This window comes from Toxorhynchites rutilus, chromosome 3, assembly GCF_029784135.1.
Source record: "Toxorhynchites rutilus septentrionalis strain SRP chromosome 3, ASM2978413v1, whole genome shotgun sequence".
NCBI lineage: Eukaryota > Metazoa > Arthropoda > Insecta > Diptera > Culicidae > Toxorhynchites > Toxorhynchites rutilus.
The window spans coordinates 90814054-90935949 of NC_073746.1; the positions used below are offsets into that span (position 1 = coordinate 90814054).

Consider the following 121896-nt stretch of genomic DNA (forward strand, 5'->3'; position numbering starts at 1 on the left):
GCCGAAGAAACAAATTACCTCTCTACAAAATTTATTGGAGTATTCAAAACTACCTCTCCGTTTGCGGTGCGATAATTATTTATTTAATCACTTATCATCAAAAATTATGGGGTAACTTTTCATTCAAACAAAAATTTCTTTTTATGTAAAGGTCCTACATGAACGTTATAGGAATTCAATGAAAGCTGTGTAATAAGGTTAATTGGATTTGTTATTGAGTTGGTTAGCAAACATTTGTGGTAGTCTACCCAAAATTTGAACAGACAGAAGGAAAACGATTTTTAATTTCTTCCTGATATTTTTGTTCACTACATCTACATACACCCAGATAAAAATGTGTTCATAACATATTCCAAAACAAGAAAGTTCAAGTTTAAGTGCATCCCATCTTCATACACTGATTTTTCAAGAAGTTACATCATTTCAAAAATCCTTTTGCACTTTGCACTCGATATTTCATGCAAATAGATGTAGTTATCATGTACTTGCAATATTAGGATGGAGTATACTTTATTCTCTGTAAAACATTTTTCAAATTTTTATATTTTGACAACTAAACATCACACCGGTCAAAATGAACGGAAAGGAAATAGGTATATAACAACTGTGGGTAGTTCTAGTGTTAATATAATACTATTATGTTTCTCCTAGACTAGCCTTCCATTTTGCGATGAACCCCAACGCATTATCATAAAAATTTTCCATAGTTTTTTTTATAAATTTAGCTTCTTGTAATTCACCTGAATCAACTAGTCCTACGTCTAAACTAAGTCCTCCAGTAAGGGAGCCATATCAGAAATGTCACGTTTTTATGAAATAGTTTTAACGTTGATAACTATTTCTACTGCCAACGAAAGTTGATGATTTGCATACCAATCGAATAGGAAATTCTCTGAGAATTGTTTAATATGTTAAACATAAACATACTTAATCCATAAATTGTTTAAATTAACAAAAATTGGAAGGATGCTCATTTTCCCATACATTTGTTGTGTTTTCTATCCGAGTAACGAGTGGATTTGTGAGGTATAATTTCTAAATACCACTGCGAACAAGGCGTGCGTAAATCGCCCGCCCGTTTATAACTTTATTGGGTATAAATAAACAATTTCTATTGCTCAGTCTCGCTCCAACTAGCACACAGGATAGACTATACCTAATGCTGATATCACACACAACGGTTTTACTTCATACAAAGTTCAAGAGCAAAATCACTTCAGAGGATCGAAAAAAAATCTTTTTTTGAAAATAATCGCTCAGTGATGTGACAGAGAGCTTTTTGTCGCAATTTTAACATTCCATGTGTTGAATCGCAATCAGTTGCTGAAACGGTTAAAAATTTTAAAAATTGTAATATATAATATTGTAAGGGTGTAAATACAGTGGAATCCGTTTAAAATGACATCGAAGGAACATGATAAGCGGAAGTTATACGAAGCTTTTTGTGAAAAAATACGTTTTTTACGTTAATAAGTACTTATGCATGTGAAGAAGTAATTATAATCGGCATTTTTACAAAGAATTTTATATGAAAACCAAACTTTGTTGTGTGATTACGTGACAATAGGTGGTAGTTCAATATAAGCGGAGTCATAATAAACGGATTCTACTGTATAGTACATTAGGTTCCCTGGGATTGGCAGCCACCTAATACCGAAAGTTCTACTTGGTTTCAACCCCACTCCTGTGGAAGCGATTCTCTTCAATGCTAGCGAAAACCCCATGTAGAGGGATTGTCTGGAACATTTCTTCATTTTCAGGAGCTTTTCAATTCCTATAGATTCAAATTTTATAAATATTAATAGAATTATGTTTCCTTTGGTTGTCATACGATCAACCATGTTCGTATTGCTTTAGGCATAGGGAACCGATTCTGAGCGAGGAATGTAAAAATATCGACGGAAGCCTCTTTGACCCGCAATCACGGATTTTCGCTTTTTCTCCTAAAAGACGTGGAAGAAGAAGTCGCGATATTCACCCGACCAAACTATTATGGTGATTGCAAATTGGATATACAGACCGGTCCTTCTGCCGAAGTGGTAAATAAGCGAAATCATTCCGCGGTCCTTCGTCAACAATGCGGTCTTGTCTTGTTCATAAGCCTCTCTATTTTTTTAGAACGATTTGTACCTCACTAGTCAAAAATACTGCTTCTTTTGACGTAGGATTACGTCTTTCGGGAACATATGGAGGTACAAATTGAAAAACGAAAATCGATCGTATCGATGGATTGATGAGATTTTTGTATCAAACGATTTCAGCACTCTATAACAATTTTTCACATTGAGTAAAATAATATATATCATGTAATTAACCATCGAACAATTGAAAAATCTCAACCCCTATCCTAACAGGAAAACCCACATCTGATTGGTCGAAATTGACGACACATGCGGCGGGTCCCTAACACAGACATCCAAACCTAGCTACCTGGAGGAAATCGGCATTGCAAATACATGAAAGTAGGGAGAGCTTTTGTTGTCACCGAAAAGTGTTCCCTATCAGAGACATCAAAACCAGGCTACCCGAGGGAAATCGACATTGCAAATATACGCAAGTCGAGGGCATTTTTATATTGCAAGTAAGGTGAGTGATACGATTAATTCTAGCAAATAAAATTTAAATTTGGAACTTCAAAGTTGGTTGCTTCGTGAAATTTCATATCAATGACCGATCGTGTATTGTGAACAATTTAGCATAAATATAAATGTAAAATTGTGTATGGTAGCAGTTGTGTTAAAAATGACTTGAAATACGAAACGATTTATTTCAATTTTCATAAATAAATTTTCACCCAAGGAAAGTTTATATGGCGAAAAAGATTGAAGATATATTAGAAAATATGATTTCCCATATGCTCTACATATAGTATTAGGTGTTGTTAGTCCAATTAAAATCTTTTATCTTTTATCTTTTATCTGATACGCACCATCCAACGACTGTTTACCATCCTTATGTCATCATCACCCGGTAAACACTGGTAGAGTGAACAAACAATACCAACAACCAAACAAAGCGGCCCTCATTAGGGTCATCAAATCATCATCAAAGAGCTTAACGATGTAATTCTTCAAACATATCCAAAATCAACAGATAGCCTAACGGAATCCTACGTCAACTATGCGGTCGTGTCTCGGACACAACCCTCCTGTGACTTTTTTATGATGAAGAATTCTAATAAAATTATCAAAATTAATAGCAGCTTTAGTGGCATAGATACATAATTTCTTTCGACAAGGTCAATAAATGTTTGAAAGATCAGCAATAGTAGTATGTACAACATAACAGTATTACGTATATTTTTTTCTTTATACTCAAATACGGTACAAATTGATAAAAATACGGGACAATGAAAAATTGTCGAAAATACGGTACTATCCCGTTAAAAACGGTACGTTTGGTCAGTCTTTTAATGAAGCTTCCGAATTGAATTGATCAATGAATTTCTTCTTCTCATAAATATATGCATCACTTACAATTTTCGATAAAATACATTCAATACATTTCATAAAAAAGGAAATGTTGTTCAATAGACTGGCCCACATTAGTATGAGAGAACCGAATTCTGTTCAACCGTTTCTTTCACAACTCGAATATCAGGCTATTATGGTTCACGTTCGTTCGTACCATAGGAGTCTTTGTGGGGAGGTCAATTGAAAAGGATAAAAAAGAAAAGGACTTAATGCTCGCTGTGGAACATAGTGTTTCCATTGAGAATGTGCTCCAAATGTTAGAGATACGGTCATGCAAACATTTCTACGTATAACATGAGGAAAACCGATAATTTTTAAATGCAATTATCGCAGAGAATCGCATGAGACATCACATAAGCATAGGCATGATGAGATCAAAGTGGAAATAGCAATGAAATCAAACCTTTTTTTTTGTAGCAGAGCAGAAAATCTTTCAATTTTGTTATCAATCAGAAAATCAATTTTGTATTTCCAAGAAATTGTGATTGGTTACGAGTTGAATGTATACGTGTTCCACTATATAGTTTCCCTACCCCCTGATTATACCGAGCTACAATTTTGCGACTACTTTCTGCTTACAGACTACAAAAGAATAGTTTTGGAATACAATATTGGGCTCTAATGTGGAAGTGATTTCAGAAAATGGAGCATGCTAAAGCGTTTGGGTGAATAAAATCATCAAGAGGATTTTAGGAGAGAATATATATGTGGATAAAGATGTTATTGACGTGGGACTACGTCTAAGCGGAATATATGGAGGGTAAAATGAAAACCTAAACACAGAACATGCAGGAAAAAATGAAAGATTTCGAATGCTTATAGCTCGAACATTTCGTACTGGATAGGAGAGATGTTTGCATCACTTGATAGGGAATATTTCTACGCATCTATCGCAACTAACAAAATGTTGTTTTTCATTAGATAAACAATTGAATAACTGTAAAATATTAGGCGTTATCTAAACGCCCTAACTGCATCGTTTTGATTGGCCCGATTTACGGTTTCCCTAACACAGCCATCAAAACCAAGCAGCCTTGGGGAAATCGGCATTGCAAATACATGAAAGTAGGGGGACTTTTGTTCTCATCGAAAAATGTTCCCTAACACAGACTTTAAAACCAAGCAGCGAAATCGGCATTGCAAGCACACGAAAGAGCCTAGAGGCGAGTGAACTGAAAAGTTTAAACCCTCTTAAAGCCAAAAAGAAGAAAAAGAACACACGAATGTAGGGGGAGCTTTTGTTCCCACCGGAATGTGTTCCCTAATAGAGATTTCTAAACCAAGGTGCCTGGAGAAATCGGTATTTCAAATTCATGCAAGTCGGGGGTATTTTTGTTCCGACTGGAATGTGTTCCCCTAACACAGACTTCAAATCCATGAAGCGTGGGGAAATCGGCATTGCGAATTCATAAAAATCGGGGGTATTTTTGTTCCGATTGAAATGTGTTTCCCTAACACAGACTTCAAAACCGAGGTTTCTGGGGAAATCGGCTCTGCAAATAAATGCAAACTGCGAGTACTTTTGTCCTCGCTTGCCTTTGTGCAGAGTGGAATATGTCTGTCCTAACATGATCTTCTAAACTTAGGAACCTGGGAAAATCGTGCAGCCAGAAGCGAATGAACTTCCCAGTTTCAAGCAAATTCGAGATTCGAGAAGTATGTACACTTTTGGGATGTAAACTTCAGAGGGAAATGTAAAATAAAATAATCGTTTGATAATTTTTTTTTTTGTCTTTATTGGAAAGATTTTCAGCCTTAGGCTGGTTCATCAAACGTTTGATAATTCTTCCGTACATATATTTTGTTCTAGTCATCATACCAAACGTAAAAGGTCCGTCATTAAATTTACTTGTAACGAAGAACAATCAATCACAATAAATGAATTGACTTTACACGGCATTTGTTCATTTTTTTCACTCACAGAGCAAATATATTGAACTCAATTGAATTTGGAAACTGTTTCATTCAATCAAGAATTTAATCAATACAAACGAATGATTGCTAAGCTAAGGTAGTTCCACGTGAACCTTGCGGTTATATCATAGATATAACCCACTAATTTTTTTATAATTTTTTTTTCATCATATGGCTGCCACGACTATGAATATGCAGCCAACCTAACCAACCGGTTGTAGAATATGTCCGCGTTTGATTGTTTGCATCAATTATCCAAATCGGATTAAACCGATGTTTTCAATTTTGTCTGCATTGCTTTCTACCAAGTGGATATGCGCGTTACGTTTTCTCTTATTATACTTGTCGCAATTCCACAGACATGACCATGGGTTCATTTTGATGATATTGTGTGTTCACGTGGACTGACCGAGTTCCACGCCGCTGGCAATCATCCTCTTCGATTTGTTTATACGTATAGTATCCGATGACCCTGAAACAATTTTGCTTTGATGTTGCAGTCTTAAATCAGGTGTTGAGATTAATTTTATTGAGTTTATTTGCAAGGGAAAATTTTTATTCTTATTTTTGTAACATAATTTGAAAACAAACTGTACTCGTACTATTTATTATTATTAATATCATTATACGAGTATTATGTTTTTAAAATTTATGAAATATACACGGATTGTTTAGGATCATTAATGCCTTGGATTGGGTTGTTTAACCATCCTGTACTAGCGCGCAAAATCGTCACTCGTATACCCACAGACTGTGTAATTTTAGGCAACTCTGACATCATTGTTATGTTGACAAAGTTGATTGTATTTTTGTCCCTATTTTTTTTGTATAAGTAAGTGATACGTTTATTTTTCGTTTGCGAAATTGATGAAGTTTATTGTCCTGATCAAGCAACGTGGATTTTGACGTGAAAAGTGCGTTAAACTATGAGTGAAAAATAGTGTCTATTGTATTGGCGATCTAACGTACAAATCTACACCTAGGCGGCGCTGCGGTGAAAGTGATGATGGTTTTAAATTTTGCCATGTGAGCTTATGGAAGGTTTGAAGTTCTTTCCATAAATTACAATTTTTCTACTTGTGTTTGATTGTGCTCTCGAATTTCCTTCTTTAATTCAACCATTGTCAACATTTTTATAGTTTTCACTACTGAAAGAGGTAAATAAATAACATGATATATATAAAATTGCGCAGAATTAAATTTCTTACAAACTCATCGCAATCAAATAATCTTTTATGATTATAACCATAAAAGATTATTTGATTGCGATGAGTTTGTAAGAAATTTAATTCTGCGCAATTTTATATATATCATGTTATTTATTTACCTCTTTCAGTAGTGAAAACTATAAAAATGTTGACAATGGTTGAATTAAAGAAGGAAATTCGAGAGCACAATCAAACACAAGTAGAAAAATGTACGATTCCTGCATATGAGAACTACCTTGGAAAGCCCGGAAGTAAAATATACGTGATTTGTTTTTGAGATTTAGGTTACATTAGCATCATTTTCTTAGTTCAAAAACAAAATCCAGATCGCCAATTGACGAATTTACGCAAAGCTGAATCAGCTCATGCGACATCTACATTAGAGCTCAGAACCACAAAAGTGAGGGTGTATGTTTATTTTACGCACTGAAAAGCAAGTTTCGGTGGTGATTATTCATTTTATTTCAATTTAGATTCATTTCAGCCATTGAATGTCGTCAGTATATGGTAAGAAAGTTGGAGTTTTGTATATTTATGATGGTTTCAACACGCGATTTGACCAAAGTCATAGATAATCTTCGAAAATTTTAAGTTTGATAATGCATACCGGTTATTGATACGATGGATAATTGCGATGAAATCGATATCATATCAAATTGGCTGATATCATTGATTATGTAGGGGCCGATACGAGAAGGATTTGCAGTATTTTTAGCGCAAAACACCCTATTCATCGTTTACTTAATCAAAAAAAAAAGTTACAATACTTATAACAAGCCATTCCTCGTAATATACATAGCACATTATAAAATGATGATTTTCTAACCTTTTCAGCGTGGAAAGAATACATGGAACTGGGAAATTTGAAGATAAATTCTGATTTTTCTAGAAAAGTTGAACGAATTTCATACCAAAAAAACGAAACATCCTCATTTTACTCGCTGCGCCATCTGGTTGTAAATCCAACGTAAATTCGTCAATTGTTTGTGACCAACAACATTATCCTACAACCGCCCCACGCAAATTTTTTGCACAAAAGCGACATCTACCTGTCAGCTCTGAAGACAAATATTGCATGCGATCTTTTCTAATACCAGCGATCGATCTAAGCGACTAAGTGCAAAAAATTTGCCAACGATTCGGATCGTATCACTTGTCGTAGATACTGCGGAAACTCATTTCATATGATTTGCGCCGAAGTAGATTACGGCCTTCGTGAGATTTTGGATACCTACGATCGAAATATTTTTTGGATGTGCGATGGCTGCGCGGACCTTTTTTCGAACGAATATTTTCGGCGCAACGAACGTCCCGGTGCAATGATGAAAATATGGCAGATATACCGTCCATCAAGTCGCTTCAAGATGATATTGCTGGATTGAGGAATGCAGTCGGCGTTTTATCAGCCAAAATCAATTCGAAGTCGCCTACTCCAACCCTTAGTGCATTGTGGACGGCAACACCCGGATCGGACCTTGTGCGCAATACACCCAAAAGAAAACGTGAAGATGATAGATTGGTGAACAAGCCTACGATTATTCGAGAAACTAAAGCTGCATCCGAATTTATTAAAACTGCTTCTCCGCCGGCTGAACTGTTGTGGATTTATTTATCCGCATTCGACCCGAGTACATCTGAGATAGACATCGCTAAGTTAAGCAGAGAATGCATGAATTTGAGCACTGATGTAGAACCAAAAGTGATTTGGTTGATCCCCAAAAACAAAGATCCTGCCACTTCGAGCTTTGTAACCTTCAGAGTTGGCGTGGAAAAATCCTTCAGAAACGTTGCCTTGTCTAAAGACACTTGGCCTGAAAATGTGTCTTTTCGCGAATTCGTGAATTTTCCCCAAAACCATTGAGTTATCAGGATTCCTACGGATCAATCTTTTCCGGAGGTGGTGGCCAGTAACGCCAAATCACGTGATCCTATGCTTCGCTTATCTCCCCTGAACGCAATGCCTGTAGCACAAAGAAAGCCCCTAGTCCTCCCGACCCAGTCGCGCTTGCAGCTCATATATGCCCTCTTAGTCGTTCTGGTCCTGTGGTCGAGGATGGTGTCGTGGTCTTTCGAGTTCCCCATACAGGCAAGTACGTTCGCTGTAATAGATCTTCATCGCCTGATAGTTCTATGACTTTCAGAGTCCCGCAGCAAAACTCAGCGTAGCACCATTCTACCCACGGTCAAACCATACTGATTCATCAGATTACGAGCGAACTCCAATCGACGGCCTCTTGATGTACTACCAGAACGTCCGTGGCCTAAGGACTAAGATAGACAATTTGTTTTTGACAGCTGTTGATTCCATCTACGATGTTATAGTCCTCACCGAAACCTGGCTTGATGAACGAATTAATTCATCTCAATTGTTTGGTAGTGCGTTTACTGTTTTTCGTAACGACCGCAATCATCTAAATAGTTCCAAAGCACGTGGAGGTGAGGTTTTGATTGCAGTTTCAAACCGTTGCTGTTCGGTTTGTCTATCTCTCGAGCAGATTTAGGTGAAAATTACGATACCAAACAGATCTTTGAGTGTTGAAGTAATATAACTTCCGGAAATTGGATTCCATCAGTATCAACAGTCACATCAGTTCGATTGGTAATGTACTGTCACGACTAAAACAGAACGACTTGGCTCTGCTTCTTGGTGATTACAATCAGTCTGGGCTGACTTGGAACGTCACTGCAAATGATCATCCCACCATCGATGTCCTGCATTCGAACATTCCGGCTTCCTGTAGTACACTTCTGGGTGGTTTCAGTCTCCATAATCTAACGCAAATCAGCAAAATTATAAACATAAACTCTCGGATTCTTGACTTCCTGCTTGTGAATAAAGCTGCAATCCCGGGATGTTCTGTTATTGAAGCTTCAGAACCCTTGATCGGTATTGATAATCACCATCCTGCATTGGAAATCCCTATCGATACCCGTTCGCTTCGACAATACCGCTGATGTGCATGAGCTCGACTTCCGAAGAACCGATTTTGTTGCATTGAGCCATTCACTCGCCCAGGAGAATTGGCAGTTCCTGGATTCCTGCTTGTCGATAGATGTAGCCGTTAGCCACTGCGAGGAGGTCGTGGGCCGAGCAATATCTGATTGTGTGCCGTTGAGCAGACCTACTCCAAAGCCTGCTTGGTCCAATACGCGACTACGTCATCTGAAACGACTTAGATCGAAGGCGTTCCGCAAGTACTGTCGCACCCGTAATCCAATCGACAAACGTATGCTTTCAGTAGCGTATAACCGTTTCCTTTACAAAAGTATACAAGGCGTCAAGACAATCTACGGCGCAACCCAAAGCAGTTCTGGTCGTTTGTGAAGAATAAAAGTAAAGAGAACGGCCGGTGGAAATTCACTTGGGTAACAGGAGAGCCTGCACCTCATTGGAAAAATGTCAACTTCGGCTGAGCACTTCAAGAGCGTCTTCTAGGATTACTGCGCTTCGTCGACCCACATTGGTGATGCTACTAGGGACACGCCCAGAAATATTTTTGATTTGGATATATTTACGATCTCTTCAGCTTGCGTCGAATCTGCCATCAAAAAAATTAAAATTCTCCAACGCTGCTGGACCCGACGGAATTCCCTCCTGAAAAATTGCTACCCTGAGCTCATTACACCGCTGTCGAAACTGTTCAATATTTCGTTGCAGCAGGGTGTGTTTCCTACACGTTGGAAAGTCTCATTTATGTTCCCGGTTTTTAAGAAAGGAGACAAGCAGAACGTCGAAAATTATCGAGGGATTACATCGCTTAATGCATGTTCTAAAATTTTTGAGCTCATAATTAACGACGCACTATTCTCTTGCTGCAAAAATTACATCTCTGTTGATCAACACGGCTTTCATCCAAAGAGATCAGTCTCAACGAATCTTGCTCCCTCCGTTTCTTTTTGCGTTAGGAGTATGGAAGCTGGAGCGCAGGTGGATGTTGTGTACACCGACCTCAAGGTTGCTTTTGACCGGATTGATTACACTATACTGCTTGCTAAACTTGAGAAGCTTGGTGTATCTCCGAGACTCACTCGTTGGTTCAGGTCTTACCTTACCAATCGAAAAATATGAATTGGATCTAATTTTTCGGAGAATTTTACCAACAGCTCAGGAGTACCTCAAGGCAGCAACTTTGGACCGTTGCTTTTTTCAATCTTCATGAACGAGATCGGATTGATCCTCCCAGCTGGTAATCGATCATTCTATGCGGATGATGTTAAAATGTATCTGACAGTTCGAAGCTCATCTGATTGCTTTCGCCTACAGCATCTGATAACAACTTTTATAGAGTGGTGCACAAGAAATTATCTCACACTAAGTGTTTCAAAATGTAACGTTATAACATTTCATCGAAAACTCAAGCCAATAACGTTTACATACATGATCGATTTTCAACCTTTGCTACGTGTGGAAAAAATACGTGATCTTGAAATTACGCTTGACTCTGCCTTAACATTGAAGTCGCATTACTCGGACATAATTACCAGGGCTAATAAGCAACTCGGATGCATGTTCAAAATCTCCGATGAGTTTCGCGATCCAACCTGTTCGAAAGTGTTGTTCTGCACGCTTGTTCGATCAGTTCTGGAATTCGGCGTGGTTGTCTGGTGTCCTTATCACGCATTATGCATTGCTAGGATTGAATCCATTCAAAAGAAATTCGTCCGTTATGCCCTGCTTAATCTTCCGTGGAATGATCCAATCAATCTTCCACCCTCGATGTCAGTTACTAGAGCTGGAAATACTTGATTCCAGAAGAAAGGTTAGCCAAGCGATGTTTACAGCTAAAGTGCTATTGGGTGAAATAGATTGTCCTGGTATTCTCGTGGAACTGAATATTTATGCTCCTGAGAGAGTACTCCGATCAAGAAGTTTTGTTCACCTTGAGCCCCGTTTTGCAAACTACGGGTTACATGACCCAATTCGCTTCCTGTCAGCACGATTCAATTCATTCTATGGATTCTTCGATTTCAACCAATCTGTTGAAGCTTTTCGTCGTCGGATTCATCGAGGACTACATAATCAAGAGTGATTGCCGGACACTTCCAACGATAGACTATGCCAACTTTTTATTCTTTTTTTTATTGATTATCGATGTTTTGACAACTATTATTGCTCGTCTGTATGTTTTTTACAATGTTTTATGTCAAGATATGGGGTTTTTACGCCACTCTGGCTTCTCCCTATCCGTTTTCAATATGACAACACAAGTCAGACGAAATAAATAGAGAAATAAAAAAGTTATTGGTATTTATTTAAAGAAAATGAAAAATAATTCAATGAAAAAACTCTGATGAAAACTGATGTTGATGGTAATATATCGGGCAACACTGATCTAATGGTCTCGAAACGCGTGTCATTTTTTTTTTGTAGGCGAAGTTCAATAATTCACCAATCGTGTCAAAACTTGTATTAATTTGAAAATGAGCCGCATGTCTTGAGAAATATTCTATGTGATGCTGTTTTACTAAAGAGAGGGTAAAGGCGCAGCAGAAACATTCAGGCTAATTTGAGAAGTATGCGGAATGAATGCTGTAAGTTAACGAAGGGTGCAAAAGTGGTTTGTTCGATTTCGTTCTGGAAATCTTGATGTGGAACATTGACCTCGCTCTGGCCGGCCAGTCACTGAAAAATTCGATGGAATTTTGCAATTGGTCGAGTAAAAAACGTGGTTTGCCGAATTTTCATCATAAAATCAACACTTCAGTTTATGGGATAATCACATTGGATAAAACTGCCACAAGCATCATTAACACAATAATAATCCGACAAATTACAGAAGTTCTACACGAATTGAACTATGAAACTGCAAGAAAAAAGGCGAAATAGATAATAATGACCAATATATACTTGATCAAAATGGATCTTCAATAAAGAAAAACATATTTTTCTTTCTCGATGGCCCAATACTTGACAACCGAAGCACTTAGAAATTTTATATCAGAAGTAAATTCAGGTAATTTGCAATGGAATTATGACAATGTAATTAAGGTCTAGAGGATCAGGGGTTTTTAAATGGTGCTCCACGAAGTTATAACAAATGCTTCCACTCATAAATCCTCCTGAAAAAAGATTCTTTAATTTAATTTTACTGCGCATTTAATGATAGCAAATTCCCTTTTTTCACTTCGGATCAGATGCGACTGCGACGCGCAACCGAAATAGAGCTGTTCCTAGTTGAGTTACGTCAATGTTAACGGGATTTGTTTTACTGATTTAAAAATGCAGGTGCTTTGTTATTACAGTACAGTGGAGCAAAAATCATGTTTTTTGAAGATTTAGATTGAATTCTCACCAGGGATTGTTATAACGATTTTGCAGCGAAATTAAGAAAGATAGAAGTTTGGAGTCAAAGAACAAATTGTAGAGCAGTTTGTGAGATTTAATTTGGCTTATAGAAACAATCAAGTTTATTAAGAATTTTTGGGTTAAAATTAATGATGACACCTTCAAAATCACTATCTTTTGAGTTTTTAACTTCCGAAATGTCCATCAATCCACTAATTTAGATGTTTCACAACTATATCCTGTATAAAATTTAGAAGGGTTTTTTCATCAGATATAATCGTCTATCACCTCCCCAGAGAATCTGGATAAATTTATTTTTTCATGTGAGAAAGGTGTTTTCTGATTTTAAGGGAAAGAATCAAACATTATTTTTTTATATTCAACAAACGAAAAATATATGTATAGAAACAATTAAAAAAACTTTTTTTTTGACTCGATTATATACAGTGAAAATAAATCGGAGACTTATGATAATCGAGTTCGCCCTGTATTTGTTCCACAAGCACCGTTATTCCATATTCCTCAATCCCTTCAATATATATTAAGCAACCCAAAATTTAAAACAACAAAAAAGGCAATACATGCAATTTTAAAGTATCATGCTTCATTATGCTTACTGTTGCCTCAGTCGTATAGCATTCCTAGACATCTTCCGTGCATCGCCATCCAACAAGCACCAAACAAGCGTCTAACAGAGAACGCACACAGTTGCAGCGTTAAAAATGAAACATCGAGAATGACCGTTTATGAAAAATCGTTTACCGAACTATCGATCGAAACCGTCAGTAAAGCTAGGAGCTGTTGCTTCGGAACGGGACCGATGCGTATCGCGCAACAAAAATAAACAGTACAAATAAAGCCAAGTCTGCCGTAATCTCGCAAAGTGACGTTAGCGCCAAAATGACATTTTATTTTTTGTTGTTGTTATAAATCGATAAAGAATACCAAATACTTCCGAAAAACTGCGATGTTATACAGTAATATGAAAAAATGACTCTGTAAAAGCTTAAAAATGAAGTGACGTAAGCGCCATTTCCTCTATGATGACGTAATTTGATTGTGATGCGATATGATTTTTTATCAGATCTGATGGTATAGGATGAGCGGACAGGGATAGCAAATTTCACATTACAACAGCTTTCGTAATGAACGTTTAGCATAATGAGAGTCACATGCCTAATTTCTTGTGTGAAACCACTTTTCCGAAAAGCTCATCATGCCAAATATTTTAATCAACAAGACCATCCACATACAGTACTACATTTACAATAGCAATGTTGTTTTAGAACTACAACTCATGTACTTAGAATCTCTGTTTAAAAATCTTGCTAAATATAGAAATACATAAAATCAGCTTCTCACATATCACACATAAAAAATTAACTAAATAGTTGAAACTCATCAATTTAATTGTTGATTACAAGGATTTCCCAATTGTGTGTCTTTCATCTTCAGGCATCAAAGAACAAAGCTTCTTCACCATGTTTACTTTCCTCACCCGCTAAATTCCTCTTTAGGATGAATTGAAGCTGAGTGTTAATTGAAGGGTAAATGTCGGATTTGGAGAACAGCTGTACTCTTCTAAATTCTCCATCGAAACACATCTTGTATGTGTGGATGGTGAATATAATCTTCCCTTTACATCTAATATATTTCGCTCAAAATGCGCAGCCCACCCTTTTATACATACCGTGCCAATACGACACAGCCTTGTCATCCATATTTCGCCCGCTTTTATGTTTGCCTCAGCCCTGCATAATTCAACCCAATCACGCAGCACGAGTGCCCTTCCTCTTTCGTATTTGGACTGCGGACAAGGTAAGTTGTGTTCGCTGCGACCGTCTAAAACATCTTCAAAATGGCTGGAGTCAGAGTGGCCTAAACTGCACATTGGCGATCCTTCCAGGAGCTGATTTTTTTTTCAGCTGGAAGAAAAAAACAATTTAGGAAATTGTTTTTGCCACTCGGAGACCACCCATTCTGGAGTTGCAATTCGTGCTGTAGTGTATGAGTGATGTGGGCCAAAAAGAAAGGACCCAGTAAACAGAAGACATGTGATTTTTTTTTCAACTTTCTTTCCTCGTGCGAACTGGATGAAAATGTACTCGAAGACATAATTAACCGGGAAGCGGAGAATATGTATCTACATATATCGTGCGATTAAATTGGATAAACGGATTGAAGTTCTTGTAGCGGATCGTGACGACCGCGATTGTCAGAACGGATAGCGGATCGGGACGACCGCGTTTGATAGATGTGATGGAAAAAAAACATGGTAGCGGATCGGGACGACCGCGCGGAAAAGTTGGCTTACATCACTGGGAAAATGAAGCTCAAGCTGCTAACGATTCACTGTTAATTTTTTTTTTGTATTCTACCTGAATTCTTTCAGATTAGCGAGGATTTACGGAAATTAATAACTAAAAATGAGTGAGGGAAAATACGTGCGTGCCCCGGATTTTGTGGATGTTTCGGGAGAAACCGACGATGTGCCGTCGGCTGACGAGTCGGACCTGAAAGAACAGCAAAACTTGCATGGTTCGGAGAGCGACAGCGTACATTCTAGTCGCTAGGAAGGGTTCAGCGATGATGAGAGCTCCACAACTGAAGGTGAAAGTGAAGAGATTCAAGAGACAACCGAGCCTGCTAACTGTGCCGGTAATGATTCGAGCACAGGACATCCGTCGATGGAAAGTGGAAATCAGTATTTCCATCAACGTATCAAACAGTTGGGAGAAACACTGGACTCCGGCCATCCATCCATCGGAGCCGTCGGAACCAACGTGGATCCGTATGAAGATGATCGGAGCTGGAACACCCCCAACATGAACGCCGTTTCATCGACCAGCGCAGGAAGTATTCGATGGGAAAATATTAAACCATTTCCTGACAACGTCCCGGCTAACAGGATGTGGGAACAATGGGCTCGGTTCATCGATCGATTCGTGATCGCCATATCCCTTTCCAACATTATCGACCAAGTGAAGCGCGCACAAATTCTGTTTTTGTCAATGGGTGAGAAGTTGCAAGGCATAACACGAGCTGCTAGACTACGGCCGAGCTTGGAGGATCCGAACTGCTACGACAAATTTATCAAAAATATCGAAACCTATTTACATTCAATGGTGGACGTAACAGAAGAACATGAAGCTTTCACTAACATGAGACAGGAACTGAATGAACCAACAATCACTTTCCACGCCCGTCTCATGGAGAAAATTCGTCTCTGTGGTTACAGTACCGTCGACCAAGACCGGTTTATTCGGGTATGAGAGCGATAAAGTGAGAAACCGTGGGGTAGGGCGTCGATCACGCTGTCCGAGGTGCAACTGTCTCTTTCCTAAATTCGGATCGTGCTCAGCAATCAACAGCAACTGCAAGTGATCTGAGGCTACTGAAAGTTGGAATTGCAAGATTTGTGCATTGCTTCTATTTATATTCCTCAAAGAACTATGCTTAATTATAGAAATCTTGTGAATATAGTTGAACTTTTACCGCAACCTAATCTTATTTTGGGAGATTTCAACTCTTATGGAATTGGATGGGGTGAGTCTTTTGATGATCGAAGGGCCAATTTGGTTTATGATCTTTGCGAGGACTTCAGCATGGCAATTTCGAATACAGGTGATGTAACAAGAATTGCTCCATCTTCAGGCCGCGCTAGTTGCCTAGATTTGTCCCAATGTTTTTGCTCTTTTTCTTTAGATTGTAATTGGAAAGTCATCCAAGATCCACATGGAAGTGATCATTTGATAATCACTATTTTCATTTCAAATAATTCAAAATCGTCTGAAACAACAAATATTCAGCATGATTTATCTAGAAACATTGATTGGAAGAGATTTTCTTCAATTATTTCAGAATCGGTGGCATTAGCTCATGAGTTACCCCCGCTGGAAGAATATAATTTTCTAACTGGTTTCTTTCTTGACAGTGCTATTGATGCTCATACGAAGCGTTTTCCTGGTAATTCGTTTCGTAGTCGTCCTCCTAATCTGTGGTGGGACCAAGAATGTACAAATCCCTATAAATATAAATCGAATGCGTTCAAAGATTGGCGAAAATTGGGCACCCGTGAACGTTATGATAACTACATTTATCTGGAGCGTAAATTCAAAAGCTTCATTAAAGCTAAAAAGAGAGGCTATTGGCGTCATTTTGTGAATGGACTTTCACGAGAGACTTCCTTGAGCACTCTCTGGAGAGTTGCCAGACAATTGAGAAATTCATCTCATTCAAATGAAGATGTTGAATATTCAGAAAAGTGGATTTTGATTTTGCCAAGAAGATATGTCCAGACATTTGATGATGTTGAGCCTCCGTTCAGTATGACTGAATTTTCTCTTGCCCTTCTTTCTTGCAACAACACGGCTCCAGGATCAGATAGGATCAAATTTAATTTGTTGAAAAATCTACCTGATAATGCTCTTCACGTTTGCACGTTTGTTGAAACTGTTCAATGCTTTCCTTGAGCAGAATATTATTCCGCATGAGTGGCGACAAATTAAAGTTATAGCTATTCTGAAACCTGGTAAACCTGCGTCTGATTATAATTCTTCTAGACCAATCGCAATGCTATCTTGCATTCGCAAATTACTAGAAAAAATTATTCTCCATCGTTTAGACAGCTGGGTTGAATCTAATAATCTTCTCTCGCCTTCGCAGTTCGGGTTTCGTTGAGGCAAAGGAACCAATGATTGTCTTGCGCTTCTTTCATCAGAGGTTGACTTTGCCTTGTGTAGTAAGCAACAAATGGCATCAGTGTTCCTAGATATCAAAGGTGCGTTCGACTCTGTTTCCATTGAAGTTCTTTTTCAAAAACTTCGCCTAAATGTATTTTACCAGAAATTAAATAGTTTTCTAAGATATAATTAATATGTTTAGTTAAGAATTCGGCTCATTTAAACTTATGTGATTGAGCCTGTAAAAATAAACGAATTAATAAAAAAAATTGTTTTCTGTTTAACCTAATGAGAGAAACACATATGAGTTTTTGGATAGAACTATTAGTCACTCGATGTCATTTAAGTATTTAGATGTTGTGTTTGACTCCAAATGAACATGGGGTAAACACATAAGCTACTTGAAACAAAAATGTCAGAAAAGAATAAATTTTCTTCGATCCATAACAGGAACTTGGTGGGGGTCCTGAAGATTTGAATAGGTTGTATAAAACAACCATTTTATCTGTTATGGAGTATGGTAGTTTTTGCTTCAGGCCCGCTGTCTGTACCCATATTTCGCATCTGGAAAGGATTCAATATCGCTGTTTGCGTATTGCTCTAGGATTTATGCAGTCAACTCATGCTATGAGCCTAGAAATTCTAGCTGGCATACTTCCTCTTTCCGTACGTTTTTTTCGAGTAATCATTCCGTTTTTTAATACGCTGTGACACACTAAATCCGAATGTGATAGCAATCTTTGAAAAAATGTTGAACGTTCCATCTGCTTTATCTGGTTCCCGAATCATTCCTTCATTTTTGTTCAATTCATCTATTACTATTGACCTGTCAATGAAGGATTATGTGCATAATATGTCAGATGATCTCCGTCATTTAGTTATACCTACGATATTCCTGTCAAGGTACAGGGTTTTCCAACTTTAAATTCCGAAAGTAAATTGAAATAAAACACACTTAGAATTCGAATTTCGATAAAACTTTTATTTCAAATTAAAGTTTGGTTTATGCCATTATGTGTGAAATACAACATCATTCAAATGTCCACCTAGGGCATCCTCGCACACCTTGATCCGGAACAGGTAATTTTCGATGACTTTTCGGCACATATGGGGCGGTATCTCGGTCATAACTTCACGAATGTTGTCTTTCAAATGTGCAAGAGTTTACGGAGAGTTGGCATGGACACGGTCTTTCGCATAACCCCACAAAAAAAGTCTAGCGGGTTAAATCGCATGATCTGGACGGCCAATTGGCATCACCAAAACGCGCAATTATGCGTCCCTCAAATTTCGTTCGCAATATGGCCATGTTCGGTCGTGTTGTGTGGCACGTGGCACCGTCCTGCTGAAACTACATGTCATCCGTATCCATATCTTCAATTTGTGGCAAAAAAATCGGTTAACATGCGGCCATAGCGCTCACCATTCACAGTTACCGTCTCACCGTCCTCATTTTCCAAGAAATACGGCCCGATGACTCCACCAGACCATAATGCGCACCAAACAGTGACTTTTGGCGGATGCAATGGCCTCTCAACAATCACGTGTGGATTTTTTGAGCCCCATATACGGACATTTTGGGTGTACACATAGCCACCGAGCTCGAAACGTGCCTCATCGCTGAAGAAAATTTGATGCGAAAATTCAGCATTTTGCTGCTGTTGTTCGTTCACCCAATCGACGTATGTCCATGGTCACCACGCTCTAATTTTTGTACCAGTTGGACTTTATATGGATGTAGGTGCAAGTCCAAATGCAAAATTCGCCACAATGATGTGTTTGACAAGCCCAATTGCTGAGCACGCCGTGGAATCGAAACATTCGGGTCATCCTCCACGCAACAGCAGCAATATTTTCGGCCGAACGCACATTACGATGATGCACAGGTTTCACAATATCCGCTACGGATCCAGTTTGTTCGAATTTACGCACTACATTAGCGATTGTGTGCTCTGTTGGCCGTCCATGACGACCAAAATCCGTCCGTAATGCTCGAAAAACATTTGCCGGTTTTTCATCATTTTTATAGTATAATTTAGCAAAATTAACACGTTGTGCAATGCTAAAACGATCCATATTGTAAAATGGCAGACATTCAACTAACTATATGACGCTTTGGTTGACAGCTATGTCAAACGGTTGTCAGCGCAGGGCTGTATACTTTCGGAAGCCCGAAATGAAAAACCCTGTAACCCATGTTGACCCAACCAAAACTTTTCTTACTGATTGATCTAGTCTTAATGGATCCACAAGCTTTGGTATATTCAATATCAACTTCTTCACTTTCCGTAGTTTACCCTGTTTGGTGTTTATTGCAGAACTGATAACTATCTCATTTAATATCACTTTTGTATGGACACCGTCTCATTGTTCGATACCAGGAAATGAGAAAGCAGACTTTCTTGCCAAGAAGGGCGCTATGGAAGGAGACTTATTCTATAGGCCAATTACTTTCGATGAATATCTTCATTTTTCTCGTGAATGGGCACTTGTATCTTGGCAGTCAAGTTGGAATAGTAGTGATAAAGGCCGATGGCTATATTCTATCATTCCTAGGGTTTCTCTCAAACTATGGTTCAAAGGATATAATTTTTTTTTCTCGTGATTTTATACGGGTAGTGTGCAGACTCATGTTTAACCATTATTATTCGAATGCACATCTTTTTTCGAATTAACATCAGTGATAGTAACTTATGTGTGTGTAGTATAGGATATCACGATATTTATCATATTGTGTGGTTTTGTTCTGAGTTTCAAAATGACAGGTTATCTTTAATAGAAAATTTCCGCAAAAAGGGAATGCCACCTAATTTTCCGATTCGCGACATTCTGACTACTCGTAATATCGATACTACTTTTTTAATTTATGATGATATGTTGACGTAGGACTACGTCTAACCGGAAGATATAGGGGGTGAAATGGAAATCTAGGCACTGAACAAGTAGGAAAAAATGCAAGATTTGGAACGCTTATAACTCGAGCATTTCTCAATAGAACGCAAAGGTTTTTGCATCAATTGATAGGAAATATATCTACGCATCTATCATAACGAATAACATTTCATTTTTCTTGAGATGAATAATTGAATAATTGTGAAATATCAAGCATTGTCCAAATGCACTATGTGCCTATATTTGATTGGTCCATTTTGTGCTCCTCAAATCGTACCGACCAAAACGGGCAACCAGAGCAGCAGCGAAGTAGAATGAAACACGATTGGAAAGGAAAAAGAAAAAAAACTAACGAAACATTGGTCGCAGTCTCACACATGAGTAATTCTCGAGCCAGCCAGTCAGCTTAAAAATCCCCGCTCCGCTGCCGTAACGATCATTCTCATCCAAACCGTATACCACATCGGTTCGCATCACAACACATCAACCAACCCAAGCAGCCATGTCTGGACATGGTAAAGGAGGAAAAGTGAAGGGAAAGGCAAAATCCCGCTCGAACCTTGATCTGGAGTTCCCGCTCGTGTTGATCTGGAGTTCCCCGCAAGGGTAGCTAGGCCGAGCGCGTTAGTACCAGTGCACCAGTCCACCTAGCCGGCGTTATATAGTTTCGGCCGCCGAAATGATTGAGTTAGCTGGCAAAGCTGCTCGCGACGATAAGAAAACCCGCATTCGGAACAGAACACATTCGGTTCGGTGGACATCAAGACATCAGACAGTTGCAGCGTGTGGCGAGCGGCAAACGCAATCGCAAAACGGCATCAGGTAGCAGAAGAAAAAAGTTTGTTCTTCACACAAACTGCTTTGCTGGCAAATCCAGAACAAGGCGGCATCGAGGGCGTTCGAAATGGTTTTTTTCAAAACCACGAGTACAAAGTTTTCTAAATTGGAACCATTCCATAAACCAAGGCGCTTTTCAGGGCCATTAAACATTCCAAAAAAAGAGTTTAGGAAATACAGTTCAATGCTTTCTAAAACAATATCCAAAATAATAATAAAACACAAATTGATTTTTTCATAATTTGTTTGCCAGGATCTGATGAATATGTGAATTTGGCAGTTGTTCTGAGCTTATTGATAGTTGGGGACTTTCCTGATTATTCAATTTTCACCAATTCTTAAATTTTTTCCAGATTTAAAGTAAAGTAAATTACAATTAGTTCGACATCTAGCTAATTGGACGGACATGTAATGCGACTTATTTAGTTGGACATTTTTGTAAACATAAAGATCCAAATTATGACCCCACATTGAAAGTCGACACAGTACCACTGTCATCGCAAATGTTCAATTACAGGTTAATATCGCCTCCAATGCGACACTGAGTGGTACTTCGGCACGTCGCATTGAATGTAATTTACTGTACAACATGTCACAAAGCTGGATGGGAAGAAATTTTCCAACTGTGAAAGCTGTGGCGAGTGGCAACAAATCGCTAAACAGGAAGGTTTAGCCGAACAAGATGGGGATATCGAGTGATAACAAAACAATAAACTCTTTAGATTGAAGATAATTTTGTGATCCTGAAAAGGACCCTTTTTATCATGTGCATGTGAATGTGAATCTAACGAGCGAACAAATCGTAATGAATGTATTTTTTTGCCATCGCTCCCTTTTAACGCTCATTCGTTCGTCTCGTTGAACCCGCCCCTCTGGCTGAGTCTGCCGATTTGTCTCTATCCTGTGAGTGTGTACCGCTAGAGTATAAAACACGCGGACCCCAAAAAAATATCTTATTTTCTTTCAAATCGTAAACCCGTGTGGTTGTACGGCATCCGCATCGTGGACGTAACAAAGGAGGACAAGTTGAGGGAAACGCAAAGTCCCACTCGAACCGCACAGGTGTGCAGTTCCTCGTAGGTGTACCCGCCAATTTCTCAGCAAGGGTAGATCGGCCGAGCGCGTTAGTACCAGTGCACCAGTCCACCTAACCGGCGTTATATAGTTTCGGCCGCCGAAGTGATCGAGTTGGCTGGTAAAGCTGCTCGCGACGATAAGAAAACCCGCATTCAGAACAGAACACATCCAGACAACAGGCAGTTGCAGCGAGTGGCGAGCGGCAAACGCAATCGCAAAACGGCAGCAGTTAGCAGAAGAAAAAAGTTTGTTCTTTTTACAATCTGCTTTGGTGGCAAATCCAGAACAAGGCGGCATCGAGGGCGTTCGAAATTGTTTTTTTTTTTCAAAACTACGAGTACTAAGTTTTCTAAATTGGAACCATTCCATAAAACAAGGCGCTTTTCGGGGCCATTAAACCTTCCAAAAAAGAGTTTAGGAAATACAGTTCAATGCTTTCTAAAACAATATTCAAAATAATAATAAAACACAAATTGATTTTTTCATAATTTGTTTGCCAGGATATGTTGAGTATGTGAATTTGGCAGTTGTTCTGAGCTTATTGATTTTCTCCCAATTCTTAAATTGCTTCTAGATTGAAAGTACAGTAATTTACACCTATCTCGACATTTAGCTAATTGGACGGACCTGTAATGCGACATATTTAGTTGGACATTTTTGTAAACATAGAGTTCGGGGTCCAATACACTATAAGTGACATAATATGACATATGATATAAACTGATTTTTTTTGTTTATGCTTGTTCTTGAACTTATTGGTGGTTGGGTTCTTTTAAATTGATCATTCATTTTTCACAAACCCATGTATGGTTTCCGAATTAAAAGTGGCTTCAAATTACAATACATTGTATGCAGGATGGCATTAACGAATTTTCTCGGTAGCAAGAACTGCTTTCTTTGGTTGATAACTGATGTTGAAAATTGACTGACGTTACATATGCATTGCATAGAGAAATAACTAAGGAGCAACACGATGAGCTATGTATTTCCTGCTGCTCTGTTCTTATTTTAAAGGGCTTTAATCCGAAGGTCATCCGTCCCTCTATTTACTGTTGGTTTTTCAGAACGCTTATAGCTCGTTTATTTCTCGACAGATCGTAGAGTTCGTCTCCAAAACCTCAGTTCTTTTTCATTTTTATTTACTTTGTTTGCGGAGACTACAAATCTTACAATTCATTCGTCTCCGAAACCACAGCTTAAGGTACGGTAATGTGCTCAATAGTGAAATATATGATAGTGAACGAGCTGATGACCACCTATGCATTCCCTATCACAGCCATCATTTTGATTGTACGATATGTGTATACGCCGAAAGATGCCCGACGTTGAACATTTAATAAGTACAAAGCCTTCAGAAAAAAATCAAGAATCAAGTTTGTAAAAAAAAACGCAAAAACACAACACCAAAGGTTCTTTTCAGAACCCCCAACATGTTCATAAAGAGTAAACAGTAAACTAATCCATTTTTCAGGTAGATAGGTAGGTATTCACGTAGGAGAAGAAAATAAAACAATATATTTAAAATATATATTTAGCAAAAGCTGTCCCCTTTGTATAGTCCTACGTCACTCCAGTTATGTCACCGACATTACCCACCCGTATTTTTTTATTTTTCCTTTATTGTTTTGATTTTTATTATTAAAGTTTCAATTTCTCTATTTCAATTTTTTCCGTCAGAATTCGAAAAGTGAGCAGATTTTCATTCCTTCCCTAGTCCCAAGGGGATAGCTAGTTCCAAGGAGTTGGTCATCTATGCAACAAGAAGCTTAAACAAGAAGCCTATAATATTATCTTATTGTGAGTTTTGTCATTATCTATATTGTAACATTTTTCGAAAAAATAAAAAAATAATAGGGTAAAAAGGCATTTTGAGAAAGAACATTCGCATTGTTCTACTCGCAGAGGCTTTTCCCTATTCATAAACACGGCTCATTATTACTTAATGTTGCTGAGCCATTTGAAAATAAATTTAGTACATTAAAAAAATGTGTTTGTCGTGTCATAGCTTCATGTTCATGAAATTTTATGAGTTTGCTTATAATTTTCAACAATTTTTCCAAATACATCATTATATGAGTTACGTTGAAAAACATTTTATTAAAACCTTATGTCTTCAAATTTGATTGGACTCCTAATGACCTTAATTTAGATCATCATCATTTTTCATGAAAAGTGGGTTTAGATATATTTAGTGAATTTTCCGCACAACTCAACAAATTTAGTAGACTGATGCTCTGGAAAGAAACCTTATTCTCAAAGGTTGAAGAATACAGAAATCATTTTCGTCTCCCCGCATCACATTTCTTCGCCGAAAGGTTCTATGCGTTCTGTACCGTCCAATGCCTCGTAACTAATTACATCGATTCATTGGATCCTTGCTGTAGCTGCAGCTTCAAAACAAAAGCGATACATCGAAAGGAAGCAATTGATCGGACACAAAACTGGTTTCCCAAATAACCCCAACGATATTGAAAACGAAGAAGCAGAAAAAACGAACAACAATGTAAACATTCGCAACTTGTACGTTCCGCGCTGATCGATGATGTGTGAAATCGGCGGACAAGCAGCTGATCACTTTCCGCACTCATAAAACCGCTCGATGTGATTCACCGGCCAGGCCTTACTTTCGTTTTCCACCTTTCTGTGAATAATTTGCGAAAACAGAAAAAAATGGACTCTAAACTATACAAATCAGATTATAGATCTCTGGAGGCGTAGCCCACCTGGTGCCAAGTTGCTTGAAGCTCCCCCACCCCCGCAAAAAGGAAAACAAACTGCTCGCGAGGCGAATGTTACGATCAACAAACCAAACCAGTACTATACCGTCGCGGTAAACTAGCCGTAAACGGGAACGATTAGTTGGAGTCAGTTTTGTATATCTTGTTTTCAGTTCGTGAAATGTGTGGATACTTAGCGAGGTGTTGCGTTCGATGAAATGCACTTTTTCCCTGGCTGCCGAAACAAATCGTTGCTCTGCTTCTAATCTAGAAACTGCTTCATTACCTCATCTGACTCTCGCGGAGCAAAACCTCACGGTGAAGGAGCCTAGGACTTGCTGGAGCGTGAAAACAATCGCGCGAGGTTTCTTTCGACTCCCGGCGGCTCGGTTGCATAAATGTGAATGATATTCAATTCAACAAACGGTGGCGGCACAGCTGAAAATGCACCGCCGCTGCTGCTGCTGCATATTGATCGATTCCGATCGATGAGATAATGAAATAATGAAGTGTTGCTGTTTGTTTGTCTGGTGTTCGGGAAAATTCCAAACTCCCCTTGCCTGACTGACGATTTGGTATCGTATCTTGATGAAAGTGGTTCGTAATTCTTTAACTGTGAAAATTATGAGCAATCATTGAGGCAGAGCATTAGACTAATTGAAGGCTTTATTTGTGGCTTGGTTCTAATTCCATCAGATAGTGGGTAATGAATTAATTTGGTGCTGGCTGTTTGATGTGGACACTGGAAACCCTTAGGAACTTCGCTCAGCTACTTTCTATTGAACAACATAATTTCTATAAACGTGATATGTTTTATCGCGCCTCATCACTAGAAACGGGAACAAACAAATTTCAACAGCCGTTATAACTTATAATGCATCTCAAGTCATCACATCCGAATGCAAAATCTTTTACGAGTAACCCTCATTAGAGCACTAATGAACTACATTTCACACCTGTCGTACGCTTTTATGCTTCTCGGGAAGCAGATGAATGTTTATGGGCGTGTTGTCATTATGTACTGTTATATATTTGAATTAGAAAATTAAATATGCAATAACGGTTTGAACAAGATTGTGTTTAGCATATGTAATAAATTAAATCAATCCCTGATGTTTTTCAGACATGTTTTGTTTATTTTATATGCTGAAATTGTGTATATGTCATTTGTAAATAACAAATTGGATGCAATCACCGATATTTCATTCGTAGGCTGTTTTTCGATACATTCCATCTTATACGAATGATGGAATGCATTAACGGATAAATTACCAGTTTGAATCGAAAACGAAAGTTACGAATCGTTCATTATGGGGATACGCATAGCATTCTGTAGTTTTGGTACAGATTGCGATGAAATGTTCCTCTTATTTACTCAAAACTTTGATCGACCGGCTTTGATTTTGGAAAAAATATTACACTTGCGAAAATATTGGATTTTGCTTTCGTTATTATTTATTGTATTTGTTTTTATAGTTTTTATAGTTTATATTTTATAGTTTTATAGGTTTCGGGACCATGGGTTTTTTATATTTTTCCTTGAAAGCTGAGGTTGTAACATATAAACAAAATCAAAGAGAGGTTTTTTTCGTTTTAAGGTATGATTTTTCGAAGTCTTCGTTAAATACTCCTTTGCGACTAGACTAGATCTACAAAACAGTTTTTTTTCGCAGATACGATATTTTTTTCCAAAAATTAATTGGTTTCAATTTGATATGTCGATCATCTGAATCGGTCCAGTAGTTCATAAGTTATAAATTTAAAAAAAAATCATTTTTGAAAAAAAGGGAAGAATGATTTTTCGGATCATCGGTTAACTTTGAAAAATCATAACTCAAAAACGGAAAAAATGCCTCTCTGATTTTTGGATATTTTGTGTAAAAAACCTCAACTTTCAAGAAAAAATATTAAAAAAATATAGCGCCATTGGTCCCGAAACCATGTAAACTATAAAAAACAAATTCAGGTCGGACTCGATTATCCGGAGTATTTTAGCTTGGATTTTTTTGTGATCATGAATTTTGAATAATTTTTTAATATACCGCTCTGAATCATATTTCGGACACTGTTCTAATATCTTGAAATACTTAATACACTGATGATATAACTATAAAATTATTATCACAATTGCTTCTTTAGAGTAATCCCTTGGTTTCACTATCATTTCATTCAAGAATTACATTTGAATTATTACATAGTAGGAAAAAGTCCATCCAAAATCAAAAATCCACTCATTATCGTTTGTGTTTGACGTTTGCTTAGCGTGAGCACGTAGAATTTACCCGTTCATCAATATTTAAATATCTCCCGTGTTTCATCATTTCTCACCATCGTTAACAGTTTACTGTGAGTGCTTGGTAAGTGTTCCGCAGTTGACTATAAAATGTAATCAAGTGTAATGTAATTTTCCTTTAAAAAATGACAAAATAAAGTGTCTGAAATTGGAATTCAATCTGTCCAAAATTGGATTTTTTTATTAATGGTGTCCGAAGTTTCATTCTTATTCGCTTGATTTGAAAAGCATTTTATTCGATGGTTTTTTAATGTTTTCAATCAAATAGGTACCGAAGTAGAAAGCTTAAAAGCATATTGAACTAAAAATATATTAATATTTTTTAAATATCAACCAAATAATACGTGTGCATAAAGTTGAGATCTGTTTTCTGCATCAGATGCCTTAAGCGTCCGGAATATGATTCAGAACGGTATAAGAAGGCGATGAATATTTTGTTCCGACATTCAAAACATTCTCCCCTGAAGGGGGCGCTAGTCGATTTCTGGCTACGACATTTTTTTTATGATTCGAATATCCGGAAAAATCGATTACCCGGAATGAAAATAAAATCAACATTCTGGATAATCGAGTCCGACCTGTACCACCAAACAAGCAACTGACCATTTTACCATCACTGTCCCTACTAGTTTTCGGATAAATTCAGATGAAATATTTCATGGGTTTATGTCAAGACTAAATGTGCCATAAACATGCCACGTGATGCCAGTTTAGATAAATACATAATGAACAGCCCGCATTTAGTATCGTAACTACTGCATGTCCAAGACTTTATCGACAAAGGGCCTGGCCGGGTAAGGGAGTAAAAAGTGCCCCCAAACCAAATCACCAGCTGTATGGCAAATATTGTAAAGGATATTAAATAAGAAATTTTGGCGGTTTATTTGAACCCCTATGTGGTTTGACGTAGGATATATAGTGAAAAACGAACTTTTTCGTTTATTTCACGCCATCCTCAAAAGATCCGAGATAAAAATTTGAAAAAAATAATGAATATGCATCTTACCACGGTGTATCAAGAAAAATTATCAAAAAAATTTTTCATCAAAAATTTTATTACTAAAAAAAATATTTAAATTTTAAAATTTTTTTTTTTGGATTTAGAGATTCAGTACTACTCTAATTCATATTTAAATGTGCTCTTACGGCTTTTCTAGATTGATAAATATCTTCAAGCTGTTTTTTATTTTTTTGAAATCGATTATTTTATTGTATTCGAGGTTTTCAAATGAAAGATTAAAATAAAAAAACAAATCGGATTTGTGGTCTCAAAGTAATATTTTTTTTCAAAATTACGAAATGCCAGAAAATCTATAACATTTTTTTGTACTGTGTATTTTTTTTTTTATTATTAGATATTTGAAAATAAAAACAGTTTGAAGATATTTATCAATCACATTTAAATATGAATTAGAGTAGTACTGAATCTCTAAGTCCCAAAAAAAAAATTTTCAGAATTTAAATATTTTTTTTAGTACTAAAATTTTTGATGAATTTTTTTTGATAATTTTCCACGGTGTATGGTAAGATGCATATTCAGTATTTTTTTCAAATTTTTATCTCGGATCTTTTGAGGATGGCGTGAAATAAACGAAAAAGTTCGTTTTTCACTATAGATCCTACGTCAAACCACATAGGGGTTCAAATAAACCGCCAAAATTTCTTATTTAATATCCTTTACAATATTTGCCATACAGCTAGTGATTTGGTTTGGGGGCACTTTTTACTCCCTTACCTAACCACTCTTTGAAAATATAAAAAAAAAATATTTTTTGATACCGCGCAACACAGAAAAAAATCTGAAAAAAATCACACATATCTAGAAAAGCCATAGAAATACATTAAAATATGAATTAGAGTAGAACTGAATCTCTAAATCCCAAAATTTTTTTTTCAAAATTTCAATATTTTTTTAGTACTAACATTTTTGATGAAATTTTTTTTGATAACTTTTTTTGATACACCGTAGTAAGATGCACATTCAGTATTTTTTTCAAATTTTTATCTCGGATCTTTTGAGGATGGCGTGAAATAAACGAAAAAGTACGTTTTTCACTATAGATCCTACGTCAAACCACATAGGGGTTCAAATAAACCACCAAAATTTCTTATTTAATATCCTTTACAATCAGCCCTATTCTGTATTCCGACGGATTTTTATTTCGTTTGAGCTATAATTTCGCTTCACCTGTTTCGAACGTTTTGCCCCTTTAATGTTCTAAGAGAAACAGATCGAACGAAATGCAAAAACAACTCGAACGGAATACAGAATGGAATTTAATCAAGTCGTTCGAAATATTTCGAATCGATCGAAATACAGAATAGGGGTGAATATTTGCCATACAGCTAGTGATTTGGTTTGGGGGCACTTTTACTCCCTTACCCGGCCAGGCCCTTTGTTAGACGGTTTTAAGTTCAAGGTTATTTTTTAAAGGCCATTTACATAGGTTTAAAAATGCCAAGTTCTGTAGACAGTCTTTTCTATTCTAAAATCAGTAGAATGGGTAGCCAGTTACCTTCGAACGACTCGAGATTAGTAGGGTGTGACATATTTCAACGTAGAACTAGGTCTTTGAAAGTGGTAAGAAAATAACATGTTATATATAAAATTGCGCAGAGTTAAGTTTCTTCCAAACACATTGCAGTCAAATAATCTTTTATGATTATAACATTGTAATTTATGGAAAGAACTTTAAACCTCCCATGCACTCACATGGCCAAATTTAAAACCATCATCACTTTCGCCGCAGCGGCGCCTAGGTGTAGATTTGTACGTTAGATTGCCAATTTTAATTTCGTAAACGATCGAGTGAAGGACAGAAGGAAAACACTTTTCGCTTAGGGCAAACCCTATGCACGATCCTTAAATAACAATCTCACCTATCGGTAGCGGGTGCAATAAAACCCAAAAAGGAGGCGATCTGGCGTACTGGTAACATCCATACCTCTCACGCAGAGATCACGAGTTCAATTCTCACTCCCGACATTCTTCCAAAAAATGGCAGTAAAGGTGACGAACCAGCCGAAATGAGTTGAAAATTACTGAGAGAAAAAAAAAATAAAACCCAATGCAATAGAATAACGAAAAGGAAAGGGACCAAATAGATGATCGCACACATTTCTTAATGTGCTAAGTTCGTTGCCTTTAGAATGCAGTTATGGGTCAAAAATAAGCTCTAACCAGGATGCATGTGGTGAATCACAGATAAGCGATAGGTGAAAGACTTATATGCAAAGGAGCAAGAACGTTTATAATTTTCTCTTTCCTTCACACATTAGATTTGAATTTAGGCTAGAATTAGAATAGAATAAAAACTGTATAAAAACCAAAGGTTCTTTGAATGAAAAGTAGTCTTTGGAATCGTGTCGTACGATTTAAGACCGAAACCTCCTATTGAATCGACTGACGAGAGTTCTTCAGATTCAAGTTTTCCAACGTCCGCAGCAGTAGTTGTATAATTTGCGCTCGGAGTTCGTGAAGATCTTGTACTCGCTGATGCTCCCGCTTAGTTGATAATTAATAGATTGATCGTTGCTCGTTCCGTACGGAATTAGTGCGAAGGCAGTCAGGTCAATCTGTTGAAAGTAATAACACTGGTTAGCTTCCGTTCGTGGCTCGTTCCGTGGGGAATTAGTGCGAAGGCAGTCAACTCAGTTTGTTCCAGGAACAAGGGTAATAGAGGCGAATGAACTGCAAAGTTTAAAGCCTCTTAAAAACAAAGAAAGAAGAAGAACAAGGGTAATTCACTCGACACTTTTTCTTGCTTCAACCCTGTAAAGTACCAAACCAGATTCGCAAGGTTGATTCCTTCACAGCAACCGAGTTTGCGTATTGCGCATCTTTTACATGTAGAGTAGTGCGGGGCAAAGGTGCGCATTGGCCCTTTTGAAGCAAACTAGCATCAAATTTCGACAACAGTGTAGTCGTTTGATACATTATTACACCAGCAGTTCACACATATAAAACAAGATACATTTCATGAAAGTGGCAAAAAGTTATGAGGTAAAAAGAGTTTTGCGATGTTTTGATCTATTTTTTTCAGTTTTAGGGATGACGATTTACTTACCTAAAATAACTGGAAAGTTCAAAACTACACTGTCAAGGAAACCTTCATTCTATAGTAGATGATAGTGCGTATTCGGTTTTGTGAAAAAGTTCAAGAGCTTTTTTTAAAAATTCGATTAGTTCAAAAATTGCTTGTGGGGCAAAGGTGCGCAGTGGCTGTGGAGTAAAAGCTCGCACTAGCGTTTTGCTCTAAAAAATGTTATAAAATGTTTTCAACTAAATTTTTAACGGGATCCACAAGAAGAAAACTGATTTGATGAAATGCACTCCAGAAATGCTCAAATGGCTCGACAGAGGCTTCGGGAGGGACTCTCGAAGTGTCGGATTGCGGCAGACCTCGGTATTTCTGAATCAGCTCTGAGAAGAGAAAAAGATATCAGAAAGTGATTTATGATTTGAATCTTCTTTTATTGACATTTCTACTTCTACTGGAATGTGTCAGCGAGCACCTAGTGCGGTTCAGAAAGGTATTTACGAGTGAGCAGTCTGAGGATCTGCAGGCCACTGGACAAAGTTTTCTATGTTTTCTAAGTATGACTCTCAAAGATTTACGGCGTATGGCGTTCGATTTTTCGGAAGCCAACAACCTCCAGCACGAATTCAACAAAGTGTCAAAACTAGCAGGAATAGATTGGGTTTCTAGCTTCATGTGGAGCCACCGTCTGTCTCTTCGAACAACACAACAGCGCCACGAAGCAACAGCGCTCCAAGACAAAGCGTCGGAATCCTCAGAACCGAAATCCAAGATGAGGAATAAAAATAAACAATTGCTTAAAAATAAATCAAAATGAATTTCAAATGAAAAATGTTTTTATTTTCACCATGCATTCAATTCAATGAATTTGTCGTAAGTGACCCACTTTTCATCGCCAGTCACCATCCGCTTCAGAAACGGGTCGATTTTGTTGCGATTCAGCAGCGATTCACATGCGTCGATACGGTCAAAGATGTTTTTTTGCGTCAACGTGTGTGGCACCCATACATCGAGCTTCTTTGTGAATCCAAGCTTCTTCAAATGGTTAATAACGGGTTGATGACTTATCCCCAGCTCTTGGCCGATGCTACGGCTGCTACTATGCCGGTCTTTCTCGGCTAATTCAACGATTTTGTCGCAATTTTCGACGACAGGCCTTCCGGAGCGTGGCGCATCTTCGACGACCTCTACACCAGAACGAAAACGTTGAAACCATCGTTGTGCGGTGAAAATGGAAACTGTATCGGGTCCATAAACTACACAAATTTTATTGGCAGCTTGAGATGCATTTTTGCCTTTGTCATAGTAGTACTGTAAAATATGTCGGATTTTCTCTTTATTTTGCTCCATATTTGCGACACTATAACTCACGAACGACATAACCAAACAAAACACTGCCAAGGACTATATTATAGCGCGCAAAATACCTTTCCAACAAGCTATAGTATGACTCGATACAATGAATACAACTAGAACTACGCGCTTACAACGACACCTCGCGGAAATACCGCAGGACTTTTTTGACAGCCTAATATTAATTTTATAGTTATATCATCAATGCATTAAGCATTTCAAGATATTAGAACAAAGTGTCCGAAATATGATTCAGAACGGTATAGCCGCATTCCTCACTTCGAGACGATAATATTCGGCTACTCGTTCAGTCTGATCGGATGGTTTTTAGTGTCAAGATATACAATTTACAAGAACGTGTATTTTTAGTGAAATCGTATTACTCGAGCAGCCGAAGCCCTCATGAAACTTTATCCTCTTATAGTAAGAATTTCAACATTTCTCGTCGTCGATTACTTCCTCTGGAGCAAGGTGTATATAAGTTAACACCCACATCCCCATGTACTACACGAACAGATCAACTAACCACCGAACAACAGCGGTGACCCACTTCCAATAGAGCTAACGCATCAGTTCTCCGGGCGACACATGAACAAACAGCGCATCATCATTGACGGCGCATCGACCTGAATATTTGCACCGTCAACATCATCGATACCAACGACCCATCGAAACATCGACCTATCGTTCGATACACAATCCTAAGGCTCAGCGCTTTGGCCAGGTCGAAGTCCACCACGATCGAGCTCACCGGAACCAAACTGGAGAATCAGCATAACCGTACGCCGCGTTAGGGAACTCAGCTCAGGCTAATTAGTAAGGAATAAAGTCAGTCATAATTCGATGTTCAAGTGAGGTAGTTCGTTTATAATTTTTTAAAAACCTTCCCAAAGGCCCATCATCTTTAACTGGCGCAGTCGGTAGGATGCGATTACCGCTCAAGTGTTTCGAAATAGATATGAAATAGTGATCGAATTGATTAAGTGCAGAACAATATCGGATTAACAGAAAATAGAAATAATCTAGTGCAAAGTGAAGTTTAACTGAATAACGAGAAAAAGAGGCCCAAATACAAAAGACAATACGTGTGCTTCGAAAAAGACTTGAACATTACTAATGTTTGTTTCAAAGAAGAAATTTATCAGACCAATCAATGAAGGTGCTATCGGGAAGAACCACTCTGCGAATATTAGTTTTATTCTCCATGTAAGTAATTCTCCACAATTATTATCTTATACCTTCTATATAACTAAAGTTAAAACACCCAATGTGGCAGAATTGATATTTGCATAAATATTAATAATATCATTATCAAAAGAAATTAAACGTATGTGCAAGTAGACCACCTCGCGTAGCGAGTAACTAGTGTGTAACAAACAGAGAGCATATCTGTAGTTCCACTAGTGCGGAAAGTTCTTATCAGACCATCCAACGGTGAAGTGCTAATCTCACACCGCGTAGGAGACTGATCGCATAGCAGAGTGAATATCTGTGGTAGATGCGATCGGTACAATAAGATTTCCCCCGGTCGAAAGCACAGTGTCTACACAGCAGAGAGAATATCTGCGCCGTGTGTAGCCAGCCGCGTTTAGATTGTAAGAAACAATCGCCATATAAAATATCGCGTTTAGATTTAAGAAAATTCTAAAGAAAAACTAATCAAATTTCTTCACCCCCGAGATATAGGATTTGATGGACCGTTTCCATCCCTATAATTTAAGAAATCGAGAAATGAACACGGAAATGAACAATTCTCCTAACCCAATACCTCCTCCTCCACCTCAACCGAATCCTTTACTACCCCCTAGACAGAACATGAATCGAATTGAAGAAACAAACAGAATATTCGAACAGGCTGAAAAGATTACGAAATCTCTCCAAACACCCCAAGCGGTGAGAGAACTGCAACCATTCGACGGCAATCCCGTTAAGTTGCATAGTTTCATTAGGTCCGTCGAACATTTTATGCCATTCATGGAACCTATTAAAAATACACCTTTCGAGCAAATTTGGCTTCAAGCTATAAGAAGCAAAATAATTAATGAAGCGGACCAAGTCCTAGAAACTTATGGAACTTCTCTCAACTGGGATGAGATTAAAGCAAATCTCATCGCTTATTATAATGATAAACGTGACTCAGTCACACTTACCCGCGAGCTGTTTCAACTTCAGCAAAACGGATCAGTTGAACAATTTTTTGGACAAGTACAAAATCTTCTATCCTTACTAATTAATAATACTAATATTTCTCCAAGAGAAGAGAATATTAAAAATGATAGAAACTCGACGCATAAGGAAAATGCTCTACAGGTTTTCCTAGCAGGGCTGAAAGAGCCGATTGGAGGGAACGTGCGTGCACGCCAACCCAGAAATATAAAACAAGCATTTGATGCTGCGGTAGAAGAACGTAACTATCAAAGTCGTACGGGCTTAAGTAAACCGACTTTAACACCACGTTTACCCAAACCAATACATTTTTATCCTCAATTACAAACTCGTCAACCGATGTTTAATCATCGACCATTTATTCCCCGTCAACCATATCAATCATATCAGCATGAAAGTATTCCAACCAGACCAAACTTTACGCCTCGTTTTCCAGCTCCACCTCAGGGCAATAATACCAACAATGGACAACTTCGGAAAGCATTACCGAGTCCAATGAATGCTGATAAATCCATTCGCTCTAAATATGTAAATTACGTTAATAGACCACCGCATAATTATAATGCAAGAAGCCAATTCTTTCCTGCTGTCCCACCGAGACCAGCACGGATAACGGAATTAAGAAATATTGAACAAACTCAACAAAACGCTCAAGAGTATCAATACGAGTATCAATGTTATCCCTTGGCAAGTTATCACCACGATTACTACCCAACGCCAATGGATAATTATTCATACGAAGAAGACCATTCAGAAATACATTTAGAAAATGAGCAAGAAACTTCCAATGAGACCTACGAACAAGAAACTTCTAGCGAAGCAGTCGATAACCTAAATTTTCAACTGGAAAGCACATCCCATTTCCCCAGGTAAACTCAAAAAATTTCATCCCTTACATGGAAATTCCCACACGTCAAGGGTTTGGATTGAAATTATTGATAGATACGGGAGCTAACAAAAATTATTTATGCCCCCGATTTGTGAAAAAATCCTTTGCGCTGCCTACACCAACTGTTGTCTCCAACATCTCAGGCACTCACAAAATTGAACGATATGTCGACTTCAATCCATTTCCCGACTTAACTGATAAATCGTTCAAATTTCATATTTTTGATTTTCATAATTTTTTCCACGGCCTTATTGGGTATGAAACGCTTCAGGAACTTAAAGCGAAGATTGAAACAGATGACAATTCCATAACCATATTAGGAACAAAACTTCAGATGCTCAGAAAACATCCAGAACCTTTCTCAAAGGAAATTTCAAGAGAAACCATTCATAATATAGAGATACCAGTTTCCGAGCAATCAGGTGATTTTTTACTAGAAGATGATCTCGAAATCAATACAAACCTTTTCATATGTGCTGGTTTATACCAAGCAGTAGGTCATAAAGCCATTGTCAGTCTCAAGAACAGTTCAACTGAGAATCAAACACTTTCATTAGATTATCCACTTGAGATCACTCTTAATAACTTTGAATGCTTGGTTGAGCAAAACGAATTCAATTTTTTGGAAGCTCGTCCTGACAGATTCAGAAAACTTATGGACCAACTTCGTCTGGATCATTTAAACAGAGAAGAGAAAAATAGTTTGATCAATGTCATTGAGGAAAATCAAGATATTTTTCACCTCGACAACGAACCCCTTACAGCTACTAATGTTGTGAAACATAAAATTTTGACCCATGATGAGATACCTGTGTATCAGAAAAGCTATAGGTATCCTCATTGCCATAAAGAGGAAGTCGGCAAACAAATTCAGAAAATGCTTGATGAAAACATAATTCGTCCTTCTACGTCACCATGGAATTCACCCATTTGGGTCGTTCCGAAGAAAGCGGATGCTGCAGGTATTCAAAAATGGAGAATCGTCGTTGATTACAGAAAGCTCAATGCTAAAACTGTGGATGATAAATTCCCCATACCGAATATCACGGATATCCTAGATAAATTAGGGAGAAGTAAATATTTTACAACCCTAGATTTAGCTTCGGGATTCCACCAAATTCTGATGGAAAAAGACGATATTCAAAAAACTGCATTTTCAACTGAGAACGGCCACTACGAATATCTAAGAATGCCATTCGGGCTGAAAAACGCCCCGGCAACATTTCAGAGAACAATGAATGCTGTGCTGGTAGGCCTAGCCGGATTTATCTGCCTAGTGTATATGGACGATATCATTGTATTCAGCAGCAGTTTACAAGAACACTGCAACAACTTAAATAAAATTTTCGCTGCTCTTAAAAAAGCCAACTTAAAAATACAGCTCGACAAAAGTGAATTTTTGAAGAAAGAGGTCTCCTTCCTCGGTCACGTGGTGAATGAAGAAGGTGTAAAACCAAACCCAGAAAAAATTGAAGTTATCCAAAATTGGCCAATTCCCAAAACCGAGAAGGACATTAAATCCTTCTTAGGAACACTGGGATACTATAGAAAATTCATAAAGGATTTCAGCCGGATAACGAAACCGCTAACACAATGTCTTCGGAAAAATGAGAAAGTAGAACATACTCCAGAATTTCTAAAAGCATTCAACAAGTGCAAACAGATACTTTCTAGCAGCGCTATTCTAATACACCCAGATTTCGAAAAAACCTTCATATTGACAACAGATGCATCCAAATACGCAATAGGAGCTGTTCTCTCACAAGGTCCAATCGGAAGAGATAAACCTGTTGCTTTTGCATCGAGAACACTCAGTCAAACCGAAGAAAAGTACTCCACTATTGAGAAGGAGTTACTAGCTATTTATTGGGCAACCAAATATTTCCGACCGTACCTTTTCGGAAATAAATTCATTTTATACACAGATCACAAGCCGCTTACTTGCGCCGTGAACTTGAAAGATCCATCAAGTAAAATTGCCAGATGGATGATTGCTTTAATGGACTATTCCTACGATATAAGATATCGTGCCGGAAAACAAAATGTCGTTGCCGATGGCCTCTCTAGAATTCCCCAAAATTTAAATCTGAATGAAGAACAAAATGATTCTTCATCAGACGCTGCTACGCAACATTCGGCAGACACCGATGACTCGGAATTTATCGCATGTACCGAAAAACCGGTAAACACTTTTTCCAATCAGATCATTTTGAAAATAGATGGAACTGAGAGTGAGACCACCGGAGAACAAGTTTTTCCCAAAGTCCTAAGACACACGTTTACAAAAGTGAATTTTGGTGTACCAATATTACTAAGAATATTCAAAGAATTCATGGATCCTAAAAGAGTAAATTGCATTTACTGCCCAGAAAATCTCATCAACACCCTTCAAATTGTGTATAAAAACTATTTTTCTCGCGTCAAAACGTTTAAAGTAGTTATTTCACAAAAGTTCTTAATTGACTTAAAAACTGAAGAAGAACAGAATGAAGTCATAAATACAACACATACAAGAGCTCACAGAGGCATCGAAGAAAATCTGATGGCTATCAGCCAGAAATTCTACTTCCCGAACATGAAAAGGAAAGTTAGAACACACGTCACATTGTGCAATACGTGTAAAACTGCTAAATATGAGCGACATCCTTATAAATTGAACCTAGCCCAAACTCCAATACCTAAAAAGCCGCTAGACATAGTTCATGTTGATATATTCATATGTCAACCAAACACGTTCATATCCGTGGTAGACAAATTATCGAAGTTCGGAATGCTTTTTCCAATTAAATCGAGATCGATTCCTGACGTCCGTTCAGGACTGACAAAATTCTTCTCAACATATGGGATACCCAGATTTTTGGTCAGTGACAATGAACCAGCACTAAAGTCTGTTGAAGTAAGAGGCATGTTAGAAGAACTAGGAATTGAAACATATTTCACACCATCTAATAAAAGCGAAGTGAATGGAATCGTTGAACGATTTCACTCAACAATTGCAGAAATGTTTCGCTGTTGTAGATCGAAACATGAGGGATTAAGTAAGAAAGAGTTGTTTAGAGTCACTGTAGCACTTTATAACGACACTATTCACTCTTCAACCAAGATGCGACCCAAAGAAGTATTCTTTGGAATAAAAGAGGGAGAGGTGAGACCGAGTAACATTGAAGAAATTGTTAGGAAAAGGAATGAAATATACAATGAAGCAACATTAGCTCTCATTAAAAAACAAAAACAAGATTTACAGCACCACAACAAAAACAAGGAAGCTGACCCATCACTGGAAGTGGACGAAACTGTATACGTCGCGCGCCAAGGGGTCAAAAGTAAAACAAAGGATAAGTATAAACGATATCAAATCGCAAGAGATAACACAAAAACCTTCCAAGATCAGAATGGAAGAACGATACATAAAACAAAAATAAGACGTCAAAGAAAATGACGTCTCGAAACCCAAAGTAGTACTCACATATTTCTCTATTCCAGATTAGCCCTTGATGTTACAGCAGAAGTGACGATAACAGACCTCTCACGACATGATGGAATAATAGCATTTAGCGAGAGAGAAGCGAAGATTATCACATCTCAACATTTCCATCTCCACATCGTGGATTTGGAAAAGTTCGAAAGTAGTTTCACCAACCTCCAGTATACGTTACACCAGTTCGAACGACAAAATTTCACGAAACCATACCTTAAAACATTGGACATTAGGATGAAACAAATTTCCGACAATTACAAACAGTTGAAACCCATACACCGACAGAAACGAGGACTCTTAAACCCATTAGGAACGTTTATCAAATCATTGACCGGCAATTTAGACGACGACGATTTACAATTAATCCGACAAACGATAGAAAATTCAAAAACCAAAACCAACACACTTATTGACAACAACAACCGACAAATCAGAATCAATCAGGAATTCGAAGCTAAAATTAACAATTTAATTAGCCACGTAAATGAAAACCAAATTGAGGTTTTAAGAAGAATATCGAGAATTGCCAATAACGTAAACACAGAATATGAAAATCATTTAAAAGGAATAGTTCACGATCTATTTTTCAATCTAGATCTACTAAACAACCAACTAAGAGACATTTTTGAAATTGTACAACTATCGAAAATAGGGATTTTATCTAGGGCAATATTAAACAATAATGAAACAGAGTTTGTACTAGAAAAGTTAGAAGAACAAAATATTCACATTAACAATATTGACCAAATTTATGAATTTCTTAGTATAGAAACACATCATGAAAGTACAAAAATAATATTTGTGATCAAGATCCCAATATTTATGTCAGAAAAGTTCCAATATATTAGATTTGAAACATTACCAAGAAAAAACAGAATTATATCGACACCCTACAACTCAGCTGTTCTGAGTAAAACACTGACACTAGGAATAAATAACGAATGTACAATTGTTGAAAATTATAGAATTTGCCAAAGACAGGAGCTCACGAATTTAACAGGCGACGGTTGTATCGACAACGCATTAAGAGGAATCAACGCATCTTGCCCCTACGAGGAACATCGCATCGGAATGGACATTAAGCCTATCGACGACCACACGCTGATCGTGAGAAACGCTGATAAATCCGTTCTTCTGGATTCAAATTGCAACATCAAATCGAGACAGATAACGGGAACTCTACTGATCAAATATCCAAACTGCTCTGTTTCAATCAATGGAAGCAAATACGACGACAAGAGGACAATTAATCATCACGAGATCAGAACTATTTCAACAATTGGAGTGAACTTTCAGCCAACAGTAATCTTCAACCAACCTGATCTGCAACAAGTAAACCTGCTTAGAATTGAAAACCGAGACCACATCCATAAACTGCAAAGAGACCACATAACACTGCAACATACTACGATTGGATTCCTGATTCCACTCGCAGCCATGATCATAGGATTGGCAATCATGAGCCTGAAGAAACATATTGGAGTATACACCACACCACGAAATGTATCAACAGAGGTAAAACCCTATGCTAACACAAAAAGCATGACATCTTCCCTCTCCTCAGATCAAACCCAACAAGACAAATCACTAGAAAACCCAGCACAAACAACTTCAACGATACTCGCAGAAGTTCATCTATGCAACAATCAACAACAGCGGTTTCAATTCTAGCAGCCTCATCGAATTGTACCTCCGAAGAAAACAACTTAAGATTCGAGACGAATCTTCATTAGGGAGAGAGTAGTTAACACCCACATCCCCATGTACTACACGAACAGATCAACTAACCACCGAACAACAGCGGTGACCCACTTCCAATAGAGCTAACGCATCAGTTCTCCGGGCGACACATGAACAAACAGCGCATCATCATTGACGGCGCATCGACCTGAATATTTGCACCGTCAACATCATCGATACCAACGACCCATCGAAACATCGACCTATCGTTCGATACACAATCCTAAGGCTCAGCGCTTTGGCCAGGTCGAAGTCCACCACGATCGAGCTCACCGGAACCAAACTGGAGAATCAGCATAACCGTACGCCGCGTTAGGGAACTCAGCTCAGGCTAATTAGTAAGGAATAAAGTCAGTCATAATTCGATGTTCAAGTGAGGTAGTTCGTTTATAATTTTTTAAAAACCTTCCCAAAGGCCCATCATCTTTAACTTATATATATACTAAAGGTGTGACCGTTTCGTCAATAAGTGCGCGAGGGGCAACGGTATAAATATACAGAAGACTGTGGAAAGGGATTTGACTGCAAAACGCGGGGAAAATATTGCAATCACCAACCGACACCGAGGGTCGATTTGTTCTCTTGAGCTGAAACATAAAATAAAATAAAAGAGCTAGCCTTTAACCGTAAAAGACTTACCTTTCAACTTTTCAATGCTCTTATTGCCACCAAAACAATCCCACACACAAGAAGCAAAAAAAATTGCAAAACATTGTTGATTGTTTACACACACTGCGGCTGATGGCCAAGATGGCTGAAAGGCCTTTCTCATAAGTTGCGGTACCGTATTGTATTTATCGTGCTCTGGAGGTACGTGAAAGGCCGTTGCTATGTTAATAAGCCACACAATTTGGAGGAACCTAAAGAAGTAATAACTATGATTTTCAACAGCATCAAAGTCGTAATGTTAGAGTTGTGCATGAAGAATTTTGTTCATCGTTTAAAACGCGTTATCGAAAAAAGAGGTGGTCACATCGAAAATGTCCTAAAATAAGCTTTATTTTCGTTTTAAAAAATAAAAATCGGTTCACTTTTGTAGAAGTTTTTAAAATTTGTTGCGTGAGCGTTTGATCTGAAGAACCTTGTATATCTAATAAATAACTAATATCGTAGATCTTTTATCTTTCGAATGAAGTCAAACGAATGTCATCCGGCAAATAGACTCAAAATCTTGTACCTCCAATGTACCGCTATCGTTTTCAATACTTTGAACTCCCACGCTAGTGCAGCAATGAAAGACGTTACCCTATGTCGAAATGCTATAGATACTCTTGGTATGATTCTCATAAAGAAGAAGCCATGTCAATGGATCTCAGATGATCGCGAAGCTGTTGAAGACGATGGCCGCTCTAGAAGATCTTCAACAAGCTGATTGATAATTGATAACTGATTTACATTTTAAGGCTGTCAGACAGATTGGTGACAAACGTGGTCAAGTGAAACTATTTCAGTTAAATCACTCGAATGTCCATACCAAACTTTGCTCTTCTATTTCTTTTGTCCTGCTAATTACAGAAGTTTGATTACTTTTTTTCTCACTTCAATAGATGGGAGAAGATGAGAAAATTGATTTTTGAAAACATTGTAAAGAAAGGATATTTTCTTTTCATTCTCTACAGACACCACCCTTCGCCAACCTCATGTCTATATAAAAAGTCTTTATTTTTCATTCTTTGTGTGATATGTCTCGTGTGTGTTTACGTTGCACTTTGTCGGAATCGAAACAAATACGATTTTTGTGACATTTACATATCTAACCTGTGTTTTTCCCTAATGCGATTCAACAAATCAATTTCCTACTTTGAACGGATTCAAAACAAAATCATTTTTTATTTATTCATTGCCTACACATTTTTAACGTATGTACACAGACGAAAACGGAGTTCTTTTAGTCTTGTGTGACAAACACACTTTTTGTTTTCTGTTTTTTTTTTCTACTAACGGAATTACGTAAACTTGTACACTACTTTCTACCTAGTAATTATTTGCAAATGTAGTTCCACGTAAACAAATAAATAATCTACTCTTCGTACGCATAAAAATTAAGTTCCATAACGACAACGGCAGGGGAACGAATAAGAATAAAATCTAACAACAGAGCGGTGTGTTATTGCAGCGGTTCTCTTCGAAAATAAAAACTCTGAGTTTTCCTTTTTCCCTGTGGGGGAGTCATCTCAATTAACATTCTTGGGGGCGAGCCCCGAGATAATAAAAAAAGAGTGGTGATGTTGTTGATACGACCGTGAACACCTTTACAGCTCGTCGTGCTTGGGACCGGAGAATTCATCGTGTGAGATGAACCCATTCTTGTCCTTGTCTTCGTGCTGGAAGATTTCTTCCACCAGCTTGTCATGTTCGGCGATCATGTTCTTGATGTCCTCGGACTCCTGGCCTCCGTCGGCCGCCACCATCTGCTTCTTGAGGTAGTCACTGACCTAGAATTGAAAGATATATTGAGTTTTGAATTATTGATATCATTATAATGAATATCTTGAGTTGAGAATAGATTCCAATTTGAGCGCTGTTTATGAAGAATGTTTTTTTATTGTAAATGAAATACCATGAAGCTCCTATATACCAGCCAGTGCATAATTCCGCTCACTTGACATAAAGTACTGCATTTCACACTAGCTCCATTATTTCTTCTGATAAATTATTGTTGTGTATACTTACAAAACTATAACTATTCGTAAAATTGGCAACCAAGTACTATTAGTTACGCTTAACTATATAAATTTCAGCCAGTATCGTTCGTCGCCCTGTCATCTTTGTTGTTTTGCTTAGCAAAGTGGCTAACAACATTGTTTACAGTTGTTATCAAATTACAAAGTGTAAAAAACTGAAAATCGCTGGAAAATAATAAAAACTGAACGATACAGTTGCTTTGATTTAATAATTTTTTCACATCTTCTTATTGAAAATTCGATCGAATATCACCAAAACAAACATGGCTCGAACAAGGACACCCCTATTACTACTTGTTTCTTATTTCACCCAACAGATTTCATTTGCTATAGTACTATGAGTAGAACAAATTACGGTCAGAAACGCATGCGATATGATAGGTCGAAAATAGCAGACGCTGTGGAAATGGTGAGAAGCGGATGTCCCGTTCGAAAGGCGGCCAAGTTGCATGGAATTCCGTATTCAACACTGCGCGAGAAGATCTTAGGAAAATATTCCAGGCCAGGTCCAGGCAGGCAGCGAAAAACAAGTTGAATTCCCCGTGGACACAAAGAGATTAGTGTCAAGCAAAATGCAGCGTACGAAAATCAGCTCATCCCAATCCGTTTAAAAACGGAATACCGGGTCGTGAAAGGGTCAATGCATTCCAAGGGTATTGCCAAAGCATCGTGCGACCGTTTCTGAGCCACAAATCAGGAACTGGGCAAAAGCTAAAAGAATATTGGTAGAAAAATCTATCCCAATAGTTGATCAGTTGAGTCACTATTCTACAGATTCGATGACATATCTTTAGGAGGTAATTGTAAAATTTATGTAACTTTGTTCTTGTATTCTATGATTTGAACATTTTTAGAAAAAGAAAATGTAACATCCACAAAAATGGAATCGTCGATGAGAAGTATCCCGAAGAAACGCTGTTCTTATGTACGGAAACATCCACTAAATACCGCCTTGCAAAGCCAGTTATGCCTGCCGTAGCTCCCAGCCATATAGAAAATATATGGATAACATCAAAGAAGCCAATACAATGATAAAAAAGGATAAAACAAAAGAAAAGATATGGAAGGCAGAGAAAAAAAGAGCTGAAGGTTGTAGGATAAAAGAAACAGACGAAGAATTAAACGACCTAATACTACTGTAGTTGATTCTAACTTATTTAACTTGTTTACAACATAACAAATTGTCAAAACTTCGATTTAAAACGATTCATGTTTATAACAATATTGGTTGGGATTAGGAACACTAATTAACGGAATTAGGAAAAATGATGTTTTTGCCGGTTGGAATTAGGACCAAAAGATGCAAAATGTTTTCCCTCATTATAGGTAGTATGAATGCAGCAACACTCTCATCTGTGTGTTTATCAGTAGTGGAATAAATTCCAAGCAAGTAGCACGTTTGAGCACATTATTCACAAGCAGGCAATAATTTTTAGAGTATACAAACGTTATATATTGTCTTAGCTGAGCGATGTACGGCTACATCACAGTATGTGGTTTTCATTTCTGGATGCCATTAATACTTTTCTTCGATTATAACGAAAGTGCTTGACATCGGTGCTATTGGATATTTTTGGCAAGTACGTCCCGTTTTTCAGTGGTGTTCAAACATGTGTGAATAAAAAGTGACGAACCAGCTCAACACTTTTAGCCACTATAATACAGAAAAAATGTCTGAATAAGTAATAAATTCAAACATTAATGAATCAATTGTTGAAAACCTCTGACTTTCTAGAACTTCTAATGTACAACGAGAGCGGTTTTTCAGAAAATAACATAATCAGCCTGGTCAGCTTCCGGGGGAAGCTATTTTCCATTATTCTTCATAACTCCTTCCGTGTTATTCAATCACTAGCTGGCCCGGCAAACTTCGTCCCGCCCAAAATTTGTGTTTTGTTATCAATATCGCAGAACTGTTCATTGATTGATCTTCTAATCGACCCCGTTGAATTTAACTTTTACTATAAAATTCCTAGTACTTCTACCAAAACTCATCATTATATGCCAGATTATTTTCAGACACAATTCTCGTTCAATATTTCTCAACCACATGCAAATAACATATTTCTCCGTTACATGGAATAAATGGTTGATACAGAAAATATTATAATATAAAGATAGACGCCGCCCCCCTTCCACCATTAGATAGGGGGGAGGAGTGTCTATTCACCATAGAAACGTTTTGTGCCCCTTAAAATTTTCATATGCCAAATTTGACTCCATTGAGTAGTTCCAAATAAAATCGACAAATGACAAAAAAAGAGTATTTTTGATTCGAATGAAAGTGTGTATTCCGTTTGGGTTAGAGGAAATATGAGTTTTCCACAGCAATTGGGATTTTTTTGACTCAAGCGTAACTTTTGAAAAGGGCGTATCGATTTGAGTAAGAGAAATCTTTGATAATTTATATCTAAAAAAATATGAGTCGTACCGTAATAGTGTGTTGGAATGAGTTATAGAGTATTGTTGACTTAATTTGAAAAAAATATACACTGAGAAGAAAAATTAGCACTCTTTTTTTTTATTTACAAAATAAAATTTTAATTTGCGATATCAAAAAAAATGTTTTTTTAAATATTTTTTTCAATTTTTTCATAAGGAGTCATGTAGAAAATTAAAAAAATGGGCCCAAGATGGTAAAAATATTTTTGTGGAACATCGAATTTTTAGGAATTTTCGAAACTTCGAATTTTTGTATGTAAGCAATTATTGTTAGCCACAAATTATGAATTCTGATGTGATTTAAAACAAAAAAGGTTATTATCAATCTCCTTCTAAATGCAACCATTCTCGAGATATTTAAAAAAATATTTCTAATTTATAATCTTTTTCATAGTAAATAATCTATTTTAATATGTTTGTCGTGTTATACCATCATGTTAATGAATTTTATGAATTTTCTTATAATTCCCAACAATTTTTTTGATTGATTGAAGTTTGTATTAAGATAAAAAAGATTTTTTTAGTTTCGTTACGTTTTGTATTAACCCACATGTCTTCGAATGTTTCGTAACGTAACTCCTAAACATATGTCTTTACCATAATGATGTATTTGGAAAAGTTGTTGGAAATTATAAGCGAATTCATAAAATCTCATAAACATGATATTAAAAAGACAATAAATTACAAATATTTTTTCAAATATCTCGAGAATGGCTACATTTAGAAGGAGATTGATAATAACCTTTTTTGTTTTAAATAACATCAGGATTTATAATTTGTGATTAAAAATGACTGCTAACATACAAAAACTCGAAGTTTCGAAAATTCATAAAAATTCGATGTTCCACTAAGTTCGTCAAAAATAGTTTTACCATCTTGGGCCCATTTTTTAAATTTTCTGCATGACTTCTATTTTGTATGAAAAAATTTAAAAAAAATTTAAAAATATGTATTTTGGATATTTCAAATTGAATTTTTATTTTGTAAATAAAAAAAATAGTACTAATTTTTTTCTCAGTGTACATTTTTTTCATATTCAACCATCAATACTCTATAACTCTTTCTAAGACACTATTTCGGTACGACTCATAGTTTTTGAGATATAAATTATCAAAGATTTCTCTTACTCAAATCGATACGCCCTTTTCAAAAGTCACGCTTGAGTCGAAAAATTCCCAATTGCTGTGAAAAACTCATATTTCCTCCAACCCAAACGGAATACACACTTTCATTGGAATCAAAAATACATGTTTTTAAAATCTGCATTTTTAGGACGATTTCATTTGGAATTGCTGCATTGCTTGATTATTTTTCGAGTTATGCAGAAATTTGTGTTTCATTTCTATGGAAGCTCTCCCCTTAGAAAGGTGCGAGGAGTGTTGAACCACCTTAGAAATGTTTCTACCCCTTGAAACCTCCACATGCTAAATTTAGTCCCGTTTGCTTGATTAGTTCTTGAATTATGCAGAAATGTATGTTTCATTTGTATGTCACCATCATCAATCAACTGGCACGCATTGGATCTCTGTGAGTTCCAAGCTTCTTTTTTTCTTTTCTTTATTCTTTTTATTCACTCAAAAACAAACTCAAGTTCAAACAACAAATGATAAATTTTCATCTTACTCATTTTCTGACATTGAGAATTTCTCGAGTGTCGACAACTAGGAAAAATGTTGCATCAGTCGAATTCTCCTATTTTCTCTACCCCATTCAGTTTCGATGATGTACATATCGCTGAAAACATGCAGATGGAACTCATTGAAACGCAGTGTGATTCAAAGTTGCGTTACAAATTTGAAAACAATGATGTCTTGGATTTCTATTACAGATTTGTTCCATAAGCGTGATTTTCAGAACTAATAACACATGCTCATTTGATTACTTCTTTGTTTGAATCCACAAATATTTATTAGTTATGAAAGAAGTGAAATCAAAGTCGCGGAACAGAATATCTAACAGTCAGTCACTATCAGTGACTATCTCTCACATCCAAGCTGATTAAGATAAAATGCTCAAGAAAAGTAGTTCGAGTGAAATCGAAACGATGTTGGAGTATGTTTGTATTTAAGGATTTTCTATATTGAAACAAACAAAAAATATTGTAAAAACTTTTTGATGACTGAAAGAACGTCCAATTTAATCGTGATACCGTATTTACATTATCAAGTATAGCAGTATAATTATGTCAGTAAAATCGCGACTGCTCTCAGCAGAGAAATTTAGAGCGAAGAAAAGTGTTAACACTGCAGTCGTGTAGTTCGATGTTCCCCTTCAGTCTCACTAAGTTTCGTGGTCGCATCAGTACTTATTCGGTTTCCTAGCAACGATAAAGTTCGGTATGTACGAGAAGCGTGTGGCAATTGCCACGTTATATAAGTGCGGGAAAACATCAAAACAGATCTACGAGTTGCTCAAATCAATTAACGATTCGTGTTCCGTACACTACAACAGTACAAAGAAACAACTAGAGACTAGCAATAAACCTTCCAGACTTCATCTCCGCAAATGATTGGCCATTTGGTAATCCATCGGATTATTCACAGAATTACCAATCGTCAAAGAATTCTATCGAGAAGCTGCTGCGATTAACGATTGGCCTTTGCGTTTGCGACTTTGCGTGTTGTTGAACACGTATATTTAACATTTCATTAGGAACAGTAGTAAGAAAAAAATCATTGCGACCCGCGGCTAAGATCTAAATTCTAATGCGGGCCGCACCATGTCTATACCTGGCCACCACTGCTATAGAGTGAGAGTTAATATGAATGACACTGTAATTAAAGTGCCGCGCTTTGTCTAACTTAACACCAAGATATTTGATGGGGAGGCTCGTAATGTTCTGTAATCCATCGTCCCTGGATAACATATGGATAATATAATGTCGAACTATCAGAAATCATCATCAATTAATAATCATAGCTCTATCAAAACCGGGAACGTTTAACCACCGATCAAAACCAAACGGAACACTCACCTCCTCACGGCTCAGCTGCATGTCCTTGTTCTCGTCGATCTCCTTGAACACGTTGGTGGTTGGAGGAGAATCGCCAATGTTGATCAACTCAACGTCAAAGACCAGTGTGGCCCCACCGGGGATAACATTTCCGGCTCCCCTCTCGCCGTAGCCGAGTTCCGGAGGAATGGTCAACTTGCGCTTCTCGCCTGAAATAGGTTAAAATCGATGAGAGCGTACTTTCTATGATCGAAAAGAGAAAAAAATGCTACTCACCAACGCACATGTCCGTTAATCCCTGATCCCATCCTTTGATTACTTGTCCGGCTCCCAGCTGGAATGTGAACGGCTGGTCGCGGTCGAAGCTGTAACGAAAAGGGGAAAAATCAACTTTAATTCTATAATTTCAATTTTCGTTGTAATACAATTTGGAGAGCCGGTCGGCCAGACAAGATACGGTGTTACGGCGGAACTGCGGCCAAGCGACCAATGTTTCATTACTCGTAGACGAGTACAAACACACTCACAAATCACCAACACGGAACAGACCCTAATTCATTTGCAAATAAACTATAAATGTAAAACTAATATGGATGTGAACGGTCGGAAGATGAGCAGCGTTTTATTTCCGGTTGGGGCTCCTCGAGTGTTCCCGCATTCGTGCAGCATGTGATTTTCCCGGGAGTGGTGGGAGGAGAAAGTTTGCCCGAGTGGTTTTGTTTGCTTCTCGAAAATCATGTTTTGCCTCGTGTCTAGGTGGCTGTTTGTCGCAAAGAACAGCTGCTCCATTGGAAAGGGTGTGAAAATCCTTTAGTTATTATTTTTTAATTAAAGACAAATATTAACATTGGGAATTTTAAACTCTTTCCTTCATGGAAATTCCGATATGGCGCACAATATAACATGATATTTATATTCGGGTGAAGAAATCATCCCACCACTTAAAATAGTCATCAGTCAAGAGTTAGCAATCGCGCGCTCGAGTGGATATGAAAAATTGTTGCACTTGTACCCTATTCCCAGGTGGAATCCCGCTTTATGCTGTGGATGGAAGCAGGATCTTGTGCTCATGGATACGACCATATCATATTCTTCCTCGACGTGGAGGCTTAAGATTTCAGCAACTGTCGGTCCGGGACAGGAGCAAACAACATATGCACAAAGCCTGGGATGCTCACAAGAAGTTCGCTTTATTGCCGATGCCGCCGGTCCTGGGATCGTTCTTTTCTCACACTCGACTCGATGCTCGCCGCAGAGTTTATCCTGTCTTACACAATAATTTGTTTATTTTGTGCCCGCTCTCGCAGCGAAGGAGGTAAGAGGTTCAAGTAGCGCAATAGAACAGAACACGAGACAAATTTATCGCTCAATATGCACCCGGCGAAGCAGCTATCCACCGTCAACTCTGAACCGTTGGCTGAAATCCCAGAAGAGGTGACAGACACAAACCATCGCTCAAGTCCTGAGTGATGGTCCCGAGGCTTAGCAATGCTCATGACTCGCGGTGGTAAATTGAGCAAGGAGTCATTTTTCCACCACGCGCTCGTTGTTTGGTACGCGGTATAATTGAGGCGTGTTAAATATTAATGTCTCGAGGAGATCGTTTGCCGGATATTTTGTGGGGGAACGCCGAGAAAAAATATTTTCCATCGGTGTAGGTCTTGGTAAACAAGGCTTCATTTCTAAGGGAATAGGAAAATTTTAGATGAACAACATTCTCAATTCCTTTGATTAAATACAACTCTTACATTGATTTTTTATTAGATAACACCTGCAATAAGGTAAGGGAGGAGCAGCGAGAAAACCGGAACAATCTTTTTTTAGAGACAGAGAAGAAATTAATCCACCACACAAGATGGAAACCGGATTTCTCAAACTCAACTACTCGACAAAAGGCCTCTCACGCTATTGCCAAAACCAGCGGGATAGTGCAAAAAAATGCCAGTGATGTAATCCTCGTCATGATGCATTCGCACATTTCGCAGGAACGAACAAAAGTGAAAGTCCAGCCCGAGGCGGCGGCAACGCTAAGTCACGGTGTCATGGTGTCTTGTTATGAGCAAGCATCTCGTTTTTTCCTGCTATCAGTACTTGTGGTGACCAGAAGAGTCAAGACTCTTCAGATGTGCTGCTGTATAGGGTAACTGGTTGTTTTGTTTTCTGAAGATGCCAATCGTAATGAAAATGTCAGTTCAAGTAGGGTTTTGCAATTAACTGAGGATTTTTTTTTCTATAATATAATCATTAAAAAGTAAAAAAAAAGTTCATCTTCGTTAATAGACAAATGATTAATTGACTGCAACTTAAACAAAACTTATATTGGAGAACATACGGTTTCTTGATTCGTTCAATGAAAAACCTGTTAAAATGAAATGCTAAAATGTTAAAGTTCACAAACCTTACGAACAAGACAATGCTTATCCATTTTGTTCCTCGGTAAAATTTAGCCCTATAGTGATTGTGATTTGTTCAATATGAGTTTAACCATCATACGATATGATTGATTTGGTAAACAAACGACGACTTGTTAAAGTTTTTTTTTTATAAAAGGGATGATTCAGTTATGGTCACGTTTCGTGACCTGGGATTACAGTGAACTTCATACACAAATTTTACGATTCCTCGGCATTTCCAAGCTTTGCATCTCTTTTAAGGCACGTTATGGCGCATTTCGGTTTTAGACTAGCCTTATATAACCATGTAGTATCCGAATGCTCGAGAAGTAATTTCGTTTTTCCGACCAGAGAGTATATGGGAACTTTGGGTGGAATGCGCCGTGTCGGTAAAACGCCCTGAAAAATCATGGAAAACGCAGTAATCGGCAGGATTTTACTGCGCTTATAACTTCCTTTTTTCATTATAAACACAATTAGTTGTATCGTAGCACAAAAAACCACGTACATCTTCATAAAATAATGATATATAAAAATAATGCATGATTTCATGCAATTTTGACCACTTCCGTCATAAGACTTTTGAAGCATAAAAAACTTATTTCAATTTTGTAAACTTCAAAACATTCTCAAATGTTACCAGAGCTATCGATTTAGTTCCAATGAAAAAATGTTTCAAATCATGTATTATATCAAAATGCAATTTTCTAATCCATCTTATAATAGGGCACATCGCTCCAGTATGGAGATTAATGAAGAGATGAAGACTCAGATATTTTCTGCAATTGTTTTATGCCTAGATGGTTTTCTGAAAAGCATAAAACCATTTTAACATATCTTTTCTTGTATTATGTAATAAAATCCAGAACTAACACAATCATTACAACATTTCCTACTACTAAAACCCATCCATTATTAAGAATAATACAAACCTTCGAAACACAATAAAAACTCATAAATATAACGACCAAAAGTCTGGTAGTCCATTTGTGAACAGCGGCACGTAGCAATATTGTTATGAACAGCGGCACATATTAATACGAATGTAAACACGAATGTTGGTTTTAGAATTCCTCGGCGTTTTCGGGTCGACTACAAAAATGCCTCGAAAATTCGAGATCATTTGATGATCCTAACTGGAAGAATCATAATGGAAGCGGATGGTATAAGCAACGAATAAAGAATTATCCGAAATAAACGCTTCGATGTCGTTTGACATTTTGACCCGTTGTTGTGGTGCATTTTGGACACGCTTATGGGCATTTTACCTCGCTTATTTGAGAATGGTGTAATATGAATGCGTTTAGAATTTTCGTTATTGCTGTTCGTTAGCCTATTCGTAATCGTTCTTGCTCATGTCATTACAAAGAAAACAGACGTGGCTACGTTATGGATGTGAAAAAACGTTGATATGTAGTAAAAATACATGTTTCATCCTGTTTAGCTTAACATGGGCGTCTTGCCCGCACTTCTCCTAATTGCAGAAGGGAGTAGATCAATCACAAATCCTTCTAATAAAGAACCAAATTCCTAGAATCCAAACTTTTAACCCCAGATCCATCTCAAAATGCGATTGAGGAGTCCAAGTGAATGCTAATCATTCTAGAGATAAAAAAAACCTTAATCCGATATGATTTAGATAGAACTGCACAAGAAACACCCTGCATTCTCACTGTAGCCAACATCGAGGCCAGACGTGTCCTGTAAAGTGTTGCCAAACGTACAGATTCATCTGGAAAGGTATAGATTTTTTCGTTATTTTTTGTACATATTCTGTACGATACAGAGTACAGATTTTCGTCAAAAAGTACAGATTGGTACAGATGTTTTCGCTTGTGAAATTTCTCACATTTGAACCAGTGTTGTAAACGGTCGACATTTTTCTCAACCATCACATACTGCTCTTGATATATATTGCGAATGTGACCAAGAATGCATTGTTCGGTTCCAACAGTCACCTCAGAAATAAACGCACAGCCGCAAACACGACCTTCAATTGAACGTTTTTATATTCTCTCTTTCTGTCGAACGTACCCAGAAGAGCGGTGAAAATGTGCTATTTCCATACTACCATTCGTGCTCATAACCATCCTTTAATTCCGGCTAATATGACTGTAGTTTTAATGTCATTTGACATTAAAACTGCAGTGGTATGCATTCTTTTTCTCTCTTTATTCTGCATTCAAGCGTAGCTGCACGCATTCATCTACCTTCTCACTCATACGTCCATACACGATGGATGATATTTAGACGGATTGCAACCGACAAACTCTCCCCTATCAAGTGCGAATGTGTTGAATGAACGTTTTAAGCGATGAGCGTTCCTCGTGAACACTGTTGTTCAATTACGGGACGATGAATAGCTAATTAATAAGACGGAAAAAAAACGAAATGTCATATGACATTTTTGGGTCGATGGTAATTTAACTGTTCATGTTATGATGTTCATTAATGACACAGCACATACATCTCCATCAGGCCCCGGCCAAGAGGATATGATCCGCGAGTCAAAGATGTGTCGCAAATTTAGCTGTCATTGCCAAACTATCAAACTTCTCGGTGAGCTCAAGGCAGATCTACGTAACAAGGTGCGCCCATTCGCTAATCATATTTAACTCGAAACAATCGTCAAATTCGCGAAAATTTAAAGAAGGCAATTTTGCAATCTTAAAATTTGAATGGGGATTCTTAAGTATTCAATTACTTAAAACACGACGCTCTCTTCACCATTTGGCTATATATTTCACAACACACAACATTTACAAAACTCGCCATTATAATATAAAATCATCATCAGACACAATTCCAGTTCAATATTACGTATTACTGTATTAGAAAACATATTCGAAACAGAAAAGTAAATTTTCATTCATTATTTTTTATTTTAGAAGTGTGTTAATGTCATCCTGTAAATTAATGGCTGTAGAGTGGTTTTCACATTTTCACCCACCTGGCAGTTTGTTAAGCGTCTTGATTTACACCAGCTTGATTGTTTGGCAGTTCTCGCGAGTGACAGCGGACATGTTTGACGCTGTCAAATGCTGTGTATTAGTATATGGATGCCCTAAGGGTAAACTGACCAGACGTCCCGCAATTCAACAAAATGTCCCGCGAAACGTCCCGCATTTGGCAAAAGGAATGAAAATGTGCCGCGATATCAATATATTTCAATATTACAATTTGGTCTTGTTGATTTTTTTAAATGGATGAATCTCAGAATAAAACATTTATTTGGCAGATTGTTCAAGAGCGCTTCCAATGCATTCAACAATTAATACGTTGAGCTTGTTTCATCGCACCGATAGTGGACTTTTTGTTCAGAGAGTGTCAAAATTGGAAAATGATTTCCATAAAAGCCCCCTATTGATCCGCAGGGACCAACGTGAGTCAGATGAAAAGTACATCTTTGGTCCCCTAGCTCGGTCAGGGCTTAACGTGTTAAATGAGCCGAATTACTAGTGTATACTGGACAGGAAGAGGCATTTTCTAAAAGTTGTTTGATGAAGTATCGCAAATGAAGTACCGGGCGGCCTTACGGCAGTTGGCCGTTGGCAGATGTATGTCGACGTGTTCTTTTACCTTTCCGTGGCGTTGGTAGTCAGCTATCTCTCCATTTCGGCCATTCACCCAAAAGTTTTCTATCGGTCGCAGCTGAGGGATGTTGGGAAGGTTGGAGGTCTTCACGACAATGTTTATCTCCAGCAGATCCATTATCCATTCTCCAGTGATCTTTTGGCATAATGGGCCGATCCCAGGTTCGGCATAAAGACCGCATCACCTTTGCAACTTTCGGCAAGCACTTCGTACTCGTTCCCCGTTCATCACATGACTCGAAGGAAGAGCGACTTGCACATTCCCTTCTCGTGTGTCAGAAGACGACCTTCTTCGAGAACTTGATGTGGATGATATATTCGACGTCATCGCTTAACTGGGGAACGTACCCGGTCCCCTGCCATTCGTTGAATTCTAGCATGAAGTACGTCTCGTCTTTCATTATGAGCACGAAAAGAAATTTTTCACCAGTGAAAAAGAAGTTTTTCACTTCTTTTGCCAGAAAGAAGTTTTCAACCAGTACCTGAAGATACTCCTTCTGGATGATTGCCTGCTGCTCAAATACGGCCGGTCTCGGCTTCCGCAGAAAAATGTCCATTTTGGCCAGATTCTCCATCTCCATTCGGCCGGTTGCTTCGATCTCCCGGTTTAAGGAGCCACAGGGAGAGGATGTTGTAAATACCAGATCGGCTATATCTGGTGGACACGAAGTTCCTCAGGATGTCCAACTACCTTGCTTTGGGGTGTAACTGGTAGTATGAAAAAATCATCAAGTTGCTTGACAGTGCTGCTGCTGGGAGTCAACAGCCTTGAATCATTTTTGTTGTAGGCTTAATGAACGTAATATTTAAGAAAAATTTGTTCAATTAAATTATTTTTTGTAGTTTTTTCATCACCATCCGAAAATAGTCCATTATTTTTAATACATACGATAACTCTAAAATCGATGAAAAATGGATTGGAGTTTTCGAGAAAATTGTAGAATTTGAATCTTGCTTGCCAGGCTTAAATGCTCTGTCTGAGCGAGTGATTTTCAGGCGCAAACAAAATCTAAACCACCGAAAAATCACAACTGAGTGACGATACTTAGAAAGAAATGACACAAATCAGGTTCAATTGCAAGGGCACATGTTAAGAGTTTTATGAATAAATGAGACTCGTTAAACTATGGTTTATTTTCACATAACGTATACATATAACGGTTGTTTAGTGTCCCGCGTTAGACCTCTGACCATCTGGTCACTTTACCTAAGGGAGGTACGATGGTAATCATTAGCAAGACTGATTTGAACAAAGCAACACTAAGGTACATGACCACTTTTATGCCGCAGTATTGCTTAGTGCTGCCAGTGTTGCCACATTTAAATCTGTACCAGAGAGGTCAAAAATCTTTCTCATCTGTACCTTTTTTCCAAAAATCTGTGCCATCGAAAATATTCGTTGTAGAGAAAAAAATTCATTGGCACTAAAAATACTCATTTATTTACTACAAATACTACATTTACATTTGCAAGTCATTCGTGTGTTTGATGATGCTTATACGTAGTTTTTTTGAATCTAGATTGCATACCACCATTTTCTAAAATTTTCGAGCTGCCTCCACGATGTTTGACCAAATCCTTTGATTTCAAAATAGCGTTGATCGTATCGTTGCTAAGCCGATTTCAAAGCTAATTTTGGTTCTGATTATAACCAGAAAAAAATCGCTCGACAGTTGCCGAGGAGTGAAGCATAGTGAGAACGTTACAAACAAGGCATCGGAGTGCCGAAAAGGCGAGCGAACCATCAATTCGTTTAGGCATCCAATTTTTGTCCAGCAACCCTGCACATGCTCGTTTTCTGAAACTGTGATTTCCTTACGAATCAATTTTATTTTTAGGGTACGGAAATAACTCTACACATCTTGTACATTCCCATTGTAGAATCCTGGAAACGCTTCTAACACAACGTTAATGCTTGTCAAATTGAAAAAGTTTATGGGATTTAACATTGCTCCAGACTTGAGCGTCAAATCATCAAAATCGAATCTTTCTCTCATTTGTTTGATCAGCTCTACGAAAAAACTGCGACAAATATCCTTTGAAATGATCTGCCTTTCGCTGTTCATTGCTCTAATAATTTCTTCGACTGCTATTCCAACCTGAACTTTTTATCGCTTTTCAATTGATCTTCATTCTTAATAGTATTGGACATTGAAGCAACGTAAGATTCTTCGCAGATATTAGTGAGAATTATCAAATAAAAATCTTTCAGTTTTTCATGTAGCATCCTGAAATCAGGGTTTCCAGCCTGGAACAAACGATTCAATCTGTTGATCTGAGGCAAAACTTACGTCGCACCTTCCAACGCGAATCCTTTCAGATGATCCTTGTAAGGACTTTCGTCTTTATGAAACTGATCAATCATTGCATTGTAAATGCTTTTATGATCAGCAGCACCAAGCGATACTGTGGCGTAAAAGTTGTCACGTACCTCAATGTTGCTTTGTTCAAATGTAAGAAATTTCACAAATGGAAAAAAAATCTATACCAATCTGTACTTTTTGACGAAAATCTGTCCTCTGTACCGTACAGAATCTGTACTAAAAATAACGAAAAAAAACTGTACCATTCCAGATAAATCTGTACGTGTGGTAACACTGCTCGTGACCTTAAGTGTGAGAGGTATGAATGTTACCACTACGCCAGATCGCCTTCCTACGTCAAAAGTATTTTAGACATCCAATAATTGAATATTTGCTTGTCGTGTTTTGTGTCGAATGTATTTGATCATTACACGTTGATCAAATTTTATCTGTCAAAAAGAGTCGAATATTTTTGCTTCGGTCAAACAGTATATGAGCACCCTTAGGAATGATAAAAAGAGCATCTGTGCTACTTGAAGCGAGTGGAAGCGAAATACAAATCCAATTTGCACGTATACTTTTCTCTTCATATTCTTGTACGCAACAATAAAGATGATGTTGAAAGCAAAACTAAAGTTTTTCAACGAGCATTCCAATCTAACTGGTTGGTGAATCGCCGCATAAAACGAATTGTCGTAACCGTAATCCGATGCAATTGAATCCTAATTGCACAACACATCACTCTTAAGCAAAGTGTTATCGATGTCTTTGCGATTCTGATCACGACTGTTACCTCATCCCTGGTCAAACCTTAAACATAGATAACTTTCAACATTTTTTCACATTCGAAAGTTTAGAGGAAAATAATCCTTGACCAGTGGTGGCACGGGTCGTTTTATACACATATTTCAGTCTGAGTCATGATAGCACGATTTCTTGCATTGTCGCGACTCATAAACTGTTGCTCCATCCATTGGTTTGCCTTAACGTGTGGTGAAGACTTGCAGTAGTGTTTTTTAATGTCAACAGTACCGTTATGGACTTACGATCGCCACTGGACACAAGCTCATAAATAATTCTAACATAAACTGACATTCTTGCCTATTTTGCGCTCGGTGGCTACCGCACATCCGACAGTGACGATGCCTCGGACTACGGCTGAGTGATGACGAAGTAGGTGATGGTGTTGTCCCAGTTCAACAATGAACCGACAAACAGAAGAAAAAAAACTTTCACGGGACTAGGAGAAAGCGCTTATTTGGATCAAAATCGTGAGCAGTCTATTGACCGCCTTGTGTGGAATAGACTCGAGCGTAATAATCCAGAACTAATGCCATCAGTCAGTTACAGTCGACTGAGCGTCTGTCTAGTTGATAGGTATGTTATGTCTAGTGAACGTAAAATTAGGAAAAGATGAATGGAGATATTATTCGCACGGTGACTACCGTTTGCATGCAAAACCACTGAAGAGTGGGGAAATATTTTATGTTCACCCTTTCTTCTTACAATTAGCATTCACTGGAAGTAACTATTTAAATTTCTGCATTTTTGAATTTCCTTTCACCCTTAAACTTGACAATGTTATCTTTCGTTTAGTACTGAATACTTTTAAATGAAAAGCTTTTTTTCTGAGGTCCGCCTTATTCGAAATATGCAAAAAAAAAAAAAAGAAAACACTCCGCTAGTCTTCAAAAGCACTATCATCCAAACTCTCGAACAAATATCATCAATTTTTCAGCGTCCCGACTGCAGTAAAGAGGCCCGGGACTTTGACCAGACATACTTTGACCATTCGGATGTTTTCATGTTCTACCACTTGACTGCAACATTTACTGCCAGCGTTGAACGGCCCAGCACTTGGACACACTTCTTCCAGTGGGTTGTGCGCTGCTTGGCCGGGGGGAAGTGTTATTTATGCTTGCTACGTGCATACAAAATTTTATTTTTATGCTCTACCCGCGCTAACCGAGCGCAACACATTTGACCCAAGTTGCGGGTTTTAAGCTGCCATCAAGTTGCATAAAGTGAAATAAAACAAATCGAAAGTATTTCGATTTGCCGCAACCCCGTCGGTTCCGACCTTCACTAGATTTCGGGAAAAGGATGTTGTTGTGGGTAAATTTTTAGGTGATTTTCTTTCTTCGATGGGTTGGGAGGCAAAGTGTGAAAGTATTGAAAAAAAGTCCGACATGCGTGAAACCAATATGAAGCTTATCATTTATTGATGCAAAACCAGTGAACCTCTGGCCGGGGGAGGCGAGGTTCGCATACATTTGTGAGGTAAGTCAGAGAATGGAGTGATTCAATCCACTAAATGAAGCTGTTCTAAACGAATGATGAATAAAATAATAATCACTTGGATCATGCCAGCATGGGCTGAACGTTGTTTGGTAATCCGGAAAATAATATGGAACAATTCCAAGTCCAATCATTCGGCCGGTCCCGACCCTCTCCGATTCCCTTGAAACTTAGTACATATGAAGGTACCAATCCGAAATCACAATTTACATTATCAGATGATGTCGGAACCATAATCGTAGTGCCCAGCAGCTGTATGCATTTTCTAACCTTTCACGAACATGAAATATTACACAAAGTTTTTCCTGTAGAGTCTCATTTAGATTCGTTTTTTCTACATTACTTTTCTCGAATGACTACGTTCTCTTGAAGTATTGAACTTTCGTGAATTTAAAAAATCATATCTCTATTTTGGTGAGTTCGCACTTATTTTCGTTCCTACAAACGCATGAAAACGAAAGTTACGAATCGTTCATTCGCGTAGGATTTTGTACTTCTACTACGATTTACAACTAAATGATCCTCTAATTTAATACAAGCTTTGAAAAAACGGGTAGAAAAAACGGCTGTACGTATCAATATGAAACGTTCACTGTTGTTTAGGTAATACACTAGGCTAAAAAGTTGCCTGCAAATATTAGAACTTACTGTGATGTTTGCAGAATTACAGTAGATTTTGTAAAGCAATATAAATTTTTTTTGGCATTTTTTTGAAATCGATGCAAAAGATTAAATTTTTTTTTGTCAAAAGTCAACGTCTATAAATTATTCTTGTTTATTGAATTATTCAGACGAAGGGGTAATTATTCATTTAAACTGAAATATCTCTATATCGAACGGTCCAACAGGAACGTTCTAGGAACCAAATGAAAGCTGGTTGATAAGTTTAATTAAATTTGCTGTTTAGTTGGTTAGCAACAAATTGTGTTAGTTCAAAATTTTTTTTGAAATACAGATGAAAATCGGTTTTTCTTTCTTCTAGATATTGTTGCGCACTACACCTACACACACCAAGATAAAAATAAGTACGCAAAATACTACCTGAAAGTTGTAGCTTCAAAATGATGTACATCCCATCGGTATGCGTTGATTTTTCACGAAGTTACAGCATGTCAAAAATCACTTTAAATTTCCGACTTTGCACTCTGTACCTCTAATTTTTTTGTCGTGTATATAAAAAGAAAATAGTCAGGAATAAGACTAGAAAGTAGTCACATACCGTAAATCATCCAATAACAAACCATATTTTTTTATCTTTATTTATTTTTACTTTGTTTTTTACTTTGGTGTAATTCCAAATGAAATCCTAAAAATTCAGATTTAAAAACATGTATTTTATTGTCCCGTTTATTTATTTTAGGCTCATTAGCATTTTAACTGTGACAGAGCCGAATTTTAATCGTGTACATTTCACATGTTTATCATATCTATAATTAGTACATTACACAGCTGCCATTTTTCGGCGTAAAAGTATTCCTTCTGATCTTCCATTATCCAGTTGGAGCACAGAGCAGATCAGTTGTATGGATGAATCGATCTTATTTCGACCGTGGATCGATCTCCATCGCTGATGATTGTTGCGTGGACGTAGTTATTCTGTACTACAACACAGAGATGGTCAATGAGGGCCCTGAGTTTTGAACTCACGATCGATCGAACCAATGTGGCTACGGAGACCGCCAACATATATTTTTGATTCTAATGAAAGTTTGTATTCCGCTTGCGTTGGATGAAATATGGGTTTTCTACAGCATTTGGGAATTTCCTGACTCAAGTGTAACTTTTGAAAAGGGCGTATCGATTTTAGTAAGAGAAATCTTTGATAATTTATATCTCAAAAACTATGACGTACCGAAATAGTATCTTAGAAAGAGTTATAGAGTATTGATATTCAAATGAGCAAAAAATATACACTAAGAATAAAAATTATCGGGTTTTTCAAAACGAGTGCTTCAAAAGTGTTTTTAAATAAAACAAAAACGGTTTTGGATATCAATGAAATTGTTTATGCATGTAAAGTACATTTGATGCCATTATGTATAAAACTCGATTTCTTTTGCATGGCCACCACGGGCACGCTTGCAGAAGTCCAGACGCTGAACCCAATTTTCGACGGTTTTCAAGCATAAATTGGCCGATACTGCTGCAATTTCACGTTCGATATTCGTACGAAGTTCATCAATCGTCGCTGGCTTGTTGGCATAGACCACTTGACCTATCTCCACAGAAAACACTCACCAAACTTAGTTTTCAATAAATCGATTGTTAAATTCGTTGTGTGGCTTGTGGCGCCGTCCTGTTGAAACCACATATTGTCCAAGTCCATATCATCCAATTCGGGCCAACAATATTCGGTTATCATTGAGCGGTAGCGATTCCCATTCACTGTAATGTACCGATCTTGATCATCACGGAAGAAGTACGACCCAATGACGGTACCGGACCACAAACCGCACCGACCGTAATTTTTTCGCGATGCACTCAGCCAGAAATAAGCCTCATCGCTGAAGATCATTTTTCGATGAAAATCCGAATAATTTTAAGTTGTTGCTTGGCCCAATTCACGAACATATGACGCTTCTGGTGGTCTAGCGGCTTCAGTTACTGTGTCATTTTGATCTTGTAAGGATGTAGGCCAAGATCTTTTCGCAAAATTCGCCACAACTACGTAACGGAAATACACAACGCTTGAGAAAGACGTGTGAGAGACTTATTTGGGTCTACCTCAATTGATGCACTAGCAGCAGCTATGTTCTCGACACTACGGACACTTCTTTGTCCGATTGGCACGGGAATACTTTGTTGATCTGGCAGGACGATTGTGACAACCATAAATTGGACGTAGCACTCTTAAAATTGAGGCCATTGACTCCGAATTTTGGTAGTAAATTTATATATCTTTCCATTATGAAATGGCAAACCTTACTGAAGAGAAATGTCAAAAGAGCGGGAAAAAATATGGTGTCATTTGCTGTCCTTATCGGTCTACTTTCGTAGAATCCCTATTGAAATTCCCTTTAAAAATGCATGGAAATGAACTCTCTTGTTTGTTTCTCCTCCTCTAACTGTCGTTCATAAATATTAAATCAACATGAGAAACATGTTTAATGTACTATTTTCGCCGAAGAAACCCTTCTGACTTGCATTAAAGTCACACTCATTCTAGAACATGTTTCGCAGAATACAGTCAAGCGTAGAAATCTCAACTAAGTACTAATAAAAATTACGCAATAATTACTATGTTGAAAATGCGAACGTTAGGAACGTTAGGACCATTGAAGAAGAACACGAAGAGAGTCGTATCAACGGTATGTGTCAACGATGAATTCCAAATTATTGTTTTTTCTTCGGATCACAATTTCTCGCGTCATTGTGCAATCGTCTACAATGATTCCAGTAACGCTTGCGAGTTGAATCTATACACATGCTCTGTAGCTGGTGTTTTATCAGAATTGATGACAATATCGCGATTGTCATTTTGTAATCCGATATTGTGTGATTTGAATGATTTCAATAATTCATTGTGCTCATTCGAAAAGACTACCAGCTCTCCGACGCCTGCCTTTAGACGAATTGAGGTTACTTGCGCATTTGAGGATAGAAGTTCGATGAAGCGGATGTAGCACCTTCTGCCATTTTACAATGCACATAAATTCGTTCTGCCTGAAAAACGAACAGCGGTTAAGTTTTTGAATATTACTCAAATCGCGATTGAAAATAGGAGGTTCCAATTTGGGGTTACTTATACGGTTTGAGATTTAAGAAAGAAAATTCTTTTTTTTTTCCTGAATAGGACCACCCCAATCGGTATTAAATGTATGGTAATCGGTATCTTATATCGTATCGTATATAGATTATGACCTATTCTCATGCCTACCAAATTTCTCGTGCATAATTTCATCAAAATCGGTTAAAGGTTTGGGTAGAAAAAAATTTGCGCGTCGGCGCATTTTTGATGTGTTTGTCGATATCGAGGAACATTTTTATTCACTGCAGCCAGTTTTGGCGACATGACGATGTGTGAGTGTTTGTCTTATATTTGTAACGCAACGCTGCTATGTTGTGGTGAATGTGTCACTACCTAAGAAATCGTCGACATAGATGGAATGTGCGTACAGCGTTGTCAGATAAGTTGTCTTTTTTCATTACTTTTTAAAAAATTCTAAAATCCTAAAATCAGAAAATTATAAAATTATAAAATTATAAAAGTATAAAATTATAAAATTATAAAATTATCAAATTATAAAATTATAAAATTATAAAATTATAAAATTATAAAATTATAAAATTATAAAATTATAAAATTATAAAATTATAAAATTATAAAATTATAAAATTATAAAATTATAAAATTATAAAATTATAAAATTATAAAATTATAAAATTATAAAATTATAAAATTATAAAATTATAAAATTATAAAACTATAAAATCATTTTTTTGGTGCGATGTATGAAAAGAAGCATATTTGACGAAGTTATCGTCCATTTAGTTTTTTTCGATGGTTTATATGCATTTCAGTGCGAAAAAAGCATATTTGCGACTCAATTATCCACTTCTGAAATCATTCCCCTCCTCTCATCAAATGCTCTAAGTTTTTCTAAGTTTTTTCATGACATGATTTCTAACAGCAATACATTTCGACACGCAACTAAAAGCACAAAACAGCCACACGCAACCGAAAAGGCAAAGTGTCCCATCGCAAAGCAGGGAAATAAAAGGATATTGAACGGTGAATGGCGTGGATTTGAGTTATTTTTTTGGGGCAAACTTTTTTTATGCGGTCCCTATCTACCGCACAAAAAAAGTTTTTTTTCAAAATGTGTACCGAATACGATTTTTTAAAGCTGCTGTTGAAGTTTTGCACGATTTTTTATGCGACTTTTTTGTGCGGTCCCTATCCCCCGCACAAAAAAAAGGTTTACCGGTAGTTCTTTTTCAATTATTAGATTCTTTATTTTTTTGTCAGTGCATATTTTTTGCTCATTCGAATATCATACTATTTCGGTACGACTCATAGTTTTTGAGATATAAATTATCAAAGATTTCTCTTACTAAAATTGATACGCCCTTTTCAATAGTTATACTTGAGTCAAGAAATTCCCAATTGTTGTAGAAAACCCATATTTCATCCAACCCAAACGGAATACAAACTTTCATTCGAATCATGTTTTTGAAATCTGAATTTTTATGACGATTTCATTTGGAACTACCCCAAAGTAAAAATTAAATAAAAATAAGTAAAGATAAAAAATTATGGTTTGTTATTGAATGATTTACGGTATGTGACTACTTTTTAGTCTAATTTCTGACTATTTTCTATTTATATACTCGACAAAAAAAATTAGAGATACAGAGTGCAAAGTCGGAAATTTGAAGTGATTTTTGACATGCTGACATGCATGTGTATTTTGTCTCAAAACATCACGAAATCGCAAGTATGTACATTTCTTTGTTTTTTGCATGAACTTCATATACAATGTAATCAACGACGACTTTTTTTGTTTACCGATCCACATAGACTTCGTCTACCATTCCACTCTCTTATGTGTTGCACTGATATTCATTAATCGTATTCAGTTAGACAGTTGAACATCCTGCAAGAAACGAATTTTATTTTTTGTTCATGACCGCCACCATTTGGAGTTTCGAAAGAGCTAAGATATTTGATTTCTGAACAATGAAAACAATTAAATTAAATTTTTGCGAGCAATGACAGTCCTACGTCAAACTTACGTCCGTGGACCTAGGCTCAGACTCTTCTACTTTTATTTCCTAAAATGAATCCGTAAAATTTTGAAGCCAAATCAGATTCAAATGCAAATGCAAAATCTGAAAATCACACATTTTTCGAATGATTTGCATCCAAATTTCAATGATTTTTATAACAAAAAAAATCAGCCATTATCTAAAATCATATTTTTCATCAGAAACGGAAGAAAAATAAGAAAAACAATAAGAAGAAGAAGAAGACGAAGAAGATGAAGAAGAATAGAAGACAACGATGATTAGAGAGAGGAGTAGAAGACAAGGAGAAAAGGAAAAATTGAGTAATTGTTACGACCAAACAAATACAATCGCATAAGTGCGAAGGGTAATCGACGCTATTCAAAAATTATCGATACATCGAAACCAACATTATTAAATTATCGCATGAGTATAATACATATTAGTGCTTTATTATTCTACCAATGAAGTTAATTGAACACAACTGCTTGTCCACATGTACCGAAACAAAAGCATTCGATGTGCTCGTGTTTGATACGTGCCTCTATCTAAGTGCTTATAATGCGGAATCTCACTGTGTGTTTCGTCATATAATACGTTGTGGAGCGTGATGTCTTTGTAAAAACGACTTCATATACAACTCATTTAAACTTATACCTTAGAAAAGAAGAAAAATGTTACACGGCCAAAGCAAGGTCGATATCTAATTATACTATGTAGGATGAACAAAACTAAACTGTCTTAGACAAGATAAGTGATGAGATTTATTGGGTTCCCATGAAATTCGCCAACATCTAGGTGAATTCCAAACGTTTGCCCTGTTACAAAACCCATCATTTGCACATTTCAAATGACCCATCGAAAATCGAATCCAACCACTAAGGATGAATCAACAGTGAAATATTCTTACTGCTCAAAAGACTTCTGACTTCTTTGAGACTTCTTTCCTGGGATTTCATTAGCTATTGTTTCAAGAACAGAAGTTCCAATTCATTTTCAAAAGAAATTATTTCATACTAATAAATTTAAAATCATATAATAACATAATCTGAAAATCTGAGGGTAGTCATAAAAGGATCCAGCCTTCGTTCTTAAATGGCACATGCGTTTTTGGAGGAACTTCGGCCTTGTTTAGCAAGTTATATAATAAGCGTATACCATTGCAAGTCGGAAGCAATTTCTTTGGTGAAAAATGTCCAGTCAAGATCCAAATTCATACTCAGAGTTCCAGTTCAAAAAATAAGAAACGCATCTACACTTCATTGTCGAGGTCTCTCAGTCTTTTCCCATCAACAATCAAATCAACGCGAGATTCACGGCGTCTCCAAAAGGGTAAACAATCAACATTACACACTTTTCGTCTTTTTACTCAAGAATCCCCAACCTCAACTATCACGCCAAGGGAAGACGTTTGCCAACACCACCCTCATCGAACCATGAAAAATACACGATAACCGCGCTGCAAGGAAGGCACGAGATGATTGGTTTCCCGATGTTCATTTTCCACCGCAAACGTATAGATCTGGGTAGGAATGTTTCGGCATGAATAAAACATCAGTTCGAGCACTTCTTCCTTCTCCGTCCCATCGAAAAATGTGCGATGTTTGAAAAACAGGTAAAAGAAGACTTTGAAAGGAGTCGATTTGGGAGAGTGTCAAAATGAAATCTGACACAATCATAACCATCGCCATCGATTGTCTCCTGTGGAATGGGGTGTTTTGGGTGGTGTTTGTTTGTCGCCAGATTGTATGATCTTTTCGTGTGGTCTGGCAGTGGAAGAGGGTCGCTCCCCAGACGACACGCGTCGTCTCGGGACACAGTGACACACATAAAAGCACCGATAACCATAACAATAAATAGTACAAATTGCTCCCGTGCGCCGCAGTCGAGTCGAAGTGATGTTGGTAAAAAAAGATATGACGGTAATGTGTTTTCGGCCTAGTTTACAATTTGCAGGTTATGCTGTCGACCCGTGAAGCTCGGAAATCATCGGTAGTTTCTTTCACGAAGGTGTGGAGCATCACAAAAGTGCAAGTAGTAGCAGTGGTGGCCAACTTTATGGTGCATCGTGTTCGTCCAGACGACCCCTGTGCTCCTGGCCGGGTCGACAACAAGCCATAAACGCTGAGCCGAAGAGTGGAGGCATTACCCGGTTGCATGTGCCGGGTCGGCAGTCACCAGCTGGATGCTAGCTGCGGCTGCTTTACATTATTTACGTTTATGATTCGGATGTTTATTTCAAGGGATTCTTTATTTTCCTGCCCAACATTGGGATGGCTAGAGCGAGTGAAATGTTATATGGCCTCGTGAATGAATGTAGGATGAAACTACAATCAGGTTGTTGGAAGGAATTTTGGGCCTTTACTGCTTAAGGATTCATGGTCTGCGAGAGGTACATGTTAGAGGAACAGTATACTGTTTGGTTACAAGTAGAGTAATTGTTTTTGAAGATACGGATCTACTACCACAAGTTTACCAGATGAAATTTTGATATTTGTACTTACTATTGATTGTCTGACCCATGCATAAGCTTACCTGCAACAGAGAAAGGGGAAAAAATATTATTCAATTCATCAGCCCAAACGTAGAACAATTTTCTACCCACATGTAAAAAATACTCAAGAAGAATGTTTCTTTCCTATTTAACCTTCCCCCATCCTCATGAATGACGAATGAGACGAGACCATTCGGCAATGTTCCCTCGGAAATTTTAGCAATGTAAACTTGAGATGTCAACGATACAAGATGTATCACATGTAAGTTTCGGGAACAATACCCTTTCCAAAAGAATGAGCATGGAGAGACAGTGTACATGACCTGGTTAAAAATTTACCTCAAAAAGTTCTGCATCTCAGGGCGTCGATGGTTTTTGTTGCTGGATATACCCTCGATAAACGTGGTATGAATGTAGCCAGAAAAAAGTGAAACTTTGCTACATTAACTTTAGCTGCCATATAATGGGAGGATGAATGTATTTAAAAATGAACATGGCTCAGATTCAGGTTTCTATTCCATATTCTAGAAGTTCGTGTTAAACATTGAGAAAACAAGGAATCACAGCGTTTCAAAGTTCACTAAATATGTTCGATATTGTACTTTACTCTTTTCATTTATTTTATATTTATATTCGAAATTTGACGCTTTATTTAACATACTTAAAATTATCCAATTTAGGTCAAATATGCGCCGTTTTGTTCGCAAACTTGTTGCCATTTAGAGGGCAACTTCATTATCCCCTTCTTATAAATCCACCCCCCACCCTTACCGCCCCCCCCACCTTATTTGCAAAAAAATAAGACAGCCAGTTTTCGCAAGCCTCTATTGAGGTCAACTTAGTATCACCAAGAGCGTTTTGCATGGACCGGAAGAGATGATAATAACTTGGAGCCAGGTCCGGACTATACGGTGGGTGCAATAGGACATCCCGTAGCTCCCGTAGCTTTTGGCGGTTCAGCAAAGATGTGTGAGGCCGAGCGTTGTCCTAGTGGAAAACAACACCATTCCTATTGATCATTTCTGGCCGCTTCTGGTCAATCGCCTGCTTCAAACGGTCAAGCTGCTCACAGTAGGGAACCGAGTTGAGGGTCTGGCCATAGTTGAGCAGCTCATAGTGGATGATTCCCTTCCAATCCTACCAAACACACAGCAAAACCTTCCTGGCCGTCAATCCGGGCTTTTTTGCGTCAACTCGTGTGGCACCCATACATCCAGCTTTTTTTTGGAATCCAATCTTCTGCAAATTGTCCCAAATGGTTTTATGGTCTATACCCAGTTCCTGGCCAATCGAGCGAGTGCTCACATGTCAGTCTACTTGAATGATTTCAACGACTTTATCGGTTTCCACGATGATTGGCCTACTAGTACGGGGTGTATCTTCGACAGCCACTACACCAGAGCGAAATCGATCAAACCAACGCTGTGCTGAGCGAATCGTTACAGTATCGGGTCCATAAACTACACGAATTTTTTCGGCCGCCGTCGTTGCAGTTTTACCTTTAAACGTAAAATATGGCGAATTTCTTGCTTGGTGGACTCCATCTTCGATGCGCTATAACTTGAGACTGAAAAGGACAATCACAACACTGTCAAAACAACACTTGTAGCACAGATTGTCGTCTTTAATTAGTCGTATAGTATGACCTGATGCGATAAGTACAACACAAGATATGTTTAAGTGTTGCCATATATTGACAACATACGACATTTCTTTTCCCCCAACCCAATATGTTCGCAATATTGGAAGTATTTATGAAAATATGAAATACGAGATAGATGATTTTAAAAATGACTCAATTAAAAGTCAAGGACAATGAGTATTAAAAAAAAATATATAATAAGTCAAGCATGAAAGAAAAGGGTTTCTACAATACTTTGCAATATAGATGATAGAATTCTGATAACACCATAGCAGCTATCCTTAATTCTGTAAATCTGACATTGGAAGTCATTCGTCTTCAATCGGGCTTGTCATTTGATGCAAAACTTACGAATTGAGCAATATGGAATGTGGCAACCCTGTTTTCTGATTTTACAACAATTTTTCTTGAGGTACTTCACTTTTCAAATATGAATTGGTAGAACGAATTTAGAATAAACAGTGATCCAAATTCTCGATTCTGAAATCTGAATATCGGATACGACCATGGAATCTAAATCGATTAAAATCTGGAATTTGGAGAGCGGAATCAAAACCTGAATCTAGGAACTGAAAACCTATATCTCGAATTTGAATCTGGAATTAATACGTAGGAACCGGATACGTAGTTTCTAAATCATAATTCAAAATCTAAAATAAGGAATTATAATTCTGTTCATTTTCTGTATTTTTCCATAAATCTAGAATTTTGTGAAATCCATGATCTGAAGTTTGGGAAACCGACTATGTATATGTTAATATGGAAATTGAAATTCAAATTATACATATTCTGAAACAAAAAAGGCAGCCTGGGACTCAACGGTGTAAAAGGTGTACTAATTTGAATATCGTATTTATTCGTATCTCTTCTGTACTTTAAACACGAGGTGGAATTTCATTCATTAATTCCATTCAGGAAGGAAAATATGACAGTCAACTTATCTGTTGTTGGCTCTTCAGCTTTCAGGGTAAAAACCAGTTACAGGAGGTCATCGTTTACAGTGGATGTGGAAATATAGCTTTCCACCAGACTTTAACGAACCCTCACTCAGTCAAACTCGCAATTATCACAATAAATCATAATTTGGACTTCTAGCTTTGCCCATTTTGCGTTTCGAGAAATGTCAAAACTACTCAATAAGATTTTCTTTCTCGACTTTTTTGACCTCTCGTGAACAAAAAAAAATCGTTTGCATTGGACCGAAAAAAAACCAAATTTGTTCGCGGAGGTAATGAAAAAGAAAGCTCCATTTATGGAGTGTTCCCGGAGTTTATTGGGCTTAAACTACTGCAGACTATCTAAACATGTACCTATACTGTTTACTGAGATTTTTGAGATGCTTCAAGGTTACCCAGAATACATTATATGATCGCACCATTAATTTTTTTCTGTTTCTCATAAACGTTTCACAATTCCTAACAAACGTAATATCACAATTCCTAACAGACCCATAGTTTTCATGCTGACATTTTTTTGCTGACATTTGATTAGTTCTTGAGTTATGCAGAAAATTTGTGTTTTGTTTGTATGGCAGCCCCCCCTTAAAGAGGGGGGGAGGAGTGTCGAATCACCATAAAAACATTTCTTGCCTCCTAAAATCTCTAATACCGAATTTGGTTCAGTTTGCTCACTTAGTTCTTGAGTTATGCAGAAATTTGTATTTTTTTATATGGCAGCCTCCCCTTAAAGAGGAGTGTCGCAGTGTCGAACCACCATAAAAACATTTCTTGCCTCTTAAAATCTGTACATGCTGAGTTAAGTTTCGTTTGCTTGCTTAGTTCTTGAATTATGCAGAAATTTTTGTTTCGTTTGTATGACAATTTAAAACGAGATTAAATTAAAATATAAATTATGGTGAACAAAAAATTATAGGGTAGGACTACGGAATTATTTAATTAATTTTGCTTGTTTATTTTTTTTCCAATGTTATATTTTAAAATGGATCGAAATTTAAGAATTTACACTTTAATTAAAAAAATTCAATTTTTACACAGTGAATTACTCATGGGTACAATTCAATCAGCCGACTGTATACTGCGAATTTACTAATGCACATGTAACAAAAATAGATCCCTACCCCGACTACTTGGTGCGCATATAAAAAACTAGAGTGTTTCATCTGCTATAGGACCGCAAAGTTGACGTAGCTCTACCGTTGGCTTAGTAATCATTTGTTTGAAGTAGCACCTGAATCAATTCTCAAAGAATGAATCGCTCGTAATCCATCTCGAATCATTATCTAAAAATCTTTTTTCGCTAGAGGTTCTATTCAGACCAGTGGGCGAGCAATGTGCAATAATTTTTGCTCCCGAACGACAACATTCACGATCCGTTAAACTATCATAACTGAGTACATTTCCAATCGGGTACCCATATACTAGGTTGGGGGAAAAGGAATCCATTATATTCTAGCTGGTTTTAGTGAGCAATATCTTGCGTAATATCGATCATACAATTTCAATTTAGACTCGTTGTGAAGGTGACATTTCACACTAAAAAAACCTTTTGCTATTTTTTCTTCGTTCTATTCAGTTTTGAGTTACAGGATGTTAACAATGGAAGTCAACAAAATTCGGAAAATTCGGTACATTTTACACTTTTTATTTTATGAAAACTTTTAAGAAGCCATGCCGCTGAAATTTTGAATTGTGTTAATGGTGCTGATACTATAACAGTAAAATACGTCTAATTTTTTTATTCATTTTTTTTTAGTGCAATGCAAGTGCAATACACTAAATTCAGATCTCTAAAGTCAACAAATGGACCGTTTGAAGCTGGCGATTGATAAGCAACGTCCAGCAGTGGCGAACGGAGGAGGTGTTGTATTCCATAAGGACAACGCAAGGCCACACAACTCGGGGAGCTTGATTGGGATGTTATAACGCATCCACCATATATATTGTCCGGACACCAAACACCAAACGATTACTGAAAAGATGACATTGTAAAACTTCCTGAGTAATAAGACATTGGGATCAAGATTGTAAAAATCTATTGCTAGATCTATTCTATTTTACCCAATAAGAACCAAGCCTTTTATGAGAGAGCCATTATGAAGCTACCATTAAAATGACAACAAATTTTACAATAAAATGGTGCATATTTGACCCCAATCGAACAATCCGAATCATATCAAAAAAGATTCTGAATTTCACCCAAAAATACTGGATTACCTTTTCATCCATTACCTTTCATCCAACGAGGAAGCCTCACGGTTTCTCCTAATGGTTCGATAAACAGAACCACGCTTCACTCTCAGGTTTTTTAATGCGCCTAGGCGCATTCCTTCAAAAACTTTTTCATCACCACAGCACGAAACTCTGTCATCGTTGATGAACAATGGAAACTGAATTAAAATTATGGAACAGATCCGTCAATGGATTGTGTGAACATGGTGCAAGATAACACCAAAACAGAGATAGTATATGCGCTGCTGCCTCACCACTATGACGAAGTAAGGTATTGGGCACAGTGTATGTCAAATCAAAGGAATGTATACAACCCTACTAGCAACGTCTATAACATCAACCAGACAATTTCAACTTGTACACCAGGCATGTTCGATTGAAAAAATAAACAGGGCTGTTCAATGCGGATCAATGCGTCTAAGACTTAATACAGACAGAAGCAGGAGAGGGTGAGCGTAGCAGTACAACTGTTGGTAGTCAATAACAAAATTGACTTCAACAAGCTCGATGCGGTCGACAAGTTCGCCTATCTTTACTCGTTGATAGACAACGAAGGTCGTGATTACTATAAGTTAGTTTCAAACCAAGACAACCCGACTATTTTGTTGGTTCGGTGTACGCACTAGCAGCCCAACCCGACTAAACTGTTGGTCGATAAAAGTTCTGCGGTCTGCGGGGTATTTTATAAGATCAACAGTTCTTCACGAGTACGAACCATTGACGGTGCACGAAGAGGACTTGGAAACGCAAGGTGTTTTCGAACTCCAAATACTCAGAACAATTCACGGCGGTGTACTAGCGAGTGAGAAGGTAAAACCAGATGAAGCAGAACTTGGCAAGACTTGGTATAGTCCAAAATCTATACACGTAAAAATGGATTTCTGTCTGTCTGTTTTTCTGATTCTTATGGACTCGGAATCGAATCCTGTATATAATCGAGTCAAAACATATATTTTTTATTCGTTTTATTTTACATGTTTTTTTTTGTTTTTTAGATAGATATAAAAATATAAAAGAGGAATTTGATTTTCGAAAACACCTCTCTCAGATGGAAAAAATTAATTTATCCAGATTCTCTCAGAAGGTGATAGACGATCATATGAAAAAATTCTTCTAAGCATATGTTCGAATTTCAACAGTGACAGAGTTATAGAGCTTTTTTTGGTTTCGGACTCTGTTGTCTCAAACTGGCTCTACATTAAAAAGTACGCTACGGGAAAGAAATAGCATTATTTTGTTTCTGCGTAATCATCAGAATTCAACATTATTTAGCAACATGAGTCAAGTCGTGTTCTTCAGGATTTGTAAGGAGTACCACTGCATTGCTGACTGTTAGAAAGTAAAATCAATATATGATAGGTGCTGTAGTATTGGCAAGTGCATCAGCATTGGCACCATTCTCGTAAGTACAATGGTATCAGTTTTGGCACTACTCCATTTATACTCAACCAAAACTAATGCGTACCAAAACTGAAGCATTTTCTAACTATTGCCAGCACTACCACGCTTTACTCATTTACATACCTTCTGAATTATCGAACTCCAGACCATTTGATGGAGCATGTGAATCTTCAATATTTTGGTTAGTTTTATCCTCATTTATTCGTCGTTGTTTTCTTGGGAACACACCTATTGTGCCAAAACACTGCCAAACAAGATTCACAAATTCGCATTGTGTCATCCAACGGATGGGTATATCCCAGCAAACGTGGTTTTTCTATTACTGTTGATGTTAACCGACGTAGTTTATTACGGTTACACTTGGGGTTGTTAATACCAGCACTGATTTTTGGAAGATGGCTATTGTTTGAGAGCTGTCGTTGTCGATGTCGATGGCTATTGTTTGAGAGCTCTGAATTGAAACATATTGTATTTGATTACAAAGGCAAATTGAAAACTGTACTTCAGCATCCAAGGGTCATCATAAATCCATTTCTACCTGTTATTAATTATTTCTATAACTGTACACCAAAAAAAAAAATTGAAAATTTTCGAGAAAAAAACTTGAAAAAGCTTTTGTTACAAAAAAAAAATTTGGCTTAAATATGCACAAATAACGAAGTATGGAAGAGTTGTAGGTTACATATTTATCTACCACTAGCTGACCCGGCAAACTTCGTCCCGCCCAAAATTTGGCTGTCGTTGCTCTCTGAATTGAAACATATTGTATTTGATTACAAAGGCAAGTTGAAAACTGTACTTCAGCATCCAAGGGTCATCATAAATCCATTTCTACCTGTTATTAATTATTTCTATAACTGTACACCAAAAAAAAAATAGAAAATTTTCGAGAAAAAAACTTGAAAAAGCTTTTGTTACAAAAAAAAATTTTGGCTTAAATATGCACAAATAACGATGTATGGAAGAGTTGTAGGTTACATATTTATCTATCACTAGCTGATCCGGCAAACTTCGTCCCGCCCAAAATTTGGTTTTTGTTATCAATACCTTCAAACATACACGTGATCTTACTAAGCGCAAGTTTATGAATCCAATCGCAGAACCGTTCATTGATTGATCTTCTAATCGACCCCGTTGAATTTACCTTGGGGGTAAAATCCTAGTACTTCTACCAAAACTCATCATTATAATATCAGATTATTTTCAGTCACAATTCTCGTTCAAGATTTTTCAACCATTGGCAAATAACATGTTTCTCCGTTACATGGAATAAATGTTTGATACAGAAAATATGATAGAATAAAGACAGATCCCTCTCCTCTTCTCTCCTTAGAGAGAAGGGAGAAGTATGTATTCACCATAGAAACGTTTCGTGCCCCCTAAAATATTCACATGTCAATTTAGGCTCCATTTGCTTGATTGGTTTTCAAGTTATGCAGAAATTCGTTTTTCATTTGTATGACAGCCCACCCTAAGAGAGGGAGGAGGAGTATCGAACCACCATAGAAACATTTATTGCATCCTAAAACCTCCACATGCCAAATTTGGTTTCGTTTGCTTGATTAGTTCTCGAGTAATACAGAATTTTGTGTTTCATTTGTATGGGAGAGCCCCTTAGAGAGGGGGGAGGAGTGTCGAACCACCTTAGAAATGCTTCTTCCCTATAGAACCTCCACATGCCAAATTTAGTTCCGTTTGCTTGATTAGTTCTTCAATTATGCGGAATTGTATGCTTCATTTGTATGGCAGCCCCCCTCCCCCTCAGAGAGACGGATGGAGTGTCTGTTCGTCATAGAAACGTTTTGTGTCCCCTAAAACCTTCGCATGCAAAATTTTGTATGATTCATTTATATGGCAGTCCCCCCTAAGAGAGGGGGAGGAGTATCAAACACCATAGAATCATTTATTGCTAAAATCTCCACATGCCTAATTTCGTTTAATTTGCTTGATTAATTCTCGAGTAATGCAGAAATTTGTATTTCATTTGTATGACAGCTCCCCCTTCCTTGGAACGGGGGGTGGAGTGTCTAACCACCATATAAACATTTATTGCACCCTAAACCTCCAGAACAATATTTATCCAGTATTTTTTTCTGAACATTCAATTATTTTCTTAAAACTCTTCCATATATCACTTTTTTGTAGGACTTACCATCTTCAAGTAAAAGAATTGTATAGATAAATGATCAAAAATATTTAGCCCTTTCCATATGTTAGTCTAGATTCATTTTCGGAAATCTAAGTATGTCAAGTTGCGAAATCCGCCATAATCGAATAACATATGGTCGGTGTTAAGTCAGAGGGGACCAAGACGCCAAATTAAAAATTTCGAGTTATTGATTGCATTTGGTTAAGCATTACGTAATACTTTCTTTCTCATATTTTTCTTTCTCATATTTTATGCACTAAGCAAGTTGAAAAAAATAATAACAATTTTCCTAAACTCGAAAATGGTCTAGGGGAGGGTGGTCCTAACCAAACCCTACCGAACCGGACCTTAGTAATGATACTATCTACCGAACTTTTAAGTAATTTCAAAGGCGCCACAATACAGAGAACTTGTTGTATGGCTAGGACCTTTGTCCTGTTCTCTTCATTTTAGAGTTTGAGCGACATTTAGTGTTTCAAATTAATGCACTTTTTTGTTTCGAAAAAATGATTCAATTTTTAGAAATTTATCAAACTGGTATCTTTTTATAATCTTCCCGTGTACAAAAGCAGTGCACTGGAATGTGGTATTCGATTCAGAAAGTTAACTATGCCCCGCATGTTGGCCAAATCAGTTTTCATTCTGTACCGATATGTTCTCTTGAACCCAATACATAAGCCCATAAACCTGCTTTGTGCTTCGAAATAGAAATCTGTCACGCTAGACAGAGGCCGCAAAAGTTTTTTCCGCTCTTCTCGATTATAAAGTCTGCCAACGGAGGCTAATTTCCGGAAACTATAATGTCCTCGGGCTCTGTCGCTAAGATAAAAAGGATAAAAACTTTCAATTTCAAGTTTCGCTTCTTTCGCCTAGTCACCGCAGATCAGAAGACCTTGCCCTAAAGTGGCGGGAAATCATCCTCCCACAAACCTTTCTGTCACCAACTAGGGTGCAGCAGCGATGTGTGTCGTCAGTCAGGCTTTGCGGCAGGATACGACCGAGATGAAGATGTTATATATATTTTTTCCCCCAACCTCGCTATGTGATGTCAGAACGACACCGGTAACAAGTGATAAATTAAACGTTCTTATGTTGCTCCTAAGCATCATTATAAAATTTCTGAAAAATGATGAGTGGGTGCTTCTTTCTCTCATGGGGGAGAAATTACGTTACTCGAGTGCGTTTTCATTTTCATTCCAGCAAACGCTCAACGACGGGTAAAGGTATATCCAAATCCTTCAGCTCTGCACGGTCCGGGTGCAGGGCTTCGAGAAAAATGTGGAAAAATCGCTTTAATAGACCGTCTCGCCCAGCCCCCCAATGAGGGAAGAGTAAACGAGCAGATAAAAGTGTTGCAAATTTGTACTGGGATTTCGGGTTATGGCATCGGAACGAACAAGTTTTGTTTGTTCAATTTTACAAACTTCCTTCCTTTCGGCACCTTGTTGTGTGAGGAAGAAGATTAAGAGAGAGAGAGTGAGAGTTTTTGGCGGAAGGGTACAAAGATTCGCATCATTGCAGCTCATGTGTTATTCCGCCAGTATGTGCTACTGGAACAAACCTAAATAACAATAACAATACAATTGGATAAATCAGATATTCATGTGAAAAATCTAATATGTATGATACGCTAGTCTCATTTTCATAAAAATACATAACCCCACCGTTGGCGGCAGCAGCAGCAGTGGGTAGTGGCACATATGCAGATAGCAAGACTCTCCAAGCACATCGGCATTCGAACCAGCCAGCACAAGAAACGTGCATCGCAATTGTTTTTCGCTTCGCTCCCTTCGGTTCCGTAACAAGGAACGCGAATGCCCATACGACATTACTTCCGTTACAACGATATGTGGGGCTACATCAGCAGCAGTAGCAGCATACCAGTTGATCGTGCTATTCGGATGCACGTGGAATGTACTACACCCGGTTTTAAAGTTCATGCTTTGGCACAACACGTCGACACCGCTGAGGAGTTTGTCCATCTGAGGGCAACGTAATCTGTTGATTCCTAGTTTCTTATTTAAATGTACTCCTGGGGCAGCACATTGAGATTCAAAGCACAACAACCCGCAGCACCATCGTACAAACCGATGTTCGGTTCGATTTTCGATATTTGAAAATAAGATGAACCCATCTGGCGGAAATGGCCGGGCGGTTGAATAATATATGACGCACAGAGGCCGCTGCAGAAAGTTTTATGGGAAAAAAGGGAAATTCTGTTCAATCAATGTGAAAGGGTGTAGTAACTGCGAATAGTTCATCAGTTTGATGAATGCATGAATTACCATCGGAATTAATAACAGATTGAACTTTTACTGTAAATGTATGATATTTGCTGCTATGGTTTGGCAGCTATATTTCCTGTAAATTTGGGAATATGTCGATACAATCTATTACAAGTATTATACACGTATGATTTTCGCATCATTTTATTTCTATGAGCAAGCATATATAACTTTCTGTGATGGTATAGTGTCTTAAGGTGATACCCAATACTCTAGAAATCCCGTGAAAATCAATTTAGACCCTGACCCTGGTGTCAGTTCAAAATTCAAAGAAAACGAGAGCGTTACTTTGGAGATGCAAGGTTTAAACGTTAATATCACTTTGCCATCTAAACAAAGTGTTAAGATGATCACTTAATGAAATGATTAAGAGTTATATCCTTGCTACTTGAAGACCTTTGAAAACAGGCTATAAAATTTACACAAATCTGTATATTAATTGGTACCCGCTCGGAACTCCATTTAGTCTCGCTTGTTCGTCTTAGCAATATGCTCTTCCCTTCCAATCTTGTTTCTAATCTGCCACCGAACGGAGCCTTCAGCGAAAAATGAAGTATCGGAACCACTAGCGAAAAACGACATATCGATAGTCATTTTGAACAAAGCGGCTATCTTATTAAGATTGCAAATTGTGCCATTGAAGATAGATAATGCGGACAATACGGAATGTTTCATCACGGGATGGGGTAGAGAATATTTCATAATGTAAAAGGAACCATCCTTGTTCGATGCAAGCAACAGTGCCAATATTGAATGTTTGAGAATGGTTCCATCCACCGTCGATTCGAATTAGTAAGGGTATAATTTGTGCTGGGTGTTATGTTCCTAGAGTAAGGAATTGATTCATGCAACGGAGATTCTGATAGAACAGTGGATTGCAACAGAGTTCAAGCTATGGGGAGGGGTGTGCTGAAAAGGATCATTCTGGTTAAGTTAATGTTGAGTGGTTAATCCAACGTTGAAAAAGCTTTGAATGCGGAAGCTCTCAAGGATTCCATAAATCATTGGTTTTCATACCATTAGGTGACGAGTGTTTTCTAAGAGTAAAAAGGAGGGCATAAAGGAGAGCTATATCCATCTCGGTCTGGGCCGTGTGTGTGGCAAAGTATGCGGAAAGCTTATTTGTCTCTTGTTTCTCTCGCTCATCTTGATCTTATATTGCAATACCATATACATATTATACAAATATTTACCCGTATTTGAGAGTCATGACGTTTTCTGTTATTTTTAGGCTCATTTAATGTAATAAATTAGGATGACAAAAACAATGTTGGTGGTTAAACAAATATATATTTATATTTTGCACATATTGTTTACATTGAATTTTTCTCGGCCTGCAATTCACTGCACTTATCAGTCTATTGATTCAAATTACTAAATTTGGAATTGGATTCATTGCTATTATACATGAAAATAAAAAAAAATGATTGCCTATCTGTCTGTATATTTTGTATATACTCTAAAAATACTGAATCAATCGATATGCAAATTTGAATATATGAGTACGACTAGCCTTACTGTTACTAATTACTTTTTGAACATTCCAAGAAACACGTCAATTGTCTGCAAGAACAAAGTGAAGTCGAGTTCGTTAAAATTACAATGGATGACATAGAGATTTTTCAGAACCCATCCCTAAACCCTAAAACCACTAACTTCGAAGTTTGTTACTTCTTAAATGGTACTTAATTCTACTAATTGAAATGTTTTACATCTCCATTCTATACCAAATATTGTTAATAATAAAATTATTGTACATTATGTTCCAAATGAAAGCAGCCAAATCGTTGTAAGTAGCGTAATTTCAAAGTCAGAATCAGTTTAAGGCAAACAGGGTAACAGCAAACAGCTCAAGAAAAGTTTAATGACTTTGTTCAGTTTGGACCATATGTATAGAACTTTTTTTGACGTGGGACTACGTCTAACCGGAATATATGGAGGGTAAAATAAAAACCTAAACACAGAACATGCAGGAATAAATGAAAGATTTCGAATGCTTATAACTCGAACATTTCTTACTGAATCAGAAAGGTGTTTGTATGAATTGATAGGGAATATTTCTACGCATCTATCGCAATTAATAAAATATTATGTTTCATCAGATGAACAATTGAATAACTGTAAAATGTTAAGCGTTATCTAAACGCCCTAACTGCCTCGTTTCGATTGGTCCGATTTACGGTTTCCCCAACACTGCCATCAAAACCAAGCAGCCTTGGGGAAATCGACATTGCAAATATATGAAAATATGGGGATGTTTGCTCTCACCGAAACATGTTCCCTAACACAGACTTCAAAACCAAGCAGCGTTGGAGAAATCGGCATTGCGATCAAAAAAAAGTAGGGGGAACTTTTGCCCCCACCGAAATGTGTTCCCTAACAGAGATTTCAAAACCAAGGTGCCTGGAGGAAATCGGCATTACAAATCCAAGCAAGTTGGTGGTATTTTTGTTCCGACTGAAATGTGTTTCCCCAACACAGACTTCTAATCCATGAAGCGTGGGGAAATTGGCATTACAAATTTATGCAAGTTGGTGGTATTTTTGTTCCGACTGAAATGTGATCCCCCAACACAGGCTTCTAATCCATGAAGCTTGGGGAAATTGGCATTGCAGATACATGCAATTTGGGGGTATTTTTGTTCCTACTGAAATGCGTTTCCCCATCACTGACTTCCAGACCAAGATTTCTGGGGAAATCGACTTTGCAAATATATGTAAATATATCTGCAAACATATATATCGACTTTGCAAATATATATATGGAAATCGACTTTGCAAATATACGCAGCGAGGACCTTTCTATATTTGCAAGCGAGTACCTTTCTGCAGACTAGAATGTTTCCCTGACACGATCTTCTAAACATAGGAACCTGGGAGGCACTAGAGGCGAATGAACTTTGGAGTTTCAAGCAAATTCGCGGTTCGAGAAGTACGTACACTTGAGAGATAAACTTCAGAGGGAAATGTAAAATAAAATAATCGTTTGATGATTCTCCCGTTCACATATTTTGTCCTAGGCATCATACCAAACTATTTTTTTTTCTCCTGTTGGGAGTGAACCACTGCGTCCATTGTTTTGAACTATTGTGGTATACCTCTTTTTTATACTACACTTCACGCTTATCTACTACTTATTGATGAAGGAGTAGGTTGAAACCAAACATAAAAGGACTGTCATTAAATTTACTTGTAACGCAGAACATAATGTATCACAATGCATGACTTTACATTGCATTTGTTCAATCTTTGCACCCACAAAGCAAATATATTGAATTCAATTAAATTCGGAAATTGTTTCATTCAATCAAGAATTTAATCAATACAAACAAATGATTGCTAAGCTAAGGTAGTCCCACGTCAACCTTGCGGTTATATCATAGATATAACCCACTCATTTTTTTCATCAACCCTCTATCAAACCATAAAATATTTTCACTTAGTAACCCAACACCCTGTATAGAAGACAAACCCATTTCCATCATCGCCATACTCGAAAACCACTGTATAAAGGTTTGCACGATGATCGGATCAATCGGAAGACTGTCTGTAATACCTGTATAGTTACTGAATTCATTGAAACGAGTAACGTGTGAATTCGTTTATGGAGGTTTTCGTGCACGACGTTCAAACGATCTCAAGAGGCAGAAAGCTGAAAGAAAAAAGGTCGAGAGTGCAAAAGGGAGAGAGTTGAGAATTATAAAAAGGAGATTGTGTGGAAAAAGAGAAAGGAGTGTGGGAGGTGAAAGAGGGAGAATAATTAGAGTGGAAAGAAAGGACCCTCGGAGGGAAAAGGGAGAGGATAATAAGAGAAAGAAAATAGTGATGAGTGAGAGGAAAAAGAGGGATGAGAGATCTCTCTTCGAGGGGAGTATGAGAGGGATATCAAACAAAGAAGACAATGAGTGAAATGAAAGGAGAGTCAGAGGGAAAAGAGAGAAGAGGGGAAAGAAGAGATAGAAAAAAAAGAGAGAGGAGAGTGCGAGGGAAAAGATAGAGGAGTATGTGAGGGTAAAAACAGGAGAATGAGAGAGAAAAGAGAGGAGAGTCAGAGGAAAACGCGGAAAAAGAGTGAGAGGGAAAGAGAGAGAATAGAGAGAGAGAGAGAAAAGAGACAGTACAGTAAGATGGGAGAAAAGTCGTATAATATTGAAATGAAAGATGAGAGTCACAGGGATGAAAGAGAAAAGAGAGGATAGAGGGACAAAGGTAGTATGAAAGGGAAATGAGAAAAGAATGAGAGAGAGGGATGAGAGTCAGAGAGCAAAAAGAAACGATAGTGGAAGGGAAAGATAGAGAAGTCAAGGGGAAGAGAGAGGAGAGCGAGGGGAAAGATGTAAGTATGAGGGAAATGATAGATGAGAGTCAGAGGGAAAAGAGCAAATAGGGTTAGAGTGTGAGAAATAAAAGAGAGAGGATTGAAGTGGATAAAAAAGATGTGTAAGATGGAAAATATAACGTGCTCCCGTGGCCGAGTGGTTAGCGTCCCACACTATCATGCCGGGGGCTCGGGTTCGATTCCCGTTTTGGCCGGGGGATTTTTTTGTCAAAGAAAATTCTTCCGACTTGCACTGTGGTCACGCGTGATTACAATTCAAGGCGTGTTATTCGGCATAGAAGTAGTACTAATAAAAATGGCGCAAGTAAGGTTGAGAAGGCAAAAATTCCACTGGAACATTAGTGCCATCCAAGAAGAAGAAAAAGATGGAAAATAAAGGAGAAAGTATAAGATAAAAAAGAGAGGTAAGAATCAGAGGGAGAAGCGAGAGGAGAGTGAGAAGAAAAGAGAAAGAATATGAGAGGGAAAAGCAAAGGAAAAGTAAGGAGAATGAAAGTGAAAAAATATGAAAGTCAGAGTAGAAATTATGTAAAAAAATGAAAGATGATGAAAGGGAAAAGAGAGATAAGTATAGAGGTAACTGAGGAGTATTAGAGTGAAAAGGAGAATAAGAGAAAAAAGAGAGGATAGCTACAGCGAAAAGAGAGAGGGAAAGGAAGATAGAAAAAAGAGAAAGGAGAGTGAAAAAAAATTAGAACCAAAAAAGGAGTAGCAAGGTAATCAAGATGCTACAAAGAATAAGACGTGGAGCGCTCAGATTGACGAGCTGTTTTCAAAAGCCGTTATAAGTTATAATTCTTAAAAAGTCCGCAATGCCATCAAAACCAATAAGAATTTTATTTATTTTTTGAAAGTGCAATAAAACAATGCATCTTTTTGTAAATGTGTAGCGTTCCTGAATCTAATCTTTCAGTGTACTGTTTGGTAAACCGAAGAGTTTTGCGGTCGACCAGATCGAAAATTCTTGCTCCATTCTTTCTTGTAACATACTCTTATGAAACTCCTGCAATAAGAAATTTTATCGTGAACTTTTGATCCGCCCTGATTTAGACACATCTTCTGAATGTGTTTTTTATTCCTGGTATCTCACATTATTCGAAAATAATCGTTTTTGAAACCATTTTAATACTGTCTTAGGAAACAAGACTAACTTTACTTGATTGTATAAACAATTTCTTGGGGTGTTCTGTGATCACGCGAATTCTAGAGCTTGCCATTCCAGAATACATTCAAGGCTTGTTATCCGGCATAGAAATCTCAACTAAGTACTACTAATAAAAATGACGCAGGAAGTACCTACGTTGAGAAGGAAAAAATTCCACTGGAAACGTTAGTGTCATCCAAGAAGGTAGTATGCCTGACACTACACGAAATTGATTCAATAGTAACTATCAGTCACATTAATTCAACATGATAATGATGTTATGGTTTCGGTATGTCCGGAACAAAAAGTTGTTTGGATCTCGAAGCATTACGGTATAGTTTCACTCCTCGCATTTTCCATTTGTTGATATAAATCTCAAAGATATATTGATCCGCTGGTAATTCAAATGAAGTCCACTGCGATGCGAGTTCATTAGAGTTTCTCAAACATAGAAAAAGTGGGCTATCCTAGGAAAGAAAAAAAAACATTTCGAATCCCGTGGGTAAATTCTATCATGGAACAGCTGACATCCACCAGCAAAAAGGCGATTTGTTCACTATAAAGCTGCACCGTGTATCCATCCTCCGCTTCCACAACAAGTGGCCACTTAGTGCGCGACTAAAGCATAATCAGCGTAAAGCTTTGCGGTGAACGTTCGCTGCACATCGAGCCACTTGTGCGACGACTAGTAGGGTCTGTCTTTCCTGTAAAGCGATCTTGTTGACCATTTGTAAATTAATCAGAAAATATTAGAATTCTACCCAGAAGACGTATGTACGGTTTAGTCTCCATTTTAGCACTACTCTATTTTCATTTTTAAACACCTGCATTATTCATGCTTTTGCAGCTTTCTCGCCTTGTGGAGGTAAAAAATGTCTCAACCCCGTAGTCCGCAGAGAAAAAGTGTTTAAAAGTAATGGAAACAAGACACGGCTTACATTTGCCCTAGACTTGTCTGAGCAAAAAGGAGCGAATTTAGCATCGCGATGGAACTTCAGAGCATCGCTGTTCGAAGGAAGCTACAATGCCACCCATCGGCTATGAGCACACAGCATAATGTGGTCTTGTCATGCCTCGGTGTTGTATGTATTTTGACTACTTCCCAAATCCCGATGGAACGCGCCTGAGTAAAAAAATAGAAATCTTCAACTGCCTGCCTTTTCTGCAGGCACACCAACGAAACATTGTCTTTTTATCGTCTTATGGGACATTTTGTATACATCAAGTTCGTCATACTGTCACTGCAAACTCTAACCTCGATATTCTCCGGGACAAACTTCGCTCCTATTAATTATTAATGCTTATGTTCACATTTTGTCGGTCTTTTGGTTCGTTTTTTTCTTGCTCTTTTCTCATGCTCTGTACCGCGTGATCTGAGTGGAATCCATGAAGCTCCGTCTCGTCCTCGGAAGCGACGTCGATTAGGAACGTGTCCTGGCGTTGGTCCGCCGCTATGCAGAGCTTCGCTTACTTCCAGAGATGAAGAGTGTGGACGAGCAGGAAGGATAAGTTTTTCCCCGGGGTACTCTTGATCAAAACGCAAGAAGAGTTGCTACTGGTATTGAAAACAGAGGTAGGCCGATTCCGTTACTTCTCTCGGATTGATGAATTACGTTAATAAAAAAAAAGTACCAAAATCATAGCGGCCATTTGGGTACATTTTGGAGCACTCAAATCGGGCTGATTGATTCGGAAAGATTTCCGTGTGGGTAACGGATTGCAATTAGGAAAATTGGGAAGTATGAACGAAAAAATTGAGAATATGAAAATTCTATTTTCAAAATTAGATCCTTCTGTGAACTACAACCCTTTTCTTCTCACTCGTCTGCAAAATTTATCCGATTACCTTTCTCTGTCGCCAACGGTTCACACAACTGAGCGGGTCTTCAAACGGCGCTAGAAAGTAGAAATTGAAGTGAAATTGAAACCGGGCCATTTGCGTGCGTTTGACAGTCCCAATATACGCTCAATTTAACGATTTGAATACCAGTTTTAATTGCCCGCTCATGGGCACCCAACGCAACTTGCTACAACTCACTCCGTTAGAGGAGAAATCTTCTGCTTTTGTTGGGGCGACAGGTGGGAAAGGAGAAGAAATAAAAAACTCGACAGGTATTGTCACCTGGTTTAACGTCAATCACGAGGGAACCGTACTTTTGACCGCCTATGATGAGTGCTGAAGCTAACGGAACCAATACAACCGGAGTTTAGTTCCGGGTGTATCAATGTGTTTGAGGTTCTGTATTTCCACGCTCGCTCACTTCGTCTGCTCGAGACTATTTCCGGTGATTGTAAAGCAATCGTTGTATACAATGGGGGTTCCAGACAACCGAAATGATGGAAGATTGGAAGATTGGCGGAGTAAAATCGGTGAGTGAGATGTCTTATGTAATACTAATGAGTTGATTGAAATTGTGATAAGAAATGTATCGTGGGAAATTCTTATAATTTACATTATTATATCAAATATATTCTTTCTAAAACCTTAACCATTTATTGATAAAACCATAAAACCTTGAAACCATCGAAAAACTTTCATTTTCTGACAATCTTGCTTGCTGTGTTCATGCTACCGTTTCCCTCCACCTGGTAAATTGTACCAAAGTTTTTTTTACGTTAGGTGCGTACGGGTCAACAATAAAAAGAGATGAAATTTTAAAAAATCCATGTTAAACCGTATTTTTTGAGACAAAGGGGTGGTCCAAATCACCCTGTATGACCAAATCGCCCAAACTTACCCTACTTTAATATTCCGACTATTGATTTTTTTACATTCAATGCTTTCGAGATCGGGTTTATTCAAGGCCTTAGCCCTTCCCATTCCATACTGGATCATTTTCCTGTATTAAAGTGACTTTCAACTATATTTGGCGTAAGGGCCATAAAAAGACTGTATTCTCTTCTAGTGTATACAAAAACTATCTATTTCAAAGTCTATCTACGCCCGCGTCCGACTTCAATTCGTACCGCCCAATAGCAATGCTGTCTTGTATACGGAAATTTTTCGAGAAAATGATCTTGTTTCGCCTTGATCGATGGGTTGAAACGAATGGCCTACTCTCAGATACACAATATGGGTTCCGCAGGGGCAAGGGGACGAATGATTGTCTTGCGTTGCTTTCTTCAGAAATTCAAATGGCTTACGCCGAAAAAAAACAAATGGCTTCAGTATTCTTGGACATAAAGGGGGCCTTTGATTCTGTTTCAATAGAGGTTTTGTCAGACAAATTACACTCTCGGGGTCTGCCGCCTCTATTGAATAATATGTTATATAACTTGCTTTGTGAGAAACATTTGAACTTTTCTCACGGAGATTCGGCAGTAAGTCGGTTCTCTTACATGGGCCTCCCCCAGGGCTCATGTTTAAGCCCCTTTTGTACAACTTCTATGTAAGCGACATCGACAATTGCCTTACACAAAATTGCAGCCTAAGACAACTTGCAGATGATGGAGTGGTGTCTGTCGTAGGATCAAACGAAACCGACCTGCAAGGGCCCTTACAAGATACTTTGAACAATTTTTCAACCTGGGCCATTGGGCTAGGGATCGAATGCTCCACGGAGAAAACAGAGATGGTGGTTTTTTCTAGGAAGCATAAGCCAGCAAAACCAAAGCTTCAACTTTTGGGTAAACCGATCACTCATACTATGTCATTCAAGTATCTTGGGGTCTGGTTCGACTCCAAATGTACTTTGGGGCCCATATTAGGTATCTGAGTAAAAAATGTCAACAAAGAATAAACTTTCTCCGTACAATTACCGGCACCTGGTGGGGAGCCCATCCAGAAGATCTTATAATGTTGTATCGAACAACTATTCTCTCAGTGATGGAGTATGGCAGTTTCTGTTTTCAATCACCTGCCAAATCACACCTCATTAAACTCGAGCGAATTCAGTATCTTTGTCTCCGTATTGCGTTGGGATGTATGCCCTCAACGCATACCATGAGCCTCGAGGTTTTGGCAGGCGTACTCCCACTAAAAGATCGCTTCAATTTATTATCTCTTCGGTTCCTCATCCGGTGTAAGGTTATGAACCCATTGGTGATCGGAAATTTTGAGCAACTGAGCGAGCTAAATTTTCATTCTGGATTTATGGGCTCATATCATGAATTCATCTCCATGCAGGTTGATCCTTCTTCGTATATTCCCAACCGTGTTTGTTTCCCTGACTACATCAATTCCTCTGTACATTTTGATCTGTTCATGAAGGAGAAAATCCATGATATTCCAGATTACCTTCTATCGGGGATTGTTCCTACGATCTTCAATGCAAAGTATGGGCGTATCAATTGTGATAATATGTATTTTACTGATGGGTCCTCTATGAATGAGTCCATAGGATTTGGAGTGTTCAACGTATTTTTTAGCACCTCACATAGTCTTCAGTACCCTTGCTCAGTATATATTGCTGAATTGGCAGCAATACACTGGGCGCTGGACAGCGTCGCCTCACGACCTGTTGAACACTACTACATTGTAACGCATAGTCTTAGCTCTGTCGAAGCTATCCGTTCAGTGAGGCCGGAAAAGCACTCGCCGTACTTCCTTGAGAGAATACGATAAATTTTGAGTGCTTTAACCAGACGCTGTTATGTCATTACCTTTGTCTGGGTCCCTTCACATTGCTCAATTACGGGTAATGAGAGGGCTGACTCATTAGCAAAGGTAGGTGCAATTGAAGGCGAAATTTATCAGCGTCAAATCGCCTTCAATGAATTTTATTCTTTAGTTCGTAAAAATACTATCGTTAACTGGCAACGCAAATGGAACGAAGATGAATTGGGCCGGTGGCTCCACTCAATTATCCCTAAGGTTAGCTTTAAACCATGGTTCAAAAGTCTGGACTTGAGTCGGGACTTTATTCGCACCTTCCCCCGACTCATGTCCAATCACTGTTCGTTAAACGCGCTACTTTTTCGTTTTGACCTTGCCGACAGCAATATCTGTGCCTGTGGCCAAGGTTACCACGACATCGAACACGTTGTTTGGTCGTGCGAGGAGTATCTTGTTGCCAGATCGAATTTAGAAAACTCTCTTCGGGCTAGAGGAAGGCAGCCCAATGTGCCGGTGAGAGATGTGTTGGCTGGTTTAGACCTTGATTACATGTCCCAAATATATGTTTTCCTAAAAGTTATCGATCTTCGTGTCTGATTTTCCTTATATCCTTATATTCTCCTTTTCCTTTTCCTTCGCGAGAAATCAAATCCCTTCTTATTAACAATAGAATAAGGTGAAATGTAAATACATATTAGATATAAGATAGGCTTAAGAATTGAGTGTAATGAATGTGAATGTGAATGTGAGAGTGAACATTGTCAACATATCCTTTTATCCCTTCCTTTTCCTGAAGAAAATATATCACCCTTCTAAACTCGAGTAGACCGCGAGTAATCGGTTTTCTACACCATTAACATTAGAATTTAGGAAAAATGTTTATATATTCTTGTAACAATACAGTCAGGAGTTTGGCTCCTTTAAACTTATGTAACTGAGCCTGTAAAAAATAAACGATTTAATAAAAACAAAAGTCTATCTACGCGCTATATATACAGTGAACGGTCAATGCTGATTGGCAAAGTAATTTAAGTAGATTGTCAAATTAATTATAAGTGTTAAATGTACTGCAAATGTAGACCATTTTGGAAATCTTAACTAAACACTCGGCCTTGAGAAAGGTCATTTGAAAAGCCTTGTTGTCGTCGGGTCGCTAGCTAGATGACTGATGAAGTAATTTTAAATCGCGAATGGTTAGTTTATACTCAATGCATAGAATACAGCAGAATCTTAAATCGAAATATTTTCTCTATCCACATTAGCGATAGATTTATGCTTGTCTGATTACTAGTGATATTAGACCGCAATGCATAACGTATCGAAATTTTTTATAAATTTTCCGATTCGATTGGAATGCAAACCATTGATCCGCTAAAATAATAAATCAATATACACCCATACCTCGCTATACGGCCGCTCTTTATACGGCATTATGCTATAACGGCCCTCTTCAATTCAGGCAAATTTTGAGGATTGGTTCAAAAATCAATCTACAAGAAGAAGCGAGAAGTGAAAAAATATTTGCGAGACTATAACTTAACCCATTAACGACCAAGCTGGAAAAATTATTTTTTTGACGAATGCCATTGTTGTATTCTCGATATTCGCTAAAGGAACTCCAATGTTCAAGAATAATTTTTTTCCCATCTTCCATTTTCCGGGAAATGACTGTTCGAAAAATCCAACATTGGCCAAAACCCGCACTCTTTTATTTGCAAGTACAAACATACTGCGAACTAAAAGTCACTTCAATTAGCAAATATATGGTATTCATAAATGCATCAATTTTGGATTCCTGAAAGAACAAGAACAGGAGAATGGAGGGCTCTAAGTATAAATCCAAATTAATCCACCTAAGGTGAGATGTGGCATTTCTTATTTCATGTAATTTTAACTTATTACTGACAGGCTTTTCCGTTCAAACGAAAGCATATGCTGTTATTTTTATTCTTAACTGTGGAAAAATGTCAATGCTTAAAAACTAGTCTCTCCAATTATCCATTTCCCGAAAAAATCGAACATTTTCCAAAACCTGCAAAGTACCAGAGTACTGCTAAAAAACAATGGCATAGAGGGTTGGGTGATAATAATCCGGTCCGGCGGAAGAATATTCACACAAACAATCTCATTAGAATCCTCGTTTAACGTACTGATCATTTCCTCCAGCTCCCCCACAAAAGACATTCTACGGGCCGCCATCACCTAAGGTTGTTACGGACAGAAAATCATACAGATTTTCAATAATATTTGCTAAATTGATCGATATTTGCAAACATTCACAACTGAAATTGCAAGAATAAATGAAAAACCGTCCGTCTTCTAAAGCAAACAAATCAAAATGCGCAGCGGAGATTAGATGTGTTGATGTTAAATCAGCAGAAAAAAAAGTTCGTTATGGCCAACGTTCGATTTTTCGAACACTCAATTTGCCCGGCTGTTATTTTCCTGTATGCGGCTCAATCGAATGATTTTCGCTCTATATCACAATGTATGTTCTTTTATCAAAGCAATACTGTAGAAAATTTCACATATTTTTGTATTTTATTGGGGTTTTTAATTGAAATTGAAAACACCTTCCAAACAAACTTGCTTTAAATCGAATTTATTATCCAATAAAGTTACTCAAAATTGAATGAAATCGATATAAGTGGTAGCTAATAAATTAATCTTTTGGTGCAAAAACATTACCATATGGTTCCTGTCCAAAGACATGAAAAATTATCAAAGTTGCTGTTCGATTTTTCGAACAGTTGGCCTAAAATGGGTTAAGCAACAAAAAAATTAGGTATGTATACATACACATATTTCATGTAACATGAAGTTGTTTCATTTTTATTTATAGATTAATGTTGGTTTTTATGTATGTATGTATTGAATGTTTTATGTTTATGTTATGGATGTATTTTTGTTTTAAATGAAATAAATTTAAATGAATTTAATTTTTGATTCAAATGAAATTTTATTTTTATTTTTTTTTACAAACATCAACAGGTTTAACATGTTTGCCCTAATGACCGAGAATTAATTATAAAATAAAAACTAATAATAAAACTATATAACTAAATATTAAACCTATAACCTTATAATTACTTAAGAACAAAAGAATATAGCGCTTTGAGGGATGAACGGGAAAGGCGATAATCAAAACACGAACTACAAAGATTGAACACACGACACATACTGGTTACGGGTTAATTGCAAAAATATTCAGCTGCTCTTGCAGAAACTCTGCATCTCCAGTGGAATTCACGCGAAAAAACAACTTGAAGTAATCGGCGTAGGAGAGCTTCAGGCACTTCAGACGAAAATTAATTTCATTAAGGTATAGCAGAAAAATATATGGGCCGAGGTGACTCCCTTGCGGAACACCAGACGTTACACGAAAAGGAGAAGATATAGTGTCTCCAATTTTCACCGACATAACACGATCAGTGAGATAAGACCGTAGCCAGAATAAGAAGGGACCATTAAAACCAAGACGTTGAAGTTTAGCTACAGCGATGTTGTGGTTGATTTTGTCGGATGCTGCGGAGAAATCGGTATATACCGCATCGATTTGCTGTCGCAGCTCAAGTGAATGAGCGATGTATGTGTTTACAGTAGAAGAATCGTGTAAGTCGACCGTTTAGACACGAAACCATGTTGTTCCTGTAGTTATTCGATGTAATTGTTGCAAGCATGGGTGATAAAATCCAAGACGATGATTTCAAATAGCTTGGAGATGGCACGAAGGCACGCGATTCCTCTATAATTCGTTACATCCTTCCTAGAGCCTTTTTTGAAGACAGGGAAAACAAAAGAATTATTCCAAGCAGTCGGAAAAGTCCCACTCAGGATGGAGCGGCGGAACAAAATATTCAGCGGTAGCGAGAGGCTACTGGAACAAATCTTCAGAACGATAGATGGAATGCTGTCAGGTCCAGCATTCGTAGATTCCTTCAATTTAGAGCAGGCATCTTGTACAACATTACGCTTAATCGCTAGGCAGGCTCCGACCGATGACAGGCTGGGTACATTGTTAACGGTTGCGGAGACTTGATCCTATCAAGACTTTCACTGACAAAAACACCACTGAATTGCTTACGAAACAACTCGCAAATGATTTCTCCGGTGGAAGCTTCATTATCGTGAAAAAATGAAAAGATAAAATGCATTTTGAAAGATAAACCATGTTACATATTTGACAAATTTGGAACCGATCTGATTGAATTTGTATGAATTTGTATTACAATAATTGTCTTTTTGTAACATTTTGTAACAAGAATTGTAACATTTTGTAACAAGAATTAATTTTGTAACAATACATTTTGGCTTTTTGCTTTGCGGCCAAATTTCATGGAACCGATCTAGGCCGTAAACCGAGTTATGGGTGTATAAAAAATAATATTTAAAGCTAAAATAATTATTATCGTCAAAACTTTTTCATAAAAATCGTAACCTGTTTTCTGACCTTTATTAAAAGACGTTGTCTTATGTCAAAAATTATGTCAAAATAGGTAATGATTTCAACGTCAACAGGATTTGCAACAAGACAACTAACCAATTTGTAGATATGTAATTTGTCAAACTTCATTATTCTTATATCATGTTTCCTAGATGATTTCTTAAGTTTTCGTGTTTACTACACACACAAAATGGTAACAGGCCAGATGAGCCAACCAGAGAGCCCGGTGGTAAGCTGGTGTAGAGCAATCAATTCAATACACGTCGAGAACTTTGGTACTCTTTTGGCTTTTTTTTCGCAGGAGGATCTCTTGTCAAATCATGTATTACATCGTCTTCCTCTGAAGCATCAACAGCTTGGAAGTGTTGCTGATCAACCGATACGAGAAACAAAACGTGCCAGTAATACACGAACATTCGTGAGATAAAAAAAATCCACTCAGAAGTTTTCTTGCAACAAAAAAAAAATCCGAATGCACCGATTTCTGAACGTACCACTCGACGACGCGTAACGGAACGTGATCTGAGAAGCTATTTTGCTAGAAAACGACCGATGATCAGCAAATAAAATATATCGATAAGAAAACGACTTCTCTTTGCAAGGAATTATATTAACAAGCCGTCGAAATTCTGGAAACTTGAATGAAAACGAGCTTGACGAAAGAGCAATGAGACTCCAGGACAGACAACCAACTAACCATGACACACGGCGGTGGCTCTGTTTCTCATGGTTTAACGGGTGCAATTTGACCCACACCAATGAGATTATGATGGTAGAGGGGATCGATATTCTATGCGAAAACCTGGAAGAGTCGATGCTCCTTCCAAAAGAATAACGATCCAAAAAAATACGGCGAAAAAAAAACACAAGCGTTCTTCCGATTGGCCTTAAAACCCATGGAACAGTCAGAGAAAGGTTTTTTTCATGTTCATTTGTTAACCGATTGAAACCGAAGAAGTTTCACGTGTTTATAAAGGAATGGTTAGATATTCGTTTCCAATGCGTTTCAAGAGACAAAACCATGCAAAACATTAGCCTTTTTCAAGGCCACCAGAAAATTCTAACCAAGAGTAAATTCTAATTTTTTTTTGTCATTCTTAAGTAATGTCCGAAATAAAAAACAAGCGAATTGAATGAAATAATTTCATCACTCCCTAAATTTTTTCTTGCACCTGAAAAGTCACAGATTTTTTCTCGGAAATTTTTGGACACGTAATTTTTATTTCGTACTTAGGATGCAAAATTTTAGGTGCTTTCAGAAATGTTAGTTGGAGGTGTCGAGGCAAAAGAGGCCATATCTGTTAATGTAATTCATAGAAAACCAGCAAATGAAATATAAATTAACTTAATTAACTTTTAAATAAGAACTTTGAAATATTTGTTGTAAACGTTTTGTGGAGTGTCGACACAAATGAGATGAAATGTAGACTTATTATTTGAAAAATATATGCAAAAAGCATTCGAATTTTTTGTGAAAAATTATCAACTTTCCAAAAATCTTTGAAAAAAACTAGGCTCTTTTTGGTCACGACACCTCAAAGAACTCAAAAGCAATTTTTGCTTTCAAAGTATTCCCCTGAATGTAGATGTTTGGGGTGAAGTTTTCAATTTTTCATAGAAAATTGATTGTAAACAGATAAAAAATTTGTCAAATGGTTCAACAGTTTTTTTTTCTCGTCGTCGAAATCAGCATCAAATATGAAAAAATACATCTCTAAAAAGAGAAAAGGGTATGGGTGAAGATTTGATTTTTTAAGACTATTCAATATGATATCTTCCAATATTTCATGAAATATTTCTGTTCAAAGTTAAGATGTCCCTAACTGCTTCCAAAAATAAGTGATTACATGAAGACTTATTTGTTTCGATCTTCAAATAGGGAAAGTGGGGGTAAAACGGACATGTTAAGAAGAACTTCAATTATATCTTTGGAAACTCATGTTTCCCAAAACTTTGATGCAGTTTCTTGCAATTCAATATACTGTGTATAAAGAGTGTTTTTCAATGTTTTTACTGAAATTAAAACATACCGAAAAATACAACATTTTTTTCGATGCGGGTAAAATGGACATATAGTGGGGACAATATGGACAGGTTTGTAATATATGAAGCGTAAAGGTTTATCGATCGTGAGAGGAATAATTTTATTCAAACAAGGTCTGAACTCATCACGAATGTCCATTGAATGATGAGAAAATCGAACTAATCCACCTAGAAGTGATATTGTGCTTTTCAGCAGTATGAACGGACAGACCCTCAACTATTTTGCTTTTGGTTCCAGTCAGTTTCTAGAAGTCCACGTTTGGCGATTTGATTTCCATTTTTAGACGCAGGGCATTCCTTAGGAACAGATTAAACAGACTTTTCACAGTCTATCTCACTTCCACTGGCAACTGTCCGTTTTACCGCACCGGTAAAATATTTTTCAATAATTTAAATTTTCCACTCAAAAATGAATTCACTTTTCCGTACGTACCTAATACCGCTTCTCTGTATACTCACAAACCGGAATGTAACTATCAGTGAATTGAATTTTGATATTAAACCACTCAAAATGCTCAATATTGAAGCAACTAAAATTACATCCACACGCGGAATCATTCATGATTTTCGATTTTTGTTTCCCTTTTCCACTTTTGATCAGTATTCATTGTCATAGGGTGGCTTAAATATTATAGAATAACATGTAGAAGATATTCTCATTAACAGAAATTTGAAATTCAAAATGTAACTAAACAAATCAACCTGTCCATATTACCCGTACTGTCCGTATTACCCGCGGTTCCCCTACAATTATCACAACGTCAACCACTGCATGATTCCTGCATATCAGGAAAAGTTACTTTTTAACTCAAGTGTATTTCATCTCACTTACTAACATTATAATTGATCAAATTGAAAAAAATACGCAAAACTAAAAGCAATGCATCATTGGAAAGACTTCAATAGAAGTCGCTGCCAACAATACAATGGAGTGACGCAAACAGGATTTTGAGTAGGAGGATGTATCCACTACTCGCCCACTCGCCACTTTCACTTTCAAAATTTCATTTTCAGCGTTTGTAACCTGCTTCCTCATATATCCATGTTCGAGGAATCAACAATCTGTACCAAATTGGTCGGCCAAGAAGTGGTGGATTCGATAATGCGAAATGTGTGATTCTGTGAAGGCGAAAGAGAAAATCGCGGGACTTTTGTTTTGTTTCCTGAATAATATATTTAATAACAACTTTCATCCGAAATTTACCATAGTTAGTCTACAGTGTTAACTTTTAGAAGAAAAAAAACGATAATGTATGTTCATACATTATGATCGAATGCATCGAATCGAAACATTGAATACTTAAATGCATGTGACCGATAAATCATCAGCTGTTTTCCAGTCTATTGTTCTAACGAACAAAAGTCAACAGTAGCAAAAGCCTCCGACAACGACTATCTTGTAGGCTCAATCAGCTGCAAACGGAAACAATGCGTGTGGGGTTAACCACTTTTCGCTCGGTGAAGAGCACGAAAACGCCGTTCAATGTTTCATGGTTTTCCCTGTATCACCGAGCCAAGCCCAATACCATCGTTGTCGAATTGCAGGGCATTCCAACATGTGTGATTACTATTAGTGTGTTTTATGTGTATTCAATCCAAGGCTTGCTTCCGAGGGCAATACACCGAGCCCGAACGGAGCAACAAAAAAGGGAGGTCCATATACCGGCCAGACGTCCGTGAGTGTGTGACTTCACAACTTTGACACCGGTCCTGTACGCAATGCGGCTTTCATTCAACTATCTGCCAGTGGGTTTCAATGGGTTTATTGAAAGTTTGTAATTTATTATATTCCAGTTAATATATTGCCCGCACTGTGATATCCACACTTTAATGAAGGGATGCAGCAGTACACAAAAAAGTCGAAACAAGTGCAATTAAGAATGCGTATTTGCATTCTTCAACACGTGAAAAAAGTATAGCTTTCCAGCATCGGACAAATATATATAATTGAATCTTATATCTACATAAAATATCCATCTGCTGTTTTTGAGACCAAATACACAAAAATTATCAAGTTCCATTCGCTTGCTTTCTCGTTTCTGAAATCGTTGCGAATATACAAATAATTCTATCCATACTTGTATAGGTACACATTAGGGTGGCAGCGAAAATGGTCATGTCAAATTTCAAAAACCGACCATGTACGTCTTGTTTATTGGCCCAAAAAAATGACCTGTGTAAAGTTTCAGCTCAATCGGATATGATTTAGGGGTGCCTAAAAGCGCTCAAAGTTTTGATTTTTTGATCCTCGAATATCTTCCAAGCGGTGGGGGGGAGTAAAGGAAATTTGGAAAATCGATTTTTTTTTCGATGCCAAATGTCTTAAAAATGCATAAAACGTTGAGATCTGTTATATTATGTTATCTCGATGTTATCTCGAAAAAAAATGTTTGACCGAAAATCGACTTTTTGGGCATGAGTGGCCAAAAAATCTAAACTTTGAGTGCTTTGAGGCACCCCTAAATCATGTCCAAAAGAGCTGATACTTTGCATAGCTCATTTTTTTGGGCCAATAAACAAAATGTACATGGTCAGTTCTTTGAATTCGATAATTTTTTTTGACGTAGGACTACGTCTTTCATTTCTATACCGGGGTGTAAAATCAAAGTTTCGAAAACGAAAGCGTTACGCCGGAGACCGAGATTTTGAGCGTTAATAGCTCCTGAACAACTGAACGAAATGGTTTGATAAACACTTCATTCGAAAGATAAAATGTCTACACGTTCTATACTTGTTACTTTTTGATCCAAAAACTTGTTTCAAAAGTCTTAAAATTGCTTTCAAAACAGGCTATTGAAATCACCAATCGGTATATAAGCGAGCGCCGCTGCATCCTAAAACCACTCAGTTCTAATTGAACAGCGATTGGAGCATGTTGTCGCTGTTGTGGTGAAGCTCTTCGTTTATAATGAAAGCGCGGATGAACGGTGTCACCAAGAGCCTATTTGTGCAGCTTAGGCCAGAAGGGAATCCATCAGGAGGAGTGTGATGCCACAAACGGTTCCCCGGGAAGATCTCGAAGCAGCCGCTACACACACACACACATACATGCGCGGAATTCTTTCCGTTTGGATGCCATTCAGCATCGAGAAAGATCCGGAAAATTATCTGCCAGTTCCTCTGGGAATTTAAAAATACATTCATGTGAAAGAGTTTATTTGAATGTTTTCTATCCATGTAACACTGTGACCAAATACATTTGGTTTTGTGGGTTAGTCGCCGGGTAGTCGCCGAAAGTTCCGAGCTCAGAGAGTTCATTCCCCTCTAGTTTGCCTTCCAAATTGCCATCGTAAACCACACCTTCTCTCGATTCAATCATACACAAAAAGCATACTTAAGCGATATTCTGGTGGTGAGACACATTCATTTTTCGTGAGGACATCGACAAGACAACATCGTTGCCTAACGTGCTGGAGGAGACACATACACGCGCAGAATTCTTTCCGTTTGGATGCCATTCAGCATCGAGAAAGTTCCCGAAAGATCTAATCATTGCTGGAAAATAATCTGCCAGTTCCTCTGGGAATTTAAAAATACATTCATGTGAAAGAGTTTATTTGAATGTTTTCTATCCATGTAACACTGTGACCAAATATTTTTCAATCAAGTACTAGTAACAGGTGGTTATCGAGTTAGTATTAACCACTGGTGGGCTTCCAGTATCGAGGAAAATGTGGAAATATCTAATCGTTGCTGGAAAATAATCTGCCAGTTCCCCTTGGAATTGAAAATTACATTCAAGCGAAAGAGTGTATTGTAATGTTTTCTATCCCTAAAATATCCATATAATACATTTGGGTTTGTGATTTGTCAATCAAGTACAGTTAGTAGGTTAGCTTCTGAAGATTATTCTTCAGAACAAGGTTTTTCGTATCCTATATTGGATGCATAAAACCTTGTGCCTCCAACGTAACGCTCTCGTTTTCGAAGTCCCCCAAATATTCATTTATTCATTCATTCAGAATTCAGAATGGATTTAGATTCAACTTCAAACAAATGATCTCTAAATCAACGATAGTCCTACGTCACCCTTGCGGTTATACCATACATATAACCCACTTCCTGTTTTTTCCATACCTTCATTGCCTCTCAGACTAAGTCCCAAAAAGTCGGTTTTCGGTCCAAAATTTTTTTTCGAGATGACACCAGATCTCGACGTTTCATGAATTTTAAAGTCATTTGGCATCGAAAAAATCGATTTTCCAAATTTCCTTTACTCCCCCCTTGGAAGATTTTCGAAGATCAAAAATTCAAAACTTGGAGCGCTTTGAGGCACCCCTACATCATATCCGATCGAGCTGAAACTTTGCACAGGTCATGTTTTTTGCCAATAAACAAATTGTACATGGTCAGTTTTTGAAATTCAATGATGATTTTTTTTTCCATGCATCCATTGCCACCCTAATGTACATCCCCAACCAACCATTCATCACACAATGCAGCTGTGACTCTAGCAGAGGATTATCTTTTCGACACTTTTCGTCCTAACATTGAGGAAGCAATTAGCTCACATTCGGTGGATGTCACCCCAGTTTCGCAAAGAGATATCGGAAAACTGATAAGCAAATACATGCGATGCACTCCCATCATGTGTTGCAACCCGCCTACAACCGGGACGAACAGTGCACGTGAACACTGAACAATCCGCGGGACATTGTTTGGACCGCAGGAAGGACATATTCTATCGGTAAATCACCGCGCTGCGTCTGACCCATTTACTGCATGTAAGGTAAAAATTATCGGTAGGCTTTGAACTTACCTTGAATCGAATTTGGTGCCATCGGTGAGTTTTCCGGTGTAGTGCATCGTCAGCATGTCACCGTTTTTGCTTTTGTTGGTGCATCCTTCGGGTACACTGATCACGTCGACCTTCGGCTTCGACTCGCAAATTACCGCCGCTATTAGGCAGGAAAGGACCAACAGTTTGGAAATCATCTGGAAATAAGAAAATGAAATGAGAAAAAAACAAAGAAATGAGAAATTTCATTTGTGTATACTTTTCTTTCAATTTGATATCAATCAATATCATCAATACCATGCCCTTGGACTTTCTAACTGATGTGGCATAAAATATGCTACATTATTCTGTACAAAACAGAAAACAACATTTTATTTCACGATCAGTGCCAACATAAGTTGTCCTATAGCCCATAAAAGTGGTTGCACGTTGATCGACAAAATGCGGAGCTGAAAGGAGAGTGAAAATTTTCCCACAACCAAACCGCACCTGTAGCCGCTCTTCCGCATTGCGCTGCGATTGGCCTCGCCTGGGTTGAACACTTTAGACTTCGACGGCCTTCGGTATCGCTGGGTAACTTTAATTTTTTTTCGGACCACGAGGTGCGTCAAAAAGTGATTCATGTTTTCCCAGAGCCTCGCGGGTTGTAGAGTTAGTTGTGTTGCACGGGAAAATAAATGGTTTTAATTTGAATATGCGGAACTTAAACCATCGACAAGACAATGAGACGATAGTGTATTTGCAAATTTTACCAACCAGTATCTGACAGATAAATAATTCGTTTCTATGAACAATTCGCGGTAAATCTAAATTAGCATAATTAATTGTTTAGCAGTCCGTAAAAAAAACTTCGTAACCTTCGTCCAGAATTACATACATTCTCAAGCATGGAAACCTTTGCATAGAATCACTAGTGCTATGCAATATCATAAATCACGATTATCGACCGAAAGCATGTGCAAAAATTCTTCAAATAAATTCAAATAAACGTTTTTATTTAATTCGATTATATACAGTTTAATATATTTTAAATTGTTCAAATGCCATATGCGTGATAGTGTTTGCACAAAAATTTCAAAAATATCAGTTTCGTTTTTTGACGTAGGACTACGTCTAACCGGAAGATATAGGGGGTGAAATGGAAATCTAGGCACTGAACAAATAGGAAAAAATGCAAGATTTGGAACGCTTATAACTCGAGCATTTCTCAATAGATCGCAAAGGTTTTTGCATCAATTGATAGGAAATATATCTACGCATCTATCATAACGAATAACATTTCGTTTTTCTTGAGATAAATAATTGAATAATTGTGAAATATCAAGCATTGTCAAAATGCACTATGTGCCCATTTTTGATTGGTCCATTTTGTTCTCCTCAAATCGTACCGACCAAAACGGGCAACCAGAGCAGCAGCGAAATAGAATGAAGCGCGATTGGAAAGGAAAAAGAAAAAAATGAACGAAACATTGGTCGCAGTCTCACACATGCGTAATTCTCGAGCCAGCCAGTCAGCTTAAAAATCCCCGCTCCGCTGCCGTAACGATCATTCTTTGTGTGGACACCGACTGGACAACATCGTTGCTGGACGAGCTGGACGGTGAGGGATCGAGTGCCTTTCTCAAGGCAAGAGGGCGGAGGTGGTAGCGCTGAAGTAGAGTAGAGTAGAGTTTTTAAAGGGCCTTTCTCAAGGCTAGAGACGAATGAACTGCAAAAGTTTAAAGTCTCTATAATACAATACCTTCCTTCCTTCCTTCCGTAACGATCATTCTCATTCAAACCGTACACCACATCGGTTCGCATCACAACACATCAACAAACCAACCCAAGCAGCCATATCTGGACATGGTAAAGGAGGAAAAGTGAAGGGAAAGACAAAATCCCGCTCGAACCGTGTTGATCTGAAGTTCCCCGCAAGGGTAGCTAGGCCAAGCGCGTTAGTACCAGTGCACCAGTCCACCTAGCCGGCGTTATATAGTTTCGGCCGCCGAAATGATCGAGTTAGCTGCTCGCTGCTCGCGACGATAAGAAAACCCGCATTCGGAACAGAACACATTCGGTTCGGTGGACATCAAGACAACAGGCAGTTGCAGCGAGTGGCGAGTGGCAAACGCAATCGCAAAACGGCATCAGGTAGCAGAAGAAAAAAGTTCGTTCTTTATACAAACTGCTTTGGTGGCAAATCCAGAACAAGGCGGCATCGAGGGCGTTCGAAATGGTTGTTTTCAAAACCACGAGTACTAAGTTTTCTAAATTGGAACCATTCCATAAAACACGGCGCTTGTCAGGGCCATTAAACCTTTCAAAAAAGAGTTTACGAAATACAGTTCAATGCTTTCTAAAATAATATCCAAAATAATAATAAAACACAAATTGATTTTTTCATAATTTGTTTGCCAGGATCTGATGAGTATGTGAATTTGGCAGTTGTTCTGAGCTTATTGATAGTTGGGGACTTTCCTGATTATTCCAATTTCACGAATTCTTAAATTGTTTCCAGATTGAAAGTACAGTAATTTACTATTAGTTCGACATTTAGCTAATTGGACGGACATGTAATGCGACTTATTTAGTTGGACATTTTTGTAAACATAGAGATCCAAATTATGACCCCACATTGAAAGTCGACACTGTACCACTGTCATCGCAAATGTTCAATTACAGGTTAAAATCGCCTTCAATGCGACACTGAGTGGCGCTTCGGCACGTCGCATTGAATGTAATTTACTGTATGACATGTCACAAAGCTGGATGGGAAGAAATTTTCCAACTGTGAAAGCTGTGGCGAGTGGCAACAAATCGCTAAACAGGAAGGTTTAGCCGAACAAGATGGGGAGATCGAGTGATAACAAAACAATAAACTCTTTAGATTGAAGATAATTTTGTGATCCTGAAAAGGACCCTTTTTAGCCTGCATGTGAATCCAACGAGCGAACAAATCGTAATGAATGTATTTTTTTTCTTTCTTTCTTTGTTTTTAAGAGGCTTTAAACTTTGCCATCGCTCCCTTTTAACGCTCATTCGTTCGTCTCATTGGACTCACCCCTCTGGCTGAGTCTGCCGATTTGTCTCTATCCTGTGAGTGTGTACCGCTAGAGTATAAAACACGCGGACATCAAAAAAATATCTTATTTTCTTTCAAACCGTAAACCCATGTGGTGCCGTGCCGGAGCACCAGTATACCTAACAGCGATTATAGAGTTTCGGCCGTCGGAGTGCTCGAGTTGGCTTGCAAAGCTGCTCACGACAATCAGAAAACCCGCATCAAGAACAGAGCAGCTTCGGTTCGGCGCTCATCAAGGCAACTTTTTAGTGAGGGGCAAAGTGTTTCTCAGTCACGTCGCATTAAATTTAATTTACTGAACAACATGTCACAAGCTGGATGGGAAAAAAAATCCAACTGTGAAAGCTATGGCGAGTGGCAAACGCAATAGCTAAACAGGAAGGTTTAACCGAACAAGATAGGAATATCGAGTGATAACAAAAACACAACACCAAAGGTTCTTTTCAGAACCATCAACATGTTCATAAAGAGTAAACAGTAAACTAATCCATTTTTCAGGTAGATAGGTAGGTATTCACGTAGGAGAAGAAAATAAAACAAATTATTTAAAATATATATTTAACAAAAGCTGTCCCCGTTGTATAGTCCTACGTCACTCCGGTTATGTCCCCGACATTACCCACCCGTCTTTTTTGACGTGGGACTACGTCTAACCGGAATATACGGGGGGTAAAATGAAAACCTAAACACAGAACATGCAGGAAAAAAATGAAAGATTCCGAATGCTTAGAACTCGAACATTTCTTACTGGATCGGAAAGATGTTTGCATCGATTGATATGGAACATTTCTACGCGTCTATTGCAATTAATAAAATGTTATTTTTCATTAGATAAACAATTGAATAACTGTAAAATGTTAAGCGTTATCTAAACTCCCTAACTGCCTCGTTTCGATTGACCCGATTTACGGTTTCCCTAACACAGCCATCAAAACTAAGCAGCCTAGGGGAAATCGACATTGCAAATACATGAAAGTAGGGGGGCTTTTGTTTTCACCGAAATGTGTTCCCTAACACAGACTTCAAACCCAAGCAGCGTTGGAGAAATCGGCATCGCAAACACATGAAAGTAGGAGGAGTTCTTGTTCCCACCGAAATGTGTTCCCTAACAGAGATTTCAAAACCAAGGTGCCTGAAGGAAATCGGCATTGCAAATTAATGCAAATCGGGGGCATTTTTGTTCCGGCTGAAATGCGTTCCCCTAACACAGACTTCAGAATTTATGTGTCTGGAGAAATTGGAAAATTCATGCAGGTGCAGGGGAGTATTTTTGTTCCGACTGAAATGTGTTTCCCTAACCCAGACTTCAGAATCAAGGTGTCTGGGGAAATCGGCATTGCAAATACATGCAAGTCGGGATCATTTTTGTTTCGACTGAAATGTGTTTGCCTAACACATACTTCAAATCCAAGGTTTCTGGGGAAATCAGCTTTGCAAATAAATGCAAACTGCGAGTACTTTTGTACTCGCTTGCCTATGTGCAGACTAGAATATGTTTCCCTAACACGGACTTCTAAACTTAGGAACCTGGAAAAATCGTGCAGACACTAGAGGCGAATGAACTTTCAGGTTTGAAGCAAATTCGTGGTTCGAGAAGTACGTACAGTTGAGAGATGCAAATTCAGAGGGAAATTTAAAATAAAATAATCGTTTGATTATTCTTCCGTTAGCATATTTTGTCCTAGGTATCATACCAAGGGTAAAATAACTGTCAATTAAGTCACTTGTACGAAAAACGTAATCTATCACAATGCATGAATTGACCTTACATGTTAAATTATTTTACTTACAAAGCAAATCTATTGAATTCAATTGAATTCGGAAATTGTTTCATTCAATCAAGAATTTATTCAATACGAACAAGTGATTGCTAAGCTAAGATAGTCCCACGTCAACCTTGCGGTTATATCATAGATATAACCCACCCATTTTTTTAATTAATTATCCAAAAGAAGGGTGTTCCTGAGAGTATTAAACTACGTTAATCACCGATCGAGTTTCCACTTGCTGCAATTACGGCCTCCACACGCTTCCGGAACGCATGGCAGCTCCTAATAATGTATCCTGTATCCACTCTCCTCCAGGTACATGACAATGTTTGTCTAAGGCTTGCTGTACTCGAGTGGCGTTTAGAACAAGTCTTGGCCTTCATGTCGCGCCATAATCCAGAGGATTCATTTATTTACCACTGGAAGCCAAACAACACAACGCTAGCAGGATGCTTGGTCAGATACACGTTTTGAACCTCGTCGGCCACGTGTTTTACTTGGAGAGAACCAATATAACGATCGGATCCGAAATTTGACGGTGAACAAGATTACCGGATTTTCTAACATCGCTCGACTCGTTGCTCCCGAATGCGGTTGGTATTCATGAGAGTTTTTTTTCCATGCCCTCGACTTCATCCCGCAAACTTCCTTCATGATCTTCCGTGCTGTGAAGTCGCTGATCTTGTGTTTCTTTTGCATTTTACTCATTGAACGCTCTGGGTTCACCCGAATAGTCCTTTTAATGACAGCGATAACCCTCGGAATCGGAGCTGACCTCGGACGACCTGAGGTCATCTTCGCGGACAGTTGTCCTTTCTTTTCTCGGTCTAAGACCCTTTTCACGGTCCACCGGGACACTCCCACGGCGATTGAAATGTCTTTTTGCAACTTCGTCTTGGTGCAGCTATCAAACTAAGAAAATCGGCTTTTTTTCACTCGCAGTCTATTTTGATATGTATTAAAGTTTACGTGCATGCAAATAAACCAAAGTTCATATAATAACAGGTGAAAGTTTTCAATCAAGTTTTTACTTTTTTGAAAAATAAATAACTTTTAAACTACTGGACCGATACAGATGATCGACATATCAAATTGAAGTCAATTGTCTTTTTTGAAAAAATATAACACTTGCGAAAAACTTGAATTCTGTTTACCAAATTATAGATTCTATTTATTTTTTTATTTTACATTGTGTCGGGATCGAGAGCGCAATATGTTTTATATTTTTTGCTTGGAAGCTGAAGTTATTTACATAACACATCCAAAAACAGGAAGTGGGTTATATCTATGGTATAACCGCAAGGGTGACGTAGGACTATCGTTGATTTAGAGATCATTTGTTTGAAGTTGAATCTAAATCCATCCTGAATGAATGAATAAATAAATATTTGGGTGACTTCAAAAACGAGAGTGTTACTTTGAAGACTCAAGGTTTTATGCATCCAATATTGGATACAAAAAACCTTGTTCTGAAGAATAATCTTCAGAAGCTTTCCTGTTAACTGCACTTGATTGACAAATCACAAAACCAAATGTATGTGGTCGCAGTATTATATGGATAGAAAACATTAAAATAAACTCGCTTGAATGTAATTTTCAATTCCAAGGGGAACTGGCAGATTATTTTTCAGCAACGATCATTTCTTTCCAGGTTTCCTCTCGATAACCAGCAAACGAAAAGAGTTGCGCGCGTGTATGTGTGTGTGTGTGGCGGCTGCTTCTATGTCTTCCCGAGGAACCGTATTTCGATGCTGATACTCTCTTGGTCACCTTCTCTTCTCCTTCTGATCGATCGGCTTTTCTGCGCTCCCTCACAGTTAAAACAAACTGATTGCATTTCAAGTCAGGTCAAGCCAGGTAATGAATACCTCGATCCCTCGCCGTTCAGCTCGTTCAGTAACGATGTTGTCTTGTCGATGTCCTCAGGCGTCGTGCACAAATTACGTAACGCAAAAATCCGGATTTTGAACCTCCCCCCCCCCTTTCGTAACGCAATTTCCTATCCCTAATAAACAGAAAGTAACGCAACATCTAACCCCTCCCCCCTTATCGCGTTACGTAATTTGTGCACGACGCCTCACGAAAAATGAATGGGTTTCACCACCAGAATATCATTTCAGTATGCTTTTCGTGCGTGATTGAATCGAGAGAAGGTGTGGTTTACGATGGCAATTTGGAAGGCAAATTAGAGGAGAATGAACTCTCTGAGTATGAAAATTTCGGCGACTGAGCAATAATCGATTGAAAATTATATAATTTTGGCGATACGAAACATTTTCCGTTTTTCATGTTATGCATCCATTATTGGATACGAAAATATCCTACTGATGGGAAAGAATAATCTTCAGAAGCTTTCCAGCTAATTACACTTGATTGAAAAATTACGAAATCAAATGTATTTGGTCGCTGTGTTCGCCATATAATTAGAAAACATTAAAATAAACTCTTTCGCATGGATGTATTCTTCAATTCCCAGGGAACTGGCAGATTATTTTTCAGCAACGATTAGATCTTTCCGGAATTTTCTCGATGCTGTATGGCATCCAAACGAAAATTCTCATTTCAGTTTGGCCTGCAAAAAACTTTTCTGAACTCTAATCCATCAAATTTGGAGCCCTGAAAAGGACCGTTGATTATATGCTAAGCTAATATAGCACCCTCGCCTTGGATTCGACGGGCCAGCTGAATGTCCTTGGGCATGATGTGACGCGTTTTACGTTGATTTGTATCTTCGAATAAGCCTCCTGTAGCGTCATAACCGCGGAACTTTGGAAGCGCAAGTCGGTTTTGAAGTCCTGAGCAATTCCACGAACCAAAAGCTGCAAAGGTAGCTTGCGGATCAGCAATTCGGCCGACTTCCGATAGCGATGAATTTCACGCAAAGTTCCCGGTCGATAGCGATGTGGCTTCTCCACCTATCCTGCTACTGGTACGCTTATCGGAGCTGCTTTCGTGGTGCCTTACCACCGAAGGACTAACGAGCTGTCTGCTTAGTCCCGATGAAACGAGTCCTCACGGTGCGAGAGTAGAGTAAGAAATGAACGAAAGCAAGGGAAGTGTCATTTTATAAAACATAAAAGAATCGAATGTAAACCCCACCCTCTTTATTATATAAGCTTACTGTATACTCACGAATATAATAAGGGTGGGATTTAGATTCTATACTTTTATGGTTTATAAAATGACGCTTCCTTTGCTTTCGTTCATTTCTTACTCTACTCTCGCACCGTGAGGACTCGAGCTCGTTAGTCTTTCGCAGACAGCTCGTTAGTCATTTGGTGGTAAGGCACACGAAGTCAGCTCGGATAAGCGCACCAGTAGCAGGATAGGTGGAGAAGCCACATCGCTATCGACCGGGAACTTTGCGTGAAATTCATCGCTATCAGAAGTCGATCGAATTGCTGATCCGCAGCTACCTTTGCAGCATTTGGATCGTGGAATTGCTCAGGACTTCAAAACCGACTTGCGCTTCCAAAGTTCCGCGGCTATGACGCTGCAGGAGGCTTATTCGAAGATACCAATTTGTGTGCTATCCATGCAAAACGCGTCACATCATGCCCAAGGACATCCATCTGGCCCATCGTATCCGAGGAGAGCGTGCTATATTAGCTTAGCATATAATCAACGGCCCTTTTCAGGGCTCCAAATTTGATGGATTAGAGTACAGAAAAGTTTTTTACAGGCCGAACTGAAAGGAGCATTTAGCGAAAATCGTGGTTTCGATAATAATTCGTTACCGATAGGTGCCATGGATATGGATTTCTTAATGAAGAATATGAAATACATGACATGATGTAGTGAATATATCCGAAGAAATCACTTTGGTGAAACTGCATTATAAAATTATTTGTGTACGAATGCCGCAATCGATAGTCGACTCTAATTTGCGCTGGGTAATTTCCTCGGAGGACTCGATTCCTCCTTTGAACATTAATAATCTCTTTCTGGCAAAACGATGTGGTATGAATCACATTATTTGAATGATAGAATGAAGAAGTTTTCTGCCAATTTCCTTCAACCTCCAAACGTATCTTTCTCCCGTTTGTCGTTTTCGCGTTCGCTAATCCTTTCTCACAACACCCATTTCTCGTTTGAGAAATTGTTGAGTAAACATTGTTTGCCAGTGCACGTAGAGCAGGAATTCCTAAAGATTCATTGCACCTCTAATAAATTGCCAAAAGACATGGTCTTACGTTGATCGCACTTGATTGAAAAAATCCAAAACGAAATGTATTTGGTCGCAGCATTATATGAGTAGAAAGCAAATAATCGCTTGAAAATGACTTGATTTTCGCGATGTGAAACATTTTCCGTTTTTCATGTTATGCATCCAATATTGGATAGGAAAATTTCCACTGATGGGGAAAAAAAATATTCAGAAGCTTTCCTGTTAATTGCGATTGATTAAAAAATAACAAAACCAAATGTATTTGGTTGCAGTGTTATATGGATAGAAAACATTAAAATAAACTCTTTCGCATGAATGTATTTTTCAATTCCCAGGGGAACTGGCAGATTATTTTTCAACAACGATGATAGCAACGAGAATTCCGCGCGTGTATGTGTGTGTGTGTGTGTGGCGGCTGCTCCGATGTTTCAAGCGGAACCGTGGCATCACTCTCTTCCTGATGGATTCCCTTTTGGCCTTAGGTGCACAAACAGGCTCTTGGTGACACCGTTCATCAGCGTTTTCATGATAAACGAAATTAGCTTCACAACAACAGCGACAACATGCTCCAATCGCTGTTCAATCATAACTGAGTGGGTTTACGAGCGGCGCTCGCTTATATACCGATTGGTGATTTCAATAGCCTGTTTTGAAAGCAATTTTAAGACTATTGAAACAAGTTTTTGGATCAAAAAGTAACAAGTATATGACGCGTAGACATTTTATCTTTCGAATGAAGTGTTTATCATACCATTTCGTTCAGTTGTTTAAGAGCTATTAACGCTCAAAATCTCGGTCTCCAGCGTAACGCTTTCGTTCTCGAAACTTTGGTTTTACACCCCGGTATAGAAATGAAAGACGTAGTCCTACGTCAAAATCAGAGAGGCGTTTTTGACGTGGGACTACGTCTAACCGGAATATATTGGGGGTTAAATGGAAACCTAAATACAGAACATGCAGGAAAAAATGAAAGATTTCGAATGCTTATAACTCGAACATTTCTTAATAGAAAAGATGTTTGCATCAATTGATAGGAAATATTTCTACGCATCTATCACAATTGATAAAATGTTATTTTTCCTGAGATGAGCAATTGAATAACTGTGAAATGTCAAGCGTTATCTAAACGCCTTAACTGCCCCGTTCTGATTGGCCCGATTTACGATTTCCCTAACACAGCCATCAGAATCAAGGAACTTGGGGAAATTAGTATTGTAAATACATACAAGTTGGGGAAACTTTTGTTCCCACCAACATGTGTTCCTTAACACAACCATCAAAACCAAGGTGCTTTACATTACATGGTGTTTGTACAAATTCAATTGAATTCAACAGCAAATATGAATTCAATGGAATTCGAAAATGGTTTCATTCAATCAATTAATCAATACAAACAAATTATTACTAAGCCAACGGTAATCCCACGTCAACCTAGCTGTTATATCATAGATATAGCCCACCATTTTATTTTCGTTTTTGAGTTATGATTTTTCAAAGCTAACCGATTGTCTGAAAAATTTCTGGAAAGCTGAGGTTTTTTTTCATAATATATCCAAAAAACAGAGAGGTTCACTTTGTGAATCCATGTTTTTCACGAGTTTAATATTTTACCAAAGATGACTAGCTCATTTTGTTTCAATTTCATATGTCGGTTACCTGAATTGGTCAGGTAGTTTAAAAGTTCGGAATTTTTGAACAAAGTTTGTTTTTGTGCAAGAATGAGAAAACATGTTTTTCGGACCATCGGTTAACTTTGAAAAATCGTAACTAAAAATAAAATAAGTAAAAAAAAACTTTTTAAGTTAAACGGTTTAACTGGGGTTAAACATAATAATGTACTAAAAGCTAGAAAATAATTAGGCAAGTAGCAGTTAGCAGTTATCACACCTCTCCTTCTGTTCCGTCTTCAACGGAAGAATGGGATTTTTACTTTTTTACTACGCCCGTCGAATAGAGATGTGCCATCCGCTCATGAGCTGTTCCGAAGAATCGACTCTTTGAAGTGAGTTGACGCGGAACAGCTCGCAAAAAAAAATCAAACAGCTCTTCAGCTCACTTTGATGATGATGAAGGAGAGAAAAGAGCTGTAGAATTGAAGAGAGTGTGTGAGCTGTAAGATTCAAATAAACTGACCGTCTCTCGCTCTTCGTGTTAAGACATCAGTTTAGTTTCATTTGTCCCTCGTCTTTTCAACTGTTATATTCGCGTTGACGGCATTGAGCTTTGTTTACCAGTTTAGGGGGCGCCAAAAATAATAATTGGCTCTCAGGCAGAATGAACACGTTTTTAAAATTCAAATTATTAATGAAAATTAACTTCTGTGTATCAAATGAGTATTCTATTTCAATGAAAAACACTTTGTTTGCAGGCGGTGCAAAAATCTCATAAGATTTTTTTTTTTGAAGAAAACTTTCTATTGTAATGTAAAGCCTCAGTAAAAATGTCGGAAATGTTGTACTCGCCGAGTCTGTTGTAAATAATAGTCTGGAATACGTGTTTCAAGTAATTAATAATATGGTGTGAAAAATTTCATTTGAATTTTAACATTTTCAAACTGGCTTCGTGGCTATCGAGTTTGGGACCCAAATTGAAAGTCGGCACTGACAACTGAGCTGAAGAGCTGTTCATAAAGAACAGCTCATTTAGATGAGCTGATATGATCAGAGCTGTTCATCATGATGAGCTGATTTGCACACCTCTACCGTCGAAGCCATACACAAACATACTTTCCATCAACCGAGCGCGCGACTCACGCATATTCATGTAGTTTTCATACGACCACCGATATACGACGACAACCGAAGCGAGCGGCAACACCAGCAGCAGTAATAACAACAGCAACATCAGCACCATTAACGCAGATAACCCCGACGATGAGTAACCCTTTCGCTGGGTGCCGAACTTTCATTGCATCGCATCAGAACGAAACCAGACACGAAGTGAAAACGTCTCAACTTAAAGTGTATCCGATAGAAGAGGAAAAAAGACGGGTGGGTAATGTCGGGGACATAACCGGAGTGACGTAGGACTATACAAAAGGGACAGCTTTTGTTAAATATATATTTTAAATATATTGTTTTATTTTCTTCTCCTACGTGAATACCTACCTATCTACCTTAAAAATGGATTAGTTTACTGTTTACTCTTCATGAATATGTTGATGTTTCTGAAAAGAACCTTTGGTGTTGTGTTTTTGTTATCACTCGATATTCCCATCTTGTTCGGTTAAACCTTCCTGTTTAGGTATTGCGTTTGCCACTCGCCACAGCTTTCACAGTTGGAAAATTTCTTCCCATCCAGCTTGTGACATATTTTACAGTAAATTACATTCAATGGCACGTCGCATTACCACCACTCAGTATCGGATTGGAGGTAATTTTAACCTGTAATTGAACATTTGCGATGACAGTGGTACAGTGTCGACCTTCAATGTGGGGTCATAATTTGGACCCCGAACTCTATGTTTACAAAAATGTCCAACTAAATATGTCGCATTACTGGTCCGTCCAATTAGCTAAATGTCGAGATAAGTGTAAATTACTGTACTTTCAATCTAGAAGCAATTTAAGAATTGGTGAAAATCAATAAGCTCAGAACAACTGCCAAATTCACATACTCATCATATCCTGGTAAACAAATTATAAAAAAATCAATTTGTGTTTTATTATTATTTTGGATATTGTTTTAGAAAGCATTGAACTGTATTTCCTAAACTCTTTTTTGGAAGGTTTAATGGCCCTGAAAAGCGCCTTGTTTTATGGAATGGTTCCAATTTAGAAAACTTAGTACTCGTGGTTTTGAAAAAAACCATTTCGAACGCCCTCGATGCCGCCTTGTTCTAGATTTGCCACCAAAGCAGTGTGTATAAAGGACAAACTTTTTTCTTCTGCTACCTGATGCCGTTTTGCGATTGCGTTTGCCACTCGCCACTCGCTGCAACTGCCTGTTGTCTTGATGTCCACAGAACCGAATGTGTTCTGTTCCGAATGCGGGTTTTCTTATCGTCGCGAGCAGCTTTACCAGCTAACTCGATCACTTCGGCGGCCGAAACTATATAACGCCGGCTAGGTGGACTGGTGCACTGGTACTAACGCGCTCGGCCTAGCTACCCTTGCGGGGAACTCCAGATCAACACGGTTCGAGCGGGATTTTGCCTTTCCCTTCACTTTTCATCCTTTACCATGTCCAGACATGGGTGCTTGGGTTGGTTTGTTGATGTGTTGTGATGCGAACCGATGTGGTGTACGGTTTGAATGAGAATGATCGTTACGGCAGCGGAGCGGGGATTTTTAAGCTGACTGGCTGGCTCGAGAATTACGCATGTGTGAGACTGCGACCAATGTTTCGTTCATTTTTTTCTTTTTCCTTTCCAATCGTGCTTCATTCTATTTCGCTGCTGCTCTGGTTGCCCGTTTTGGTCGGTACGATTTGAGGAGCACAAAATGAACCAATCAAAAATGGGCACATAGTGAATTTTGAGAATGCTTGATATTTCACAATTATTCAATTATTTATCTCAAGAAAAATGAAATGTTATTCGTTCTGATAGATGCGTAGATATATTTCCTATCAATTGATGCAAAAACCTTTGCGATCTATTGAGAAATGCTCGAGTTATAAGCGTTCCAAATCTTGCATTTTTTCCTACTTGTTCAGTGCCTAGATTTCCATTTCACCCCCTATATCTTCCGGTTAGACGTAGTCCTACGTCAATATAGCGAACATTCATTTATTACAAATTGAGGTTAAAGCGTTTTTTGTAAGCAATCCATTTTTGTCGGCGTGTTTTCTAAACCGCCCGAACACCTTCATTAGTCTAGGGCATTGATAAGACTAAAATAAAATCGTGGGACATATGATGGAGTCGCTAATTGTGGATAATGAAAATCCAACGTGCCCCACGATTTTATTTGTCTCATCAATGCCCTAGACTAAAGAAGGATAGGTGTGATAACTGCTAACTGCTACTTGCCTAATTATTTACTAGCTTTTAGTACATTATTATGTTTAACCACAATTAAACCGTTTAACTTAAAAAGTATGTTTTACTTATTTTATTTTCTAGTTTTTTGTACATTATCTGTTTCATCAGAATATTTCTCTACAATAAAACCATTGTACTGTATTCTTTCAGTCAAAAAATTTTATTTGATACCGATGTTGAGTGGATTGCAGAAAATACATAGTGTGTTCTCCAAGTCAATTTTGTTCGTTTGATACACATATCTCAATTAACCTTTTTTTTGAGATGATATGGAATCAGCTATTTTGTAGCGACGGCCAAATAGGATTTATAACCGTGTTCTACTAGTCAAGCCCTTTCATTTGATACCCATATTAATGAGGTTTTGAAGGAAAATGTAGTCTGCTATTTTGTAGTGGCAGCCATCTTAGATTTACATTTATCATAAATAACCGTATTCTACTAGTCAAGCCCTTTCATTTGATACTCATATTGTTCTGGTTCTGGAAAACCCATATTGATGAGGTTTTGTGAAAATATGTGATCCGCCATTTTGTAGCGGCCGTCATCTTGGATTTTCAAGATCATGAAATACGCAGTTTTATAATGACTACAGAGATAAAGGGTGTTCCAAATTTCAGATCAATCGGTCAACAGGACGGGGGTCAAATTTCTATTATTGTGGGTCAGCGCTACAGACAAACATGTTACAAACATACAAACATACAAACATACAAACATACTAACATACAAACATACAAACATACAAACATACAAACATACAAACATACAAACAGATTACAGGGCAAGCTAAATAAAACCGTTTAAAAACGAAAAAACTGCTTTCTGATTTTTGGATATGTTGTGTGAAAAACTTTAGCTTAATTAAACCTTAATTGAAAAATACGGGTCTAATAGTTTGCGAACAACACTTTTCACGAAAATCTGAGGCATACAGGCATAGAATGGCTGTGTTAGTGCAGTGGAGTGAAAATCATGAATTTTGATATTTCTAATATGAGGCTCGCCAGGAATTGTTCAAAATGATATTGCAACGAAATTTGAAAAGATAGAAGTGAGGTGTCAAAGAACAAATTATAAAGCGGTCATAGAATTTTAATTTGATTGATATAAAAAATCAAGTTTCTATATGATTTTCTAGGATGACATGAAAAACAACATCGCAAAAGCCACTATCTATTGCCTTTTTGGTTCCAAATAGTTACTTAAACAAAAATTATATACATTAGGATATCAATAAGAATTGTCATCTCGAATTTCAAAAAATTAACCCATAAAAATGTTCACCACCTCGAAAAAACACCCTATGCAAAATATCAGCTCAATCGGACTTAAGAGAGAGTGGCGCAAAGCGGTAAGGTAAAGGAAATCGGGGTTTTCAAAAAAAAACCTTTGGTCCCAAATGTCTTCAAATTGCATGAAACGGTTGTAATTGAACCTGTTGATAGATGTAAATGTAAATAAATAAACCATGGAAATAAACCATGGAAGCATAAAAACGTCGAGATCTACTTTCATCTCGAAATATTTTTTTGACGAAATATTTTTTTGACATCTCGAATGTTTTAGGTTTGTTAGCGAAGTTTGTTCTAAAGCCGCATAAGAACCTTCGCATAAGTATAGCAATTATAATCCAAACTTTGTTCAAAAGTATCATAATTGGTGACGAACCATGTGTACAAGGTTATGAAGTCGAAACCGTAGAGCAATCGAACCAATGAAAGAGCCTCGGAGAGCCACGACCGAAAAAAACTTATCGCTTATAGCTTCGGATATTATTTTAGAGTGCATCGTAATTTTTGTAATATCTTTTTAGTGATTTAATTTTTTATTACTTCAGTAGACTCGAAAGAGTCGAGTAGAGTCAAAAGCTATCAGCACTTCTCGTTTATTTGTTTGAACTTGCATCAGATTTTCTCCTTCCCACTCAGTATCGATCACAAACTATGAACCCTTTTGGTCAGATATTCCGCTTGAGATATGATCGAACCCCACAACATGCAACAGTAAGGTTTCCCTACTGGAATTTGAAAGCATACTTTCATGAATTATACGTTTATCTAAAGAAATGCAGTGTATACCGTTTTGTCTCATATTCCGAACACTTAAGCTTTGATGGCCATTAAACAGTGTCTAATTACTCAAAATGGTATTCTCTCACGAAATCAATTTGATTTTTAGATACAATAGAGCCTTCTTTTTAATTTGATTACAATAAAGTTGTTTTATAAACACATACTCATGGAGAAAAACTAAAAATATGTTTCATCACTTTTGTCTCAAATTACGAACAGAAAAAAAATCAATTAGCTAGTGTTGTTTGGAAAAATTGTATTCTCGCAAAAAAATGAATTTTGCTTTTGTAATTATTGATTGTATTTGTTTCTTATAGTTTACATGGTTTCGGGATCAAGGGCGCTATATCGGTATCGATACCTGTAAATGATGTTAAAATTAAGTCTGTAACCGAAAGAATGTTAGGTTTTTTTGCATATTAAATTATTTACAACATAAAATTTCAGTAGATTCACATTTTAAAATGAAGTGTTCGCAATTTGAATCATGTTTCTACGCATTGAATCATATTCCGAACACTGATTTGAATGAAGATTTCTGACTAGAATATAATATAATATTATTATAATATAAGAATATAATTTTATTTCATCCATTTATTGTAGATTCTTACCATTTCTAGCACTTAACATGAAAACAACAAGCAAAATAGTTGTAACGTTGCTTGTTTTTTACAGAAATTGCTAACGCAAACATTTTATCATTGGTTTTGACTATCACTTTTTTGCAAATGCTCAATATTATAAACTATAGGCTGTATCGATACCTGTAAATGATTTTGATCAACCAATTATTTATAACTAAATTTACATTTGAAAATGAAGTGTTCGAAATTTGAATCAAGCGTAGAAACTTGATTCATATTCCGAACACTCCTTCAATATTAATTTTAATGGAGATTTCTGCATACATCCATCACTATATCATTTTTATCACCCATTTATTGTAGGTTCATCCATTCTCTAGCACTTAAAATAACAACAACAAACAAAATAGTTAAAACAATTACAAAAACTAGAAAATGAACGATGCTTGTTTTTACGGAATTTGCTAACTCAAACATTTCATCATGGGTTTTGACTGTCACTTTTTTGCAAATGCCTAATATTATAAATTATAGACTGTATCGTTACCTGTAATTGATGTCAAAATGAAGCCTATACCTCGAAGAATGTCTGTGTTTTCATTATTCAATTATTTATAGCATAAAAGTTTAGTAAATTTACATTTAAAAATGAAGTGTTCGGAATTTGAGACTGTTCGGAATATGAGACAAAATGGTATCTATATTCCAAAATTCTGGATACTCTTCCATATCCCCACTAGCACAAACAAATTTCGTATGCTTTTCTTTGTCGTAGCACACCTCGATACAGAGGGCTTCCTCTCCTTATATCGAGCTGTGTGTTTATGTGTGTGAAATCAGCATTTGGCATGAATGATATCCGCTCGTTGTGTTATGGTAGCTCACTCGCATCGTGGTGTTTTCATTCTATTCTATTTTTAGCTTCCGACTCTAGCCCCGAGAAAGGCCCTTGCGGAAAGAATCTCTATTCGATACTCCTCCTTCATTCGACAAGAAAACAATCCTCTCCCGCTCGACGCTCTGCGGCAACCATGTTGCTTCGATGATCACTAAACGAGAAGTGGTGTGGCATCAGGGTCAGATTTTGTATTATAGAGACTTTAAACTTCTTCAGTTCATTCGTCTCTACACCCAAAGTTAATTTTTAGCACATGTTTTGGCATCCCGATTTATTACATTAAATGAGCTGAAAGATAACATAAAATGTTCTACTCCCCAATACATGTATATCATTTGCATAATATATATGCTAGAGCCAATATGAGCGAGCGAAACAGGAGACACATTTAAATGAAAGTATATGAAAGCTTTTCGTATAGTTTGCCAAATACACGGCCCAGACAGAGAAAGATTATTCTCGTTCATGTTCTTCTTTATCGTCTTAGAAAACACCTTCCAACTTCATTTTATGATGAGGTGTAATATTATCACGCTCCTTTATAATAGCACTGGCAGCTGTATGGATAGCGTGGTCGTGTAAAGTAACTTTGCATTCCAGCCGACCTTGGTTCGATCCCCATTGACGTCGTATAGACTTTTTTTTGGCACAATCCCAAATGAAAAGAGAGAAGAAAACAGAAAGAGATGTCTGCTCGCATACATACAAACCATTTTTAAGCTTTTAAAACAGCTCATTATTTGCGCATTTGACTCTCATGCACAGGAAATGGCATCTTTCCTGCCAAAGATGAATTTTTTTCTGCTAACGCAAGTTTGGATGTAGCCTTTAGATAGGCCCTTGGAAAACTTTACTCTACTCCTGCACTACACTTCCACCCTCATTGCTTTGAGAAAGGCACTCAATCCCTCGTCGTCCAGCTCGTCCAGCAACGATGTTGTCCAGTCGTGTGGCTTCAAATTGCGGATGGCTTCTTTAAACCAAATATGTTGAAAACTGCCAGAAACGAATGTATCAGTTGCTCGTTATTGACAACTCTGTTCGGGAATGCACACAAATCGGCAGAACAAATGTATCGGAATATGAGAATGCTTCCAGTTTTTATTAATTTAAACTGTTTAGTCATTAGTGGATTGTAGTGTATAGTATATCAAACGAATCTTAGAGAATTTCCGATTCCATTGGTGTGCAAATAGTTATTAACGTTAAGTTTATTTCACAAAAACGTTACCTGTTTTCTGGTTTTGCACCCTTCCTGAAAGACGTAGTTCTACGTCAAAAGTACGCCAAGTTCGATCAAATATCGAAGTATTGCCCATTGGTTTCTCCGATTACCGCTTACCGTGACTTGATGTACCAGGAATTCTTACCACCAGGTCGTGCAGTCAATGATGAGTATTACCTCAGAGTTATGCACCTCATACGAGAAGCAATACGAAACAAACTTTCAAAACGGTGGTTTTTGCATAACGATACAACACCTGCTCACTCATCGTTACTTGTGTGAGATTTTTTAGCTGAAAACAAGATCACAATAATGTCTCAACCACCATGTGACCCGAACTTGGCAACCTGTGAATGTTTCCTGTTCCTGAAACTGAAATACCTATGAAAGGACGGAGCTTTGCAACGATTGGCGAGATAACGGGTACATCGCTGATGGAGCTCAAAGTTATACCAAAAAGTTTATAGCGTAAATTCTTCGAGGATTGAAAAAGACATTGACACTTTTTCAACACACCTCGTACGTACATCGGACCCTTAAATTTTTGAATTTCGTCGAAAACTAGACGATTAACTAAAATGTTATTATAGTTCAATAAAAAAAAACGAAGACACATCAACAATTTGAATCAGAAGATTGTGTCAAATCGACACAAATTACTAACGCGTGTAAACTGAGATTTACATCGATATAGAGAAGAAAATGATAATTGAAAATGGTCATTTCAGTTTTAGACTCAATTCGTACCATCTTACACGACCGTTTGGGCATAAAACGCGTTGCCGCTCGACTAGTTCCGAAAAACCTGAATTTTTTTCAGCAACTCATTCGCGCAAAATGCGAATTCGTGCTGAAAATAGTAGTTAACTTCGATCCCATATTCATAAAACACATTCTATCTGATGATGAGAAATTGATAAAATACATAAAAGTCGATCACAAGTCAAAGTAATGTTGATTGTTTTCATCGATAATCACAATGTTGTGCACTGATAATTCTAGCCAGAAGAAATAGATTATTCTATGGGCGTTATTTAATGTTCGAAAACGTAAAATAAAAAAGGCCAGGTTTTATGGTCTAACATCCTTGCATCGAATATTTTCTGGATTTTATTAGATAAAACTCTGCATCAAATTGATTAGGTTCAAATGAACGAGCTATTTTATCGTCAGGAGCAGTTCGGAACAATATATGGTTAGAGAAAGTTAGTTCACTTTTTAACTCTGTGTCTATGTATATCAAACACCAGTCCGTGTCTTTGCGTTGACAAATAATTGTCGGTGTCTTTTGGGTCACATTTTTTTTACTTCCTGTATTGAGTTTTTCGACTTTAAACCATTTTCACATTTTTTTAATCCATGATTTAATCCAAATTCTCGGACGGAATTTCCACGTTATCCCCAAAACTGACCTTAAACTTGACTCCAAAACACTGCACTTGTACCAGTGACAATAGACAACACAATGTTCACTACCTTTAAGAGTCAATTGAACACAGAAGAGAAACTTTACAAAACAAGTTCTGTTTGCTATAGGCAAATAACCGACCAAACACCGATCCGTACGCGACGACAAAACGTGAAAGACTAACCCAGGCCAGAAAGTTGTCCGCTGGATCTCGCGGGGAGTGAAACTTTCTTCTTCGTGTCTAGAGGAGTTGCCTGGCTAGCGGAGTGTACTGAACAACTCATGGTGCGCACATGGTCCACGTTCGCCAACCAACATATAAGCTTTTTCTCTTTCACGCTTGCCACTGTAGAGGGCATCTTCGGTTGTCGCTATCTCCTCCACTAACCGGGCTCTGATTGTTGGAATGTTTGAAGCTAGGCGCAGGCTGTCGCGACGCAAACTTATGCATAATGATTGTGCGATGTGCCACGTTGTTCTTTCGCCGTGGTCCGAACAGCAGCGGACAGAAGAAATTCTTGAGAAGTAAGTGTAAATAGTGCGCTTAAATGAACACCCATACTGCAAGTAAATCGCCAACACTAGTATAAAGATAAGCTCGATGAAGTTGTTGACGACTTCGCGACAGCAAAATCTCCAATCACAAACAAGTACGTAGCACAACACGGCAAATCCGCCCGGTTGCAAATTTACATAATATTCTCTAAACAATTCTTATCGAAAACAAAAATAAATCGTCCCAACGATTTCGGTGCAATTATTTATTACCTTGCCAATTGGGACACACCAGACGATCGTTGAGGTACTTGATCACGGAAAACAACGCACACACAGACACACTCGAACTTCTTCAATCACTCGCGAAACTGTTACCGCGCCTAACAAACGTCCAAATCCGACGAAACTTTGCTACTAACTGAACGTCTTGGAATGAATACCGTCCGCAATTATATGCAACGAACCGGCAAGAGTGGGAAGGCGATAGCGCTGGAGAACGATTCACGCGCCGATATTCAACAGGTACACTCGGCGATGAACTTATCTTATCATAGGGTGAGTTCATTGTGTTAACAAAGGGATAGCTCGATAGCTGAGCGGCACGTTTCAGCGAACAAAGAGGAATTCATCGTACAGCCCCTCGTTGTTGGAGAATATAATCACAAAATGAATATCTGGCTGCGGCTGGCTTGTTGTTCATTTCCAATGTTTAGAATAGGGAACTAAAGCACTATACTTGTGTAGGAGAAAGAGATAAATATATGCAACGTGGAAAATGTTTATACCATGAATGAAATATTCAACCATACGTACGGCACAACATGAGAGAAAAGTACAACTAGTGAATGGACATGAGGAAACATAGAGATGTTACGCCTTAAAACATGCAACAGGTGGCAGCATTTTGGTGATTTCGATGCTGTGCGATGGTGAGAAACAAACATTGTGGCGCATCAAATCGTTTGTTTGAACTGGGAAATCAAAAGTGAAATGAGGACAATTTGTGCAAATCGAGCGAACAGTTTATATTTGTGGTTTTCAACCTTATTGGTATTAAGCCTTTGTAAGGCCGTGCAACTATATTGCCAAAATATTTTGACATAGGACTATGTCTTTGATTTCTATTTAGGGGGGTAACTCTACGAAAAATGTAACGATTCATTAAGAGTTTTCAAAAGCATTTGCTCAAAATCGTTATTGTGACATATGTTGTGTTATAAGCTAACAATTTGACGTTTAAAATGGGTATGTTATTTCGATTCTACTTACCACTCGTTTTCCTCCACAACGAAACGAGCCATCTTTTTGCCTACAATTCGGCGTTAGCTCACAATGTGGTTAGATACGTATTATGAATTATT

The 121896-nt window shown here is 37.7% G+C and overlaps 1 protein-coding gene across 2 annotated transcripts; it reads right to left on the reverse strand.

The window, feature by feature from the left end:
- Window positions 1-42682: 42682 nt before the first annotated feature.
- LOC129779275 (peptidyl-prolyl cis-trans isomerase FKBP2) lies at window positions 42683-120965 on the reverse strand. 2 transcript variants are annotated; one of them, XM_055786669.1, is made up of 5 exons: window positions 120806-120965; window positions 99881-100056; window positions 49401-49489; window positions 49146-49333; window positions 42683-43480 (listed from the first exon to the last, which is right to left on the reverse strand). In XM_055786669.1, the coding sequence occupies exons 2-5, from the start codon at window positions 100054-100056 to the stop codon at window positions 43298-43300; spliced, it is 636 nt and encodes a 211-aa protein (XP_055642644.1). In that variant the 5' UTR covers window positions 120806-120965; the 3' UTR covers window positions 42683-43297. The 2 variants fall into 2 exon arrangements, with proteins under 2 accessions (XP_055642644.1, XP_055642645.1); XM_055786670.1 differs by lacking the exon at window positions 120806-120965 and adding an exon at window positions 120042-120214.
- Window positions 120966-121896: the final 931 nt, after the last annotated feature.

What these genes read in the sequence shown, in the direction of transcription:
- LOC129779275 (XM_055786669.1), bottom strand. Translation starts at nt 100,056, where the DNA reads ATGATTTCCAAACTGTTGGTCCTTTCCTGCCTAATAGCGGCGGTAATT. An exon ending in GGCACCAAATTCGATTCAAG is followed by an intron (nt 49,490 to 99,880) that starts GTAAGTTCAAAG and finishes TTTTCGTTACAG; the next exon opens with CTTCGACCGCGACCAGCCGT. An exon ending in ATTAACGGACATGTGCGTTG is followed by an intron (nt 49,334 to 49,400) that starts GTGAGTAGCATT and finishes AACCTATTTCAG; the next exon opens with GCGAGAAGCGCAAGTTGACC.